General features: G+C 41.9%; 5 protein-coding genes and 1 long non-coding RNA gene across 22 annotated transcripts; 3 read left to right on the top strand and 3 right to left on the bottom strand.

Annotated features, from left to right (window-relative positions):
* Positions 1-642: 642 nt before the first annotated feature.
* Positions 643-11,158, top strand: hhatlb (hedgehog acyltransferase like, b). Of its 2 annotated transcripts, none has more exons than XM_076290604.1 (10): positions 643-659; positions 3,713-3,856; positions 4,874-4,941; positions 5,046-5,159; positions 7,164-7,358; positions 7,996-8,205; positions 8,915-9,086; positions 10,469-10,613; positions 10,725-10,760; positions 10,924-11,158. In XM_076290604.1, exons 2-10 carry the CDS (start codon positions 3,751-3,753, stop codon positions 11,141-11,143), a joined length of 1,266 nt encoding a protein of 421 aa, XP_076146719.1. In that variant the 5' UTR covers positions 643-659; positions 3,713-3,750; the 3' UTR covers positions 11,144-11,158. The 2 variants fall into 2 exon arrangements, with proteins under 2 accessions (XP_076146719.1, XP_076146718.1); XM_076290603.1 differs by lacking the exon at positions 643-659 and adding an exon at positions 2,762-2,902.
* A 7,070-nt stretch (positions 11,159-18,228) lies between these two features.
* Positions 18,229-22,629, top strand: klhl40b (kelch-like family member 40b). Its single transcript, XM_076291319.1, has 6 exons — positions 18,229-19,446; positions 19,854-20,014; positions 20,246-20,353; positions 20,807-20,992; positions 21,600-21,749; positions 21,912-22,629. The coding sequence occupies exons 1-6, from the start codon at positions 18,319-18,321 to the stop codon at positions 22,021-22,023; spliced, it is 1,845 nt and encodes a 614-aa protein (XP_076147434.1). The 5' UTR covers positions 18,229-18,318; the 3' UTR covers positions 22,024-22,629.
* Positions 22,630-23,127: 498 nt separating this feature from the next.
* On the bottom strand, positions 23,128-50,186 carry zbtb47b (zinc finger and BTB domain containing 47b). Of its 5 annotated transcripts, XM_076290607.1 has the most exons (8): positions 49,847-50,186; positions 43,980-44,079; positions 34,376-35,707; positions 33,769-33,981; positions 32,265-32,412; positions 30,099-30,214; positions 29,066-29,210; positions 23,128-28,723 (listed from the first exon to the last, which is right to left on the bottom strand). In XM_076290607.1, the coding sequence occupies exons 3-8, from the start codon at positions 35,624-35,626 to the stop codon at positions 28,314-28,316; spliced, it is 2,283 nt and encodes a 760-aa protein (XP_076146722.1). In that variant the 5' UTR covers positions 35,627-35,707; positions 43,980-44,079; positions 49,847-50,186; the 3' UTR covers positions 23,128-28,313. The 5 variants fall into 5 exon arrangements, with proteins under 5 accessions (XP_076146722.1, XP_076146721.1, XP_076146720.1 ...); XM_076290606.1 differs by lacking the exon at positions 43,980-44,079 and having other exon boundaries at positions 33,769-33,960; XM_076290605.1 differs by lacking the exon at positions 43,980-44,079.
* A 734-nt stretch (positions 50,187-50,920) lies between these two features.
* nktr (natural killer cell triggering receptor) lies at positions 50,921-68,595 on the bottom strand. Of its 10 annotated transcripts, XR_012988046.1 has the most exons (18): positions 68,351-68,595; positions 66,044-66,128; positions 65,053-65,127; positions 62,928-63,035; positions 62,685-62,729; positions 61,358-61,445; positions 59,531-59,560; positions 59,069-59,214; positions 57,764-57,995; positions 57,150-57,344; positions 56,889-56,979; positions 56,424-56,572; positions 53,026-55,854; positions 52,646-52,735; positions 52,475-52,534; positions 52,274-52,372; positions 51,272-51,604; positions 50,921-51,137 (listed from the first exon to the last, which is right to left on the bottom strand). XR_012988046.1 is itself a non-coding variant. In XM_076290615.1 (17 exons), the coding sequence occupies exons 2-17, from the start codon at positions 66,099-66,101 to the stop codon at positions 51,535-51,537; spliced, it is 4,326 nt and encodes a 1,441-aa protein (XP_076146730.1). In that variant the 5' UTR covers positions 66,102-66,128; positions 68,351-68,595; the 3' UTR covers positions 50,921-51,534. The 10 variants fall into 10 exon arrangements, 9 of the variants coding, with proteins under 9 accessions (XP_076146730.1, XP_076146729.1, XP_076146727.1 ...); XM_076290615.1 differs by having other exon boundaries at positions 50,921-51,604; positions 57,189-57,344; XM_076290614.1 differs by having other exon boundaries at positions 50,921-51,586; positions 52,274-52,354.
* Positions 68,596-68,712: 117 nt separating this feature from the next.
* sec22c (SEC22 homolog C, vesicle trafficking protein) lies at positions 68,713-78,156 on the top strand. The gene is made up of 7 exons (XM_076290619.1): positions 68,713-69,263; positions 70,354-70,565; positions 71,486-71,649; positions 72,986-73,165; positions 73,507-73,625; positions 73,757-73,822; positions 73,971-78,156. Exons 2-7 carry the CDS (start codon positions 70,384-70,386, stop codon positions 74,169-74,171), a joined length of 912 nt encoding a protein of 303 aa, XP_076146734.1. The 5' UTR covers positions 68,713-69,263; positions 70,354-70,383; the 3' UTR covers positions 74,172-78,156.
* A 10,279-nt stretch (positions 78,157-88,435) lies between these two features.
* On the bottom strand, positions 88,436-90,079 carry LOC143131707 (uncharacterized). 3 transcript variants are annotated; one of them, XR_012988179.1, is made up of 8 exons: positions 89,997-90,079; positions 89,779-89,859; positions 89,391-89,498; positions 89,192-89,227; positions 89,068-89,109; positions 88,805-88,969; positions 88,619-88,711; positions 88,436-88,507 (listed from the first exon to the last, which is right to left on the bottom strand). It is a non-coding gene; the product is annotated as an uncharacterized LOC143131707 (long non-coding RNA). The 3 variants fall into 3 exon arrangements; XR_012988181.1 differs by having other exon boundaries at positions 89,192-89,285; XR_012988180.1 differs by having other exon boundaries at positions 89,391-89,531.
* Between the last annotated feature and the right edge of the window lie 18,822 nt (positions 90,080-108,901).

The following is a 108,901-nucleotide window of genomic DNA, read 5'->3' on the forward strand; positions in this document are numbered from 1 at the left end:
CCTTTATTTTAGCAACTCAGGCAACTTTAGAAACAACGTACCGTTCAATTATTTGAGCAGCAGAATAATTTCATATCCATCAGTGTCTTTTATAACTGGAGATACCTGTCACCAGTAGGTCCAAGGATTATTCCATTTATGTGGCCTGCACTGGAAGTGTTGAGCCCCAGCCAAGAATGACAACAGGCTTAGAGACTCCAGAAACAGACTTGGCAAGGCCTGAGAGAGAGAGGAAGAGAGAGAGAGAGCTTCATAAAGTTGAATCAAATGTTGTGACATGCACTATTCTGATGTAGGTTATAGTGTTCATATCAGTAATGATGTTCATCATGAAATGACTTGAAATGAGTTTTATTGTAGTGGTTTCCCAGCTGTGTGAGAAAATAAAACATAATATTTCCACAGTGAATATGTCCATGAACTGAGCTATTTCCTGTGTGGTAAATTCAAGTACCAAACTTACCTGGTGAAATGTCGCAGGTAGGTGTTGGCACCTGAGGTAGGCACCTGATAGGCTACTGATACCCCATTTGAGAACACCCTGGACCCCTTTCTCTCTCTCTGCATTCGGGCTTCAGCCAACCAAATGAACAAAGCTACCGTTCTTCAAATACAAACGGCTCTCCCTGGGAACTGGCCTTGTACAGTACGCAATTCAGGTAAACTTTTTCAGATCCTCTTATTCATCAAACTCGTTAATTCATCAAAAAATGTCACTACCAAAGAAATCTCCTCTAAAACTTAAACTAAGGAAAAAAATGGCCATTATAACAAGGTCTGCTGTTTACTTACTGTGAATCAGAGTAGACTACACATCTGAAACTTCTTCTTCTTCTTTAAGGTTTTACGGCAGCCAGCATTGTTATAGTTGCATTGCTGCCATATTCTGGGTCAGTCCATTATTACACCACTGTTAAAACCTGTTTATTAAACCAGTATTCTTAAGACATTTAAAAAGCCAACATTTCCCCTTTCCACTTGACCCAGTTTTCTAAAGTACTTTTGGCTGATCTTTCTTCCAACCCGATCTTTCTTCCGAGTTCAGTATACCTCTCTTCTCTTTCTCTGATGTATTTCCTGCATGATGTAAGAATATGCTGTACTGTTTTAAGTTCTACACATTCAAGGCATAGACCATTAGGATGTTTCCCTAAATATTAAGTGGGCTTTATTCTCATTTAGAAATAATGACTTGTTTTTTTTCTTTTCCATCCTCTTTTCCTGCAAATACCTTCTGGACCATTTGCTTTACTGGTCAATGAGTAAATGCCTCCAATTACTCTCCTGTTCCCAATATTGTTGCCACTTCACATAATGTTCTTCCACACAATACATTCCCCCTCTGTCTGGGAAAGATTTATATTAACATCTATATTTTCCCTATTAACTGCTTTTTTCGCCAATTTATCCACCTTTTCAGTTGCTGGAATACATATGTGTGCTGGGACACATATCAATTATATTTTAACACCTTTTCTTGCCACATCCCTGATTGACAAAAGAATATCATCAATAAGGTCTTGTTAACTCGTAGATGAACCTGTACCAATACTAGCTGACACAGAGTCACTGCACACCAATACTTTACGATTTCTAATCTGCTCTGTCCATTGCACTCCCATCAATATATAGCATACAGTTCAACTGTAATTTAAGAAATCTGATGTCCATGTAGCATACAGTTCAACTGTAATTTAAGAAATCTGATGTCCTTTTGTATTTGTCCAGCCTTGGACTATAAAAGCTGCTCCTGTCGTATCTGTTTTTTGATCCTTTGAACCATCAGTAAAAACTAAAATATGCCCCTGGTAATGTCGACTTTCAACTTTAAGAACCTAATTCCCACAATGGAACTGATGGCCATAATACTACAGGGCAAAAGTCATGATCTATCCCAATTCCATTTGCCACTGACTCCCCAGGCCATCCAAAGCTTGATCGATCTGCCTTAACTTGTCTTAACTGCTACTTTGGTTGGGTGGTTATCTCTTTGACCCTTAAAGGAACCGTATGTAAGATTGTGGCCAAAACTAGTACTGCAGTCACTTTTAAATTACTGTAGAGCAGTGTATCCCCTCCCCCTGCCTGGCAGAGCTGGCAACACGGATGCCGAAACACTACTGACTTTGTGATTAGATAGGTGGAGGATGGTGTATCAGGCCAAAACACAATATGACAACATCAACATCAGTTGAGGGCTGCAACTTCACTTTTTAAATGACAATATCCTGGTCGGACTACTGTTGTCAGTGATAGAAGTATTTGAAATGAACATGATTTCTTAATGTCTAGTGACATATCAGGGCCATTTTATGATTAATTGAAATACATTTCTTACATACGGTTCCTTTAAGGTTAACCATGTCCCCTGTCTAGACCTGTAGAGCACATACTGGAGATGATACAGCCCCTCCACAGGGGTACTTGCTCCATAGTGCCTTGGCCTGTACTAGGTCCAACCAGACAAAACTTCAATATTACATTCTTGATCTAATCATAGTAGGCTATACGCATCCATTTGTTTTAATGATCTGCTCCCCATTCTGTTCCAGCTAGGCCAACCTAGGCACATCTACAACGGTTTTAGCCTATGGATACCTTTTTATATTGCACAATTGGACCTGCTAAGCAATTGCGTGGCATGCGTTGGCTATCCTGACTTTGAAACAAAGGATCCGCCCCCTCTATGCATGCCTCCTGTCAGAAATTATAAATACATCCCCAGTTCACCTTTTACTGTTCGCAACTGCCCTATCGGCAGTTGGTGCGTTCCACCGCTCACTCGTCTCCCCAGCCTTGTCAACGGATGCAAAAAGAACCCCTTACTCCTTTTGTTCTAAAAAGGTAATTTCAGAAGGATCGCTGACTATACTGGGTGTACAGCTGCATTGCCGCGCTCAAGGTTAGTGCAACAGGTGTTCCAAGGTTCCTTCGATAGACATATCCTTATGGTGCATGACCCTTAACATTTGTTTTTTCATCACTAACATCAAAGGGCAAATGGATGTAGATGGGGCTACGTATCACTCTCCTTTAACCACGTTCTGTGAAACAAGACAACGCAAACTTATAAAAGTTAGCATCTATCATGAAATAAACTGGAACCTGTCCATTTACATGATCCAAAATAACAGTCAAATCACAGTCAGGGTCAAAGTGGGCATGTGATTGGCAAGCACAGATTGCAAAACCTCAAAGACTTTCCAATCAGTGGAAATTTGTACTCTCACCCCCCTTACCATATCATAGTGGCATGCATGCAAATCTAGCTAGAAAGCCTTCTGTGATGATCTAGTAAAGTGAAATGTCTTTGGCTGTCTTCAATAACATGAGACTGCATCCACAATTCATCATATACAATTAGGAACTAAACAATAAGTGTGATTATAAATGGTAAAGCGTTAATCCCAACCCAAGTAGATTTCAGAGCTGAATCAGAACTTCAAAGTCACTAGCATTATCTTAGTCTTATCAGCAACAATAACTCCTGGAGTGACCTACCATAACAACAGTTCACAGGTTAAACATGGCTAGCAAACATGTAGCTGCTACCCAAAACAATGTTGATTGAGGCACATGGTTGTCCATCATTGAGATGCTATGTATAGTAACATTTCCATGACAGTCGGCTAATATTTTAAGCATCACTGCCATTAGACTTCACCTGTGCTTGAAATGTAAAGTTAAACTTGTATGTGTACTGCTTCTGTAGGTATTTCCCGTGTGGTGGTCGGAGGTTGATTCGCAATAATGGGGGTCAAGGCTGCCCTTCCGAAGTATGAGCTGTACTTCTACAATTTTGTGCTCTACATGGCAATGCTGTGGGCTGCAACCTGGATCTATGACGTGTCCAGCAGTGAGTATACACAGTAGTATACACACACACACACACACACACAGACACCCATGCACACACACACACCCATGCACACACACACACCCATGCACACACACAGACACCCATGCACACACACACACCCCCATGTCACTCTGAGGAAAACACTGAGAATGACTGAATTGGACTGAAGTGGAACAGGATTGTTGCACAGCTGAATATCTGGTTTCACAAAGAGCACTCAGCATAACCCAGCTGACATCTCTGTCGGGGGAAATCATTTGCTTTTTCAGAATAGGAATCGTCTCTGTCTCCATCCATTTATAAACCTCAGTCATGGTGGTTTATTTTGGTGCTGTGGGGGAACATGGAGGGGCTACTGTATTGTTTCAATGGAAGGGCAGAGGGGGGCGTTCCACTGGGTGAGAGCCAGGGGCACTGCTATGCAAGCCATGTAGCAAGGATCAGGTGTCCGTATTAATATCCAAGAGGGAAGAGAAAAATAGGTACACTTCAGTGTGCTTTTATGAGGCCGTCTCCCCACAACAAGAGCTAAAGGTTTGTGGTATTCTCAAGGACAACAATAGAAAACAAAAATACAAACAAACAAAAAACAAACAATCTATCAATCAATCAATAAATCAATTAAATAAATACATAAACAAAAGCAGGAAAGATGAGACTTAAATAAATACATGGTATAACATGATATTTGTTTTTCTTCAATCATCCAGACAATATACGTTTTAACGGTCATGGTTGAATGGTCATTTGGATCTGTATTTTTCATTTGTATTTGTCTAACTTCTTGAGAAGTTAGATGAATGGGGATTCAGGAATGTAACATATTCTCTAGCATACTACAATGTAGTATCTATGTATAAGGGCTGCTTACATCTTGTGACAGTGCGTCTGCAGCTGTGCTTTACATATGCCTTTCGCTATACAATACAATGTAGTATGCTAGAGAATAGGAAACAGGAACATGCTGCATGAAGGGAGAGCATCCATATTTGTACTGTGATTTACATTTTACAGCAAACACCAACCGGAAAACCTTCAAGCCCAGTGTGAAGCCAGGATGGTACTACGTCGGTCGGAAAATGGTGAGAAAGAAACATGAGATTGATTATCATCACACCTTGATGAGTGACATCAGATGAGATACCCACACACTTCGTTTGTTTGTTTTTGATGTGTTTGAATCCAGGACACAGAAGACTTTGAGTGGGTGATGTGGTTCTCCACATTTTGGGAGCACATTCTCTTCGCCCTGTCTGGTCACATTATCTTCGCCAAAATCTGCTCTCTGCTGGCTCCACAGGTGTGTCCACTGTCCACATCCACCATGTGTACTTAAAGTAGAATTCTGGACGTTTTTCACATAGATCTCTGTTTCTGGAGGTCACCGAGTACATGATTTTAAAGTGTAGCACTGTAGCTGCCTGGTAGCTCTAGCTGTTGGCTGGTGGTCTTTTTTTTTCTGTACTGACAGTACTCGGTGACCTCGAGAAATAGAGTTTTCCTCATGGGACAACTTTTTGAGCAATGCTGCACGACAACCAGGCAGTTGGCTCCATGCGTTCTGATTGGATGATCATGTTAATTGGCATACTGATAATGAAAGATCTCCAGAAAAATTGCAGCCTTGTGCCATGTACTTGGTCAGAAGAAACTGAGTAATTATAATCTGAGCACAAATATGGAAAAATATATGACAAGAAATTGTAAATGTTATGGTTTTTGCGAAATTTATTTGGTAGTTTATGGAAAATTAGTCTGCCATAGTAGCGTTTAACTTAGTCAGTGATTTGAAGGGAGATGACAGGTGTTACAAAGACAGGATACTATGTTTAGACAGACCTGGAAACTCTGTTTGACTGTATTGGCTGGCCCGTATCCATGGCAGCTGCGAATCTAAATGTACTGTATCTGTTCAGGAAGTGAGTGTCGTATTATCCAGAGGTCTAATTCATTAACTTATTCGTTTCAATTGCAATAGTGCACTTAGTATGTCAAACAGCCTATAAAGCCTAATAGTTTCACAGCAGGGCAAGTGAGCAGAGCTACTCAGTGTACTTGATTAACTTCTCTGCGATTAAAAAAAAAAACCATTGACCTCTAAAATGGTGTCCAGACCGTAGGCCTAGATCCTTGATCCCTGATCACAGATCCCTTTCAGTTGGTAATGTGAAGGCCCCAATCTTAGTGATCTGAAACATCTGTCATTCCCTTTAACAGCAAGCAGCACAACTTCAAAAAGTGCATCGGTATTTTGCCAGTTAGCAGCGCGTTTGAAGGAATCTGTTTGCATGCGAGACTGCGCATAGAACACAGAGATTCCACTTAACCTTGCTTTACTGAAACCTGTTTGTCGTTACATGCATTCTGCACTTCCCTATTATTTGAATTCAAAGGTAAAGTGGAACTAACTTCACCGTGGACTCATAGTCAATGGCAAAACAGTTCTACACAGTTATTTAATTTCACTATTGACTGACAAAGGGTTACAATCGAAAACACTTACCCCAATAATGTTAGAATGGCTGAATAAAAATGTGTTGTTTATAAAAAATAAGTTGTTTGGGACTGCTTGCTAAGGGCTGCTTACATCTCGTGACAGTGCATCTGCAGCTGTGTTTTACATGCGCCTTTCGCTATAGACCAGGTTTTTCTTGGTCAGTGGTGTAATGATTTTTAGAGGGTGTAAGATAGCGATTTTTGGATCATGCGCCAGACCACACCTTATGCCACACCCCTGGGTGCAAGGTTTAATAAAAGTGGAGCGCATGGCGAAAAATTTGTCACTGACTGGTTGTAAGATATGAATAAGCCTTGCGTCGCACTTTGCGCCATGCTGCGCAGGGTGTACGATAGGACCCTAAGAGTTTAATATTAACAGGTTAGGAAGCTCTCGCAGAGCACAAATTCCTTTCTTTTGATGAGAACTATTAGCCGCAATTTATACATTGATTTTGCACAATTTCTTCAGCAATGAGGTTAATACAACTGGGGGCAGTTAATATGGTACTAATGGTTTTGTTTTTTTTTACTTGCATAAAACACTGTCCTGCAGTTTATACACAATGCGGCTAATATACAGGAAATTACTGCACTTTGTTGATTTAGCTGACACTACTGTTAATATGATTTTGAATTGAATGATATTTGGAAGGAGCTCAATACAGCAGAAGGGCAACAATGGAAAACAAACATACATGCACACAAACAAACAATCAAATAAACTCACTCCAGCAGATGATGGAGCAGCTGTATAATGTAGGCCGTGCCGCTCACTCTGCCCCTCCTCTGCTGTCCTCTCCCACAGTACAGGTCCCTGGTGTTTATGGTGTACGGCATGCTGGCGGTCTTCACCAGCATGGGCTGGGCCTACCTGACGCTCATCCTCTCCCACTGCGTGCTGCTCTACAGCATCTCGCTGGTCAAGCTCCGCTGGCTGTGCTTCACCGCCGGCCTCACCACACTCGCCACCTTCAAGATGGAGCCCTTCATCTCCTGGCAGGTGAGTCAGAGGAGAAGCCACTCTGGCAGGGAGAATGTTTGTTTGTTTGTTTGTTTATTTGTTTGTTGTGGATGATTTGTTGTTTGTGTTGTATGTTTAGGTGATTAAACGTTGTGTCCTGGCAGGTGAATGTGGAGGAGAAGCCAGTATGTCTGGGAGAATGTTTGTTTGTTTGTTTTGGATGATTTGTTGTTTATATTGCATGCTAATCTAAATAAGCTAAAGTCCTCTGTGCTAGATGACTCACTCCTGTACAGTCAATTGCATTGACTTTTTGGTATGTAGATGTAGATCTATGCCCATTTATTGTGCATCCATAGGGAACCCTAATGGTCCTGTATATATTTCACATGAGTGTCAGCACAACTTTCCTTACAATATAAACAGGCAATGTGTGTAACTGTAATTCAACTGCTAAGGCAACTGCAAGGTTCTAACGACACAAAGGTCATAGGGTGGTTTCCTAAGGAACACGTAGAGTCATCCCTTCATCCCTTCATCCCTTACCTCAGTCTCGCTCCCTTGACAGGACTTTTTTCTAGGAATTTTCCCACTTGCAAACCTTGCCCTATGACAGTACAATGTACAATGCATGCTAAAGATTTGTCACAACCCTGTTTTTGTTGTTGCACTTTAGGATGGCTTTGTGTCAGGGAACTTTGAGCTTCGTCACGTCTTCTTCTATGGTGGCTGTGGCTTTACCATCATGAGATGCATGAGTTTCGCCCTGGAGAATTGTCAGAGGAGGGAGGGCAACTTCAGCTTTCTGGAGCTGCTTAAGTACAACTTCTACCTCCCCTTCTTCTACTTCGGACCTATCATGACTTTCGAGAAGTTCTATGTACAGGTGTGGGGATGATTTTTTCATTAAGGTTTTTGCAAAGATGCAGATATGGGCCATTTCCATGCGTATGACTTTACAAGGGTATTTCTGTTTTTAAAAAATAGTGGTTGTTTTTTGTAGGCTAATGTTCCAATTCCAGGATAGTATAGCAGTGTTTTGTTGTAAAAGGGGGGTTGCATTATTGTAACTTAGCATGATATTACATAACACAACTGCCTTACACAAAATCATATACAGCAATATCCTGTAATACAGCAAAGACCTGTCACTCTGGAGCAATTTGAACATACTCTGTCAAAAGAGGGCCTCTCACAAAGGCTCTGGGCTGTGATAATAATGACTTATGACTGCTGTGACACCTTAGTCAATGGGCCTGACTGTGTGAGGATCTGTTGTTAGCGTAGCAACTAGCAATTCCATTGTTTTACTAATGGCAAATATTTTTTTTGATTAATCAATTTGTTTTTTGATTGTTAAAATGTCAGAAAATTATGATTTGTGTTTCCTAAAGCCACAGATTATGTTCTCAAATGCCTTGTTTTGTTCACACGCCAAAGAGATTTAGATTACTGTCAGAGGAGTACAAGTAAAGATTAAGAAGTTGCAATCAGATAATTTTGAAGCATTTTCCGTTGAAAATGACACAAATCGATTAACTGATTACCAAAATAGTTATCTTTGTAGTCCATGGTCTTCCTCCTGCCCCCTGTAGGCCAATAACCCCAAACTGATCCGGAAGGAGGGGGAAATGTGGAAAATCTCTTTGTCAGCCCTCCTCAACTTGTCAGCCATCTTGGTGGTGGACGTGCTCCTCCACTTCATGTACATCCGGACGATCCCTACTGACGCCAAGCTCCTGAAGAACCTCTCTGACTGGGCTTTGAGTCTGTGTTGGCTTTATTCTTACTGTCCACTAGAGGGAGTCATTGTTCCTTTTTGTTCCTTCTTTAACATGTTTAATATCAGCATGTTAATATTATGGGCCCTATCATGACATTCTAAAGTGCATCGTCACTCGTCAAAAGTCTATTCAAATTTAGTAGGATGTCCAGTTCACATTGGGAGGGGTTTCGTTCTCAAAAGTGGAGCGCATGGCGTAACAAGGTGTTCCTAGGCCTTTTAATCAGTCATATGGGTGTGTTTGGGGCGTAACATCATTTTAAACCAATGAGAATGACATCTGTCATTCCCTTTAACGGCGCAACGCGCGATATGTCAAATAAATGCATCGGTATTTTGGTATTCAACGGCGCATTTGAAGGAGGCTGTTTGCAAGACCGTATGGAATAGTCATTCTTAAACCATGCTTTACTAAAATCTAGCATAGCCTTCACGCATTTGCACTCGTCTATTATTTGAACTCATTGGCAAAGTGAAACTAACTTCACCAAGGAGTCAGTCAACGACAAGACAGTTATATGCAGTTACTTTCACTATTGACTGACAATGGGTTACCATCGAAAACATAGGCTGGAAAAAACAACACTTACCCTAATGTTGCTCAAATGACTGAATAAAACAACATTTATCCTGCAGAGGAGTTGCTTATATCTCTTGACAGTGCGTCTTCAGCTGTGCTCCATACGTGTCTCTCGCCTCTCCCCTAATCACTTTTAACCGTCATTACCAATTTGCAAATGATGGTGAATAACTACTCATCATGAGATGTACAGTATTTCGTAATATCTTTATTCTAATTATGTTTCCCATTGTAATCGTGCAATTTGTAATGCTTTGCATGGACGTGCGCTGGTGTGCGTTCATGAATGATAGAAGGATGGTGCGTGCACCTGCCAATATGACTGTTGACATGCGCTCTTAAAATAGCATATGAACAACTCGCCATTGACTTCTGACCAGGTTTAGGTGGTGTATGATAGCGATTTTTAGACAATGCGCCAGGGCCCTCCCTAGGTTGTTAATTGCCACTCCCCTGGGCGCAATGCTTAAAAAATAAACGTGCAAAATACCGAATTTAACTTTCTGCGGGTGAATAACGAGTATTACGCCATGCGCTGGTGACCCAAAATACAGCCCTATGTCTCAGTTGGATGGGAAACATGTTTATATTTGCACTAATGAAATTAACTTGTCCTTGTTGATTTTCATATTAGATCAGCTTTCCCCTTGCTTTCCTGTTTGTAATCTATAATACTTAAATTGATTTGTGTGTGTAATTTATGGATTATGTATGGTGTGTCTTTGTATCTCAGATGGGGCTATGGTTTTGATTTTGAGTCTAAAAATGTTCTTTCTATTTTCCCAGTTGGCCTGGCATATATAAACCTGGTCTATGACTGGGTGAAGGCATCTGTCATGTTTGGTGTCATAAATACAGTGTCTAGACTGGACCACCTTGACCCACCCCAACCTCCCAAGTGTATCACAAATCTCTATGTGTTCTCCGAGACGTAAGTACCTCAACCAGAACCCAAGGAAAAAGCATTCAGAAAACAAATCATGATTAGATACAGCATTAATATAGCTGAAGGTAAACTAACTAGTCTTGGTTTTCTTCACAGGCATTTTGACAGAGGGATTAATGACTGGCTTTGCAAGTATGATATTTAAATGTTTTACACCTATAATTCACATTATAACAGAAACTTCACATTTAGATTTCATTTAGATTTTAAAAATGCAATATTTGTTCTACAATTTCATTAACTCCTCCTGCCAATTAAAAAAAAGCCATCTTTGACTAATCACTTTGTCCCTCAGGTATGTGTATAACTACCTGGGTGGGAAGCATGAAAACGTTCTGGAGGAGCTGATCGCGACCCTCTGCACCTACGGGATCACCCTGTTGTGGCTCGGCCCGGGCTGGGTGGTGCTGCTCTGGGCCTTCCTCAACTGCTTCGGCCTCAACTTTGAGCTGTGGACCATCAAGTTCTTCTCCATGGAGCCGTTCTCATCGATTGAGGTGCAGAATGGTCTCTGATGAAGTAACAGAACAAAAACAAAAAAGCCGGAAAAATCATGAGAGGATTACCTATAGGTCTTAATTAAGGTTTAAGTGCTTGTGGCAAGATGAAAATATGTTTGATTTTTAGTTGGATTCTGATTTCACCTCTATTAGTGTCTGTTCAGCTCTGTTGTCTCCATTTTAAAAAAAATGTCAATGTTAGGAGAACCATCTTCAATTGATTTTAATAACATGATTTTGATTTGATGGCATTACATCAGTTGGCTCTGCTGAAGGGTGAGTGATATTTAAAAGGGGTGTGTGTGTCTGTGTGTGTGTGTGTGTGTGTGTGTGTGTGTGTGTGTGTGTGTGTGTGTGTGTGTGTGTGTGTGTGTGTGTGTGTGTGCGTGTGCGTGTGCGTGTGCGTGTGCGTGTGCGTGTGCGTGTGTGTGTGTGTGTGTCTCTGTGTCTCTGTGTGTATGTAAGTAATGCTGCTTCTATTTGTCTTTGGTCTTTGGGTGTTTGTATTTGTCTTAACATATTTATTTTTCTGTCTGTGTGCATGTGTAAGTGTGATCCTCTGTTACTGTACAGTATATTTGCCCTTGTGTGGGTTGTTTTGGGCACGTGTGTGATTGTTTTTGTTTTGTATGGATCGAAGCGTGTATCTGAATGTGAGTTTCGTTTTATGTCCTTATTAAGCTTAGAGGTGTGTCGCTGTCGCTGGTGGACTGGTGGTAGTGTGTGTATGAGTCAAAGTCATGTGCTGGTCCACTCATGATCCTCTCCTCCGCAGGCTTCCCCCTGACCACCATCATGGTGATGTTTGTCACCTACTGTCTGGTCCAGGTGATCAAGGAGAGTGAGAGGAAGCAGGCTCTGATCGATGACCCTGACCCCATCCCCCCACCACCACCCGCCCCCCCGGCCACAGAACCCACCCAGGCTGCTGATGCTACCGATGAAGCTGTGGATCCCAATAAGGAGAAGACCGAGTAGAGAAGGAGATTAGACTGAATAAGATCTGTACTTTTAAATGGTTTTAAGATTGACTCCTGCTGCCTATTGGTCAAGAGCTACAAGAACATGTGTGAAATGGGTCAAAAGGGAATGACTCGACTGGAATGATGTTTGGGATAGGGACACTGATAACTGATGTTTTTAGACTTTTATTCGGAGGGCAGTGTTACACATAAATGTAAAAAAAAACACATGAAAGCAATGAAATATGTTGGAAAGACTGATTTAAAATAATTTTGAGCATTTTATTTGCAGATTCTCTGGCTCACTGTAGCTATGCTGTTTACATGAGATGCTGCCCATAGACTAAGATTTTATATCAAGTTTTTAAAACAAAGAGCTACTTTTACTGTTTATCATCTGTAAATAATCCTCACTACTGACCTAGATTACCATCAATGGAGAAATAATCTGTTAATAGCAATCTGTTTTTAAGACAGAGGAAAGAATGTATTTTGGATTAGGCCAAATATTCTACACTGTCTACTGAGGTATGTAAAGTTCATTAAACCACTAACTGGTTTTACAAGTGTATGTGTCTGCTGTTCCTATGTGCAATTACAAGGATCTCTGCTAAAAATGTACTTTTTTACTTAACCTCTCTGTCTTCTATATGGACACTGGTTGTTCTTCTGTTACACACTGAGGCTGTTTATGACATTTGAGATCTTAACATAATTTCCCCACTCAGCCACTGCACAGAGGGAGCTGAGCCTCCATAGCCCATTGTCATACTCTGGTGGCTCATGGGAGTTTTTTTTTTTTTTGCTGTTTGCTGTATGTGACGCCACTGGCTCAGATTAGTCTCCGAAAGTGGATAAGCCTCCCATAAATTTGGGCAGGTCACTTTGAGCTCCCTGTTGTCATTAAGCCCCTGTTAGAGCGTTGAGTATTTCTGTGGCGTTACATAAGCACCAAGGCCCTCTGCCTTCTCCCCCCCCTAAAGGACCCAGCTGCCCTGGAAAAACTTTGAGCCATCTTCTACATCACTCACAACCCAGGAACTATGTGTTCAGAGTCACACTTCCTGTAAGCAGAGACAAAGAGATTTGTTTTTTTAAATTGACATACAAACAGTTTTAGACCCTTTGACCCTTTCAGTCAAGTGTTGCATGTATACAGTAGTTTTCCATTTATTAAAAAAAAAACAATTAGTAGCTTTTGTACTGTACAAAACTTGCTATTTTTTAAATAGCGAAATTGCTTAAATGTATTGAGACCTAAAGACTCTTCTAATGCTAAAGGTCTTTAACAAAGCGTTTTGGTGTGCACAAGAAAGTTTCACAACAGATATATTAAGAATATTTCATCTTTTAAAAGTTGATTATATTTGTGTTTATGTTTATGTCTCTTAGCAAACACTTTTATCCAATAACAATTACAACAATAAACATGACATAAACAAAACATTAATAATAACTAGAAAAGCATTTCCTGAAGGAAATACAGTGCATGAAAATGCAAAAATATGATGCGTTCATATGGTTAAATTATTTGCTTGGTAGATAAGGTTTAATATAGTTAGAATGACTGAACAGTTAAATAGGTTGATAATTGAAATGGTTAAATTATTTAGGCAGATAGTTGACGATAACTAACAGTTGGAATGGCTCCAATGTTTGCTAGTAGTTATGCTAACTATGTTAATAAAGATAATAATGTTAACCAAGTTACTATGCTAACTAGCATGTTAACAATGTTAAAATGTTAACTATGCTAACCATATGACTTAGCTAACCTAGCTAATCATTTTTATTAGTTATGATAACGATGCTAATTAACATGCTAACATGCTAACTATGCTAACCATGTGACTTAGCTAACTTAGCTAATCATTTTTTGCAGTTTTACTAAAAATGCTAACTAGCATGGTAGCATGCTAACTATGCTAACCATGTGACTTAGCTAACTTAGCTAATCATTTTTAGCAGTTTTGCAAAAAATGCTAACTAGCATGCTAACATGCTAACTATGCTAACCATGTGACTTAGCTAACTTAGCTAATCATTTTTAGCAGTTTTGTAAAAAATGCTAACTAGCATGCTAACATGCTAGCATGCTAACTATGCTAACCATGTGACTTAGCTAACTTAGCTAATCATTTTTAGTAGTTTTGCTAAAAATGCTAACTAGCATGGTAACATGCTAGCATGCTAACTATATTAACCATGTGACTTAGCTAACTTAGCTAATCATTTTTAGCAGTTTTGTAAAAAATGCTAACTAGCATGCTAACATGCTAGCATGCTAACTATGCTAACCATGTGACTTAGCTAACTTAGCTAATCATTTTTAGCAGTTTTGCTAAAAATGCTAACTAGCATGCTAACATGTTAGCATGCTAACATGCTAACTATGCTAACCATGCTAACTAGCTACAGTGGGTAGGAGTCATAGTTGATGACAAGTAACAGTTACAATGGCTGAACAGTTAAAAAGTTCAGTAGTTTAAAGGGTTAAATTGTTTAACAGTGAAATATTGTAGTGAGGACTTTTATTTTGAAACGGTTTTTGGCAGAGGAAGCAGTTGGACAGGATGTGTAGTCTTAATAGGGCCAGTTTGTATGCTTAAAGCCTGAGACTGGCAGTTGATGCAGCTGGCCCGAACACCTGCCATAGGATTCTAATTGCTTAACGGCCGTATTGTGATGTCATAATCATAATGTTAAGTCAATGGGGAAATTTTGATTAGTTTTTAATTAATAGTTTAAAAAGTATAAAAGTTACAAAGTTGAAAAATACAAAGCTCACATGTCCTAAGTAAGACCTACGTAACATAGTTTGAATGAAGTTTCTACGTTAAACGGTTGAAGCTGCATTAAGTGCGTTAGAAGAAGAATAATAATAACTAGAAAAGCATTTCCTGAAGGAAATACAGTGCATGAAAATGCAAAAATATGATGTAAAATATCATACAGAGTAAAAACAAACTATATTGGTTGCTAAGTAGATGAGGTTTAATATAGTTGGAATGACTGAACAGTTCAATAGGTGGATAGTTTAAATTGTTAAATTATTTAGGTAGATAGTTGATGATAACTGACAGTTAGAATGGCTCGAATGTTTGCTAGTAGTTATGCTAACTATGTTAACAAAGATAATAATGTTAACCAAGTTACTATGCTAACTAGCATGCTAACAATATTAAAATGCTAACTATGCTAACCATGTGACTTAGTTAACTTAGCTAATCATTTTTAACAGTTTTGCAAAAAATGCTAACTAGCATGCTAACATGTTAGCATGCTAACTATGCTAACCATGTGACTTAGCTAACTTAGCTAATCATTTTTAGCAGTTTTGCTAAAAATGCTAACTAGCATGCTAACATGCTAGCATGCTAACTATGCTAACCATGTGACTTAGTTAACTTAGCTAATCCTTTTTAGCATTTTTAGAAAAAATGCTAACTAGCATTTTAACATGCTAGCATGCTAACTATGCTAACCATGTGACTTAGCTAATCATTTTTAGCAGTTTTGCAAAAAATGCTAACTAGCATGCTAACATGCTAGCATGCTAACTATGCTAACCATGTGACTTAGCTAACTTAGCTAATCATTTTTAGCAGTTTTGCAAAAAATGCTAACTAGCATGCTAACATGCTAGCATGCTAGCATGCTAACTATGTTAACCATGCTAACTAGCTACAGTGGGTAGGAGTCAAAGTTGATGACAAGAAACAGTTACAATGGCTAAACAGTTAAAAAGTTCAGTAGTTTAAAGGGTTAAATTGTTTAACAGTGAAATATTGTAGTGAGGACTTTTATTTTGAAATAGTTTTTGGCAGAGGAAGCAGTTGAACAGGATGTGTAGTCTTAATAGGGCCAGTTTGTATGCTTAAAGCCTGAGAATGGCAGTTGGTCCAGGTGGCCCGAACACCTGCCATAGGATTCTAATTGCTTAACTGCCATATTGTGATGTCATAATCATAATGTTAAGTCAATGGGGACATTTTGATTAGTTTTTAATTAATAGTTTAAAAAGTATAAAAGTTACAAAGCTGAAAAATACATAGCACCCATGTCCTAAGTAAGACCTACGTAACATAGTTTGAATGAAGTTTCTACGTTACACGGTTGAAGCTGCATTAAGTGCGTTAGAAGAAGAATAAGAACTAGAAAAGCATTTCCTGAAGGAAATACAGTGCATGAAAATGCAAAAAATATGATGTAAAATATCATACAGAGTAAAAACAAACTATATTGGTTGCTAGGTAGATGAGGTTTAATATAGTTGGAGTGACTGAACAGTTAAATAGGTGGATAGTTTATATGGTTAAATGATTTGCTTGGAAGATAAGGTTTAATATAGTTGGAATGATTGAACGGTTAAATAGGTGGACAATACTTAACTTAGTTAACTTAGCTAATGCATTTTTAGTAGTTAGCAATGCTAACATGTTAACTATGTTAACCATGTGACTTAGCTAATCTAGCTAATCATTTTTAGCAGTTTTGCTAACTATGTTAACTAGCATGCTAACATGTTAGCATGCTAACTATGCTAACCATGTGACTTAGCTAACTTAGCTAATCATTTTTAGCAGTTTTATAAAAAATGCTAACTAGCATGCTAACATGTTAGCATGCTAACTATGCTAACCATGTGACTTAGCTAACTTAGCTAATCATTTTTAGCAGTTTTGTAAAAAATGCTAACTAGCATGCTAACATGCTAACTATGCTAACCATGTGACTTAGCTAACTTAGCTAATCATTTTTAGCAGTTTTATAAAAAATGCTAACTAGCATGCTAACATGTTAGCATGCTAACTATGCTAACCATGTGACTTAGCTAACTTAGCTAATCATTTTTAGCAGTTTTGCAAAAAATGCTAACTAGCATGCTAACATGCTAGCATGCTAACATGCTAACTATGCTAACCATGCTAACTAGCTACAGTGGGTAGGAGTCATAGTTGATGACAAGTAACAGTTACAATGGCTGAACAGTTAAAAAGTTCAGTAGTTTAAAGGGTTAAATTGTTTAACAGTGAAATATTGTAGTGAGGACTTTTATTTTGAAACAGTTTTTGGCAGAGGAAGCAGTTGGACAGGATGTGTAGTCTTAATAGGGCCAGTTTGTATGCTTAAAGCCTGAGACTGGCAGTTGATCCAGGTGGCCCGAACACCTGCCACAGGATTCTAATTGCTGTGATGTCATAAAGGGCAATGTTAAGTCAATGGGGAAATGTTGATAGTTTTTAATTAATAGTTTAAAAAGTATAAAAGTTACAAAGATGAAAAATACATAGCACTCTTATCCCAAGTAAGACCTACGTAACAAAGTTTGAATGAAGTTTCTACGTTAAACGGTTGAAGCTGCATTAAATGCGTTAGAAGAAGAAGAAGAATAAGAAGAAGCCTAGGAAGAACAGTACAGTGCATTTTCATGCACTGTAATAAGAAGAAGCCTAGGAAGAACAGTACAGTGCATTTTCATGCACTGTAATAATAATAAAATGCCTTGGAATAACAGTACAGTGCATTTTCATGCACTGTAATAATAATCATCAATTGAATCACTAATTGAATGTAAATATATTTTTTTAACATAATTGCATGTAATTACATAATATTTCAATGGTAATAACTAATGGGGAAGAGACAAGCACTGGAAGACTGTATTAGAAGATTATCAGAATTTTTTGTGGCACTGTCCTCATCTGTAATAATAAGTTGCCAGGTAATTCATAAATGCCCATGCAGTGACTCAGTCTGCCAACAGGGGGCTCTGTTACCAGGCTCTGATCTCACCAGGCCTCAATGCTCATGACTCAGGATAGCCCTCTCTGACTCCCAGGGGCAGTGTGTCAGCTGCTGCTGCTGCTGTTGGTGGTGGTGGTGGTGGAGGGGAGGGGAGGTATTATATTTCACATGTACCAGTATGGATTCCACAGCTTTGTGCTGGCCTGCCCTATAAATAGAGTGCCAGTTGGAGATTATTTGAAGAGTTGTGGCAGCTGACGAGGCCGAGTGCCCTGACGGTATTACTGGTGACCCAACCCTCTGTGTCTTTCTGGTCTGAGGCAGAGTGGAAGAGAGAGAGAGAGAGAGATACAGAGAGAAAGAGAGAGAGCCTGTGCCAAAGCCTGATTTGGGGCAGTGGTGTGGTGAGGAGTGACTAGCAGTGCCGGCCGTTTTCCCTCTATCCAAAACACCAAGAAGGTCTTCCAATCAACCTGCAAGATGTCCGCAATAGACCCATCAGAGGAGCCACGCATTTACCAGCAGACATTGTTACAGGACGGCCTCTGCGACCTCCTGGAGAATGACAAGTTTGTGGACTGCGTGCTGAAGATCAAGGGGAAGGAGTTCCCCTGCCACAGGTTGGTGCTGGCCGCCTGCAGCTCCTACTTCAGGGCCTTCTTCCAGTCCGAGGAGGACGAGAGCAAGAAGCGCGAGGTGGTGCTGGACGAGGTGGAGCCCGGCGTGATGGGCATGATCCTGAGGTACCTGTACACGTCCAACATCAACGTGACGGAGCAGAATGTCCAGGATGTGTTTGCCGTGGCCAACATGCTCCAGATCCCCTCTATCTTCACAGTGTGCGTGTCCTTCCTGCAGAAGCGACTCAGCCTTAGCAACTGCTTGGCCATCTTCCGGCTGGGCCTGATGTTGGACTGCCCGAGGCTGGCCGTCTCGGCCCGCAACTACGCCTGTGAGCGCTTCCATCTCATCTCGCGCGACGAGGAGTTCTTTCAGCTGTCCGCCAGCGAGGTGGCAGCCATTCTCTCGGCGGACAACCTCAATGTGGAGACGGAGAATGCTGTGTTCGAGTTCCTGCTCAAGTGGGTGGCCAAAGACGAAAAGAACCGCCTGGAGGAGCTACCGGGCCTGTTGGACTGTGTCCGGTTTCGCCTGATTCCCGAGGACTACTTCAAGGAGAAGGTGGAGAATCATAAATGGCTGTCGGGCAAACAGGATATTGCTGAGAAGCTCCAACTGGTCAGGGAAGCTTACCAAGGGAAACTTCCGGAACCTGAGAAGATCAAAAACAAGAAGGAACCACAAGATGAGGACGGGGAGAAGAAAGTGGAAGAGGAAGAAGTGGAGGAGATTGCCATTCTTCCCAGTATCCTGAACGATAACCTGCGGTATGGTATGTTCCTCAGAGACCTGTTGTTTATGATCACCGAGGCTGGCTCAGTGGCCTACGACCCCACCGCAAATGACTGCTTCGTGGCAGCCATATCCACACAGATCCCCAAGAACCACTGTAGTCTGGTCACCAAGGAGAACCAGATATTTGTCGCTGGAGGGGTTTTCTTTGACGAGCAAAACAAAGAGGAACCACTCCACTCCTACTTTTTACAGGTATCTGTCCAGCCCATTCTCTACTGCCCATTTTAACTTAGAATGTTTTGCTGGGGTTACTTCATAATCTACAAGGCTCAGAAATATGCTGAACAACATTTTTAAAAACATTCAAAAAGTTCAAATAAAAATGTTGTGTTTGTATTATTAGCAATTACATTGAATATCAACAACATTGTTAATATTTAATTCAAATTGAGCATATTATAACTTTTGGTTATGACATTGCTAGACTGAATAAGCATTTTTGTGCTATTAATCTTGCATGCTGTCTGCATCAGCATTTCACTGAATTGCATCAGTAACAGCAATATCTGACCTCAGTGGATTGATCTAATTCATGTTTTTAATTTCACATTGAGATGACCTCACAATGACCTTTGCCCTCCACCTTCCACCCCTCACAGTATGACCCCATGACCTCAGACTGGTTGGGTATGCCCCCCATGCCCTGCCCACGATTCCTCTTCACTATGGGCGAGGCTGAGAACTCCATATATGTCATCGGAGGAAAAGAGCTCAAGGAAGGAGAGCACATTCTGGACACTGTTACGGTTTACGACAGGCAGTATGTGTACCAGCAATAAAGAGTCGAAATTATAAGACTTGCTCTTATGAAAATGTCATTGTGATTTAAAAGACACTCACAAAGCAAATGTTTTCTGTATAACATCAGTAATAAAGACTGTTATAACCGTTTCTATGGCAGGGACTAGAACGTAGCTACCATTGTAATATCATATGATCTGTTCTGGATTTCCCTTTGCTGTATAAATTCACTCTCCATCGTGTCTCACAGGTCTTTCAAATGGGGGGAGTCGGATCCCCTCCCGTATAAAGTGTATGGCCATGCCACCGTGTCCCACGATGATGTTGTCTATGTGCTAGGAGGGAAGGGAGAGAACAAGTGAGTCTTAAACATCACACACACACACACACACACACACACACACACACACACACACACACACACACACACACACACACACACACACACACACACACACACACACACACACACACACACACACACACACACACACACACACACACACACACACAACTTCCTTAATGTTCATTAGGATCAAGTGGAGTGGTGCCATGCTAATACTGTGACAGTAACAGTCTGAAATATGACACACACATATGAAATATGTACACACACACACACACACACACACACACACACACACACACACACAGAGTGACTTACATACACACACTCACACACACACACACACACAGACACACACACAACTTTTTAACATCTTCATCAAGCTCAATGAGGGGATTAAACATCTTCATCAAGCTCAATGAGGGGATTATTGCCATGCTAACACTGTGACTGCTGTGTGCACAGGAAATGCTTAAAGAGGGTGTGTGCCTACGACGCCAAGAAGTTTGAGTGGAAGGAGCTGGCCCCTATGGCAGTGGCACGCTCCCTGTTTGGTGCCACCGTTTACAAGAACAAGATCTACGTGGCGGCAGGGGTCACTGACTCTGGCCTCACAGGCACAGTAGAGGTCTACGACATTGCCACCAACAAGTGAGCACAGCTCTGTACTCAAATGTGCTTTAGATTTATTCATTCAGCTGAGAACCAGACAGTGCCAGACAGACAATATTAGAAGTATATGTTTTAAGTTATGTGTGATAATTAATTCATATGTGGACTACACTAAGTGATGCCTAAATGTGACATGGATCACAGATGGTTAGATGTTATGGAGCCTATTCACAGAAAGTCTTTTACACCTGTCCTTGCACAAATAGCAACAAGCTTCATCAGCAATCAGTGTTCTAACTTCAGCCCTTAAGGATTCCTTAGGTCAACTTGACATAAAACCCATGGAAGGTTGTTAAGTTCTATACAGACTTACAACCCTCCTTGGATTTTATGTCAACCCAAGGAATTTTTTTCTAAGAGCAAGCTGAAGTTTTGGGTACCATACCTCAGCAACTGTACGATGATGACAGGATAAAAGACTAAACAGTGCTGGACTGTTTCACTTCCTGATCATAGAAGAAGATGATGATGATGAAGATTATTGATACCACAGATAAATGAAGACCTAGTCAGGCAATGGTAGAGGTTAACAGAGGTTAATTTGATCTATTTAAGATGATGATCATGATGATGTTACCTGTTCCAGGTGGTCAGACTTTTTGGAGTTCCCTCAGGAGAGAAGCTCGCTCACTCTTGTCGACCATGATGACAATCTGTATGCTGTGGGAGGCTTTGCCATGATACCCAAAGAAAACAGTGATGAATTGATGCCTACTGAGATGACTGACATCTGGAGGTGAGTCAAAGAGCTGTTTTTAAACTACACTCACATAGGAGTAAGAGAATGTGAACATGTTTGAGGAAGAGTTGAGTGAGTAGGAATTGCCACTGCTTTACAAATGAACCCCATGAATTTGTTTTATTTTTGGGACTGATACATACAATTCTGACACTGTAGGTATGACGAGAGTGAGAGAAAGTGGAAAGGCATCCTAAAGGAGATCCGCTACGCTTCAGGAGCTACCATACTGGGTGTGCGTCTGAACGCGCTGCGTCTCACCAAGATGTGAGCCCTCTAGTGGAAATTAATATTGTTGCAGGACCCAGCAGCACAGAACTTCCTATCTCAGTCTCCCCACCACTCCAGTGAACTATCCTAGAACTCATTCCTCATTGAAGACTGAATGCCCTAGGATGGCCAGCCAGCACTCAAGAATTTAAAGGAAGCATTTTCATATCTTTATCTTGGTTTCATAGCCGATCTGTACCTGCCTCTGAACTTGGGAGTGGCTTTGAGTTTCTGTTTTCATTTGGAATTAATAATTTGCTCTTAGTAGAAGAGATCTTTTGGACGGTTGTATTCTTTCCGGTGTCCCCATGTGGCAGTATCACTCTGGGGCCGTATCTGAGCTGCCTTGTGCTCCACAACAGGTGGCTTTGGACCAGATCTGGCCAGAAGAGAGTCACCTCCAATATGACAATATGGTAAAACATTTGCCCCTGGTTCATATGTGTAAGCATACACTATGTGTGTTTCTCAGTCTGAACCTGATAGAAATTTTGGGCCAAACCACAGAACCTAAATACAACACACACACACACACACACACAAAATAAAGTTGTTGTTTTTTCACAACCTTCACAGAAGCTTTCTCTGGGTTGAGAGTGCGCTCTGACTGCCATACAAACAGGCCTAAACTCTTTAGCCTTGAGCTGAAGGCTTGGTACACGGCCGGCAGACCCAGGTTTGAGGCGAAGGTGGGGTGACTGCTACATATGGTGTCAGAAGTGGGACGGCTTGATATGAGGACATCAGAGGCATGCCCTGAACCATATGACGGACCCCGAGATGGGATGGGAGTAGTACGATTGTGGGGGGTGGGGGGGCAGTGCTCTCATTACCAACAAGTCTGGCTCAGCCGTGGTCAAGCTACAGATTTGGTACCCTGTTGACCCAGGTTCAAGGCTGGGGTGGGAAAGCTGCTCATTTGTCTCACAAAGAAGACAAAATCTAGAAATCTATCATACAGTAACAGGGTGATAGAGTGCTACTTTCAATTGCCATTTTGAATTTTAAAACAAAAGGCTGCATTCATTAAATGTTAAACATATTCTAAGTTCTGTGTTTTATGTCAATGTGAGCCTGGTAAGATCCCTATATGACCCCTTAAAGGGAGTCGGTCCATACAGTTGTTTGAGGGGCCAACATGTAAATTCTTTGGAGGTTCATGTTCATAATGTTGTGGTAAGTACACTTGACACATGGAAATTAATACAACAAATACATATGACAGAAATAGTTTAGTCTGCTATTGAAATAATCTGTTTATTTAGCTGTCATGTATTACAGACAGTAAACACTAACTAATACGATAAATGACATAAAATACAGTTTATTATGTTAATAGCACCTCTAGAAACTATTGTCTTGGTATTGTTTTAGTATTCTCTTTCATATAACCAATACAGCTACTGTCTACTTGTGTTGTTTGTACACTGGAGTTAACTAAGTTAACATCGTTGGGTTTATATAGCAAAGTACAGAGTTAAACATAAGGACAGCTACACACATGATTGGCTTAATACATTAGAAGGACAGGTACATACGGTATATGATGCTTGGAGCCTTCTGATTTTTGAAGAGATAAAACAAAATGGATTACATCACTGATTCTGATTTCAAATCAGTAACCATAGATACTATGCAATAAGCAGGCATCCCTTCAAACAGGTATGAATGACTACACATTGTGACTCAAGGATTAGTGTCAATTCCACCTATCCATCTTTTGGATATTCGATTTAGCTTTCTTGAGAAAACAAACAGAAGAAACCAATCTCAGTTCCATTATTAAAAAAAAAAATATCTTGACATACACATGAATGACCTTCTGTACATTATATCTTTCAAAATCACCAAGATTCATATTTAAAAGGATGAACCTCTGAATCCAAGGCCACAAAGCCAGGACCCTTGACCCACTAGCAGCAAATCAGGAACTATAAGTCCACACTCACTCACTCTGTGAGGAAATAAGATACAGTGTGCTAATACAAACTAACATCATTTAATCCTTAAGCACAATCAATATATGTCTCGGACAAAACAAACATGTTTTTGCCAAAACACAATCACGCCTTAGCACATAGTTCGTTCAAGTACCCTCAGTTAAGAAGCTACGACATCAACTTAGTCAGTTCGAACCATATTTCCACTGAAACTCAAATTATGATTTGGTCATGTGCTCTGAGACAAAAAAGAAAAATACTGAACCGATGATGCTTAGAGACTAGCAACCATCAGGACTGAAACTGCAGACATAATTTGTGTGGAGCTTAATAAGGTGCAAAACCTTGGAGTTCTGGAGGAATAATTGCATTTCTATTCTATGTCTTTTCATTTATAATGCCAAACCTCCAAAGATGCAAAAATTCCAACCTCTATAAAGTGCTTCTGAAAATGAAAAGCTTTATACTGAGTTAGAAAGACGTGCCTCTTGGTCTACCCAACTCTTATGAAACTGAGGAACAAAATTTGTATTCTTGTTCAACAGTGCATACTCCCATTAGGAGCTCCCAACATTATTAGGCTGTGAAAAAAATGGGATACCACTCAAATAATAACCCATATAAAATAAGGTGCTTGAAGAAATATACAGAAAGACAAAACCAAAATAAATCTTTTACACAATTTGTGGCAAGGGTCCACATACTCTCTACAGGCCTTATTCCTGCACTAAACATTTATTGCAACAGTCTCATCCACTATTTTAAACAAATTGACCTCTTCCCCACAGTATAACTTCCATGATCATCTTCACCAAAGTGCAGAGTTTAGTAGAAACACTGTTGCCTCTCTTTAGGCCGATTATCAAGCACCTATCACTTTTCTTTCACCAAAACATTCACTATGAGGGCATACACACGCTCCTTCCGGACCCTTAAGGCAACATTGGGTAAGACTTCAGTGCCAAATCGACACATGCCCCCTACAGTCTCAACGTAACATTACACCACACTGTGGTACTATACATCAAGCTTGTAGTATGTGCACAGGAGGTGCTTCTAAAATGAAAGCTGTGACCACTTCTCTGCTGGGTTCTGTTGTTGGCTTTGTTGTCAGGACTGGCTATGAATACTGAAGGGTTGTAGGCTAATTATCTACAGTGACACCTGAAAATGTGTGGCATGGCAAGGTTTTGATATCTTTCTATAATAGTAAAACCAATTCTGAACTTCCAGCAGACATCAAACATTATGAATATGAATGGATAGAAATACCTTTCCAAATATTTCTAAAAAAATGAAAGGCGCTCTAAGCGATGTTGGGTAACGTCATTTCTGTTGACGTTCAAACAAAACAGAGAGCTAGTTCGCTACTCCCTCCCCCTCCCTCCCGTGCAATTAACACGCATCTCGTCAGTGATTGGCTGGAACAGTTTGTTATGTTTTTATGGTCCAGGCTGGACCAGGTTGTTTTTGCTGCCGTTTTTGGAGCCTGGGCTGTTCACAGAAACTGTGTTTTTTTTTACAGTGTATTCAGGGCACAGGCAGCAAGCAGATGGTATGATGTTTGCTGTATGTAACAAAAAATGTTTTAGCTGCGTAACATTGCTTAAAGCGCCTTTAAGCTTTGAGGACAGGAGTACAACTGACTGAAATAGACAGCAGATGCTACATGTGGGTATAGCTGTCCATAGCTAGCTCATATAGGGACAAGAAACTTCATTGTAAAGAAAACAGGAAATTATAGACCTCTGAACATGGTTGACAAAGCAGCAGATCATGTCTCATTTAGGTGTGAGGTCCTATTGCATAATAACCTAATAGTTGAAGCTTATAGAGTTTCATACAAGGGACGATTCAAAGATGTTCCCTGAAGCTAGGCTTCTAAGGACTACATTGGCAATGGACGCAAAAATAAACCAACAAACTAAAATTAAAACAAACAAACAAACAAATGTATTATGACAAAGAGCATTAGGTAATCACTGACAGCCACATCCCAATAATTAAATACACGTCGTCCATCGTTTAAGTAGCTGGGACATACTGTATAAGATATATCCTATATCATACATGCAAGAAAGAACACAGCACAGCTTATGGTAACAGATGCAAAAGCTTAACCACAACTTTCAAAGGACTCCATCTGCATTAGCCAGTATGGAGAATGTCATTCTCCTTCCACTTAGTGCTTGTAAACATGGGGGTGTAGATGGGGGTTGGTCATTCCAAAAACATTATGGGAAGTATATCACACATTTGTGGTATATTTCTGTAGAGCCTACACATCACTTTGTAGTATATATTCATATTTGCTGCTACAAGCAATTGCCCACATCATTGGTTTAAAGCGCTTTTTCGAATCTCAGTAAAAAGTGCATCATAAGCCCAAATTGCACATTTTCATAAACTTTTAAAAGTTAACCAACATAATTTGCTTTACTTGAAAATAGACCCCAAACCTTTTAAAAAATGTCATTACAATAAATGAAAATAAATTTGAAGAAAATAATTAAGTATTTAAGTGATCTCTTAGAGGTAATGGAATGTTAACCCTTTTGTTGAACTACCTTGCCATATCAGGGGGGGCATTGTCTGTCCAACAACATGAATATATGTATTCATACAACATTGGACTGCATCAAACACAGGTAACAGTTGAAATTAATATTGATTTAATAAAACATGATTTTATGACGCATTGTGTCGAACCACAGACCAGACCAGACCAGAAGTGTACCAAGGAATAGTGGGCCCCCATCAACAATAAAAACCATTATTCTAAATCTCACATGCCTATACTGCCTGGCCTACCCCAGAGCTCTTGTTCAGTGCTGCATCTGTTAGGGTCTTCCACTCAAGCATACAAACCTAATTTATAATCAATTAACAATTGCTTCCACATCATTCTCTTTCTCCAACAGATAATCTGTAGCCATCAGCCGAAGCTATCAGCAAAGTGCCATTTCACAATGATGCAAAGTAGAAACAAAACAGTTTGCTTAACATAAGCAAAATTCAATTGGGGGAACAACAGTTAGGGCGAACAAGAAATCTCTATGTCAACCTATCTGGGGAACACTTTTGTGTGATTGGCTAATTTAGGGTCACATGACCAGATTAAGCAGAGCTCTTGTCCTACATAAGACCTTTTCACATTTCCACACACTCACACTTTCTCACACACACACATATATAATTCCATTCTAACCTATGCACTGCACAGGGTTCCTCAGATGACCTTTCCAAAGCCTTTAGAAAGGTGTAATGTACCGCGCATTATAAAAACACTAAGTCATTCAACTCTCAAAGAACACAAATAAAGAACAGTATAAATATCACTAAGGTTAAAAATAAGGTGCAGGGTAGAGTATAAATGTCGTATTATATATGTAGCAGAAGTAGGGGAGCTGACAGGATTTGGTTATTGCAATGCGGTATACAGAATACAGGTTCCAACGAATCACAATTTGGTTATCACTATAGAACACACACTGCTACTTGATTTAAAAAATAATGCGGAAGGTGATTGTTGAGACCCCTTCATGCTCAACGTTGCAAGCGCTATCTGGGTGCCATTCAATAAGAGTTCAGATTCAGGACACATTTAAAGTTCCTTTTTTTTTGTCACCGTGTCCCTGTATGTTTCCTCTTCGGGGACAGTTGAAGACTCCATTGGCGTCCTCAGACATGAATGGAAGCAATAAAGACAGAGCTACAAAAGGGACAACGGCAGAGTTAACGACAAAAACAGTCAAATGAGAGGTGAATCTCTTACCGCAGATGACGTTCCGTCTGAGAGAGGTGAGGTAAACTATAACACCAGGTACCACGATCTGAAAAACCAGCATTCATCCCACAAAGAACCCCTTTGGCTCTTCCTATGGTAACCTAAGGTGCACAACTGCTGAAAGTCACCAAATCATCAACTTTTTCTTTGAAATGGTTGCTTATGGGAAGATTATAACTAAAGCTACGCAAGACCACAACCTAAGCTTGTTGGTAAAAGGAGACAAGCTGTGCAAATGACAATGTATGGTCACACAGAAAATACTATAAGACATCGTTAGGACTAGTTTAGGTGGTTAGTATATAGTAAAAATAACCTCTGTAATATGTTGTGTATGTATTTGAGTTAAACACCTGGAAGATATATAGTAGTGCTTCCTTGAGTAGTTTCTGAATTTCTCTGAAAATATACTGTTATGTTTTGCAGTTACCAAGGACTCTTCTCTTTGGAGAAAGACCACCTGACCTGGAGGTTATGTACTGTAAGTAACATTAGAAAAAAGTAAACCAAGGGGGGGGAAACAAGGGACTTCCATACGGTACTTGTACTGCCAATACTAGCTTGTTAGTTGTTGGTCGAGTTTATCCTTCCTGCAGAGAAGAGGGGAGGTGGAGGGGGCAGGTTTGGGGGTGAGGAGAGCCCCCCCATGGAGTGGAGGAGGGGCAGGGTGAGGGGGTTGCCCCCCCCAGCCAGGGGCACAGACGAGGCTGGCAGTGCCAGCTGCGCTTCCACCAAGTCACCACCAGGGGAGGCAGTTGAGTCCATGCCGAGCGGGCTGCCCTCGGAGAGCATGGGGTTGCTGACCCGGAAGCACTTCTCCTTGTGCGCCTTGAGCATGTTGGAGAAGCGGAAGCGCTGGCCACACACGTCGCAGGGGTACGGCTTCTCGCCGGTGTGCGTGCGGCGGTGCCGCTTCATGTTGGGCCGGCTGGTGAAGCTCTTGCCGCAGATCTCGCAGATGTACGGCTTCTCTCCTACACAGCACCGGGAAACACACAACACACCCTCAAGACACAAGCTGCAGTGTCGATCCTAAAAGCCCTCTGCCCCTTATTATAGAGGAAGCCTGAGGAATTACTGTTGTGATCCTCCATTGAAGTTTCTTTATAGAATCAGAATGTATCATCAGAACATCACATTTACACCACAACACAAAACATCACATGAACATGACACAACTATATCAATTCTATCACAGAGGAGTTCAACTCTAGCACACCTTTTTTTTTAATTGAGTTATTTCTAAGCACTGTCAGTAGTGCTGCTGTCTATATAACAGCCACAGCTAGAGCCCAATCATGGCCAGTGTACCTCACCGGTATGAGTCTTCATGTGCTCGTCGAAGTACTGCTTCATGTTGAAGTCCTTGCCGCACCACTGGCACATGAACTGCTTGTGGCCGATGTGGATGCTCATGTGGGAGCGCAGCTGGTACTTGTACTGGAAACGCTCACTGCAGTTCTGTCACACACACACAGACACGCACAGGCATGTATGTTTGCATGTGTGTGTGTGTGTGTGTGTGTGTGTGTGTGTGTGTGTGTGTGTGTATTTGATGTACAGTATATTTTTGTATGCATGTATGTTTGTATTTATATGTGTGTGTGTGTGTGTGTGTGCATGCATGTGTGTGTGTGTATCATGTTCCTTGTCAAATAATTTCCTGCACTAGATTGAGGTTGTTTATTTCTGTGGGTCCAGTGAAACAAGAGACAAAATGCAAGGCCTGCACATCTGCACTGCAGACCCACAGTGTACTAACGGCCAACAAATAATAAATAATAATCAATGCAAGTCTGATATCTGAGCCAATTTACAAAATGCTGATATCCGAACTACAGAAGGCTTCCTTGCTTTAAGGAAAGGATTCTGGTCCCTCCTCTCTGCCCTGTTTGCTATCTATCACAGGTGTAAGCACATCTGATTAAAGTCAATGCAATTATAAAACTCTTGATAAACTACATTAAAATGTGTGTAGAGCTAATCAGGAGATCCCTCTGGCACCAGCTCAGCAGGATACGATGGAAAACATACAGATCCATCTAATTCTGCACCACAGACGTCCTAGAAAACATCCTCCTAGAAAAAGTACACTGAAACATCACTCAGTGTCTGAGTTGCTACTTGTAAACTAGGGGCAAGTTCATCTACCGCAACTTCAAAAAGACCTCCTACTACCGGGTTGTCTGGATTGTAACAGAGGAGAAGTATTAAGAACCACCAGTTTAAGACCACCTTGTATCTCTACAGTATAAACCACACACCATATTTAATGTTCAATAACTAATATAAATATGTGTAATGGTGCTCTGAGTTGAAAGGTGATGTAATGTCCTATATTAGCCTTACCTCACATTTGAAGGGTTTCTCCCCAGAGTGCTGTAGGGAGTGCACCTTCAGAGACATGCTGCGCTTGAAGGACTTACCGCAGGTCTCGCACGTGAAGGGCATGTCCTTGGTGTGGGCTGAGGAGAGACATGCAAGGGAACCAATTAATATAAAACACACACACACACACACACAGGGACAAACACATAGAGAGACAAATACAGGGAATACACACACACACAAGGACAAACACAGGGATACACATGCATGCACCCACACACACCCATGCACCCACAGACACAGACAGACAGACACACACACACACACACACACACACACACACACACACACACACACACACACACGCAGACACATGCCCGCGTGCACACACACAGACACGGACACACACATGCAGATACACGCACACACAGACACAAACAGACACAAACACACACACACACACACACACACACATATACACACATGGAGTCAGTGGTAATTAGATGCTCCACTAATCCCAAAGAGAATTATAATTAAACTCACATGTTTACTCTTTAAATAGAAACGTGCTAATAGAAAGCGCATCAACCATCAATTAGCAATCCGGAAAGAAAAGTATTGCTGTAAGTCTGAATGTGATTGTACAGTAGGATTCATTTGTAATGTTTCCCCACAATTAACATGGCAATAATCTCAACAATAGGTCTGGCCACTGTCCTACTAAAAATACAGATAGAATATGCTAAATTTACAGAAATATATGCTGAAATATGAAACGTATACAATAAATATACTACATATTTCAGTGAAACTAATACCGCGCCACAATATACATCTAAAATGTACTGAACATACTTTTATTTAAAAAATAAATCTGCTTTGTATATTATAAACAGCTTAAAAATATATCTGTAATCTTTCCAACGGTGTGAAACATGAGCTTCTGTGCGCCTAGCGCAGGATGAATGGCCACTACTTGTCACTTAGTGGGCACAATACTCTCTCGCTTCTGCTGGAAGGAAGGAAGCACTTGCAGATAAGAGATTTCCTCCATTCTGCCAGGGGAGATTAAACAATGTGAGCCTTGTCCTGGAGTCTGCATCCCCCCCCCACAGGACGAGCACAAGGTCAGAGAGGAGCCACTCTCCAGCGACACACACACACAGAGGGAGGGGAGGAGGAGATGAGAGAAGAGAAGAGAAGAGAAAAGAAAAGAGGAATGGAGAAAAGAAGAGAAGAAAAGAGACAAGAGGAGAGGAGAGGAAGAGAAGGAAAGAAAGGAGAGAGGAGGAGAGAAGAGGGCTCTCTCTGTGTTCACGTTATAGGTAGGTGGTATAGGGTGGATCAGGGAGAACCTTCCAGAAGCCTCCTGGAGGGTGGACGAGGAGAGTGGCCTAATGTCCTTATTGATCTATTCAATCCGATGTCATCAGTCACGTCAAAAATCACGGATCAGCGCTAGCGTCACCGCCTAAAAAAACAGTTGGCCCAGATTCAACACTCAAATGCTGAGAGCCCCTGTCACTTTGGATAAAAGTGTCTGCTAAACCCTGCTAAACACTTACTTTACTTTGCTTTTTATTTTAGAATAATACGCTTTAGCACGGGTGACCATGTCCAACTATGGTAGGAATAGACTACAAGAAATGGCAGGGGGTTATGTATGAACGTAAGCATATCTAACAAATCTGGCCACTTTCTGAAGCTTCCTAAACAACAGCACAAGAAATGTAACATCTTGTCCTGACGTCCCCTTGAGGGTTCTTTATATAAAAGGCTTTTCTCTGACTCGCGTGCCCGCAAAACACACACACACACACACACACACACACACACACACACACACACAGACACAAACATGTTTGTATGTTTCAGGATATGGATATGTGGGTCAAATTAAAGCCTCTCGAAGCTACAAACTGAATGTCCATGATGATAATATGAGAATATGTCAGTGTCCCTACGGCTCCATGACTGAAGACATAGAAGACACAGAGTCATACAGAGTCCCTCATAATCAGCCCGGTCCAAATGAAGCTCGTTAATAGTCACCATCACAACAGACTAGGTTTGTACCATTCACACTGTATCTTCTGAAAACAGGGCGGTCCCTCCATAGAGGTAAAGGGGTGAAGGGAATCTAGAACATTCTGGAATCCTCTGGAATGGTCAAGGTTCTGAACTCACCGACCATGTGCTTCCGTACGTGAGCCATGGTGTAGAACTTCTTCTCACAGATCTCACAGGAGAACTTTTTCTCTGCATAGCCGTGCACAATCTTGTTGTGTTCATGCAGCGACCAGAGCTTCTTGAAGGCTTTTCCGCACGTCACACACTGTGGAAAGACACAGTTAAACCCTGTGAGATGGCTACAAACCTCATGTGGGGGCACCAATGAAAATCATCGCCATTTTCTCCACTGTCAGTGATTTGCCATTATAAGGTTAGTGGTCATTTTATGAGAATCGAGGGTAGTGAAAAAATGACCAGAGCTACAAATCCATCACATTTGAGTATGACCTCTCAAACAACCCTCCTAAAAACAGCCTTATTACCAGCCAGTCTTTTGTCTTGTTAATGGAAATTTCACGGACACTATTTTACAACTGCACACTCCAACAACTTAGCAAAGATATACAATAACAATATAAACTGTGCGCTTGTCTGCATTTGGGCACAGGCTTAATCAATTGACTACACTTGAAATCAAATTAAGACGAAAGAGGCGAGACAAGAAAAGGCCTGTTTTTAAACAGAGTGCCTCCCAGTGAAGGGGAATGCTATTCTAATCTATAGTTGCCATTATATCCTCCATAACGATCTATTTGTAATAATAACAAGAGGAGAAAATGCTGGAAAGGAAATGAATTGGCAGCGGGTCTGTTTTCGAGAGAGCCAGCTGCTCCCTGAAGTATGTCTGTGCACAGCCAGGCAGATTACTGCCATCCCTCAAACCAACCTTGTCATTCCCTTTTGCAATGGTACAAATGAATGGCTTCCATTGCAGAACAGGAAGGAGCCTGAACTGAATACAAACAGCTCAGACCGCTGAACACAACATGCAAACAGCCCTGTGGCTCAGCTTCCAATCACCCTCATATGCAATTCTAGCAAACAACCGTTAAGTCTACCCACCAGTTTTTCAATACATGAAGGCACTCTCAAATATTTATAAACAATCAGTAATGCATGTAATTAATCTCATATACAGTATATATAAAGTCCTGTTTGTTTTCTCTCTCCACTCAGCCCTGGCTATACCAGGTCTGCAACTGAAGCGCTCTGTGTAGCGTAAAAAATGTTTTAGAAGACTAGTCTAATTTCTTCAAATGTGCGCGCCACTATAGTGGAACCTAACTGTTGCAGCAGACGCTCCAGGAAAGGACCGCTCCAGTTATGTGCCCAGTATAGCATCCTTGTTGGTTTCACTAGTCACTAGTGCACGCACGCATGTGTGCGTATGTATGTTTGCGTGTGTGTGTTTGTCAGTGTGTGTGGGCATGTCTGTGTCTGTGCATGTGTGTGTGTGTGTGTGTGTGTGTGTGTGTGTGGGCATGTCTGTGTGTGTCTGTCTGTCTGTGTGTCTGTGTGTGTGTGTGTGTCTTTGTGTGGGTGTGTCTTTGTGTGTGTGTGTGTGTGTGTGTGTGTGTGTGTGTGTGTGTGTGCGTGCGTGTCTGCGGACGTCATGTACCTGTATGCTCTTCTCACAGTTGGTCTGATGGTGGAGCAGCAGCTCGCTCTCCAGCAGGAAGCGTTTGCCACACTTGGTGCAGATCTGCATGCGGTTGTGTGTCACGTTCATGTGCTTCTCCAAGTACCAGCGGTTGTTGAATACACGTGGGCACTTCTTACAGGGGAAATGCTGCTTCTCCTCCAGCCGCACCTGAATCCCCACAAACACACCCTGCAGTTAAACAGCACCTCTCGAATGCCATCTTAACACAACAGCATGTACAAATAATAACTTGAATCATCTATTCACCAGAAAGGTTATATTAGGCTATACCATAATTTCCCAACTATTAGCCGCGGCTTATACATTGATTGTGCAGTTAATATGGTATTATATGGTTTTGTTTCTTTTAACTTGCATAAATCACTATCCTGCAGCTTATACACAATGCAGCTAATTCACAGGAAATTACTGTAGTACTTGTATGTGTGTATTATTACTATAGAGAGATGCTAACACTATTGCACAGCTTATAGTACCCAATGCAGAACCATACAGTAATCAATGACAAAACCCCTGTACTGTTGGTACTATACAGATTCTATTGGTCTATTGGTAACTGTACCTTCTGTCCCATTCCCTCCTGTTCTTGTTTCCCACTCTTTCGGCCCTTGTGTCGGTCAGCTAGCATGGCGTCGTTTAGTCTCTGACGCATGGACACAGTTGCAGCGGCGATTGCAGCAGTCCTGGTGCCACGGCGAAGCCTCCCCGCCATGCCCATCTCCTCCCCTGGAATGTTGTCGTTGTTCTCCTCTTCCTCATAGTCATCATCTTCATCGTTGTCGTCATCGTCATCTTCACTGTTGTTGGCCAAGAGCACCTCTTTTTGTTTTCCGGCCTCATCCACTCCACCCATGTCTGCTCCATCTTCATCGTTGTCTTCCTCCTCGTTCTCCTCCTCCAGGTCAGGCCGGTTGTCATGGCGGTGACCCAGCAGCACAGACACGGCGCTGTCTGTGGCGGACGGCTTGCCCTCGGACCCCTTTGACACGTTCAGCGTTTGATTGTTGAGATTCACCTCCACGATGATCTGGTCGCGGTTGAAGGAGACGTGTCCGTCGGAGGCCCCCATCCCCTCTGGTTCCAGCGCCCCGCAGAGACCCCTCCCCAGGTCATCCTTCTTGAAGAAGTGCTTGACCTGCGGGCTCGACCCGTGGGCCTGGCCGCTCATGGGGTGTGGACTGACGTGGTGCACCTGTGTGCCTGTGTGGTGTTGCGCCCTTCCCCCTCCCCCTCCTCCTCCTTCCTCCATCCTCACAGAAAACGGACTTCCCCCGTCCCGGGCGTACATCTTCCCCAGCTCTGCCTCCTGCTTGATCTCGCGGTACAGCTGGGTGGCACCGCCGGCGGTCAGTCCCGCCTCTCCCCGGCCCTCCCGGTTGGCCATGCCGGTGGCGTTGCAGGCCTTCGGCGGCGGCGGCGTCAGGCCCAGCGCCTGACTGCTGATGAGCTCGTGGCAGGAGGCCGCGACGTCGCTCATCTGCAGCAAGGTGGCGGCGTTGAGCACGTCCCGCACCGTGCCGCCGCTCACCAGCAGCCGCGACGTGTAGATGAAGTTAAGGATCTGGGTGAGGCCCTGGCTGGTGAGCGCCTCCAGGGACAGGTCCACGCGTCTCAGCTCCCTCTGCTGCTGCTGCTGAGTCGTCTGCTGTGTCTGCTTCTGCTGCTTGCCCTGCGTGAACAGTGCCTGGAAGAAGGGGCTATGGGCAGCCAGCACCCCCTTGTGAGCGGGGAAGGTACTGCACTGGCGCACCAGCACGAGGTCCACGTCGCAAAGGTCCGGCTGGAAGAGGCGCTGCTCGTTGAGCCTGTCCATTAAACGGGCAAAGTGCTGCGCTGCATCCTCCACCAGTGAGAACTCCTTGGAGGGGTAGTCAGTAGTCTTCTCTACGATGAGCTGCACAAACAAACAAACAACACAAATGACAAAACAAACACAAGGTCATTGTGAGCTGGAGTCACAATTACAGCAAATACAGCAAACTCATGAATACCACTAATTCTAGTTAATCCACTTCATTCATTTTTTAGTAGGATTGGTGTTTGTATGAGCATGTTCTGTTTACATAACTGATTTAATAGCCTTCTGATCAGTTTATAGTATTCATCGAACACAGCCTCATTGCTAACCTAACACTCACTACAGTATGTTTAAATTAAATACTATTAATACAACTCTTGAATCTTTGTCATATAACGGACATTACCTAGCAAAGATAACAACACTGTCAAAGTTGCTTTTGTTTTGTAAATATTCTGTAATACAGTACGTCTATGTCATAATCATATAAAACATACACATATATTTCAGTTTGCTCTACCACAATATAATTTATGTTCATATATATTGTCAAATAGTACATCCGAATACAAACCAAAGCAACAACATAAAGCACATACTTTACAAATTAGCATATCTTTAAGCCATCTGCTTTTCACATTATTTATTACACATCACAATCATCTGATCGATGTATAGTAAAGCACAGAGCAAACAGGGTCGGTGGATGACAGTGGAAACTGCAGATTGCTCAGTCCCATCCCCATCCCCCTTCCAGCCCTCTCTCGTCTCTACCCCCCCTCCATCCCCCAGCCCACCCCACCCCATGGCTCTCAAGGTGGGTTTATTTTAGCACAGGAAGGGCAAGGTTTCGATCGAAGCTGGATCATCACGTCTGGGCTCCACACAACATACACACACTCTCTCTCTCTCTCTCTGTCTTTTGCACTGTCTCTCTATGCCGCTCTTTATGTCTCACTCTCTCTCTCTCGCTCCATCTTTCCCTGAGGAGGAGAGGAGCATTTGTATGCAATACCAACCTTCAGCTATTAACTCCCTGCTAACACATTTCTCTATCTCCACCTCTCTCTCAATCTCACTCCCGCTCTTTCTCTTCCCCTTTATACCTATGACTCTCTTTCTCTCTATCTCTCTTTCCTTTTTGAGAGAGTCTCTTTCTTCTGACTCACTCCTCCCTTTGTCTCTCCCCCCCCCCACATGAAGGCTTTATCATTATGCCGCAGATGAAGCATGCAGACACATAAACTATTAGGAAAAGCTGAAGGCAAATAAATAACTACTCTAAACTACAATTAGGTCTAAGTATACACTTAGACTGCACAGCACAGATTAAAAACAAACTCGAGTATATCCATGAGAACTCAGTAGAACAATGTTTCAGCTGATTTCTAACAATGGAGTCTTGGAAAAAAGCAATGTGAAACTCGAAGAGAGGACAGCATAAATCCATGTAGAACCTTTTCAGTGATAACTTAACTGTTTATGCTTTTTCATATACTATTAGATGCTTGTGATAAAAACCAAATGCCAGTGGCTCACAACCATGATTTCTGTTAAGAGTTTTTCTGAATTGCTAAACACTAAATTCCATTGTCTGAGCCAAGTGCTCAGTGGCCTGTGGCCACTCTATTGACAATACCATAAACAATCTTCACCTAGTGAAACACAATTTGCAGATGCAATAGACTCTCAGTGACATGATGCAACATGGTGACCACAAGAGCCAAAATTTTAATACAAATAAAGCACAGATGTCGCAAATTAAATATGACTCCAAATTGATCACACTTGTTTCAAATGATGTGACAACCAATACAAGCCAGTTCAGAGTGTAAATGGGTTGTTGAACATTACAGTCCTTTGATTTCATCCTAGGCTGTAGACTGTAATGTACTTTTACTGCAGGATGTGTCAGAGGTTTTGCGAATGTAATTTGAGAATGGAGTGTTGTGTTTACAACTTTGGGAAAAGGGTGGAAGGTTTGAAAAAACGTGTTTTAGCAATTGTGAAAAACTGTGACTGTGTCAACCGTTTGTAATATATTGTGCTCTACTAACGGTCCATAGAAATCTTTTCATGAAAGCCTTGCTTCTGAAACATATTGATGTCTGTGCTTGATGCACTGTGTGACAGCTCCCCTCTTTCACGCTGATGATGAGAGCCCCTACATTCAAACACTGGCAAATTGATTCTTATCTTGCCGTTAACCTTGGGAGATGCGATGCCACTGTCTGAAGATTTCAATTACAGTTTTATCTTGGGCCAGACTTCGTCTAAGCTTTATGTCTCTCGCATGCACTCAAAAAGACCCTGAGATTGAGAGATCTTTTTTGTTGGACTTGAACACACAAACACACACACACACACACACACACACACACACACACACACACACACACACACACACACACACACACACACACACACACACCTCAAGGGCAAACAACAACAGCTATACTAGTATTTTCAGCAGTGTTGTAGCAGAACGATTCGTAGCAAGATGAACAAAATTTATAACACGAGCATTTAATGTTGCTGTGCCGTTTTAACTTAACCAAAGACATCATTCAACGCAAATAATAAATTATAACAAATTAACAAAATGTAAAAAACAGATGCATTTGACAGGCAAAACTAGCCAAAAATGCACAAATGCATCAAAACAATCTGTTGTATTTATGCTTTCACCTTTGCTGAAATGTCAGAGGCCCGTAAGTTTACCAGCGTAGCAAACATCACCACTAACCACAAGCTCAATCATGGGCCTGTTCTACACATGCATTATTTATTAAAGCAAAGCCCTAAACAAGCACACAGTAATTACTGACATGCCAAGCTAGCGGTGTCATTTTAGCATGGCTCCCAATCAAACTCACTCTCTCTTTCTTTCTCTCTCACACACTCTCTGTGAGGGTGTCTCTGTCCTTACTGTTTTTCCACATTCCTATCTCCTTCATATTAATAGATATAGTAGTAAGGTCAGGGTGCTTGTTTGCATTTCTGTTAGTTTCACTTCGTACTTATTACTGCTATTAGTTCTCCGGCAGCATCCAACAACCCGACTAATCAGTTCTAAAAGTCACACAGCAACACACATACCAAGAAATAAATCCACCCTCTGCCGTGCACTGTACATCTCCCAGCATCCTCTCTGATATTCACACACTCTGAGTTTCACAGCGCTGACTGAATCGCCAACATCAGCTCGGTCTTTCTTTCCCACAAGAACGAACACAAGTGGCAGCAGGCCAGGCAGGGTGGCATGCACTTGGCCAGGGCAAGCTGCTTCTAAGGCCTTGCAGGGCACCACCACAAAGGCCAGCCTGAAGAAGAATGAAATTCCACCCCGCTAACTCTTAATTTGACTTTCACTTGTGAAAGTGCCCTCTCTCATAGCTGTACAGTGGAGTGAGGGGGGGGGGCAGCAGGAGCACCAGCCTAGCTGGTTTATTGTGCCATAAAAACACAGCATTTCCCACGTTTATGGCTGCTTTCTGCCTGGCTCTTAACGCGAGGTCTCTCCTGAGAGCACTGCTTTTAGAGAGCCACTGGACCATTCAGGGACCTGGATGAGACTTCAGGCAGAACTGGGGACAGAGGACATAAAATGTCTGATTTGACTCGGGTGCAGAGGAGCAGATGAAAAGGAGAGAGAGACAAACAGACACAGAGACAAAGACAGAAAGAGAGAGAGAGAGAGAGAGAGAGAGAGAGAGAGAGAGAGTGGATGTGAGGTAGAGAGTGTGGGGTGTGGAATCGGGTGGGGGTGAGAAAGAATTTGACTATGTGTGATTGAAAAAAAAAACGGGAAAAAAGAGATGGTGAGGGAGTGACGAGGAGAAATAGAGAGTTAGTGATTGAGGGAGAGAGAGTAAGAGAGGGAGGGAGGGCGGGAGGGAGGAAGGGAAGGACATCAGTTCATTAAGTTTGACTTCCCCCCTGCTCATAAGGACCCTGTAAGCCCATGGTAGTTGATCAAGCTGTCTAACAAATCCCTCAGCTACTAAAATGCCAGTGGAGAGTCCACCACATGTAACATATCGCCTCACAAACTCAAAACCCAGCACAACCCAAAAAAAACTATTTATAGTTTACTTTACAATAAACATGACAGAATTAAATGCTGCATTTACCACAAAAAATACAAATACTGATGAGCAGTAGTAGTATATCACATACGTAAATTCTACAATATAATGTTTTATTTCATATTTTATAATATGCCACTCGTGGATAATAATGTGCTTATCTTGCAAGTTGCACAGCAAATTAACTATTAAAATAGTTAATATAATAATATAATATAATACAATATCATATAATACTTTTAAAATGATAAAACTGCATGTACGGTATATGCCAGTCTAATGCAGTGGTGCATCATGATTTAGCTGATATTATTTACTTTTTCACAAACACAGTTTGATATTGTGATATGCAGCAGGCAGTAATGTTCTATATTCATGTGGGATAATCCAGCGCTTGACACTAAGAACTGCCCCTGCCCCAGTATAGGTGGTGTGAGTGTGTGAGTGTGTGTGTGTGTGTGTGGGGGGGGGGGGAGTTGGTGTTAGGTTGTGGCAATCTAAGGGGAAGATCCCAAGAGCTTTATCTGCCTGGGGAGGGAAGCGCCCAGTCAGCATTCCCCCTCTGTCCAGTGAAGCGCTCCTGACAGGAGCCCAGGGTGGAGAGGGCACGGTGACTGGCACCCACAGCGAGCCGAGTGGGCATCGCGTCAACTCCCATCACCCTCAGTAGGACACAGAGGCGGGGCAGGGGAAGAGGAGGACAGGAGCTGTCACCAGACGGACCAGGAGAGAGTGACCCGACCACACACACAAACACATACACACACACACACACACACACACACACACACACAAACAACACACACACACACACACACACACACACACACACACACACACACACACACACACACACACACACACACACACACAAACACACAGACACATACACAGACACACACACACACACAGATAATCTCTCTCTCTTACATATGGACACAAATACACACAAAGAGGTCTACAGAGACACAGACACACACATCACACACAGGATAGTCAGTAATAAACTTATTAACACACCAGCCTGATGTTGACACAGGAACAGAGCTCATTAAGCCTGACAATACCACTGCATTAACCCGGTTATGATACTTTCTATTACACGATAATAGTGGTATATTTATATATATATATATACAGTAAATGTGTACCTGTTTCCAGCTCAAGCCAGACTTTAAAACATTGGGATTTTTAGGTGTGGCACAGTTTCTTTAGATTAGATTTTTGTAATGCAAACCTCATGTCAGGAAAAATCTAATCTGACCCTAAACTGATGTTCAGTCACAGCAGGACGCCTGTTTGCACTCCTATTTGTCCTTAGTGGCCTCCTGGTGCCCGGATGCTGTGAAATTTGATTGGCCAGCCTGGCACGGACGACGTACAGACTCATGAGTGAGAACTGCGCTGCACCACGGAGTGTTAGCGCCACAGTCTGCCAGTGTTACCTGATCGGCCGCGGAAGGCCGGCTAGCTCTTTCCTGCCCCATGAAAAAGCCCTCTGTCCTCCTCTAATATGCAGCATACAGGACACAGGCCAAGCCGACACAGAAAACCACACTGATGACCTCCTGTGAAAGGCCGCTACAAAAGGATTCCAGTGATGCTTCAGTGAATCGAGACGATTGGGATTCAGATACGTGCACAGAAAGACTGCAGTAGGCCTGTGCTGCAAACACAAAATACCTCCATTAAGTCCAAAAACCGAGAACCCACGGAAAGATAAAACACTAGCGCTAGTCTAAACATTGATGCATCGCATGGGTTTAGCTGCATATATCAGATGCCCATGTGTCAGGAGTTTGCAGACTAACCTAATTCAAGTGAGAAACTCCTGCCTTCTTGCTGAGGTCTCCGAACTGAGACACAACGCGGGCGGCTGGGCCTCCCTGAAGACCTATTAGGCAGTTCTCAGTAGTCCCGTGTCTGGTTCGCTCGCTCTGTTGCTGCAGGAGAGTCCCCTGTGTGTCTTATGCACCCAAACAAGCCAAGGTTGAGAATGAGAGAGATAGGGGAGGAAAGAGAAAGAGGGAGGGAGAGGGAGAGGGAGAGAGAGAGAAAGAGAGAAAGAGAGAGAGAGGGAGAGAGAGATGAATGCAGGAGAAGAGGGATGGCAAAGGTGGGGAGGAGAAAAGGTGGGTTGTCTGGACGGTGTGTGTGTGTGTGTGTGTGTGTGTGTGTGTGTGTGTGTGTGTGTGTGTGTGTGTGTGTGTGTGTGTGGAGGGGGGTGCGTGATTGTGTGTGTGTGTGTGTGTGTGTGTGTCTGTTTGAGTGTTTGCATGAGTATGTATGCTAATGCTACCCCTTAAACAAATATTCACACACAGATGCATGCACACGCACACTCACAGATACCCCCCCCCCCCCCAAACACACACACACACCACACACACACAATCCAATCAGGACACCCTGTGAGCAGTGACCTTGAGGAGGGAGGGAGGGAGTATAAAGCACAGATGCACTGAGGCCCCCGTAGGAGCCACAGAAATAACAGCACTGCTACAGCATGACTTATGGCCTGAACAGACATGCTTCCTCACACCGCTCGCAGTCGCAGTCAGGGCAACACTGCCTGTGTGTATGTGTGTGTCTGTGTGTCTGTGTGTGTGTGGACTGGACTCTTGGGAGCTGATCTGAGTGAGTGTGTGGCAATGTGTGTGTGTGTGTGTGTGTGTGTGTGTGTGTATCTGGGTATGTGCGAATTGAGTACAGCATGAGAAAGAGGTGACAATATGTTTCTGTAGGTGCACGGTGTGACACAGACAGTTTGTGTATTGGAGTGTGACAGGAAGAGACTATATGAGGGGCTGCTTGGGAAATAATTCATACTTGGTCATACACACACACTATCATAATCTCATACACACATTTACGTTTACTTTTTAGAATATGTATGTGTGTGTGTGTGTGTGTGTGTGTGTGTGTGTGTGTGTGTGTGTGCATGTGTGTGCGTGTGTGGATAAGCCTGTGCCACTCACAGACCAGACAGTCTGAGTCATGCAATGAAGAGCCTTTGAATGCTAATGAGAAGACTGCAATAAAACATGCTAATAAAAATCATTGCTAATGACAGGCGCGAGGCCTCCAGCCAGTGACGGCCACTCCACTCCTATCTTTGAGGTCACACATCTGCAGCCTGTAGCCCTGTCTCCCTGCCTCGCTGTCCCGCTTAGTGCACCAGTGAGATGACAACGCTGATCCAGCAACACGTAGCTTTAGCCTGTCAGCTAACTAAATAACTTATAACCTGTTATAACCTTTGTTATAACATATTTAATAACATAGCATGAACAAATTACAATGTTAACCCTGCTCACTGTACCAGAGGGATGACAAATCTGATCCACTAACATAGCTTTAGCCAGCCAGCTTACTACTTACAACCTGGTATAACCCACAAGTCAGACATAACAGCAAAAAAAAGTACAATGTTAATCATGGCTAACAAGTTAACAAATTACAGATGTTAGAATTGCTTAACATGGCAAATAAGATATGGCCTTTGTTTGAGAAAATACAATCTAAGCAAACTACTGGTAGTCATAGTATTTAGCAGTATCCTAGCAGTAGTGGTAGTGGTTTAAGGTAGGCTAATGTAATAGTAGGCCATAATGAGTGTATGTAGGCTTATGAAAGCTACACACACACACTACCAGCCACTCCCTTTACTACTCAGCCACAGCCAACCAGTACATGAGCAATGAAAAAGCCAATCTGGCCTTTAACACACACTGAGTGTGCTCACACTTCTCTTCATCTTTCGCAGTCTCAGCAGCACGGTGATCTGTAGGCGCCCCTGTAGTGATGCCAGACCCTCCAGAAGGAGAGACAGCAGCTACAGCACCACAACCACTTTAAACCACAAGCAACGCGAGCATAGACTACATCAAAACTACACATATGCAAAAGTATGAAGATCTTATGGATGATTTACATTTAACTCTTAGCATTTTCAGAGAACCATTTGCTCCAGAGTGACTTATTGTATAGATATACATTTTTCATCAGTAGCTTACTGTATGTGTGTTCTCTTAGTAGGCTACCGTACCTATGATCTTGTTGCAATAGTCAAGCTGTATGAGTACTGAATAGCATCATGATATGAATAAATCATTCAGCAAAATCAAATTAACTCTAGCGCTGAGGGGTTGGACATTCTACAATGGACTTCAGCAAAGGACTGTCTTAGAAATAACTAAGTCTGACTAACGGGTAGCTTGAGAGTGCAACTGGCTGAATTACGTCAGGCGGAGGAGACATTGAACTTGGGGGTCACTCACCTGTCCAACAGACTTAGCAAAGCTGAGGAGCACAGCTTGAGTAAATGGGTAAGGCTCTCTCTGCCCAGCAAAGAACGAACGGCCTCCTCATGGGCAAGTACTGCGAGATAAAATTCACAGGAATTAATATAACAAATAGACCTCGAGAGTTGTATTTCTCTGTATAGATGGACTGGGAGGGCTGCAATTCATCTGTTTAAATGATGGCTGTTCATTCATGTGTCTGATGGTCAAAGTGTACTGAAGGACATGGAAAATATTTTGAGGCTTAACTGTACTGTACCTAAATATTACGACAGCAATGAAGGGGCTAATCAGATTAGCATTGCAATGGATCTGGCCCCACAACTATTCAATATCAATAATTGCAGTCTTCAGAGAAAGCACAGCAATTTCTCACCGACTGCATCGTCGATGGAACATAAGATATTATTTAGAAGTGTGTAACATTTTAATCTATATGTTAATGCCACAGTACAGAGTAACAGGTTCATCCCTCAGAGACATCCTGTGACTGCTCGCGCGTGAAATTGCAACACAGACACAAGAAACAGATTTTACCTATCGCGCCTCGGGGTCTAATTCAGAGTCCCTCCATTTATATCCCGAGGCAAACAACACCGAGCCAATTGAATTTGCACAAACATATCGAGCTACGTCCGCGTGTAGCTGTGCTAAGGACCAAATCAGGGCCTATTTTCCACCAAGGTATGTCCACAGGACTATTCTGTGCTATCAGAGGAGACACTAGCCTTACCTGAACTTTAATTTACATGACGTGGGGGACATCAGTAAGAGGACCCCAGAGCAAACAGACATTCTTTCCCTCCCCCCTCCTTCTGTATTTCCTTTCTCGACTCTCTCTCTCTTTCCCGTTCTCTCTTTCCCCACCATTTTTTCTCTATCAATGTCACTCTCTGTCTTTCTCTCTCTCCCTCTCCCTCTCTGTCCTTCTTGCCTCTCTCTATCTTTCCATCCCTCTTTCTCCTCCTGTCTCTTCACCTTACTCCATCTCTCTCTCTCTCTCTCTCTCTCTCTCTCTCTCTCTCTCTCTCTCTCTCTATCTCCCCTGCCTCTGTCTCTGTGAGAGGTTGGAAGGGTCCACTCCGCTCTTGGCGGCGGCTGCCAGGAAGTTTCTGCCTGGCCTGGTGAGCTATGTGACTAAGAGCTGAGTCAGGAGTGCTGGCCAAGAGAGGAGCCTGTGGAGTTGGCATCTCCTCCCCAGCTCATAAAACACAAACATAACAGAGGCCGGCTCCATGTGTGCAGGCATGGAGTGGACAGGACACTCACGCACGCACACACACACACACACACACGTGCAAACACATGCGATGGCACACACACACACACATGCAAACACACGCGACGGCACACACGCATGCACTTGTAGACACACACTTGAAGAGAGACATGCAAATGCACAATGTACACATGTAAAAACACAGAATGTTCACATGCAAACACACTTATAAAACTCACACAAAGAAAATCTTTGTCCACACAAGAACACTGATACACACTATACTCCCACATACACACACACACACACACACACACACCTGCATGCACGCACACGCGCACACACACACACACACACACACACACACACACACACACACACACACACACACACACACAAACCTGGCCCCAAAGTACACAGTTTAACAAGAATGCACGCAGACAACACACACTAAAACTAGTACAATCTACAAACACAGTCACAGAGGAATTCACCTAGTCAAAAATATTAAACACTGAATGTCACTCATACACTCATACACATCTCATACACTCATCACTCATACACATCTAGAGACACCGTGGCATAGAGGCCCTCTCACAAATGCACATAACCTTTATAGACACAGAGAATCAGTATTCCCACTGGGGTAGACCAACCCAACCACACAAAACCCACACCATGAGGATAAACCTGTCCAGTAATAAGAGGTTGACAGAAGCTGTTACTAAGAGTGAAAGCAAAAGATTTCAGGCTCATCTGTTCAAGTCTTGTAAAAATGCTTTACTGCCAAGTGTCACATGCAGGAACTTAAGGTGCTGGTATATCTAATAAAGTATCACACAAAGTTCAACACTTTGATATGATAACCGTAGTGAAGGGAATCCTTACTTCTGTGTAACTGAAAAACAATGGCTTCTTCTAAAATAAGGACAAATTGCAGCCAGGTAGAATCCAAAAGAGCCAGATGGAATCCCCCCAAATAAAAGACATAAAGTACCTTCAGCCAGGATCAAATGCGTCATCCCTGAAAAGGCTCTAAATCTTCTGAGGCAGAAATTCTCCTGTAGTACAGCTTCTCTCTCTCTCTCTCTCTGTACACTTTCTCTAAAAGCAGCTCCTATCTGATTTCATATCTATCAGATCTGTAAACTCGCTCCCTGCTGGGACCTGATAGGCATACACAAAAGGACGAGGGCTTTTTTTGTCCTGCAAAGATACATGGATTTGATTTAACTCCAAAAAGCCACACAGTCTGCAGCCTTGTAAGATTAAATTGATGCTGCACTCAGAGTGAGCCACTCAAAGTCTGTGCTATTACTCTGCAGAACTGAAAGCTAAAAATATTAAAGCAGGGGATGGTTCCTGTATGTCTCTCCATCAAAGCTGATCAAACAACAGATAATGTTTGTTTTCTTACGAGCGGTAAGAAGAGTAGTGGAAAACTATGCCACACATTGCATTATCATAATAAGGCCAGTGCGTAAAACAAACAAGATATAGGATTATCAGCACAGCAGTTTAGAGAGGGCCAATTATCCAACGACCTGCTGAGGCAGAAGCAAGCCCAGCATTTACGTCTGTGCCGCGAAGCAATACATTTGGCCCAGGAGGAGCTCCAGTGCTGCCACAGCACCGAAGCTCCTGAAAAATAAGAGAATAATAATTATATAAGCTGAGCAGTTTGACCTTGTGCTCGGCAGCAGAGCCGTCTTCTGTGAGCGTAATCCCTCGAACGGACGCAAATTAGCAGCACCTATGCACTTGGTTTTCAGGGGGGAGAGAGAGAGAGGCTGCTTCCTGCTGGGGCCGGTGAGAGAGAGAGTGAGAAAGAGAGGGTGAGGGAGGGAGAGAGAGCGTCTCATGTGGTTCTCTCCACGGAGCAGGAAGGGCAGCACTTGTCACAAGGACTACTGTGACCCTCTCTCTCTCTCTCTCTCTCTCTCTCTCTCTCTCTCTCTCTCTCTTGCTTAGCCGCTGAAAGACAGCAAAGCCTCAAAGTCGAGGGTGGGCAGGAATGTCCTGAATAGGCGGTTACATAAAAACCTCAGTGTGTAGCCACGACTGGTCTCGGCTACAGAGGCCCAACGAGGCTCTTAAACTCTATGGCACTAGTGCTGTGTATATGCAATTAATACTGTGGCTGTTTGTGTGTGTGTGTGCTTGAGTGTGTGTGCGTGTGTGTGTGTGTGTGTGTGTGTGTGTGTGTGTGTGTGTGTGTGTGTTACACATGGAGAAAGCATTATAACAAAATATCATAATAATGGGGTCTGAGGCACCGAGATGATATTCACTAAGCACATCTAGCATTTACAACATTTAAAGTCACATTTCCAGCTACTTTGTTTCAGTAATGGTAAGTCAGATGGAACACTGTCATAGCACAAAGGTTGAATGACATTAAAGAAATCTTATTAGGCCTACCTCCTTAAAGCTCTATCTGATTGGGTTTTGTTTGAGAGGATGTTTGCTAATGTTGTTACAATTACATTATAACATGTGTACTGTGTTTTGGGCCTGAGAAATACCAAACAATAAAAAAAAACTTTACTTTAAACTGAACATTTCTTTTTTGGAAATTGTGTTTTTTGGGATACTGCTGTACTGACAGCCACCCTCTATTTGTGTGTGTGTGTGTGTGTGTGTGTGTGTGTGTGTGTGTGTGTGTGTGTGTGTGTGTGTATGTGTGTGTGTGTGTGTGTGTGTGTGTGTGCGTGCATGCGTGCATGTGTGTGCGCGCATATGCTCCTGTATGTGTGTTTTGTTTGCTGGATGGACTCTGCTCTGTCTGCTTATCACACAGCTTAGCCTCCTAAATGGTGCAACGCCCATTTCTAAAATATCTTTACCCAGCGAGCCGAGGCCAAAGCGAGAGCGGCTGTGGCCAGGCATCCTCTGTCCACCCGTGACCTGACCCACATATTAACCCGGGTCTCCAGATGTGAACGGAGCCGACTGTGGGATTACTCCACCACCACTGCACCCAGTTCCACATGCTTTTTAAACGAGAGATCCCAAAATGACCCCATCCTCTTAGCCCTACCATCACCACCCCCACTATACAAAAACCCTGCTTAACCCTCTCCATCATTTTGCCTCCATCACTTGCAGTTTCTCTCTCTCTCTCACTCACTCACTCTCTCTCTCTCACACTCACACTCACACACACACACACACACACACACACACACACACACACACACACAATCAGGGCCTTTAAATGCACCCATTCATGTCACACATGAAATACTATGGCCTACTGTATTTGTGACACCGGTTAACACGACAAGCTGCTTATCCTTATTTCAACAAATTCATTATTATATAAGTTTGAATATATGTGGCATTTTCAGACAACAATCATGTAAATGACAGGAATAATTTGCATGTGTCGCTTACTCCTCTGGTGAAGAGGATTAACTGAATCTCACCACTAATATGCATATCCTAGCGACTGACTCCAAAAACGGCCACTTCATCTGTGTCATTTGCAGTTGTTCTAACTGTAAAGACTAGTCCACAAAGTTGTTTTCCTCCTGTTGATTCCATTAAGGCTAACTGAATGAGACTGACTACATACCGTCACATAAAACAGCTTTCCGTTCAGATGAGAAGACGTGGGTCGTTACATATGATGTAAATAAAAATTACGCAGTTGTTTAGGATTATGAGTAATCTGATTACCCCTCGACACTATAACACATACTGGACACAGCGTAAAAGACTAGATAAATACAAGTAGCCTACTAAAACCCAGTTTCATCATGAATATTGTGACTTGGATGTCATGTCACTATGGCCACAACGATGCAAATCGGTAGCCTATTTAAAAACACGAACTTTGCAACTAACAATTTGGTATGATCATACCCCAAAACATTTAGGTTCAGTCTGTTGTATTTTTTTTATTTATTAGAACCCATTTTATCACTAAAATGTTTCTGCACGTTTAAAATAACTTTCAGGATAGAAGCTATACTGTAAACTTGCCAACACGCTAAACTGAAAGATAATTAAGACGGAGTGATTCCAAAAATGAATCGTTTGTACAAATTTGTGCATGAAGCAGCGCCATCCTTCACACGCCGTTTGAGGTCATAACTTTTCACTCAATCTGTATTTGATTATAGTCACCTGCGACAGTCACAGTGTTATCCAAAATCTTAAAAAATAAATCTAATACAGATGATCAGCACAATACTGTTGGTTGGGACAATTTTAACTTAGGTCACTGTCCGAAGACAGATGCGTCTTCCGCGCTCGTTTACGTTTAGAATTGCACACCAATGTCAACAAATATACACCAGTCACGACCTGATCCTTTCTGAAGCTATGATATGACAGAATTTAACTCTTTGTGCAACAATGTAGCTATTGTAGCCATTGCATTCTTGTAAGCTGTCCAATTTGGCCTCTGTGTTGGCGTTTCATGCAAGTTACAAACTTCATCAGGGCGCAACATTTTCACCGCTGACAATTATGTCATCTGACGCAAATTTAAAACGAAACCACGCTGGGACAAGAACTAAGGCAAGTTTCATCGGCCTAGTCAAGTAGCTCAAATTTGGAAGAGATCAAGAAGGGACTGAAAAATAAACAAAAAAAATGCTCGACTCTACTGTACCATTTTGATCCAAGATATTGCAGCGCAGTGGAGTCCCCAAATAACTCCTTTTACATCGGACTTCCGCTCGCCTCGAAAGTATAGGCTGGATTTTCACATTTCTTCAGTTTTTCCTTCCCCTCAGTCTTTTTCGCCGTGCTAGCATTTAGAGAGACAAAAATGCAGAGGCTGCTTTTGCAGAAGGAATTGGTGATTGGAGCTCAGGGATCATATGGGCTTTTTGTCAGAAGTTTTAAAGGGACATTGCACTGTATTAAATAATGCAGGCCCTCTTCCATTTGAGGGACTAATTACAACATTATTGTTTACTAAATCATGCCAAAATGCCCATTGCGTCATCTTTCTCCATGTCGGCAGGGTGCGTACATGGTATGTGCGTGTGAGCGCCAGTCTGGAAGTGCGCATGTGAAGAGTGTGTTTTAGTATACGTACGTATAGGAACGCTTCCCATTTTATGTACACAAGTAGGAACGTATATCCCAACAGTGATAAAGTGCATATTATATTCTCAATTGGTCACTCCGCGGTCATTAAGTTTTAAAACGTCTTTATATCTTGCCAAACCATGCACACATATGATCGTTCCATATCCACAAGCAGGTCCTGGAAAAATAAAATAACAGACATCGTTTTACTAGACAACCATCTTTCACTGATGACATTGTATACTGTAAGATTTTTTGGTGTAAGGCTGTCTAAAGATAGTTCGGAACCTTAGCGACGTCTGTAGAATTTCAATGATTTACGGTCTATAATATTTGGACACCTAGAAGTCAGTTTGTTTGACCAGGTAAATAAATGAAGTTTAATTGTTTCTACATCATTCTAGTGTTAACATCCTTAATGCTGAGAAGTATATGCCATAACGAAAATTGCAGATTGTGAGAAATGTTGTCTTGTGAATCCAGAATATTCTCATTTCTAGCATATAGCTTTAGAAATTTGAACTGTTCGCTGAATTTAAGTGTTTCGTTTCCTTTTTTCTGGAAAGCCCCCTGCACATAGTTCAGGTGCAGATGGGCTGCTATATCAATGCAGTACATTAACCTGAATAATAAGAAAACCAAATTCTCATTTATTGCAAAAGTATTTAATATTTGTTGATAGAGAAATCTGCATAGGCATTTCAGTGGTGGAAACAAGACAGAGTTATAAGACTGCTTTACATTCATGAGATAAAATAAAACAATGCAGTCGGTCTCAAAGACAAAGTTTGCTAGTTGCAAAAACAAATAAATTCCCATCTGTCTGTGCAAGAATACAGTAGGCTGTAAGGTGTCCTTTCCTACATCTGGAGAAAGAAAAAAAAATCACCCTTTCATAGTCCTGTAAATCATTATACACAATGTAATTTCTATTTAATAATAGTAATTCTATATTACTATTTTTATTTTTTTTAAATAACAAAGGAGGAAACACGGTCACCTCCACTTCATGTTCGATTCACAGTATCCAATGACGCTACACAAACACAAAGATGGGTTTCAAACGCACCTAATGCAGACATTTATATATTTACAGTATAAACTTGATTACTTTACACCATGCGTTGCGTTTGGTTAAAATAAAAATATTCATCACTGAACAGTGATGACTGAAAGAACGTTTAAAGAACGTTTAAAATGATATACATTTGCTCTTAAAAAATGTGGAAAATGGCAAGATGGAACTCCTCAGTAGAGTGGCCCTTAGCTGTATCGACTGCTCTGACTGTGGCTCCTGCGTCTTGAAGAGGTCCGACTGTATGAGCGATACGACCTTCACAGGGAAGGAAAGGTACAATGAGCAAGATTCTCATTCTGAATTTAATTATGCTTACCTTTACTAAACAGAACAAGTTTATACAACAGTCATTGAGTGTCAACAGTGAAGAGAGATGCAATATAAACAAAATATATTCTATTCAACTTCAACAAGGAATGGGTTTGAGTTGGAGTTCTAACATGACCCACAATTATTCCTGATGTACGACTGAGATCTATTAAGTGAATCTGCATTATAAAACATTACAACGGGGAATAACAGGTACAGTACGTTCAAATTTGGTGGTGAACAGTGGTGAACATTTGTGGCGAATATGTTTTCTCTCAACAGTTAAATTTGAACAATTTTGTGTAAACATTTAGTCCAGCTCCACTCTATGTTTGCGGAGAATTCCAGCACCTCCTCAAGCTGTTTGTGAGTGTTCGCAAACATTTGCGGAGTGCTCAAGGCAAACAGAAAACTGTTTGCAAATGTTCACCTATGCTTGCGAATTTGAATACAACTCAGCTGCTTTTAGCTCTGAGGAGTCCTTAAGACTAAAATGCCCACACTTTTTAGGAAATCCTCCTAAATCAGACAGCTACTTTTAGCCTAACGGTGCTTTATGAATAAAGTTAGTCAGCTTAGGTGAAGTGGCAAAATGTATGTGAAATCCCCCCTCACCTAGAATGGCGATCTGAGCTGTCACTCCTTCCTCGACGTCGTCTTCTGCTTGTGCTGCGACTCCTGCTGCGGCTGGAGTAGCTGTCGTAAGAATCAGACCTTCAACAAACACGAGCAAATAAACGAGAAAAGCATGCGACATATGCGTGCAAAACTGCAGAATAGTAATATGTGTATTTTTAAATGATGAATTCCACAAACCTGGACCTTCTGCGTGGAGTGTACGAGCGACTTCTGGAATGACTCCTACTATAGGTTCGGCTTTTAAAACCAAAAAAACAAAACATTGATCATTTTATTCTCACTTGATGACACATCATGCTGCTAATGTGAGGGTCATTTTAGCCCATTACTTTTTTAGTGACGGCTCACCTGTGACTGCGATAACTCCTGTAAGTGCTGCTCCTGGATCGAGAACGTCCCCTACTGTATCGCCTTCTGCTACGACTTCTGCTATAGCTCCTGTAAGTGGTAAACAGTTTTACAAAATATGCATTCAATACAGCCTATAGATTTAAAAAAAAAAATATATATATATCAGTATACAATGTGTGCATATTCATCAAAATGCATTTTATGAAAACATTGACATTGTTTGATCTAGAGGCAGGTTAACACATAATAAAGAATTTAATGTCTAGAAAATTATCCTTACTTCAAATTTACAAGCAATTTCTTTAAATATTTACCTTTAACACTGATGCGTCAGTGATATGGCAATGCCAACAACCTATATACACAATGAAAATTACCTGGAAGAATAGCTTGAGCTCCTGGACCTGCTTCGTGAATGAGTGTAGGAGCGAGAGCGCCCTCTGGAGTGAGACCGGTCCCTTGAGGCAGAGCGGGATTTTGAGAGTGACCTGCTGTGAGACCCTTGCCCATCAGCATCTTCAGATAAGGATCTTTCATCGCTGGAGCTGTCCTGGTTCCTGGGCCTCTGGTTCAGACGGGCCGTCTTCCGGACCTCATCAAAGAGGGAACCTGGCCGTACTCGGTTCTTGCTCTTGATCTCGATCCTGAGACCAGGAGTTTTAGCTTCTGAGTTCTGAGAGGATCTGTGGGTTTTCAGAACAGTAGACACAACACTTGCAGCTTGTAGGGCAGTGATTCCTTTCAAGGGTTTCCACTTGGTATCAACCACCTGGTCTGCTACTTGTCTGCTTGATAATTGTTGGATTTCCTCATTTTGTCCTTGATACTCCACTGTTGAGGTAGGCTTAATCACATGCTTCCTTTCTACAAGTGGACTTCCACTCTGTACAGGATTCTTTAAAGGTGATATACTTTTGGTCAGCTTCTGTGTCATCTCGACAACTATATGCCCTGTTGGCTCTGTGATGATCTCTGGAACGGTCTGGTGATCTGGGGTGCAAATGTCCATTTGATCATCTTGGGTTTCTTCTTGAGGATCATGCTTAGGATAATCAACACTGTTTTTGCCATCACTGTTATCAGGGACCAGGTGTTGTGCTGGACTTGTGTGGTAACTTGGCTTTGACCGTCTCCTTTTCATCAGATCATCATCTTCTTTAATTGATAAAGGTGTTGCAACCTCTGAGGAATTTTCTTGAGATGAAGAATGGCCTCTTTCCACTTGATCCTCATTTCCCAAAACCCTGGGCTTTGATTGTGGGATGGTGCTTCTTTTGTGAGGATCTCTCAAGGCACTCTGTCTGCTTTGTTTGGTGTTCCTCCCTTGAACAACAGACTCATCTTCCTCCACCTCCTCCCCAAACTCCAAGGGAGGTTGCCAGTGGAAAGTCTCTTTCAGCTTTTGGTGTTTCTTCTTTGACCGCTTTGCTTTAGTTTTTGAATGATGGCTCCCTGACTTGGCAGAGTTCCTCCTCTTGTGCTTGTGTTTTCGCTTTGTTTTCTTAGACTTGTGCTTCTCCTCCACAGGTTGGTCCTCAGCACGATCTTTCACTACAGGGCTTTTCAAAGAAGGGGAAGTTAAAGCATGGGGCACTTGTTCAAGTGGCTTTCGAGGTTTCTCAGGAGAAATGTGGTCCCTATCAGATTCAGAAGTGGCCTCACCTTCTTCTTTGTCAGAAACGTGTTTAACATTAAGCATGGTTTGTTTCAGCACTGGCTTGTCTGCATCACTATCAGAGTCCCAGCCACCAGATGAACGTGTTTCGCTGATAAAAGGCATTGTTGGAACATCAACAGAACCTTCCCAAGCAGACATGCCTTTGGGTTCTTCTGCTAGTAATGGCTTTGGATTGTGAGTCCTACCACTGCTAGAGAGAGTTGCACTAATCACATCTTTTTGTCCTTTGGACCCATTTTGATTGAAAATGGTAGCTTTCTGGATATTAGTGCCACTCTCTCTACATGACATGGCCATAATATCTTGGTCACCACTAGGCATTTTGTGCTGTGCGTCTTTGTGCTTTGTCTTTAGAGAACTGTAATGGTGTTTTTTTCCTAGCTCAGAGGACTTCCTCGTTGTGCTTCCCTGCCTGGGAGAGTCGTACGAATCTGATCTGCTGTACGATGAGGAACGACTGTCGTACTGGCCAGAGGAGTGAATCGTTGACCTGGAGCGGCCCCTGCTTCGGGACCTGCTACGAGAACGGCTACTTGAGGAAGGGCTGCGGGAGCGCCTATGAAGACTCCGGCTCCTGGTTGTGCGCCGTCCCAGGGCATCCACACCACTTGCATTATCAGGCTGAGTCTGACCACTGGACATGAGCTGTTTATGTAAGGCCAAGTTCATAAATTGGCCAGTTTGAGCAGTCGAAGGAGGAGTGGTCTTATCTTTGATCTCTTGAATACGAACGTATGATGGTTTCCATGGCTTCTGTCCTGGTTTCCATCGAGACGGAGGGGGGCTGTCACTGAGAGGAAGCACTGGTACATTCTCAGGAGCTGATGGGGGTGCAGCTTTGGGCTCTATGCTTGGAACAGTAGCCTGCAGTGGAACCGTCTTGGACTTGACACTGTCAGTCATCTTTGCTTTCCGAGGAGATCTGGACACATGCCGCCTTCTTGACTTTGACCTTCTCCTGTACCTGGATCTGGAGGTAGACCTGGACCTAGACCTAGTTCTGCTCCTAGACCTTGACAGAGAAGGTGACCTTGTCCTCGACCTTGATCTTGATCTGGACACTGATCGGCTTCTGGAACGTGTCCAGCTCCTTGACCTTGAAGATGATCTGAACTTCCTGTGTGACCGAGAGTAGCTCCGGGAATAGGACCTGCTCTTAGAGCGGGAGAAAGATCTTGAATCTCGAGAAGAACCAGATAACCGACCTTTTCTCTCAGATCCAGACCAGTCCCTTCTGACGGAGTGTCTCGAAGATGACAAAGAGCGAGATCTTCTCTCTGTATGGCTAGACAGCTTTGACCTCCCCCCCGAAGAATGAGACCTTTCTCCTTCCGACAATGAGGACCCTTTGGGCTGGTGCGTTGAGCTCTTGTGTCTCTTTGAGTGCTTGTGCTTCTTTTTCTTGCGCTTGGACCTTTTCCGGTCCTTTCTATGGTGATGGTGTGGGCTAGAGTGGTCAGACCCATGGCCAGGTGACTGTTCCTTTGATCTGGACCTGGACCACGGGCTATCACTTCGGTCATCCCATCTAATGAGAAAATATTACATCTTATATTATAGAAAAAAAGTGATACAGATTTTCTGCATTCTGCAAAGCAAAACCACTATCATAGCTACCATCTTACCATCATCTACCAAACAAGCATACCTGCCTCTTTTTTTTTTATTTAAATGTTAATAATTTGTACACCTTCCTCACATTTACAGTTGAACATTTCACCAGGGTTCCCATACCATCTTTAAATTGAAGGCCATTGCATGGAGGTTCAATCCCTAATTCTCTCAAACTCAAGGACCCAACAAAAGATGCAATAAGACCCGGAATAAGGTTTGACACTGATACATTTTATAATGTGAGATTTACAGAAGCTCAGTGATTTTTATCAATTTAAGATACACAGAGGACTGAATGTGTAAATATTTCTCAATTATGTGATCTCTTACCTCACAAAATATAGAAATTCACTTTCATTGACCCGTTATATTTATGTCTATCTTCAAAACATTTACAGGCCTTGGCTTTTTTTTTTCAATGCTCCAATTCACAAAATTTCAAGGATTTCCGTGACCCTGATTTTAGACATCAATCAGTAGTACCTGTCTCCTTTGCTCCACTTCTCCACACTGGGAGCTTGGTACGTCTTTGTCCTCTGCATCTCCTCTTTCCAGTGTGGGGGGGTCTCACTGCTTCCCCGCTCTTCTTCTGACTCAGAGCCAGACTTTATACCAGGCGGAGTGTGGTACCTCTGCAGCCAGCGGGAAAAAAAACAAAAAAACAAGCCCCATCAGTAAACACGGCCACACTACAATCAAAACAGCAGAGGGCACAAATGGCATGGATTACCTCACATCCATAAGGTCAACATCAATGGCTTGCTTGGGGAATAAGAAAATAATCTTACAGTTCAAAATGATACTTTAAAGTGGGTGCTCAACCAAGCCACAGTGTACACCCTGAAAACTAAATACACATGGCTGAAACTAACTGTAATGTGTTACACTGAGTATGCTTTTCAATGGCAGTGCAAAAAAAGGAAAAGAAATAACATGTTAAATAGGTACCATTGTTCCACGGCCTTTGATCTTCCGTCCAGATTTGGTTACAGCTGGTTTCAAATGGTCAGTGGAAGCCAAAGGGTTCTCTTGCTCAGAACTGCAAGAAAACAATATCATGATCAACATACTTATTGTTAACAACATAAAATATATTCAAAAAGAAAATGGTCTCAGCAACCTCAAGAGACAGAAAAGACAAATTAAACATGCAGTTATAAGTTTAACCACAAAGCTGCTAAAACCTGGCTACACCCTACTAATAACAACCTTAGGTTCTCCCTGGGTGAGTGTGAGTCGGGGACTGACATGTTTGGGTTCTCCTCCTGTACAGGCGCATCCCTTCGCAGCAGGAACCGGTTCTCTGGAACCGGTGGGATCTCCTCTGGACGAACCACAGGCTTCTCCCGTCGCACGTTTTGCTCCCTGTCTCCATCCTCCTTTACCTCTTGCTCTTCAGCAGGGCTGTGAATGAATTATGGGAAATGTTACACTGATTTCATGAAATGTGTTACTTTTACTTTGAAGTCGATCTTTTACAGAGGGTTGATGAAAGGTATATTTGTTAAATGTTTTATATTTTAAGATATACTCCTTAGTTACAGTTAAGGTTTTTAGCAGATGCTTAATTATACATTCTATAATGACACATTAAGTTACTAAGTTACTAAACAATTCAGAAAATGTTGGCAGGACAATTTTAAATTACAGCATTTAGACAATGTATTAACCAACTTCATGAATTTCAATCTCTAGGACCAGCATCCTGGGGTATTTTTCCTAACTAAATTTTACAATAATCCCAAAGAGGGAAACAAGTGAATAAGTCAGATAGACAATTTATTACAATTGTTACAATCGTTTACATCCAAATTGAACCTCACCTCCTTCTATCTAAAGGTATCTTTTCACTGTGTCTCTCTCTTCTTTTCGACCCTCTCCTCCTCCTCTTCATTGAGTGTTTGCTCTTGGAGGCCTTCTTCCTTTTGTGGTGTCGATATTTTCCTCTGGACTCGACCTCTGATTCCTCGGAGGAGTAACTGTAGGGAGACTCTGAAGAGCTGAGCGAGGAATCAGCAGAGTCCAGTGCAGCTCGCCTCCTCTTGCCTCTGAGGACTGCAAAGAGTTCACATTCAGTTGTCAAAATGAAATCACTACTTAGGCACAAAGTAAAATTTATTTAACACTGAAATATAACCGATTTAGTGTCATTTTGTGGTCATTTTAACCTATATTTAAAAACAAAAGTTATGAGGATTTCAGCTAGCATATTGTATTTCAACACAAGACATTTTGATTGTCCAGTACAATGAACTGGACTGGCCCTTGCCACAACTCTCCTGGCAAGGGTCACATTCATACATTTACAGTCAGTGGAAATATAACATACGTTTAACACACACACACACACACACACACACACACACACACACACACACACACACACACACACACACACACACACACACACACACACACACACACACACACACACACACACACACACACACACACACACACACACACACACACACACACACACACACACACAAAAGAAAGACTGAGCTGTTGATGCAAAAATAAACAGCCACCCGGAGGTTGACTGAAGTTCATACACCATGTTGCCATAACAGAGGCTTCACACTATGTTGCAGTGTTCAAAAGCAAGCTGGTGACAGGATTCAGAAATACAGCAGGCACTGCCAGGGGGCACAGGGGATTGCATGGCTGATCACAGCTCAATGGGAGATCAGGTTACAAGCCGCCCTCTAAAGCTAGGCAAATGCGCTTGCATCAAAATGCACTGCGCAGATATGACCCAGAAACAGCTGACCTGGTCCTCTTGGAAGGGCGGAGACTGACAAGGAATTTCAAAGGGCCCAGCAGCTACCTCATGGTAAAGTCTTAAAACGTATGGTGGCCCTCGTGTGCAATATGGACAACAGTATTATTTTATTTATTTATGAATGATATATTTATTTATTTTAGTTATTTAACTGTAAACGAATAAGTGTTGTGTTAACAAACTGTGCAAATGTCTTATTGCATAAATGTCTAAATGCGCAGTAAGTGAAAAATATCAAAATGGCATACAGCCAAAAAGAAATGCAACCACAGCAGCAATGTTGTGAACCTGAACACAGTAGCGAATGAGGACCCCAAGAAAGGAAAAGGACCCCCCTTCTCACCGTCGTTTGCGGATTTGGTGATCAGCTGTCCACAGTCAATCACTCTGACGTCAGCATAAGGTCTGCTGGCAGAGTCCGTTTTCAGGCCCTCGATTTTCTTGATCACCTCAAAGCCGGAGATCACCAGCCCGAAGACAACATGGACCCTGAGGGAGAAAGCACAAGCACTGGTCAACATCCCCTGGCACCTGCAGACTCTGAAGCCAATTTTGGAGGAAGAAGACTATATTCACTCGTTTAAACACTTGACCTAAACTTTCTTAATATTCTTTCTCAGGCCTGTGAGTCACATTCTGAGATCTTTCCATTCTTTTAAGTAGTAGCTTCAGCCACTGCACTTCGGTTATAACTAATACATCCAGGACTTCTTTTAGTTCTCTGAATAATCCGTTAGCATCTGTGCTAACCATGATTCTTCTGATCTGAACACAGCAGGAAACGATGATTAGAGTGTGAACGTACCCATCCAGGTGTGCCGCCATCTTTGTAGTGCTGTAATGACAATGGAGGAGAGCAACCCAGACACGTAGACCGGCAGTCGGGCCAGTTCAGCACACATAGAAGAGAGAGAGAAGATGGAGGAACAATGAGGGTCTGCACTGACTCCTCTAACTGAAGTGCAGTAAAATTAACAAGAACATCTGACATTTGCCCGTAAATAAACAACCCGTGCCATATAGTCTTGGGAGACATGAGGAATTGAAAAATGGATCCGCCAAAGATCCACGATCTTTTCCTACATACAAATTAAAGGAGAATAATCGACGTAATGATAAACAATAGTGCATTTCTGGAAAACCGCAAGAGATTTAAAATAAAAAAAATAAATAAACAATTGTGAATAAAAGGTCTGAGGAAACTTTTTTTTATATTTAAAGAAAAAACAAAATCAGACAACGGCTTGATTAACAATCTGTTCTACAACCACATAAATAAATACCGTACTTGTATTCAATTGCTTTACCATTTTGAAATTTGCATTTACAAATTCAACATGTTTTAATCTCTATAGACTGAAGACTGAATAAACATGAACCATCCCGAGTGCAACATTAAAAAAAAGAAATAAAGAAAGCCTGTGGGTGTAGTGAGCACAAACTAATCAATCATAAATACACAAGTCAGGAGAGAAGCACAGCCTTGGAGTAACACATTACCTTGGAGGAGCTGGATGCTAGAGTTTCTGCAATTTTACACAAAAACGGCAAGAGAAAAAATGTAACATTGGTAGGCAAAAAAAGAGTCCAAGTCTTTTGTCATATTGTATATTTTTCTAAATGCATAGTTTAAGAGGAGGTCAAAGGGGGGGAATGAGTATGTTGAGATTGTCTGTACCACACATACATAAATTAGATTATGTAGTGCTTCCCAGAAACAACAACAACAACAAAAACAAGACACACAAATGGGGATTGCTACTCTGGTCAAGGAGAGGACAAAGTAGAGTAATCTAGCGGCCAGCAGAACTACGGGGACAAGAAAAAAACATGCCAGACAGAGAAAACAAATAAAAACAAATTAACGGAAGAAACTAGACAAAACTAAAGCACAGTCCCTAGCTGATAGAAGCCTTGTGCAAGGCTTGTTTCTTTTCCAAAATGGTAAGTTCGCAACAAAGTTAATGTAAGCATACATAGTCCACAAATCTACATTAAGATTAAATACATTACATTTAACCTACATATTCTCCCAAACAAAATGACTGCACTCAGTCCTACAATAAGCAAAGACTATTAACACCACATAAATATCAGCACATTACACACTTAATGAGCACCAAAATGCTTGTCTAAACAGTAAAAGGAAGCTCTAAAAGAAGCTGATACACTTCTTTCTAATAAAGCCTCAATGAGGCTCTAGAACAAACTAACAGTCTATGGAGAGGCATTTAAAGGGACAACAACTGCAATATCCCTGCTTAGCAGGAAAGCAAGTCTCACATTCTTTTACATATCTTGTGTAAGTGAACTATTACTGAAAGTAAAAAGTAAAGTAAAATACATATCTTGTATGGCTAAACTATCAACATTATTATCAACTAATTATCAACATTATTATCAACAGGGAAACACTGCTTTAGATGGCTGCGTCTTGAAATGTAAATATTTGAGATGGCGGAGACTTCCTTTCTCTGCAATACAGTGGCAGCGGAATCACTGACTTTTAGCCAATGGAGTCCCTTTAAATGGACTGGGGGGTAAAGTGGGTGTGGTTTGGGGGAATGGCATGATGACATCTGTGTGCACAGTGCGTCCCAGACCCCCTGGTGACAGAGTGAAGTGTACTCACATGAAGAACTGGGAGCCGTTGGTGTCCTTGCCCCTGTTGGCCATGGACAAGAGGAAGGCTCTGTCGTGTTTGAGAATAAAGTTCTCATCTGTTTGGGGTGGGGGATGGAGAGAGAAAGAGAATTTGAAGAGAGTGAGAGGTGGGCTCTGGAACTATGAAACAGTGTAAGGCCTTTCCTCAAAGAGGTCCTGAGAGAGATATCTGTTCATTTGTATTCAAATTTAGCGGCACTAATTAACACCGTACAATTTTTTACCTCCGACAAGGAAGTTAGGTTTTCTGGTACAGTTTGTCCATAAGCAGAATTGTAAAAACAAAAACGAGCTGTCAGATTTTCACAAAACTTTATGGAAAAGTGTAGCATCTGAAAGAACCCAGTATATTTTTGAGTAGATCCGAATCATGGTTTTGCTAATGTTGCAAGATTTGTCATTTGACTTTGATGGAGGTCTGCACTCTCCACGTGCCCTTCTACTTGTTTACTGATTCAAGGCCTACAGTTTGTGAAATCCACAGAAAAATAACAAGAACCTCTGTAAATGCAACAACCATGTGACAGATGTAGCAAAATAAAGTTCTATTCAACTTGCAATAATCTCATCTGAACTAGATCTTCTAAATTCTACTTTTTTTTGTATGGGGGCAGTGAAACAAAATCAAAATCTCACCAAAACAACAAAAAAGTGCTCCAAACTTAAAAATAGACATCTGGCAAAAAACATCTTAACCCTAATAAAAGCCTCCGGCCTAAACACATTGAGGTTATTTCAGGAGCTTCTTTACGACACCAAAAAAAGGAGCCCCGAATCTCAGACATCCATCCATCCATCCTTCAAACCAAAAAGCACTGCAAATAAACGCTGTGAGCCTTCAGTTCACACAGGGAAGATGAACAAGGAGGGGGGAGAATAGATGTTTAGATTGTGTAACTGCACTGTGCACATCTCTTACCTTTTCATTGCAAAAGACCACACTCTCTATAAATAAAAGAATATGTTGAACATTTTAGGCAGGAAGATTGGATCTTTTAATAAAGAGAAAAAATGCCTAGCCCTCATGCTGTCACAGAGAAAGCCACTTTACAAAAAAAGAAAAGAAACAATTCAAGAAGTCACAATCTACAAGTAACGTTTTGCATTAGATGTGTATGCTTCTCTGGAATCCCATGCACGAGTCTAGCTGTCCATGCTACTTTTAACACATGCAAAGGCAGTTAGGACAGAGGAGTAGAGAGGAGTAGCTGGTTATTTCGGATATGAGTTGAGTGACATTAGCAATCCAGGTTGTTTCACATCTTGTTTGGAAAGTAGTTAAGGCAGCCTCTTACCTTCAAAATAGCCACCATATATAGACTCTCCTCCTCTTCCATTGCCTACAAATGAAAATGAAAATCATGAGATGTGCACATCTTGCCCCCTTCCAAATTGAATCAGAAGTGACATTTAACAGAAAGCATCATTGTTTAATCTTTTGTTCTTGGCATTAATTCATCTCAGTGAGATCCTGACCATAGTCAACCTGCTATTTGTGTACAGCAAGTTTTCAGAACCAAGACTGATGGTCTACCTACCCTCAGTGAAGTCTCCACCCTGGATCATGAAGTTCTTTACTATACGGTGGAAAGTGGAACCTTTATAGCATAGCTTTTTCCCTGTCGTTTTACTGGTTCCTTTTTCACCTGTAAAACAACATAGATAAACACATTAGAGTTTCCACATCTTAGCAAGCATTTACCCAAAGGGCAGACTCTAATGTCCTCAGATATCAATACATTTAACATTCTAATTACCCTAGTAATACTAAAATAAAAACACAATGACACAAGATAGACACAAGAATAACAACATAGTTTGAGTGTCAAGCATTTCCTGTTGCCAGAGATAGCAAGCATTGCATATTTAATGGTCTCTTCCTTCCGACACTCCTATCTGAACTCCCTGGACAACTCAGACGTCAAACACATGCTTTCCAATCGATTGAAGGTTCTCGTACCCGCACACCTGACTGGGACAATGAAGAGTTTTATGACCACATAATAGGTTCAAACAGGTGGGTCAAAGGGAGGACAGACTGCAGCAGCAGTTATAATCCACATGACGGATAAACTCTGATTTACTGCTATGTCTCTTAGCGCTGTGAGGAGCAAGCTTCAGCCAACTGTCAGTCTTGCATATTCACTGGGTGATGATTGTGAAACTCTTGTGGGGGATTATTGTGGAGTGGCTGACGAAAACAGCCAGCAATGTGGCCACGCTGCTCTCGGGTTGCTAACGTGTGGACATGTTGCTGAAGTAACTTGAGATTTTTTTTTTTTTTTGGCTTCCCGTTCTCAGGAGGAATCAATGAGAATAGCCAGATATGGGGCCAAGGACAGGGGAGAAAGAGACACAGAACTCAACACAGACACACCATATGTCTGTCCTTGCTGAACTCTTGTTACCTAACCTAGCAGGCATGGAGAAAAATGATCAGTCATACTGCAGTTGCCTAGTGCTTTGTAATTTGCTGCCATACTTTATCAGTTGTTCTCTTGGCCATCTACCTTAGAAGAACTGGTGGTGTTTGGAGAACAGACTATACGTGCTAAGCAGATTGGAAAAAAGAGAGAAAGAGAAAGACAGCAAGAGAGAGAGCAAGTGAGAGAGAGAAAGACAGCAAGAGAGAGAGCAAGTGAGAGAGAGAGAGAGGCTTCACTCGATCCATTTTCCTCTAAAGCTGCCTACAGATGACCCGCTCATCTATACAAAAATGTGATATGGGAGCTATTTTGTTACATTCCTCAGAAAGAGCCTGTTAGAGGGATAAGCGTTTCACATTTTAAAAGTGTTGAACCAGCACAATATAGCGTTATATTGCTACATCAATGCAATTTTTTTTGTTCATGGTAATGGTGAAAAGGTATAGACCCTTTCAGCTACATAAACAAACATGCGTTCCCATGGCATTTCTGGTGGTACAGAAAACAACATTGAGCTAATGGTAACTTGGGGATAAACAAAAATAAAATAAAAAAACTCTTAAAGTTGACATTTTATAGAACACTATAAAGTCTGATACATTTTCATAACTAAACCAGAAACTGTCTAGGAACAGATTGAAAGGGCCTACACCTGATGCAACAGTACCTGAGTTTCATTTTAAGCACATTGATGAAAATGTAGCTAAATGTGAGGTCAAATGTGAACCTGTGCTTGCGTCCATTTGGACACAAGCACTGGTTGGGGGGCAGCCGTGGGGGCAGCTGTGGCCTACTGGTTAGCGCTTCGGACTTGTAACCGGAGGGTTGCCGGTTCGAACCCCGACCAGTAGGCACGGCTGATATGCCCTTGAGCAAGGCACCTAACCCCTCACTGCTCCCCGAGCACCGCTGTTGTTGCAGGCAGCTCACTGCGCCGGGATTAGTGTGTGCTTCACCTCACTGTGTGTTCACTGTGTGCTGAGTGTGTTTCACTAATTCACGGATTGGGATAAATGCACGGGATCAAAAGAGTATACTTATACTTGCTGTGCTATGCTAATTAAAAAGAACACTCTCCTTATCAAGGTGGGATCCAAATGTAAGGTTGTCAGGGCAACTTTAACAAAGCATCAAGTGACAAGACTATGAAACTTTTGCAGAGAGCAATGAAGAGGGTCATTATATTTGTATTCTAAATCAGTAATTTGTCCCAGAGAAATTAAAAACAAATTCTCACCAGTGCACAAACAGAGAAAGTTTTTGCTTGTCTTCGGACAGATATCGGAGAAAAGTTGAAAGACAATACGTCCAACTATAAAACAAAACAGAGGGGAAAAAATGAGACATGACAGGTCACTGTTTAAAATACGCACATTCAAGACATAACACAGCTGCAAGGTTCTCGCGATGCCTCTGGCCCCTCCTTCAACAGTGATGGGATTGTACATGAATGCAGTTCAAGCACAAATTGTTTTCCCTCATAGAATTTCCTCATACAGTACATTCCCAGCCACATTCTCTCACAGAACGTGTTGCATTTCATGAAGATGCAACAACACAATTAATAGCAGCTCCATGCACACTAAAACATAGTGGTCAGTATGCCAGTCCCTGTTTACCTTGGCCCTACTGGTCTTAACAGCATGTGTTGTAACATGCTAATAACAAGCAAGTAGTGCAAGAAGCACAGCTCAACCCAGTCTGTGGATGATTAAAATAACACTGCAGGGCATAGGGCCTCAGCAACTCTTCACCCAGAAGTTTACTGCAAGGTATTTTAACAGCTTTCCTCCTAAAAGCGTCTTAGCACCAGACTGAATTATGTGGAGCTGGAAAAGGTATGCACAACCGAATTGCTACAGAAAACCCTGAAGCCATATTATCTTCACCGCATTTCAGCATTACAATTACCTTTGAAATGTTAACTCTCTAAAACAACTTGTATGATTCAGCATAAAGTAAGGACAATTGGGCCTACAGTCATTTAAACATAGGCTAATAAATATGGCCTCTCTATACTGTACATGCAAACGTACATGTATACAGTACATTTTGTTTTGTCTTTTTTTGTTGTTCTGAAAAAGATGTCTAAGACCTACAATTGTTCTGTGTACACATTTACTCGTATAGACAGCACACCCCTACACAGCAAAGGCACTGTATGAAATATGGCCAATTATAAAACAATATATATTTTTTTTTAAATTAACTGAAAAGCCTCTTCTTACCTGGCTCCCGATTGATCTCCACATCAAAGTAGCACTGGGGCCGTTCTTTAACCCCCATAGTGCTACTGAGAACAGTCTAGGCTCCCTGAAACACCAAACATACAAACACATGTAACCACCTTAAAACCTAATTCTCCTCTAGAACAATGTATTGAAGTCACAAGTCTTTCTAACAATAGATTCTTTTTGGGTTTTTGGCAGGTGAATATGTGTACACCGTGCTGAGCTGAGGAGGAAGTGCAATATTTCTTACAGGGTAGAGAGAGAGGGAGAGGGAGAAAGAGAAAGAGAGAAATGGGATAGCCTAACATTCCCCAAGAGGGGAGGAGTGCCTAGCCAAACAGCCTGCCACATGCCAATCCACACTCGTGCCCCTCCAACCAAAGCCCTTTCTCTTATCTTTTACCCACCCCCAACTCAGCCACTCCAACTGTTGCTACGCCAGAGAGTAGGCATGAGCATCGAGTATCCGCCAAGGCTATTACTTGGCCCTCTAACAATGTTGTGAATGAGCTGGAGCTGTGGACCAGGGGGACTGGATGGGTTTACTGCTTGCTAGTGTCAGAATTACAGGGCTAAACTGGGAGATAAACTGACAGTGAAGGATGCAGAAGAATATACAGTGGCAGGCTTCCCTCAGCACGCAATGGATACAGTAATGGCTAGTGCTTACTCAAGTAGGTTAGAGCCTTAGGTTCTGTAAAATTCCTTGAGAATCTTATAGACCAAATAAAATAGCTAATTGAATTTCAACTGAACTGGAAAATAAAAGCTCAGAACCAAACATTCTCTTAATGCACAATGGGTGATCACTTTCACTCATGTGGCTGCAATTTGTTTCGCACATCAAAGCCACAAGAGAAACCACTAGATTTAAAAAAAAAAGAAAAACATGTTTAGCTTCACCGCTGAAACACTAAAGAGCTCAAGATAACCTCATTAAGTCTGCTCATTTCCTGTCTTTGTACATACATACCATAGAGATACACACATATCTATTCTAAAAAGACTTCACACAGAGCCCCACCCCCAAAAATTGCAAACTAGGCCAGCTGCTCAACCTTCATGTCAAAAATCCACACAGAAACAGATCAGAGAACGTTCTCATCTACACAACTCCATCTTGTTTGACAACTTTACATACATTCCTCTACTTGTTTAGCCACAGTTTTAGCAATAACTAACAGATCAAATGCTTGAAATGTTTAAGCACCTTGGGGGTGGGGTTGCCAGCTATAAATAGTACTGTTTTCTCAAGTGCACATTCTTCGGGCTACATGACCTAAATGCTAGCAAATAGCTAAAAGTAGGTTTAGGCGAAGGTTGTCAGCCTGTCAAGCATTATTAAAATACATTGATGATGCTACACCCCCCTCTCCCCATCATCGGTCTGTGAGTAAATAGTACTCGATAACGTTAGTATGGATACGTGACATTAAAGAAATGACTGATATTAACCAAAACTAGTGCTATAACCTTCCATGTTTAAGGGATTATTAATGAATTTGTTCAATGAGACCTAAACAAAGTAGTTTATCATGTACAGACGAAATCCCTGACTCCCCATTTGGTGCGACAGAGAGCACTTTACTCTAGCAGCTAACGTTAACGTTACCTGCTTCATCACATGCAAAAACACATGCAGTGGTCAGCCAACCTGACTAGCAGCTAGCACACAAGCAATGGCTCCGTTGTATTTCCTGCAATAGCAACACCTCCATAAAGCGTGAGCTGGATAAATACTGATACTGTAAATGACAAGATCTTGCCCGTAAAAACACAAAATCAACTATCTGCAACAGCTAACCTTAAGTGTTGAAGGCTTTATGATACCTAACGTTTTTACATAATTCAAATAGGCTAACGTTAACGTTACCGTTCTGAAAGACACCCTCAGGAAAAGGCAGCCTTTATTTTGTCACTAAGCTAACCGTTGCTATATCAGTTGCTACAAAATATTGTATTACAGAAATGCAGTTGAATATAACATGCATTGTCAGTAACATCAAGACACCTGAATGTATTACTTTCCAATCTATATAACTTTGCAGCCAATCTTAGCATATAGAAGGCTGCCTAATTTGATAGTATAGTTTGCTACTAGCGAGCTAGCTAGCATCGATTGTGGACTCACAAGAAGATGTCTCGTCGTCGGTGTGGTTATCTTATCTTTTCACCGATAAACAGAAAGGGTCAAACGTGATAATCGTGTTCTGACTAGAACTTTGCTTTGACAGACATTACAACATATGCGGATACGAGGCCTGAGATTACCAAACGAGTTCACTTTGACCGAATCTACCTTACCTGTTCTGTCCTAGCGAAGCTTTGTATTAGACTACGCCGAATGAATTCCCCACCACCACCACCAGGCTCAAATGTCCCCAGCTCGGTAGGAACTTGGAAGGGTCATTTTGCAAGTCAACATCGGTTCGGTGCATATAAAATGAAGAGTCCCCGTTTTTGTCAATTTTGTTAGTATTTTGAGGAATAATGAACTTTCCTTAAAAGTGTAAAAAGTTTTAAATATTTGTTGTCGTTGACATTAGAGTGGCGCGCTCAGACCAACAGTCAACAAAAGTGAAACTGCACAAGCCACCGATAATGCGTAGGCGTGTGTGATGATGGGTGATAAGGTTCATCTTGAACAAATGCATGTGGCAGGGAAGTTGACTTGGACCCAGTAGGCTAGTATGAATATTGTAAATATGAGACATTCTCAATATTGCCCCGTAACCAAAAACTCAACCGAGACAACTGAACTGCTGCTGTTGTCTCTTACATTGGGTTGCTGTGTGGTGTGGTCAAGAATGCCTACAAATTGAGATGCTTTAGTAGTTCGTCATTCAGGAATGATAAGCATATTACCAGAACCCTTACTAGACATTCTCTGTCATTACTCTTTCGCGTAAAATGTATTACAAAATGCCGTAGAACCAGGTCGACCAAGCTCTCCGCCTGTATCTGTTTCTTTAAGAAGCTTTGACGGAAAGCGGAAGACAGCTGTGTCGTTCCCATGATTCAACGCAAAAACTACAAGATTGGGTCAACACACAGCACAGCACAACAGTGAACTGTCAAAGTCTTACAATAATCAAGGCGTGTAAAGATATCGAGAATATCCAACTGTCTTTACAATGCCCGCGCCAGTTCAAATCAATATATCTTGCATGGTATTTTATGCTTGAAAATTCTGTGATAAAATGAATCTAAAGAAGAGGTAAGGAAAACAATGCGACCCATGTGAAGCGTGGATCAGTTCAAGTTTTTAGAATGCTAGCTAGCAAGCTAATGTTCATTTTTCAGAAATGAAATAAAAGGTCAACCATGTGTCCCACCCAAGACTACGGTTATCTCAGTGTGTGTGAACAATAGATACTTCCAGGTCAAACGCGTGAAATAAGACAATGAAATGTGTTTAATCGTGCGTAGACGTAACTTACCTATCATGCATGCGGCTTTAAGCTAACTGGCTTGTACAAAGTGTTGTGTTTTATCTATGGAAAACCATCTGGCTATTTAGATGCAGCGACACTGATTGTACACCTGTGCACAGTTACTAATGTAATGCATTGTGGGAATCTGTGAAAATATAACCATGAAAAATGCAAAGCTGGTAAGCCCTTCTATTATGCAACCAGCATGTGCTACAGCTTTCACAGGCCAAGCATAAACATTGTGGAGATCACATTTTTGCATGACAAGTTTATGCTGAGGAACTTACAGTTAAACTGTGTGGAACCATGACGCTACATCTTTATTTCAGAGTTAGTCGAGTGATCAACAACCTAAGCTCATTTGGACACTGACTGTAATCTTGATATCTAGGGATGTGAAGAAATATCCTACTCACTCAGAGATGAAAGAGCCCAGGGCTAGAATCCAAATCGAAGGAGGACATACACTTATAACATTGTTTAGTGTTGATTTTGGTTATACATGTTTTTCAGAACGCAATCATAGACAAGCACACAGATAATTGTGGTAAAAACTGTTCCAGAAACAGTAAAACCAGAATATTTACTAACAACTGATCCTAGCTCTGTAGCATTCTGTTGTTATTCAACCTTGTGGATTAAAAGAGTGTCAATGTAAGAGAATGTGAGAGAACCCCTCAAAATCATCATTTCTGTGTGCTGGCTGATCATTTCAGAGCAGTGCTTTCTTAGGAGGGTAAAATACGCTCTTCGGTGCCTTTCCCCTCAGACCTCCCATGCCTAAGACCCAGATTAACCATAACTATGCAAATAAACTTTAATTACTTACTTACCCACCGACTTAAATGTGCTCTCCGGTGCCTCTCCCCTCAGACTGTCCATGCCTAAGGGCCAGCCAGGAGCATGCCACTGATCTTTTTCGCCTTCGTGGCGCGGGTCGGAGATGGGCTCCCACTCTCGGCCTCAACAGACTTCCAGCACAACCGGGAGCTGCAGGAGCGCAAGCAGCAGCTGAAGGTCATCTCCAAGTCACTGGCACTCTTCCCAGAGCGAGGGACGGTCAAGGGTCATGACCTCCACATCTAGTGAGTTAACCTTTAATCTCTGCTGCCGACAGACAGACACACAGACATGTGAAAGGTCAAGTTCAACACATAACATTTTAGCATTTTTTTGTACTGAGATGGTGGTTGTGACACAGATTATGTTTATTTTCCAATATGTTAATGGAAGGGTCAACAACCTATGACAATATAAAAAATAAGTGTTCTTTTTTAATTGCCCAGGTGCATTGCATTGCAGTTTACTTGTACCATCAGTGTGGATGGGATTGTGAAGTGTTGACATTGAACCCTGAGACATATTGAACACAAATGAATAGCTTTTCATTTGTTTAGCTTCCATCTACTGACTTACCAGCGCTATTGGACCATGAGCCACTCTGTGAGGGGGACTAAGAAGTTGGCAGCCATGGGATTGTCTGTGGGTGGGCACATGGTTCATTGGTTAAAGTAATGGTCTGACAACTACTGATAAGTCTCAGGGTCAAGCATGTAGTGAGGTTCTTGGCTGAAATTCTGCTGTGCTATTTTCTGCTGCCCTTTAAGAAAGATATCAAACCATAAATTATGGTGCATATGTGGTGCTTCTAAGAATTAAAACTATGATTCATTTCATCAGGAGCAGTTTGTTCAAATTATGAAAAGGAAAGATTTATGGTGAAGGAGGAGTTAAATCTCTTGATTTATGCCATTTGGTTTCTTTTCAGTAAGAGATATTTCTATAAACATAATTTGCACATATATTGGAGATAGGTGAGGTTGTTTTCAATTTAAAATCCACTAAAAGCTCCATTAGTGGCATCTGATGGGGGAAAAAAGATCCATTGTGTCGCACTGCTACTGATAACACTGAAACAGAAGCTCTCTCTTGAGCCAAGTCTTATTTGTCCCCGAGAGGTCAGCTGTTTACTAAATGCCTTCGCCATGTGATTTCCTGGCCACAGCTTCCTGTCAACTGAGGGTGTGTCCTACATGGCGGTGTGCTCCTGCCGGCTCCCTGCCGCCATGGCCTTCTGCTTCCTTGAGGACGTCCGCTGGGAATTCTCAGCCCGCTTCGATGGCTCGGCAGTCGCCCTGGCAAGCAGGCCCTATCCGTTCCTGGAGTTCGGTGAGTGAGGTGAAAAACTGACACTTTAGTGATCAGCATTTGGGATGGTAGAATGCTGTCTACACAGTCTACAGACGATACAGTAGACTACATTATAGAGCCATCGGTCAGCCTTCTCTCTTGCATTTGTGGAAGAAATCTGTGCTTTGCTTGCCATGGTACCAGTAACACGGTTTTCCACAAGGTGGGGTGCATTTCATGTGGCTGTCGATGTTCTATAGATTACTTTTGTCATCTGGATATTTCAAGGCTCTCTCCCAATTCTACCACTTTGCCCTACCTGCTCGTTTGCGCGTTCGCGTGTGGTGGTATGGTGACACCTTTTTGTTTGGTGATGGAGGGGTAGTGTGATCTAGCCCTGCAAATAGCTCTCCAAATGGAACGCTGTGAGATGCAGGGTAGATTCTGAGGTATATGTTAAAAAATATAATCCCGTGGCAAATTTGCTGCACCCCCACGCTCATCTGCATCAGTACAGGGGAGGAATTTTAACACTGACTCTGAACACTGATATAGCTAATGTGTAAAATGTTGGAAAGAGAGACACTTTTTTGTAACTTGTTACTAGCCTGTGTATTCATTATTGTGTGTTATGTACTCTAATTGAATTATGAACTTGAGATTAATGGACTGTGTGTGTGTGTGTGTGTGTGTGTGTGTGTGTGTGTGTGTGTGTGTGTGTGTGTGTGTGTGTGTGTGTGTGTGTGTGCGCGTGCGTGCGCGCGCGCGCGCGCGCGCGTGTGCTACAAACACTAAACAGTAGCCCCTACAGAACCCCTACCCCTTGGGACTCCAACCTGAGTGGGCACTACCCAGTGGAGGGCACTCTAAATGTAGTGGTAGGGCAAAGGGAAGAGAAATGGGCAGCCGTGGCCCACTGGTTAGCACTCTGGACTTGTAACCGGAGGGTTGCCGGTTCGATCCCCGACCAGTGGGCCGCGGCTGAAGTGCCCTTGAGCAAGGCACCTAACCCCTTACTGCTCCCCGAGCGCCGCCGTTGAAGCAGGCAGCTCACTGCGCCGGGATTAGTGTGTGCTTCACCTCACTGTGTGTTCACTGTGTGCTGTTTGTGTTTCACTAATTCACCGATTGGGTTAAATGCAGAGACCAAATTTCCCTCACGGGATCAAAAAAAGTATATATACTATATATATACTGAAATGGGAACATAGCCCAAGAAAAGGCAAATTTTAGCCCATGAACTCCAGGAAGTGCTATAGAGTCCCTCCAATGTGCCATCACTTAACTCTACAAAGTGACTGATTCACAGACATTGTCGTGAACTGTTTTTAATGGGTATCTTGTGTATCTCTCCCTTTGTGTGGATCCCTAACAGACAATATCATTCAGAAGCTGAAGCAGCATTATAACCAGAGTGGCGGGCCCTCGTTAGGGGTGACCCTAGCGGAGGTGCAGGATGAACTGAGGGTCAGCCCTCCCCAAATCGTCAACCTGGAGGACGTACAGCTTGGCAACGGAGCCGCCAATGGCCATGCTGAACAAGTGCCTGGAACTGGTGAGACATCTGCTTTTAATGGAGATATATCTGGGCAATTCTTTTTTGTTTTGTATTTTATTTTGACACTGAGGTATTGCTGTGCATCTGCAAAATATGAGTAGTTACCTGATTTTGCAAACATGTTTTGGTGTGACCCACTAAGGTGAATTCATCTTATGTTGATAGATGGTCTTCCTCACAATTAATCAGAGTTATGTATATGACTCAAAATCACATTGCTTATATATGATTCTTGAAGCAAAAACATATTTTGAACAAAACATGCATTTGATATTTATGCACTGCACCACCCACCACCGATTGCTAAAAGTAGACTTTGTGCTGTGTGATTCCTGCAGGGCCTAACCAGAGACTGGAGCCAGTGTCGGCCCCAGGGATCCTTTCTCTAGTGCTCAACATCATGTGTGCCGCCCTTAACCTTATCAGGGGCGTCCACCTTATTGAGTATACTTTCCAGGCAAGGCATCACACAACAACACCTGGACATTTTTCTGTCAACATCATTTGCTAGTATTGTGCAAATATGATGTGATATTGTATTATTTTGCTGTGCCTTTAGCCTAATATTAAACATTTGTCTGTCCACAGGATGACTATGATGGCATATGGAATGTAGTTGCCTTTCTTTTGGCTTTTCTTTGCTGTGTTTGCCAGGTAATGAACTCTTATCTTAGGTCTGCTATCTAAAAATGGCTATCTTTCCATCCAGCAGTTGCATGAGAAATTTGATATTGCAGTAGGAAGCAGTTTGCAAAGTCAGTAATATCCTGCTTGAGGTTTCCTCTTCCAAATTGTCTTTCAGTGTCAGCTTTACCTATTCCACTCCTCTCTGAAGAGGCTCAAGGCCTTCACCCTCCTGACCCTCATCATCGTGTGCAACGGCTTCTTGTTCGGGCTGAGGAATGTTTGGCAACTGACCTTCCATGTGTCTGTGGCCTGCCTCTCCACAGCCCTCACCCTCACCAGGAAACTGCAGGACAGGATGAGTGACTGTGGCGTCTGAGAGCCGTAATGGCCGCCAGCTAACCCAGAGTGCAGGTGGGGAGAAGCACCCATATCAGACATTGGATTTATTGCAATATAAAGGAATGGAGGTGTTTTTGCTTTTTTGTTGGAAGAGTTGGTTTTGGTTGTGTGTTGACAGTGCACTGTAATCAACGGTGTTGTCATCAACTGGTGTGCGTGCGCGCGTGCATGTATGTGATGTTTGACCTGAGATGGCACACACTGCCAAAATGACATGGTTTGGACTTTGTAGTCATGAAAGTTGCCGTTGCCAGTACCAAGGGCTAGGTACCAACACAACTTAGGGCTAGGAGGTGATAAAGGGATTTTGAATGGTATCTTGACAAGTCTAGGCATAGGTGAGCGGTGCCGTTGATGAAGGTTGAACAGTATTCCATCCAAATAATTTCAGTTTTACTGAAACACCAGGCAAGGAGCCTGCTTTTAATTGGTTTACAGGGTTATGAAGCAACGTAGATTGGTAGTACAAGATTTGCACTAGGATTGTGGTTTTTTTTTGTTAATTTATTCCATTTCAACTCATCCAATGCAATTTTTGTTATTAAAATCTTTATTTGTCTTATAATGATGTGTAAGTAAGTAGCTACATACTTATGTAATTAGTAATTTTGTAATTTTGATAATCTTTCATGTATAACTGTTTGTAGATGAATTTGCAAGAGGTCTTAATACTCCTTTAATGGTATAACTCAGTATGCCTAAGCTGGTGTGTTTGTGGCTGACATAAGCTCGACTAGTTTAGAATAGCTTTTTGCACTTAGTCATTGTTTACAATATAGATATCAGTCTCTGATAGCGAGGTTTATAATTTGTTATTGTGATTGAAAGTTTATTTGATAGCCCTGGCCTATACGTCCCCTACTTTACCATGTTCCTGTGGTCAGTACACAATCATGAAAAAAACCTGTGTGATGACCCATAGTACAGTTCTCTGAGGGAAGGCCAGAGAAGCTAGATTACAATGATATGTGGTAAATATTACTGTTGCAGGCAACTGTACATGTATGACCCTGTGTTGTGACAATGGTATTAAGTGGAAACACGGTTAATAATATACAATGTCTGTGCAGTTAACAATGTGTATGGCTTGGCAACAATATTGAGCAGTGAACCGTTTTAATGTCATGTCTTCTCTTTGCTACAAAGATAGATTTTGTTTGCTGAAGATCAGTGCAGCTCAGAACATTGATATCCAGAGGTGGACTAAGTACACAATTCCCTTACTTAAGTGAAAGTATAGATACACCTTGTCAAATATTACTCCAATACAAGTGAAAGTTGCTAAGTCAGATTTTTACTTAAGTTGAAGTACAGAAGTATTTGCTTTTAAAAATACTTAAGTATTCAGAAGTACAAGTTGTCCTTTTTCATGTATTGTAATGTAATGTTTATTTGGTCAGTAATAGGGTATACATCCTTTGGTCAGTCATAGGACTTGAACAGACCTTTAGTTCCTTACATCCAACAAAAACATTTGGCCTATTTTCATAACTTTGCAACTGTTTAAATGGATGCAACAATATAATTTAAATAAAGGTTGAATTCACAAATCTAAAACATTTTCACCACTAAACACAAAACCAGATAACTCAATTATGAGTAGTAGATTATTTATCGTTTAATGATGTACGCTAAACATCTAGCTATGTGGTGAATGTCAGGTGATTTCATTCCAATTTCACAATTATCTTGGAGGATAGCCTGGTTAACACCACCACTTTGTCTGGGTTCTCCCAGACTATATGGACAATGTTCTGATGAAGAATCGGTTGTCAACATCATTACCATAGACAATTCAGCTAAGTTCAAATTGGACTATTGAAAAAAATGAACTTCAAGATTGTTTTTCGCATTATTGCATTCAAAGAATCAAATGTAGTTAAAAGTAACAAGTAGGCTACTCATGCTAATATTTCAAAAATAGTGGAGTCAAAAGTACAGTATTTGCCTTTCAAATGTAGTGGAGTAAAAGTCACAAGTTTCCAAAAAGATTAATACTCAAGTAAAGTACAGATACTCAAACATCATACTTAAGTAATCAAGTAAATATTCTTAGTTACTGTCCACCCCTGTTGATATCATTGTGATGTTGAAGGACAGATAGGAGTAAGATAAGAACAAGATAAAAGATTAATCAGGTATAACTGCTAGAATGTACCTTCTGAGAGTGTTGGCATTTCAGTTAATCTGAAATGATAGCTGGCCAATCTCTTGCCAGAGAGAGTGAGAGTGACTTATTAGTTGTGGGCAAGGTTAAAATGACCAAACTTACTTTTCCACTTGACACAAGTTCAATTGATAGAATGAATTCAATTTATACAGAAAAAAATGCTGCGCTCAAAGATCATACTTGGCTTAATCAGAAGATATCACTTTTCTTTAAGATCTGTGGTTGACAGTTCAATTGACATTGTAATGTTCAATTAACATTATATATTTTCTTCTGTAAATGATGTGAAGTCTGTGGTTCACCAGACCATTTGGACAATTTAACTTTTCAACATTTTATTACCACTGCAAAAGGAGACAATGAGAAAGACTAAAACAAGGTTTAAACTCTCCAATGATAGCACATATTTGCTTACTCTTCAAGCATGGCAAATTGAGTACTACTGTTTGTTTTTACACTGTTATCATGTAATGGCTTATCACACCAATGTTAAATCAGTATACTGAGGGGCTGTTAATATTACAATAATCTGCACCGTCATTTCAGAACAGTTCCTCATGGTATTCTTGCCCAGAGCATGGTTGTATAACAAAAGATAGTAGCAATGCTCGCCATTAAGCTCAAGGTATAGACATGCAAGACACTGGGTTGTGTGACTGGGGTCTTTTTTTTATGGGTGCTTAATAGTGAAAGGCTGCATATTTGTTAAACTTTTATTAATAATTTAGCAAAAGACCTCAAGCAAAGCTTAGCCTAGCGATTTCAGGATGTGTTTCTAATCAATGAAGGAAATGGTTTTGAAGGAGATGATAGGTCTTTTTTTATATTGCATTAGAAGTATAGTTTCAGCATAGACAAAACTGTAAATTATGATGTCTTAAAGCTACACTCTTCAAATTATTGCATTTCCCAAGATCCATTCTCAGTAAATCTAATGCTAAATTATACTTGTTATAATAAGTTATATTCTTGCACTGCTCTTTTAAACTGTTTTAAACTACAAGGACATGCAATGACGAATTTTAGTGATGCCAAAAACAGCAACAATTTTACTTTCATAAAGATGGGAAGTTGTTTTTACATTGGTCTTTGATCTTGTTTACGTATGATTTTAATAACAGGGTCTTAAAGTGGGGCATTTTGACCAAATTAATGATTTAACATTATGGATACCTGAATTGAAAATGAAGAAACATAAATAGGCATTTTTGAAAGTAAAAACATCAGACAGCGAAAGCTTGAATTGTCAGTTGTGTTAAGTATTTATACAATTTTCTAAAAGGAAAAAGTTAGTAAACCAATGCATACATTTTACAGTATTGTACTGTGTGTGGAAATACTGTAATACTTTTGAATGCAAGAGTTATTTGATTCCCCAACCTTGACATCTCTTTCATTGACAAACCACCAAATGGCATCTTCTAGCATCTCTCCCTCAGTGTATCTGAGGTGTATGATGCAAGTTAATCGATTTGAATTAGGGGTTTCACATGTTTTACTGCAATCCCTAAACCAGAATGACAGTAGAGTTGGTCAGGGTTGGTTTTATCTGGTTTGAGAAGCAGGCTCTTCCCCTATTTAGAAGCATGAACAGGTGTGTCTTTTGACCCTGCAGTAAACGGAATATCACATTTTCTAACTTTATCCAAATGTTATGTCTTGCGCTTTGTTTGGGGAGTGAGACTCTTACTCAGTTAAAAAAACTTGCCAAAACACAGGCTGCTATTCACTGGAGTGTATAGTAATTCATGTGTTGTTTAAACTGACGTCATTAAATGCAGCGCTTTTTGTACATTTTTCTGTGTGTGTTTTCTTTATGATGCTGATGCTAAAGGTAAATATGAGTGAACATATATTTTTGGATCATTTGACAATATAAAATTGATGTATTCATTTATTCAGTAATGTATCTTACATTCAGCCCCAATGTCAGCAATATACCTGATCATCTGAGGATTCTTTTAAACAACTACAGTACCTTCAAGGAGACACTAGGGGGCTCTAATACACCACTCAGTTGCATGGCCTCAACTTTAACATACAGTAGTCAAAAGAATAGGATATCCATAATATCCCAGTAGTTGTACTAACTGTATAATTGAATGGCATAGCAGCCTGATAATTTGTTCTGAGGAAGTTTATTTCCTGACTCCACTGCATTATACAGACTCAAAACCCTCACAGGCATTGTGTGGTCATTAAGTAGGCCTACACTGAAACAAGACTTGCCAGGCCAAATAGCACGGGAAGGAGGATTGAAGTCATTACCACTCATTTTGGAAGAAAGTCTGCTGCTCAAATAAGGGGAATTAACTTTTAACCAAAGCAAAACTTGTCATGAAAGAGAAGTACATTCAGATAGATGCCTCTCCCTGGTCCTAAAGGATTTGTATAACCTCATTTGAATGTGTTGGCAAGAGGTTAAAAACAAGAATATTACTATTTTGAATATTTTAAGAATCCCAGCAGTTGAAATAGATGTGTCTGACTTTTTGAATGGGAACACAGTCTTATCGTTGGATGCGCTCAATGTCTAGTTACAGCCGTGCTTGGCCATGAGGTTTTGAAATGTTGAACAAAGGCCCTCTTGCAGTCTTTAACATCCTGAATAACCTGGGAAAGCTATGACGTTAACAGCCACACAAAGCCACACACAAGCGAGGAGGAGAGACAAAAGAAGGCCTTTGCTTAGGAAGTGGTCTAGTGAGGCTTTGCAGCATCACTGTGTGGGTTTTTAGCGCCTTAGCCTGAAAACTATCAGTGGTCATTGACATCAACATCAAAATGTTATGTATACATTGACATCAAATATGACAAGGGGAAAAAATGCTTTCAAAAAAGCCCCCTGCTAGCTGAGTATGATTGACCATGAGCTTGACAAGTCAGAACTATCTTGACAAAAATAACCTTAACAGCCTCAGAACATCACTGAGATTGCTTGAAATTGATTTTTGGCCAAAACATCCTGAATGACTTCAGCCATAACTATTGCCTAGAAGTCTCCTGTCTTTTACTGTGTGATTTAAATGATAAGAGGAATGTGGTGTTCTGCGAGGGGGGACTCAGCCATCATTTTTTTGCCACTGTTGCCTGATTATGCAGACATGATTGAATTTGACAAGATAACTCCTCATTCCGTGATGGCGTCCCCCGTGAGTCACCGGAGCTGCAGTGACACTCTGCGTTTATATGGTCTGGCTCGTCTGATTGGGTGCTGTTTGGGCTGTACTTAACACCTTTAGAGTGATGACCCCCTGGGACATTACCATGGTACCCCCTCCACTTACAGCTTGAGATTGGGGCTGTGAAGACTGGGGGTAGAGGTGATAGTTCTGGAAGCAATCGCTTGACGCTAATGCTGCTTACAGACCTACCATCTCTTAGCCATCATGGTCTCCCCTCTCCTCATCTCAGCTCTGCTTTGCTTGTTAAAAAAAACCCTAAAGGGAAGATTATATTGACTTGAGCTGTAAGCAGCAGAACTTGGTGGTGGTGGTGGTGGGGGGGGGGGTGGAGACGCTCGCTGTGGTACAGACCTCCACAGTCCACTTTATCCCCAGACAGAGGCGCAGATGGGCGCTGATCCTCTGCTGGCATAGTGGGATTATGGTCTGCAGGATTGGAGAAGTTTGATCACCTCCCACCTCGCCCATCAAAGACGACTGGCAGATGTCCCCAGGTGTACATTGTGCTTAAACCTCCACCCTAGCGGTTCATCTGGTGAATCCACTTGAACACTTCAAATAATACCTTCATAGACACACACACACATTCACATACCACTAATGCACACACAAACGCACACACACACACACACTATCACTCATGCACACACATGCATCTGCTCACACACACAAAGATGCATACGCTCATACACACACACAGATGCATACGCTCATGCATACACACATTCACACACAAATATGCCTCCCTTCGACCACCACTATCACTACAAAAAAGAAAAGAAGACAGAAAATGTTTTTAATGAAATTCACACTGAGGGGAAATCTCCCAGGGCATCTTCAAAGGAGTGAGCTAACTCAATTTGATTTGGCAAGCAATCATGGCCATTAATATTATTAGAGCTGACAGGCTTTTGTCTCCATTCAGATAAACCAAGCCTGTGGGTTATTAGAGGCAAAGGTGAGTGTTAAGAGAGAGAGATTGCACAGCTCTCCCCAGACTACACACTCGGGTCAGACAGTCTTCTCATCGCTGTGCTATGTCATTGCATACACTTCCAGCAAGTATTTTCATCCAGAGCGAAACAGACCAAGAGCAGTCATTTCATTCATTCGTTTATCTAAAGTCTTTGCGATTTGCCAGTTTTCTGGGACCTGGATGAGGGTCAACCTGCCCCAAGCAGAGCGATGAGAACCAAAGGATCGGAGTTCCGTTAACATGGATAAGCGGAGACGGGTCGGGTCACTTGATTGCAGGCAGATTAAGGCGGTCATGGGGAGGTCTTGTGACAATCTGCTAACCTTTGGAGCTTCAACATACAAACAGTAGTTCATGCATGAGTTCAGTGTGAGGTTATTATTATGGTTACAGTTTATATGCTTCCCAAATAATTGCATAACTAACTAACTAATAACTGACAGCTGATAACTTTTTATCTCCTTAATGCCATTTCCCATTCTTATTATCATATTATTTCCATGTTGATGTAGGTACTGTGTGTCAGAGCATAAAAGATTTTGGGCAAGAGAGAGGCAGATGCTGGAACAGCTGAGAGTTGATCTAGAACAGGTCATAGCTTAATCTAACCCAGCAGGTGAATACAGGCAGATGCAATCTGCTAGAGTTTGACTAAGCCAATGCACGTCTTTTGAGTGATATTAAAGGGGTGGTTCAGGATTTTGGACATAAGACCTCATTTCCAAGTAAGCAAGTGTGATATTTATCAGTGGAGACCGTTTTCAACACGTTTCATCCAGTCCTTCTAATTGCAGAGTTCGCAGGTGCTAGGCTAGCGCAAGTCAACGGTAACGTTATGTGCTAGCCTGCCACTAAAAACAGTCTTATCCACTCCACAGTACACCCGAGGCAAATAAATTATAACGCCAGACTATCGATGTAAATGTCTGTATTGATACAGAGGGACTTGTTTCTTACCACGACGGAATTATACTTGCTCCGGTTAGTAGTACTGCGCCGAAAAGTAAACAGTAAAGCGCACTCCAATGGGGATACTTAGTAGTAGCCTTGGTAATATCAGTCCGCTGCTGAGATGCAAAATGACTACTACCAACTTCAGGGACCAAAGTATAACTATTGCAACGCGATGCGAGGGTAGTTGTATTTCTTACACTATTCTATCAACACAGACATTTACATCGATTGTCTGGAATTTGCCTCGGGTGTACTTTGGAGTGGGTAAGACTGTCTTTAGTGGCAGGCTAGCACATACCGTTGACTTGCGCTAGCCTAGCACCTGCGAACTCTGCAATTACAAGGACTGGATGAAACGTGTTGAAAACGGTCTCCACTGATAAATATCACACTTGCTTACTTGGAAATGAGGTCTTATGTCCAAAATCCTGAACCACCCCTTTAAGGAGGAAGTGTATGTACTTTGGAATACATCTCAAATTCCTCATTTAAACAATTAAAAACTCCTATCATAAGCATATGTCTTGAATCTAGATAGATACCTGTTGCTATAGGCAGAATAGTAAACAGAAGGTGAACCAATGATATCAAATCAAATGTCCTTGATATTAATTGCTGCATCATTTATACACTCAGAAACATTGTCAAATCAACAGGTCTCATTCGCAACTGATCAAGTCTCTCTACCTCTCTCTAACTTTTCAACTTCACTGGTGGCTGTTTAAAGGTTACTCAAGATAACAAATAATTAGGAAATAGCATCACTTAAATGTCTATTTTAAATAATGATAAAGCTTTAGTAGAACATTGTATCCTCTTGTGCCTTAATTAATTGAGATCCTCCACCGGCACCTGTGAACTTCAGAAATATCTTCTCCTGAAGAGTGGAATAGAGCATTGAGGTCTCTCATTAGCATAAATATGATGGGCTCTGCTCCGAAGCAGCCTGGCATGATGCCTCATTGTTTTTGTTTATTTGTTTGTCTGTTTTTTTTGTCCTGTTGTTTTGACTGCTGCAAAGGATGATGCCCAGGCAGGTCAGTCAAGTAGCTCATGCTGGTTATTCTGTGGAAATCTGCAACCATTTCAGCTCTCCATCCTATTGTTTGGCTATACATTCCAGTGGTAGGCCTATGTGTATGATATCTCAATATATGATGTCATTTCCCTCAGGATGATTGAAGTTTCTTTCTCTCTCTCTCTCTCTCTCTCTCTCTCTCTCTCTCTCTCTCTCTCTCTCTTGTGTGGCCCTTACTTATCTGGCCTGTGGATCAGTTCCAGATCAGCTGGCTCCCATCTGGGATGTGGCAATATTCACTCATGCATGGGGAATTTCATTACCATCATGACACCAGTAAATACACTGATGCAATTGTGATTGTTTATGTACATACATTCCACGTTTAATAAATTAAATGTCAAAAAGTCTCAGTATTTATTTGTTTATTATATAACTGCAGAACACATATTACCAATTCAATATGATAAATTAACATAGGAATGTTTCAGAAGATCCCGTTCTGCATGAACACACAGCGACTTGTGAAGGAAGGAACGGGCCCAATTAGCTGCATTATCTTTCAAGCTGTTCCTCTGACTGTATATTGGTGTCAGCTGGAAATAAACACTATTCACAAGAGGAATGTTCAGCAATCCTTTCTTTACATCTCTTTCAAAGAAGACAGCTTCCTCTTAAACGTTCCAAACTTTCCCAGTTCCCCCAAAACAATAATATAATTCCTTCTTGATTAAAACAGATTCGGTTTTTTTCAGTGCCTGATTCGTGCTTTTTCGGTACATTATTTACCAAGATGTGCCCTGTGTGGTTATTTGTGAAACCGTTCCTCGCAACCCATGTGAATACAGCTGAATACAACTTATTTATATCTAACCTCATTTTACAGTTTCTCCTCCGGCATCAGGTGGTAGTAGTAGGCTAGGCACTCAAACACAAATATTCACAAAGAATTGGAAGATGCCAAGAGCCATGAACACATTCACAGACATGGACGTAGTTTTATTAATATTGTAAAACAGCTGTAAGATCGTGCGGGTAAAGATGAAAAGGGGGAAACGTGCCGAAATTCCCCACTGAGGTGTTCCAAGCAGCCTCGCTGCCGGGCTTTGCCGAACGAGCCAGGAGGTGCCATTCTGGCCGCGGCGTTGCGTTGTGACTGAATGTGTCCTACTAGTGTTCTCAAGAGCAGCAGTTCCCAAAGGGGCCTCATGCGACGGCATGCGGGCTTTGGCTGGTTTAATCAAGGTGACTCACCACACTCCACGCGCGTACTTCATTTAATCTGTTGCGGTGGTTCGTGGGGCCGAGCGAGTGAGGCAAGCACCAAGCTAGGGCTGGGGTTTGGAGCGGAATTTCAAACACACCATTAATCTTGGTGGGAGCACTCAGGCTGCATACAATGCGCACTCTGATGAGGGAGAAGACTGATGTTGCCAGCTTACACTGCCAGTAGTGTAAATGAGAGTGCATGAAGCTCAATCGCTCAGCCTCTGTTAAATTATGTTATAAATAACAATAAAGGGCCTCTTATTCCAGGCTAACTGGCTTAAGCAGCATATATTAACACTGATCTATTTTATACATACAGTATCGGCATTAGCCTACTGCATGGACAGAAGAAGGTTCTTTGAGGTCTTGCAGGTTCCATGGGGGCATGTCCATAGTGTGGGCCAAGGGCACCAAAGGCAACCATGAAATTTGAACGACTCTCTCTCTGCTGAGACTCCCATTCCTTCCTGGAATAGGAAGTGTTTCTGCCCCTCAGCCCCTTCTCCACACTTATTAAAGTCTTAGAAAAACTGGGCACTGGCACTGGCGTGTTATTGTACCTGTCCACTACCGAGTCTCTTAGTTTAAAAGTATCTCTTAAATAAATGAATAAAAACACATGCTTGAGGATGGGGATGGAGCAGCAGACCAGGTGTCCCTTTTTAATTTCCCCTTTAATTTAATTTAGTTTAATTAATCTAATCTAATTGAATTTAGTAATTTAGTCCCTTTAAATACATTCAGTTTAATTTAGCCTAATTTAATTTAATTTATTAAAATCATGAAAAATGATATGACGCTGGATTTGAACCTTCCTTTAAGCATGCCTGCATGGTCAAGAGCAGATAAGCTGCACCGGTGTTTGATGTGAGGGGTCCACCAAATCCCTGAGTAAAATCCACACCTCAGGAGAAATCAAACATTAGAACCAGAGAAATCAAAACCTTTTTTTCTCCCAAAAAAACCCCCATCCTTTTCTTCTTTTGTTATGGTGCCATGGTTCGCCACTAACTGCACAATTTGAGGAGTTCTATTCCCCATTGAGCCAATCGAGTGGGTAGAAACAAGTGGGCCCAGCCATCCTTAAAATGGTGAGGCCATAACGAATCATCCATTATTTAACAGTAACCCTTTCCCCTGATCCCAGTGCACATCTCTTGATGACTTATCCATTTAAATTCCATCTTAAATTAAATCATTGGGGGGGAGGTTGTTCAAAGCCAGACTGTGTGCGTAGTTAGAAGACAATTAAAAGAATTGAAGCCCCCGGCTCATTTTGATAAAAGTTCTTGATAGAGCGTGTTAAACTCATTCCTTTATCTTTTGTTATTTTAGCACACAAGAGGTGAGCTGGATTGCCATCCAGAGAGTTTTTTGTTGGGGGTTAACAGAGTGGTGGGAGTTGTTCCTGTTGGTTGTTTGTCTGTCTATCTGCATCCTTGTCTCTATATCGACTTCAAGATCAAACTTATTGTGAAGGGCTGATTCTGTGGATTTCATTAGAGGGGACATGTTTTACCAATTTTTCCACAATTTTAAATAATTTCTTGAGGTCTTAATAAAACATCTATGTCATACTTTGGTCAAAATATCAAAAGGATGTGGTACCACAACACCCTATTCAACCATGTCTGAAGATCACTGTTCAGAGTGGCCGTTTGTGTGCCTGTTACAAACAAGACCATTTTAACAAGGGAAAAAAGCTAACTTTTGCAGTTTTGTTCTTCAGTCATGAGTGTAGACTTGATCCAGGTAGGTTTGGATTGGAGTGGTCTAATTCAACAAGCTGGCAGAAATTATGTCACTAGCCAACAGGGCCGGTTCTCCCTATACGCACACTACGCAAGTTGCGTAGGGCCCCGCAAGTTAATGAAGGCCCCCTCCCCCGTCTCCTCTTGAGTCAAGCTAGTGACAGACAAGTAACTGTAAAAATTATAAGATCCTGGAGGAACTTTTAGGGGTTCTTCAATTTGAAACTGTGGGGGAACCTCAAAAGGTTCTTCGAAGAACCTTTAAAGAAAGGTTCTTTGAAGAACCTTTTCAAAGGTTGCTTGAGGAACCTTTTGAAGTTCATTACAGAACCTTTATTATTATTAACCTTTATTATTATTATTATTATTAGAATGTATTAACCTTTATTGTTATTATTATTTTTATTATTAGAATGTGGGATAAATGTACATGAAACAACAGATGTATTTAAGCAAGAATTTAATCAAAAGCGTCAAAGCATGTCAATGGCAAAATATTAGGAATACTGTACATGAAAGGATGGACAGATAGATACATAAATAAATATATAAATAAACAAATAATACACAGGCTACATAGATGAAGGCATGAATGAAAACATCTATTAAACAATGCTATTAACAAGAACACAATTAACTTCCTAATCTAAATGAAATAGTCAATAAATGATTGATTGAACTATTGAGTATTTAATTTAGAGTATGAAATTTGACATCCGAAATACGGCAATGGGGATTTTTTTGTTTTGTCTTAATATCACACATAGACTGTAAAAACAACAATGTCTTGTTCACGGCCTTTGGGTATTCCATATTGAAAATTAAATAAACTGCTAGCAATGCTCCAATGCCCATCAACACATCTTCTGGTGTTACGACGTCTTGTCCGTCCATGCAAAGTGTAATAGTGGTGTCTTCCTCAAAGGGGTTGCCTCTCATGCATAGGGTAGGTGTGGGTGTCTTGGATATCTGAAAAGTACACAATAACAGTATTTAAAATGGGGATTGGTGATATTCAAGCCCATTGGCAGGGGAAGTTTCTAACAGTAAGCGCTTTCAGATATAACCTCCGGAGTACATGCGGAGGTTTGTCAAACGGAGGTCCTACCCTTCGGATGATTCAGATATGATGCTAACCTGCGGACCTAATACTGACCTTATACGGACGTATGTGTGAACGACATACACGCACATTACAGAATCTCCGTGTGGTTGTCGAGTGAGGGGTGGGGGCTTAGAGTTCACAAGATGCGAGATATATGACGCAGAATATATGCGGCCGCTGCCTGTCACTGCTGCTTTTTGTTTACAAAGTGTAGCCTATGCATTATAGGCTAAAGAAGAGAAATCTATTGTGCGTATGCTAATACTTGAAGTAGGATAGTCACGTAAGTGCGCACATACAGAATTTGTATGTGTGCTTCGAGTAAACACATTTATCTGTTTTCAACGTAATACAGGCGCGCGGGAACATATTTTTGACCATGGGTGCTGAATAACAAAATAATGGATGTCCCACGATTTCTCCCCTAGCATATGATTTGAATTTAGACAGCTACGCCATTTCAACGCGGTGTATGAGTAGGCCTAAGAGCGAGAAGTTTTATAATGCCCTTGCCACTCCGACTCATCAATAAAAACTGCGTGCACACACACCAGACTAGCACTTGACTTTACATCATTAAACTAGTTCAGTATATTGCTTTTCTGATTGTCAAAACCACACCTAACTTATGGCGTCTCCACTCCACAGCAAAAGTGTCCTAACCACGTTACAGCTGTTTCTATCTGAGCGACTCCAATAGTGAGAGGATTTCAGTGTCATATTTCGGTGGCACTAGCTGTCGTGGAACTCGAGATGACATGTCTACTGATAGGCAACAGGTCTCACCAACACGAAATTCTAATTGCAAAATATGCATCCTACCTCATCTGTTGTACTGTAGTTATTCGAAATTGGGCTTTTCACAATCCAACGATATATCCAAAGTGCGAACTAGTTGGTGATGGTTTATGAAAACTGCCAGTATGCATGCTACACGGAGTTCTGACAGGGCTGTGCATGGCCTAATAAACAGGCAAGATATAACCCACGATCGCCATGGTTTCGTTGTCAATTCGTGTTTGTGGTAATAATGACAGCAACAATAAAACCATCTGTATCTTACGATCTTCATCATTCTTGACAGATCACCAGCCTCCTCTGGATGGTCATATGCATAATAAGCCTATAGCCTACCTTTAGTTTTCATTTAATTTTAAACACGAATCTACTGTCTTTACTGCCGGGAGAGAAAAAATATATTGTATTCTTTTCTGTAGCCTAATTCTGCCTAAGGCTATCAATGAACAGAAAACCGTGTTGGCTAACAATTTATTAAATACTCCTGTTATTGTCGTCAACGACGTCGCTGTAGGCTACTGCCTTTTCAGCGCCTTCTGCTTATGATGATTCAGTCTTTTGAATTCGTTTGGCCTTGCCATGCAGTTGTAGGCTACAACGTGCCATTCCCTTCATGTGTTTTATCAAAATGTTGTATGCCCTCATGGACAGTAGCTCCGTGATGTCTGCATCTTTCCATGTCGGAGATTTTCTGGACAGCACTATGCCACTCCATCATAACACTGGCATTTAAGTCAGATTTAACCACATGGACGCACGAAAGAAACGTCACCAACACGCCCTCTCACTAGGTGTGAATTTTAACCGCATGTTCTACGCCTCGTTCAGACACAGCACATTTACATAATGTCCGGAGGAAATACTAGGTCGGGGGTAGTATAAACACCGGGTGAATTCGGACTTCCATATGACCGGTTATGTCGTTCAGATATACGGCCCCACCGTTTAACATCGGCAGAACCTCCGGTCTTACACGTATGTCTGAAAGCGCTTAGTGTCAAATGACTGGTACTCTTACCTTATCCACAACGTATGAGCCTGTCAGGATTGTCCCCAAACAGATATGGCCGCTCTGCTGCAAAGAGTCCTGAATTTGAACAATATACTGGATAAGTCTAATAGCAGTAATAACATACTTGTAATTCCATACAGTTTTATAGCAGTAATGACATGAAGTGTAAATCAAACTTCTTAATACCTTTGTATTTGTAGGTTGTCTCCTCACAGGCCTGATTTAGTGCAGATTGGTACTTAGGTCAATGTTATGTAGGTGCTGAATTTCAGAGAAAACCTTTAAAAAGATAAGAACAAATTACATGTTTGCTTGGCAGAAGAACATCTGAAAAATATTTTGTAGTGAACTAAATGCCAAATGTTAACTCACAGTTCAAATGTGGTGTAAAGCTGGGTATTCAGTAAGGATTTCCTGTGTGGAGTGGCGTTGAATAAATGCCACTCTGTCACTGATTGTTCTCCTTATTCTGTTTTCAATCGTATTTAGATCAGGGTTTACTTTTTAACACTCCTCCTTCATTTTTGTCTAATTGTCCTGTAAATGTTACATTCAATTTAAAGTAAAGGTCAATTTGGTTAAAGAAATGTAATAAGTAGTAATATATGGTGTTTAATCATCATCTGAAAACTTACATTGGATTTGGATACGCTTTCATCACCAAGAACATCTACAACCTGTCAGTGTAAAAAGATCATCAGTGAACATATGCACACGCACGCACGCACACACACACACACACACACACACACACCATACCTGAACTACAGTGTTTGCATCCTGGGTAGCAGGTATCTGTGTGAATAGAAAAAAAAATAAGTGTGGTTTCCCTCACATTGGATTGAGTTTTGTCCTGGAATCAAAGTAAACGGCAATAAGGATCACAGTGAAATGTAATTCTGAAAGCTTCTGCTTGAGATACAGATGCATTTTGCTTTGTGAGGAAAAGGTGACTTGCCTGTGATGAATTTTGCCTTTTCCCATACTTTGCTCGATGGTATCCAATTTCAGGAAGGCTCAGTGGGATTCTTTCCTTCTTGAATTTGTTTTTAGCATTCCCAACCAACTATAATATGAAAGGTTATATAAACCAATTAGCCTAGAGGAAAATTCAAATGCGATGGCCTGGTTTATACAGGTGTTAAGCAACATACCAACAGAAGTGAAGAGTGTCATAGGCATACATGATTCAATTGCATCTGTAAGTGAGCAGACTACAACAACCTGAATACCCCTGACAGGAATATCCCATCCCATTATCCCTACTTGTTAGGTGCCCTAAAAAAGGACCCTCACTACAGCCAGTAGGCCTAACTGTATGTTTATTACTTTAATAATCTACTTACATGCATATCCTGGTCCTGTGCGATCCCGGAGGAAAGGGTGCTTAGATACAGCAGCAGCACAAATGTCATGATACTGGATACCTTTGAAATTAAACATAGAGATGGAGTAGCCTATATTTTAAATGACTTAATGATTTAAATGACTGGTTGTTGTTTTACGTGAATGCAAATGAAGAACAGTAAGTAAAGCTGTAGGCTACCTCATGCTACACACTTACCACATAGAAATTGAATCAAATAGGACCTGTATAATCTGTGTGCAGCAGTATGAACGTCAGGACTACCTCCATTAATGTTAGCTTTCATTTCAGGAGAGTTGGAAACACGGGAAGTTGAAAAGTCTGTGCTGAAATAGTAAAATAGACAGAATATTTGGCTAACATTCAGTTTAAGCATAGCATACAAGCCAAGGCATAATGCTATCTTATAACTTAAAAAACTAACGGTAGGCTAAATAAGGCTGCTAAGCTATAACGTTATGTTAAACAAAAAGTTAAGGTTAACGTTCACGAACAGTGACACGTTGATCTTACCTTTAGCTGCTAGTTGTATGCTATAGCCTATAATGAGGTCATGGTTAAAACGTCTCGTTTCCATTTAATATGTAGAATATATCATGTAAGGTATAGCAGAGACGGTTGATAAAGCTAGTTAACTATAGAATCTTTGGGTATAGTTTCTGACAAACGTCAACATTAAAAAAGCTTGAGATATGTCAAAATGTTGCACTCACCTCCTGTAGTAACGTTGACTCAACTGTCAAATTCTGTTACCATTTTTTAAGAAGATTCCACACGCGCGTCATCGCCTCGAGCAACACCTGTGCGCCCATCGAGTTATCCGACTGTGTTCTGCTGCTATTTTGGCATAGGCAGTAGGCCTAGCCTATGCTCGTCTAGTTTTTCCAAAATAGTTAATTACACACAATTAACAAAACACCACACAAGTAGCTGAATGCTTCAGATCTTTTGCGCAATTAAACACTAGTCAAACTAGGCGATTACTCATCAAAACTCTTATTTTGTTGTCATAGCCTATCACAGGCCTAGCATCATATTATCTGATTAGGTTAGCCTATGTTTTGAATCAGTTAGGCCTAGGCTACACAGCAATATAGGCCTGTAAAAGATAAATTCAAGAAAATTATTCTTTCTCAGCTGGAGATCCTCCAGGAACCTTGATTAAATTGGGTTCTTTGGGGAACCTCCTTTCATACTGAAAAATCGTTAAGGTTCTTGCAGAGACCTCTAAGAGCAGCAAAGCACGTTTGAGTTCTCAGAAGAGCCCCTGGGTTCTTGGAGTAACATTGAGGTTCTTCAAGGAACTATCCAATTTTTACAGTGGGCCCTATATAGTTATAGCGACAGTGCCTCATACATTAAGAAGATGAACATGAAACCGAATTACCATTCAGGGTATGAAAAACGGAAGAAACGCCACGAGAATGACAGCGGGAAAACGCCACGAGAATGACAGCGGGAACAGCAGTCGGGTAAACTTGCGTTCGTTCCATGGTTTGATGTCAACATGCGTCTCTCCAGCGCATGTTGCTGGTCTAGCATAGGCCTACCTAACAGGGAAGTGAATCCCCTGATCTGTCTGCGGCTTGCTTGCCAACCTTTCCCAGTCACAGTACTTGGCAAAGTTGTGAAATATAATCGCATATTCCGTTTGTCTGAATGCGGGCGACTGGCTACATTTTTTTTTAAATGACCGCATCTTTAAATGCGTTCATAACGTGCAGCTCGGGATGAAACTAGCAGTTTTTCAGCAGAAATATGCGAGGACCCGTTAAAACTAATAGTTGATTTCACTCTTCCCATACATTTTTAAAATAACTAATTGTTTTACAATGTTTCAGTCAAGCTTTATAGCCAACTGAACGTGCAAAATGGAAAGTTAGGCATATAGCCTAATGTATTAACTTTGATTCGCTGTGCTGCATGGACAGTAGATGCACATCGTAAATTAGGCCTATATGAAGTATTAAAATGATTGTTTAAATATAGCCTACATATGTATACATATTAAAATCAGATTATGTGCTACACAGTTTAGATCAAGTTGGACAGTAGCACATGTTAATCATGGGTAGTTGGACAGTAGCACATTTTAATCATTTTTTATCTATAGTGGCTGGTGAAAGAGTTGAGTAGCTTTTCCTTTTTTTTTTTCAGGGGAATTAGTGGGTAGTGTCCCCACCAAAGCTCAGACCAAACCTACGCCCTTGCTTCAAATTATGGTAAAATTTAATTTTTGGTAGCTAATTTAGATACACTTGTGGTGTGGGTGCTTGCGTTTCTTTAGGAATCCGCTGTCTTGGTTTGTATAGAAATGAATAGTAAGTGACACATACACATAAGAGGACGGAAACACGGGGTGCAAAAGGGGGCGATCTGATACAAAGTAAACAGCACCATGTCTCGGTGTGCTGTTATTCATGCACACATGCTACCCAGATGGTCTAGAGCAAAGATTCTAGAGCGGAGCTCTGTACTAGAATCTTTGGTCTAGAGTCAGCTGCTAGGTCACATAAAGTCCAATAGGCAGCTGTAAGGTCACTTGATATTTCAGCACGGTTTACATGGACAGCACCCTCAAAGTACTACTAAAGAGCAGTTAATGCTATGTTTGGACGCAGCGTTTGTAGGAGTCAACGATCATGCATAGAGATGATTTATGACCGATTTATGAAAAGTTCGGTCTAGCCTACAACCTAGGATCTGTTTTTAGATGTAAAATGATTGCAGTCAGTGCATTACCTTACTATTATTCTGGTCGCCACCTTCTTGTGAGAAGAGAGTCCGTACAAGGTGATTACTGAGCATCTAGTTTCTTGGTGTTTTAAGCTCCCAACATTGTCTTCAAGGCAGCGCTGGGTTTAGACATGGGTTAGGGTTAGGGTTATAGGGTTAGGATAAGTTGCCTTTAAGTCGATGGTGGCAGCGCCTGGAAGACAACGTTGGGGGCTTAAATTACTATCAAGCAAAAATCTCCTCCTTATGTGACCATTGACCATAGCTTATTCTGCATTCGGTAATGAACTTGTAAGGACTTCTGTTAGCAAGATGGTGGCAACTGGAAGAAAAAATCATCTAATGCACTGACTACACAAACAGTCCTAACCCTATGGTAAACCCTGTCTGTACACTTACAAAGATTAAAATACTTTGGTTTGTCTGCAGGGACCCTTCACAGTATCATAGAAAAGTAATGATACAGTATATTGAGCCTGATCAGTGGCTTAAAGTTCAATGCTATTGGGAAATTGGGCACAGATCTGGTCTAGAGCTCTAGACCTTGTCTGGGGTCAGCTGCTATTGAGATAAGGTTATATAAGATAAGATGTCATTGCCACGCAACAATGTTGGTGGTAATTCTTTGGTACACCAAGATGATGGCTTGAGAAAGAAAAGGTCTAAACCAGTTCAGTCAGTCAACAATGAACCTATGTTAAACAGTGCAGTAATAAGTCAGTGATTTCAGCATAGAGATAAAATGTACATCTTCTCTGATCCCAAAGTTGATGTGTATGTTTAATATGGGGCAGACCTTGAGCAGCCTCCAAGTAAGTTTTTGCAAACTTTTGGAATTGCGTTCTGGCGATCCTTTGATGAGTTTGCTCCCATGTGGTGGTTGCATGGCACAGAGTTTAGTCCTTTCATCATGAGGCCCCCCTATGCTTAAATCCCCAAAATATGCAGATGGTGTGAAACAGGCCTGTCATCTGAGTCCACTGTAGCGTAGAAAGGCATCTTAGTGCGCTTTTCCACACCAAGAGAGATTTTTGTGGGGGGAAATATCTAAGGGGACCACAGGAGAAACTATTTTCCAAACTCAGTCACACCCATGTGAAGCACACCATACCTGCTACACTCATGTCGTTCTGAGAGTTTTTACATATTTATGTGTTTATACAAGACACTTTATGTAAGAACATACATATTGATAAAGAATTAGAATAGCTCAAATGTAGTATTTTTTGAGCAGTATAAAGACAGTCGCGTCACAGTTCTCCACATGCATTCGGTTGCTTCCCTGAATAGATCATGATGGTTATTGCACCTGCATGATTTGTCTTACCCAGAGCAAGACAATGAAGCCTAGTAATAATGGAAAATCTAGTGATGTTTTTGTTTAGTCTGAGTCTGAGTGTGCTGTCTGTATTTGTGATATACAGAGTTTAATCTGTGGCTTGTTTGGCTGTAATCCAATTTGTGGTGCGTCGGCTCCAAATAATTGGACATATACGAACCCAGAGGCTTTCTCTCTGAACGGTGAAAAATAATCAGATAAGTTGAGGAACTCATTAGAGACATCTGTTGTCTAACAAACTTCAAATGCATTATTTATTTATTTGATACTTTTGAATAATACTTCAAAAGTATTATTTAAAATGTAGTGGCGTCTGTAGTTACAGTTTATCCCAGCATAGTTACCTAAACCTAATCCATGTACCAACACCTAGAAAACCAATAAAACAGCTTCACAAGAAGTGAGAAAATTCACATTGCAGATAGTCTGAAAAGCGTGTGTGCGTGAACAGCCTTGCACAGCTTCTGACCCAGCCTGATGTATGTGCTGGGAGGGATGCACAGATGGCCTCTCACACGAGAGATATGCTCTGCATCCAGGGCCATCATCAGGAAAATCACTCCCTGTACTACAGGCAGCCCTCCATCCTTAAAGCCAAGCGCTTTCCGTAGTAAAGGCTGGCAGACTCTAAATGCAAGATGAATTCTGATTTTCCTCGATGGAGATAAACAGCAGGAAAGGAGTCTCTTAACTCTCGCTGAATTATGTATTTGCTCAAGAGAGGGGAGACACTTATTATAATTGTTTAAATTTTTCATATCGGAGGCAGGTGGTCATCAGGGTAACCTTGCTCTTTGTGATCTACATGCTGTTAGGAGAGGTGGAAAAAACTCCAGCGAAGTCCCAGCGGATTGTTGAGAAATAGCTGACTGAATGAGAAGGCAAAACACCTCACCATTTTGCCCTAATGAAATATATTCATGAGCAGATCCTCTGCCTGCCTGCCTTGTGGTTTCGTGAATAAGGGCCATATCACGTATTTACCTGATCTGGGGAGACCTCGAAGGCCACATTAAATTCAGTATGGCAGATGCTCAAATGACCAGCCTGTTTTCCCCACCAGAAACAAATTTCCTATCAATAATCTTGTGTGAATTGACTTAAATATATATATACGTAAGCCTGGAAATGAACTATCGTGGATTATGGTGCGAAAATACATTCAGATGATTTTAACTGAGCAATGTTTCAATCCAGTGGTCCCATCAAGATTAGACAGGTTATGACATAAGTCACGAAGGACACCCAAAACACATTAAGAGTCCGTTAAAAGGTTTTAAAGTCACTTTGAGAGAAGTAAAATAAGAAAGAGAAGAGGAAAAGACACTCCGGCAAAAATAGTTTTTGAATGCAACTTCACGAGCTCCAACATTTAAAGAAAAACTTTCTTTCTCACTGTGCACTTACAGCCACATCAATGTTTAAGGGGTCTTATAAATACTGTAAGCCACTCCAAGGCAAGACATCTGGCATCTTTAGTTGGACAACAACCATTTTTCCTCCCAGCTCATTAAAATGCAGTACCCTGTGTATTTTCTAATTAAGGAAAGTGATAACTGTATGGAGATGACTTATACATAGGGACTGAACGAGGAAATCTAGGAGGGGAACAGGACATTCAAGAACTCTTGTTTCCTACGTACTTCTGGTGTTCTTACAATGAGAGCAGTGTGCATTAATGCAAAACAGATTTGTTATAATAACAGATTAAAAAAGGAAACCAAATAATTGGGAAAGAAATAACCCAATATTGTTTCATCATAATTCTACCAGAAAGACTCAGTAGACAGAATAGAATCAGTTAACAATTTAATGAGTAATGGAACGGCTTGGATACAAGCGTGATAGAGTCCTGAATAGGTAACAATCTTTGGCGTAGGCCCCGTCTCGGATCCGTCCAGCGATGAGCGGATCTCGTCTCCTGCCGATGGATGAAGGCAGGGGCGGGGAGCCTACCCCCCACGACGAGACGGGGACCAACTGGTGGCGGTGGCTGAAGGATGATGACGTGGTAGGCAGACCGTGCCCGATGGACGTGGACTGCTGGCAGAGGTGGCTGGAGGGGAGGTGGAGGGGACGTCAAAGTCGGCGTACTGAGAAGCAGAAGCAGTGTTAAGTGGTACATATTTAAAGAGCCCACTGAATTCCTATAGGCTAGCGCTGATTGAATGAGTGAATGATCAGATGCAGGGCTTTCCCGAAGTAGGCAGCTAAGATTGGCTCCGTGTAAGCATGGGAGGAGTAAGGCTACACTACGAGTCTTCCTAGTAGAACTTTCGCTGAAGCTATCATTTCTACCAGAAAGACTCAGTAGACAGAATAGAATCAGTTAACAATTTAATGAGTAATGGAACGGCTTGGATACAAGCGTGATAGAGTCCTGAATAGGTAACAATCTTTGGCGTAGGCCCCGTCTCGGATCCGTCCAGCGATGAGCGGATCTCGTCTCCTGCCGATGGATGAAGGCAGGGGCGGGGAGCCTACCCCCAAAAGGATGAGTGATGACTGCCAGGGCGGTGACTCAGTAATCTGGTTCTGAGAGGAGCAGAGACATTAGTATACATACAAGATGAATTAAACGGCATGACTGGGCCGGGGTGATGACGTTGTGCCAGGACGCCGACAGAATTTTAAGGTAGCAAGGTGTTAACCATAAACCTAGGGTTGTAGTGGGGCCCGCAGCATGCTTTCGCTTTAGTGGGATTTAGAAGCTTGACGAGCTGGGCAACCAGCGTCTAGGGCAACCTAGACCAATGCGGCGGCCGGGCAACCGGCGTCCAGGGCAACCTGGACCATAAGCACTTCACGATCTGGGCGCCCAGTGACTAGCGAGCTAGTACATCGTGACGAGCCAGGCCACCGGCATCCAGAGCAACCTGGACTTTAGTGCTTATGCGAGCTGGGCAACCAGCGTCTAGGGCAACCTAGACCACGAGACGAGCCGGGCTACCGGCGTCCAAGGCAACCTGGACCATTAGCTGGGCAACCAGCGTCTAGGGCAACCTAGACCAACGTGACGGCCGGGCGACCGGCATCCAGGGCAACCTGGACCGAACTGGGCAACCAGCGTCTAGGGCAACCTAGACGAGCGTCACGAGCCGGGCAACCGGCGTACGACGCGACCTGAACCATGAGCTGGGCAACCAGCGTCTAGGGCAACCTAGACAGACATGACGGCCGGGCAACCGGCATCCAGGGCCACCTGGACCAAACTGGGCAACCAGCGTCTAGGGCAACCTAGACGAGCGTCATGAGCCGGGCAACCGGCGTCCAAGGCAACCTGGACAGTGAGCTGGGCAACCAGCGTCTAGGGCAACCTAGACCAACGTGACGGCCGGGCGACCGGCATCCAGGGCAACCTGGACCGAACTGGGCAACCAGCGTCTAGGGCAACCTAGACGAGCGTCACGAGCCGGGCAACCGGCGTACAGTGCGACCTGAACCATGAGCTGGGCAACCAGCGTCTAGGGCAACCTAGACTGATGTGATGGCCGGGCGACCGGCATCCAGGGCAACCTGGACCAAACTGGGCAACCAGTGTCTAGGGCAACCTAGACGTGCATCACGAGCCGGGCGACCGGCGAGAAGTGACCTGAACCATAAGCGTCGAACGAGCTGGGCAACCAGTGAAAAGGGCAACATGCCCATGGCTGAGACTAAATCACCACAAGCTACTGGCATGCTGGGCCCCAATATGTTTCAGCGATTAGTGCAAGGCGAATGCCAGAATTTCACCACCGCCACCAGGATTTGTGAAGGTAAAATGAGGTACCTGAGTTAACATGGGAGAGCAACTTCTGAGCATCGAAAATGTCAAGAGGAGTTAGTTTGATGCATCCTGATGGATGACGTGGATAGCCCTTTTGGCCGGCAGTCTTGGCTGCGCCGATGCGGAATGAGTGAGAAATTACCCTCTTTGGAGAGAGGTTACATTTAAGCAGCACATTAGCTAGATGGCTGCTGAAAATCAGGTAAAGTGTGAGCCGTAGTTTAAGGTAGTGAACGGGGACCAGGGAAGCAAAACATGGTTAGGGTTAAAAGGTTAAACATGATGTACTCAGGATCAGCAGGGGAATAGAGCTTGTGGTTGCAGATGCTTGGGACCTGAGCAATGAGTTAGTTGATATCGGTGCTTGAGTATATTCGCATTGAAGACATGTGGTTTAATATTTAGGATAGATGAGCATTATGACTAGTTTTGTAGAAGACTAGTGCTTGTGAAGCCAGATGTGTGTTCTGGTTCGATAGCTCACCTGCAGCGGCTAGAGTGAGATGAATGCATTGAGCTGCAAACCCAAGGCCAAGATGGATGCGTGTGAGCGACACCTTAGCACCTGCTCTTGGAAAGCCCCCCAAAATAAGATGAGCAGCATCGTCATGCGAGGGAAGCATGACCTTGCGACGTAGACAAAGGACTTCAGGACAATTCATGCCTGTATGTGACAGGAGGAAGAAACATATGTAACTGAAATATGACAAGACAACAAACAGATGAGTGCTGGGGTACCACCATGGTGCTTATGCATCTGAGTGTAGAGGAGCTCTGATCTAAACGGATGACAGACGTAGTGTCATCCAATTGCGTCGAAGTCCGGAATCAGGCAGTTAATATTGACCGTATAGCGTTATCCTGAACCATGAGCTGGGCAACCAGCGTCTAGGGCAACCTAGACCACGAGACGAGCCGGGCTACCGGCGTCCAAGGCAACCTGGACCATTAGCTGGGCAACCAGCGTCTAGGGCAACCTAGACCAACGTGACGGCCGGGCGACCGGCATCCAGGGCAACCTGGATCGAACTGGGCAACCAGCGTCTAGGGCAACCTAGACGAGCGTCACGAGCCGGGCAACCGGCGTACGACGCGACCTGAACCATGAGCTGGGCAACCAGCGTCTAGGGCAACCTAGACAGACATGACTGCCGGGCAACCGGCATCCAGGGCCACCTGGACCAAACTGGGCAACCAGCGTCTAGGGCAACCTAGACGAGCGTCATGAGCCGGGCAACCGGCGTCCAAGGCAACCTGGACAGTGAGCTGGGCAACCAGCGTCTAGGGCAACCTAGACCGACATGACGGTAAACAGGTTAAAGCTAAAACAATCCTCCCACAATGCCAGTGCAATTAAAAACAATTTAGAAGGTAGAGCACAATAACGAAAAGTGCATCAGTGAGTGCCGGTTTTACACAGTCAAGAGTCAGTTCTAGACAGGTGATAAGTGCTTGGATTAGGAAGGCTAGTTTTAAGCCGTGCTACGAGAGGAGATATCCTCGAAAGCGCTGGCCTTCGGGAGATTTGTGAAGACGGAGGGATGACCCCCTCCAGTATGAACTGGAAACATGATCCACACGATGGCGTGATTCCGTGAACTGGCACTGCCATCCCTGTAAGAAAGTAGATGTTAGTGTGATATGTGGAACTGCCTCTCCATTGACGAACTGCATCCCCTCAACAGAAGAGGGGAGGCATGATGCACCTGCAGGGGTTAGCAAATTAAAGATTGGGAGGAGAATGTAAAGAACTTGCACGTCCTCCCTGGCGCGATCACTTCGGGTGAGCATATCTGCCAAAAACAAAACAGCCAAGGCAAAATAGGAGAATGGAAATTAGAGTATACATTATTTGCAGAGGATCCTGCTAAAACGGCAATTCGGGTCAGGAATCAGTGTGACTGATGGCGTGACTAGATGGGCTGAAATCACATGGACACGCAGAGACCCGTTGTGTTTAAAGAGAGTGCATGAAGGGCGCAGCGTTGGCCTGGAGGAGACTTGAGTCTGCCAGTGATGATGGACCGCTCCGTTTGACCTGCGAGAAGGAAGGAGTGGTTAGACAGGTGACATGTAGCATCGTCATCGGTAAAACAACCAGCCAACGGCTACGTTGGTAGTCGTGATCAACGAACTTCCAGCATAGGCCACCACTTAAACCACAACTAGCGAAATGTAAAATTGCCGACATACTCATGAACAGCCGGTAACAATTAACACAAATATATGGAGTGCTGAAGCGACCCACTGGTGGGCAGTGAGCAAAGGGAGGCCTGCCATAGAATCCCCAGGAACCCAATACACAATACGGAATCAGAAAAGACATTTTAAACATACAAAAGACGCTAGAAGGATACGTTAAATACACGAATGGCACAGCTTCTTAATTAAAAGCTCAACCAACACCATGTGGGCATGAGCCCATCACTGTGGTGTCAGCTCATGAACACTGACATAATACGGGCATTGAAAAGACCACCTATTATTGCCTAGATAATAGCTTGTGTGACATACTGGCAATTGATGACCATGGGCCGGCGTGCCGTCATTTTGGTTCGAGCTTTGGTGTAAGACCCCCCAAAATTGAGAACCCAGACAGCCGAGAACGTCGGGGACGTCACGGCATACCTGGGACATGACAGATCAGCGGTAGCTGAGAGTAGTTTGAGCAACGGCAAGTGCATGCAGAGAATCACCCGAGGAAGGCCGTGTAGACTTCCTACCAGAAGGTATGGGACGCAATCCCAGATGATTAAACCAATGCAACGATGAACTGGCTTCCCGCAGCCATGCACAAGGAGTGATACCTGAACCGAAGGTCCAGCAGACGAGTAGCCTAGAGCCTATGCAGCCCAACGAGCCGCGAGGCAACCGGCTACACAAAAACACAACTGGTTTGACGACGCTCAACCAAGGTAGACATCGAGATAACCACAGTGAGTGTAGATCAATTAAACAGGTCTTAATACAGGGTTGGGTTCAATGGCAGCGTGGTGCAGGCTAGCAATTAACAGCACAAATCGCAGGGATTATAAAATCAGCAGGAATTATTGTAAGGAGGCTTAAGCGAAAGTTAAACCGTGTCAGACAAGCCAGTTTGTTTGCTGCCCGCCGAATATCGTTGGCAAGCAGGTTGCATGACTGTGGGTAGAGTGTAGCCCAGCTCGAGGAGCTTGGGAAAAGAGAGAGCACGATAACCTTACCAACCAGACGCTGAAGCTTGAGAAATCGTTGCCGAAAACGACATGGGCCTGCAACAGAGTTGCGCGAGGACGGCGACCCGGCAGTAGGTTACCGTGAAGTGAAGGCTGCAACAGCGTGAGCGTGACTGGCTCCGATATGCAGAGATTAGCGATGAAGCGACATGCAGCGGCCCTGACTGAAGGACGCACAGGTCTGAACAGCGCAGCGAACGAGCGCGGTAGGATTGTAACAAGTAACGCCACTGAGGGCGAATGTAAAAATGCAGAGAGCCCAGGTCCACGCGGAAGCCTGAGCTAGGACGTCAAAGTCGGCGTACTGAGAAGCAGAAGCAGTGTTAAGTGGTACATATTTAAAGAGCCCACTGAATTCCTATAGGCTAGCGCTGATTGAATGAGTGAATGATCAGATGCAGGGCTTTCCCGAAGTAGGCAGCTAAGATTGGCTCCGTGTAAGCATGGGAGGAGTAAGGCTACACTACGAGTCTTCCTAGTAGAACTTTCGCTGAAGCTATCATAGAGAAAAAAAATGTTGGATTGGCAATTCATTAAAAACAAACCTGAATTTAATTTGCAATAACTGTGAAGAAGGAAATATTATGTATAAAACAGGGCTTGTATTCAGACTGGTGTTAACCAGAAGTCATTTTCATGCATGTGACTTATCAGCAGACAAAGACCAAACAGCGGAGAGGTTAGATTACTGAATTAAGACCTTTTCCTAGGGGCGTAGGACTTTTTAAATAAGTTATTTCAAAACGTGTCACACGTTATGCACCGTGTGACACTATCAAGGAACATTCTAGATTGCGCTTTCTCTATGAACATTTGTTCTGGAACTTTAATAAGTAAGAAGCAGAGCAGAGTGGCGACAGCAAAAAAGCTTTTTACATCATGAAATATCATCGGCCAGTAGTGATCATCAACTCCCTTTTATACCTTCGGTTGCACACTTACCCTCCTCAAGAGTATATATTATTATGAGCCTTTAACTGAAGGAGAACAAATAAAGTGACGGCATAATGGACTTGTGTGGGTCTGACCTGACATGATTATGCTGGCTGTACATGGTGAGACCCGTCTGAGGGGTGGCCCTGATGCGGCCTGTGGGAAGCGTTCTCATTTAGAGGCCTTGTGTGGGTGTGTGGAGTGGGTGTTGTTGCTAGCTACGAATGGGAGCAACTAAAGGCGTGCTAAACCACTGAATAAGAGAGGTTTGATGGCTCTAAGGCCACCACAGGAGGATAAGCGGGTGGGTGTGTTTCACTCAGTCTAAGCTTGAGCACATAATAATTGGCTTTTGTCAGCGTTCCTTCATGAGGACCCTCTGGCAAATTGCTTTGAGTCTAAGATCATAGTCCACAGTGATACGGGAATATTTGAAATGCGCAACTTCACTTCAAGTGTCCGCTGATTTTAATTAGGCCAGTAAGACTAGCAAGGTGGGATTGAAGGATGAGGAGATTCATTGAAGCAGCCAGGGCACTTCTAACCTTGGTAGTCTTAACCATATGGAGTTTAATGAAGCAAATCTTGCTCCACTTTGCAGTATAAATGACACTATTAAATGGTGACTGATGGACCCTACATTTTGGAGACAGCAGGTTGGTCAGATGTGTGTGTGTGTGTGTGTGTGTGTGTGTGTGTGTGAGAAGTGTGGGTGTGTGTGGAGTGTGTGGATTGGCCAAGGCACTGGAAAGCCATTGATGAAACCACCAAGCTGTACAACCTGGTTATAGCCAGGTTTTGGTCCTCAAAATGTGACAAATGGTACATGCCAATTGTTGTAACATTGAAATGACATTAAATGGGTGCATCAAAAATGATGAAAAGGGTCACTTCTCCACCACAGTGAGGTAAGGTAAAAATCCTGCATTAATATAGTTAAGTTCTCTGGTAATGATCCTATATCATATTCCTAAAATATTTACTGAAACGTTTCCTCATTCAATTAAATATAAATCCATGTTGAAAACTAAAAGAAAATGACATAAAACATATTTTAGAAGCAGAGCAGCAACTTGCTTATACTTATAAAAACAAACTTGCTTCAACTTTTGTTATCACTGAATAGCAAAGTACTAAGATATTTTTAGCAATCCAAAGCATACATTTTTACTCTACGTACATAAAACTTCCTTATAGATTATGGAACGTCTCAGATGCACCTCTCTACATCCACCTCAATTTGAACCCTGAAAATAAGCCCCATGCTTTCCTTCTCCCAAGTAAATACGGTGTGAAAACAGACCAGTAAAAAGAAGCAAAAGAACAAAGTACAAAAACAAAATTTCTTTGGTTTCTTATCGAGAGCCCCTGGAGGTGACAAAATATTTAGTAAACGTGTGAATAATCTTAGAGTTTATCTTTAGCATCCCTAGCTGATTAAATAAAAGTGCCTGCTCAAGCAGGAGAGCACATGAAATGACAACTACCTAGTAGATGAAAATAATCCTTGAAAGGCAAAGTGTATGAAGACTAAATATAGGCTGTCCTTCTATAATCCATTTGAAAGGCAAGCATTATGATACCATACATGTAATGTTCTAAAGCATGTGTTACTTGATAGTAAATAGATGAACTTTGTCCAATCTACTGAATAAAATTCAATTCTATTCAGTTCTCTTTATACAGTGTCATAACATGAATACTGTATGTCTGAGGGCATTCTGCAAAGCCCTTGAAATTGAATCTTGAAATTGATTCCCCTAAAGCGACAGGTTAACAGGGGCAAAGACAAACTCCCTTAGGAATAAAACCTTGATCAGAACCTCAGCTCATAGGAGGGGTGGGGGGACTGGACTGGTGTGCCAATCTGGCACAGATTCATTCCTTACCCACCATGACTCTGGTCCTGATCTCACGTGGAGCTAACAAGTTTAGGTAGAGCTAGGTTTGGGTCTGACCCACTTATTTGATCTCTTTTCTGATTATGGAGAGGCCACTCAGACATATTGAGGGATTTCAATTAAACATAATAGGTTTTTAATTTCAACACGTCTCTTCAAACTCCATTATGCTGTGATATTCAGTTGGTCAGTGTGTGTGTGTGTGTGTGTGAGAGAGAGAGGGGGGGAAGAGAAACCTCTGATAAACTGCTGATAAAGAGTATTTCTATCCACAATAAAGCATTATTTGGCAGCAGTAACACAAATTTCATTGATATTTAGCAAATGCGTGCTCTTGCAGTCACAATTATATACCGTATATACAACCCCAAAACAGAAAAAGTTGGGACGTTGTGTAAAATGTGAATAAAAAACAGAATGTATTAATCTGCAAATCTCTTAAACTCATATCAATTGTTGAAAATGACAAATTTGACTATTTCATGGAAAATATATTGTAATTTTGAATTTGATACCAGCAACATGTTTCAAAAAAAGTTGGGACAGGGATAACAAAATGCTGGAAAAGGTGTGTAATGATAAAGTAAACAAAAGGAGGAATGTTTCACAACTAATTAGGGTAACTGGCAACATGATTGGGTATGAAAAAGAGCATCCCAGAGAGGCAGGGTCTCTTAGAAGTAAAGATGTAGGGGTATTCATCACTCTGTGTTCACAAATGATGAAACAATGCCATTTTAATGCTTCTTAAGATGAAATTGTGAAGTATTTGGGAGGTTCATCATCTACAGGACATAATATTATTAAAACATTCAGAGAATCCAGAGAAATCTTTGCGAACAAGGGAAGGACCTGAAAAACACATTGGATGGTCGTGGTCTTCTGGACCTCAGATGGCACTGCATCAACACCAGACCTGTTTCCACACCTGTCATTGTATGGGCTCAGGACAACCTCTGATAACCATTGTCTATGTGCACAGTTTGATACTCAATTCAAAAACTGCAGACAAAATTTTAACAACCAAAATTGTATTGAGACCCGATACAGAAAATACCACCGTCTTACCTGGGCCTGAGCTTGTTTAAAATGGACTGAGGTAACATGGAAAAAGGTCCTGTGGGTAGACCAATCAACATTTGCCATTATTTTTGAAAACATGGAATCATCTGGACTAAAGAGGAGAGGGCCTATCCATGTATCCAACCTATCCAACTTGTTTTAGTGCTCAGTTCGAAACCCAACATCTATGACGGTGTGGGCCGGAGCATTACTGCCTACAGCATGGGCATCTCGCACATTTGGCAAAGCACAATCAATTCTGAAAGATGTATAGGTTTTGAGCAACATATACTGCCATCCAGGCAATATCTATTCCAGGGAAGACCTTGAATATTTCAGGAAAACAATGGCCAAATGAATTCTGCACATATTTAAATAGTATTTATCCATAGAGGAAGAGTCCATGTGCTAAAATGGCCTGTCTGCAGTCCAGATTTGTCAAATTAGGTGCATGGAATGAAAAACATGACTAAGAATACCCTATACTGTTGAGCAACTGAAATCGTGTATTGGGCAGTAATGGGACAACATTTCATTCTCAAAACTCTAGCAAATAGTCTCCTCAGTTCCTAAACATTTACAGAATTTTGTTAAATGAAGAGGTGAAGCAGTACAGTGGTAAACATGCTCCCATCCCAACTTTTTTTGAAACATGTTGCAGGCATGAAATGTCTTTGCAGAAATAGTCCAATTTTTCATTTTCAACATTAGATATGTTGTCTTTGTCCTTTTTGCTGCTAAATATGGGTTTACGAGACTTGTATATTATCACATTTAGTTTTTATTTGCATTTTGCACAACGTCCCAACTTTTTCTTTTTTGGGGTTGTATATATATATATATATATTATATATATATATATATACACACACACACGTATTAACACAAATGTGTTTAACATGTGATAATAATCTTTTCCCATTCTGTTTCTTTGATCAACCTCACCATTTCACCAATGAGCATATAGCTTTGAAAATCCAACAGAAAATCTCCCAAAGTGAATCCATCTGTAAAGCTGAACAACAGTAAATATTATTACCATTTATTTCATCCTGCAAGACAAAAGTATGTCAGGAAAAAACAAATACTTCTTAAGGTCATTCTTAAGATCTTTTTATGTCTCTAACCAGCTGAAGTAAATATTACATGATTCGATTTGGCTGCTGTTTGTTATTCAGTAAGAAGAATCCCCAAAAACTGGTCAAGAACATCATCTAAATCGACATAGTCAGTCACACATGTGAAGACCCCATCATACATCATGCATTATGCATTTGACAACAGACTTGGAGAGCTTCCTATTCACCGTTTCTTAAAACAGAATTTACATGCAAATTTTGCATGGCACATTCACTACTCCTATTGATAAATGTTTCATGTGGATTGGGTTTTGAATGATCAGTGAATGGGGGGATTAACAATATATTACCAGCATGCATTCCCTCATTTGATGGCTTGCCTGGTATTTAAATAATACAAAGGAACAAGAAAATCCTCTTAAAAGTGTTTTTTTTTTATTTAACAATAATTTTAGTGTCGATAAGGTGGTACAGTATATATAAACATTGTGGTATTAGTAGGCCAATGCCTTTCCACTGTGCAGGTCATGAAAACAAATCCCACAAAAATTACACGTCTACATATCTACAGGTCTGCCTCTATGATTTACAAAGTCACATTTGCTTTGCCAGATCTTCATAAATATTAATTCAAGGGGTGGTTATAATGCTGAGCGTCATGTTAGTAGTGCGTGGGGAATTGGGAAAAGGATCGTTTGTGAGTCCCATTTCTCTTTTGAGCGAGTGCCCATACCGCGCTAGCCCACTTATACGCAGTCCCAGTCCTACATTAGGATTTGGGAAAAGCCTTGAAGCAGAGAGTTCACAAAAGGAAAGCGTGTGTAGACCATTGCCAGGAGAGTTCATTAGGAAGTAAATCACACTAACAACTAGAACACCGGGTAGCCTGAGACTCGCGGGGCAGAACGAAGCCCAGTTTTTTTCAAGAATCATCGCACCAAGTTCTCTGCTGACAGAAACGTTGTTGAATGCATTTCAAAGTGAGAGGCAGGGAGAGATACAACTGAAGGAAGAGAAGGGAAAATACAGGACAGACAGAGAAAGTAAAGTAACTAATCAACTTTGTTGTTTGCCGAGAGTCATAGCTTGCCTAAGGATGGATATCATTTAAACTGGTAAAATTCTATATATGAAAGAATTACATCACCCCTGTGCCAAATAAAAAGATTGTGCTTAGGGACTGTTTTTTTATTTATTGAAGGGGCCACCGGAGGAATTTTGAGAGCTTCAGTCAAAAGTTGCATGACCCTCCCTTGCCTGCAATACATTTTTCAATGACCCTCCAACAGGATTTTCAAAAAAGACATGACCCTCCCCTCCAAATTATCAATGTCTTCCGCCCGCGCTGTATTAATCTCTGCTTTCTGATCTTACACATCACACTCCACCAAGATGGTGTCCATTTCAGTAGATTTACTCACTACCGGTAAAATTATATATATGAAAGAACATCACCCCTCTACCAAATAAAAAGATTGTGTTTGCTGCAGGGCTAATTAAGTTGCACTTCATATCACTAAGCTGATGCTAGGCCCTCCAAAGAGTTGGATTAAACACTGGCATTAAACACATAATACCCTTTATAATGCATTATACCAGTCTTTAAAAATGTATCATGGAAATAAAGGCAATTATAAAAAGCATTTAAAAAGACTATAGAGGAGGCAACCAGCACCACTGCAGTGGGACCCTCAGAAGATAAGGATGTGTTGTAGGGAATTGGATCAGACGTCAATTCAATTGCTTTTTATTCATGAATGGAAAGTACTACGTCCCTGCTAGGTCTATTCAACAAACGATTGAGAACAACTTTTATGAACAGTTTGGGATGTATTGCTACTAGGCATAAATTCAGCTCTAGACCTCCCCCTCAAAAAAAGGAAAACTCAGGTCTTTCAAGATTAATTAGACTCTACCCTGCCGGCGAAGACAGAACTTTTGTATTCATCTGAGGTTTTGCAGAGACTAACATGTAGACGTCCTCATCCTCTCCTCCCTTCCCCATTTTCACCATTTTTATGTGGCTAAAAGTGGAATGCCTTTTTTATATGACCAGGACTGATAAGCCAGAGTTTAGGGAGACATAAAATCATATCATACCTTAGGCTGGAACTACTTTCAAGTACTTTAATTGCAATGATGTCAATGGTGAACACTTTCAAATGTGAATGGAAAAATGCAGCTAACTGCCAATATTACAAAATATATTTACAAATACATGTCAATAATAAAAAGAGCTTTTGCAGACAGCATACAAAAATAATCCTGATTTTCTGTGTGTATGTAATTGGAGGACAAACATGTATACACGATGAGAGGGTCTTATTGAGAGAGTATATGTCATCATAGATACAACTTCTACTACATACAGTGCAATACAATACTGGGGCCAACAAGTGCAGCATGCAAAAACACTGAACAATACAGCAGCTATCTGGAACACAAACAGATACTGCACACAGTCTAACTGCAGGTCCAGTTCAGAAGCTACATGTTGACAAGTGTAACTGTAAACTGTAACTGTCACTAATGAAGGGAATTTCCCTACTGGTCGTGAGGTACAGCTTTGCACGAGAGAAACAGTGGCGACTACATTTCAAAGAACCAGTCACAGCACCACGTCACGAAAAAAAAAAGCAAAACACCAAAAACTTTTGTGCTTTAGAAACAAAATACCCACAGCTGAAGAAAGAAATTACTAAGTGTGCCTTTGTTGTCATTATCTGTCTGTCATAACATCCATTTAACAATGAGATAAATATGTGATGGCTGACGCCTGGTCTTGACTTGATTGCCGTTGACATATAACATTATCACATTAACATTTCTCAGAGCATCGCCATGCCAGCAATCCACATGGTAACCAGCTGTCATCATGCCAAACATCATGTTTCCTATGGCATGTCCAATCACCATGTCTAATTTTATCATCAAACATAATCTGTCATGAAACATAATTGTTCCATTTAAAATGGGATTTTATGGTGTGGTTGTGATATCTGACCATGCATGGTCAAAATACAGACCATTTTACAAGCAGTTTTAAATACAAGAATAAAAAGCACTAGT

This window comes from Alosa pseudoharengus, unplaced genomic scaffold (genome assembly GCF_046254945.1).
Source record: "Alosa pseudoharengus isolate Yale_2024_CS ecotype anadromous, Long Island Sound unplaced genomic scaffold, YU_APseudo_1.1 YU_APseudo_1.1_scf_18, whole genome shotgun sequence".
Lineage (NCBI taxonomy): Eukaryota > Metazoa > Chordata > Actinopteri > Clupeiformes > Clupeidae > Alosa > Alosa pseudoharengus.

What these genes read in the sequence shown, in the direction of transcription:
- hhatlb (XM_076290604.1), top strand. Translation starts at nt 3,751, where the DNA reads ATGGGGGTCAAGGCTGCCCTTCCGAAGTATGAGCTGTACTTCTACAAT. An exon ending in TCGAGAAGTTCTATGTACAG is followed by an intron (nt 8,206 to 8,914) that starts GTGTGGGGATGA and finishes TGCCCCCTGTAG; the next exon opens with GCCAATAACCCCAAACTGAT. An exon ending in CTCTATGTGTTCTCCGAGAC is followed by an intron (nt 10,614 to 10,724) that starts GTAAGTACCTCA and finishes TTTTCTTCACAG; the next exon opens with GCATTTTGACAGAGGGATTA.
- klhl40b (XM_076291319.1), top strand. Translation starts at nt 18,319, where the DNA reads ATGTCCGCAATAGACCCATCAGAGGAGCCACGCATTTACCAGCAGACA. An exon ending in GTTACGGTTTACGACAGGCA is followed by an intron (nt 20,015 to 20,245) that starts GTATGTGTACCA and finishes CGTGTCTCACAG; the next exon opens with GTCTTTCAAATGGGGGGAGT. An exon ending in TACGACATTGCCACCAACAA is followed by an intron (nt 20,993 to 21,599) that starts GTGAGCACAGCT and finishes TACCTGTTCCAG; the next exon opens with GTGGTCAGACTTTTTGGAGT.
- zbtb47b (XM_076290605.1), bottom strand. An exon ending in ACTGTGAGAAGAGCATACAG is followed by an intron (nt 32,413 to 33,768) that starts GTACATGACGTC and finishes GTCTTTCCACAG; the next exon opens with TGTGTGACGTGCGGAAAAGC. An exon ending in AGAAACCCTTCAAATGTGAG is followed by an intron (nt 29,211 to 30,098) that starts GTAAGGCTAATA and finishes TGTGTGTGACAG; the next exon opens with AACTGCAGTGAGCGTTTCCA.
- nktr (XM_076290610.1), bottom strand. Translation starts at nt 66,101, where the DNA reads ATGGGGGTTAAAGAACGGCCCCAGTGCTACTTTGATGTGGAGATCAAT. An exon ending in GGGTGGAGACTTCACTGAGG is followed by an intron (nt 62,730 to 62,927) that starts GTAGGTAGACCA and finishes TTTCATTTGTAG; the next exon opens with GCAATGGAAGAGGAGGAGAG. An exon ending in AGGAGTTATCGCAGTCACAG is followed by an intron (nt 52,535 to 52,645) that starts GTGAGCCGTCAC and finishes TGGTTTTAAAAG; the next exon opens with CCGAACCTATAGTAGGAGTC.
- sec22c (XM_076290619.1), top strand. Translation starts at nt 70,384, where the DNA reads ATGCCACTGATCTTTTTCGCCTTCGTGGCGCGGGTCGGAGATGGGCTC. An exon ending in GGTCATGACCTCCACATCTA is followed by an intron (nt 70,566 to 71,485) that starts GTGAGTTAACCT and finishes TCCTGGCCACAG; the next exon opens with CTTCCTGTCAACTGAGGGTG. An exon ending in CTATCCGTTCCTGGAGTTCG is followed by an intron (nt 71,650 to 72,985) that starts GTGAGTGAGGTG and finishes GATCCCTAACAG; the next exon opens with ACAATATCATTCAGAAGCTG.